This window comes from Pseudophryne corroboree, chromosome 5 (assembly GCF_028390025.1).
Source record: "Pseudophryne corroboree isolate aPseCor3 chromosome 5, aPseCor3.hap2, whole genome shotgun sequence".
Taxonomy (NCBI): Eukaryota; Metazoa; Chordata; class Amphibia; order Anura; family Myobatrachidae; genus Pseudophryne; species Pseudophryne corroboree.
Window position 1 is genome coordinate 48,223,307 of NC_086448.1, and position 144,179 is coordinate 48,367,485.

Below are 144,179 nucleotides of genomic sequence, written 5' to 3' on the forward strand. Positions count from 1 at the left end.
AGTCCCCTTGTGGGCATGTTACTATTGCCACTCTGCCAGTTCAGTGGCTGAGTGGGTGTCCACGAGTGGGAATAGCCCCAGTGCGCCGGAATTCTGGCTGGCGGCATTGTTGGCTGGCAGGATTTCAGGGGCGGGTTCTTGATAGTCGGCATTTTAACTGCATCCCGTTTGTAAAGACCAAAATAATAAGTTGGGCTGAACAAGGGCATTCCGTGATAAAGGGCCTTCCTACCGCTGTATCTGTCTGTTATTATTACCCAGGTTGTCTCACCACTGTTGTTTCCAACTGTAAAGCAGAATACGCTGCGCTATATAAGACACTGTAAGTAAATAATACATAAGTACAGAGTGTTCCGGGTTACTGTACAGCAGTGTAACAATAGGATTATTTACTGTATGATTCAGAGGTTGGAACTAGGATGTATTTTTAGGAATATTCCATCCTAAACTTTCAATATGATTCACTTTACACCTTCGACTTATAGTTTGGGAAAGGACACTTTTTTAAAAATGGGGGGGAAAAACTTCAGATGATTAAGGTGTAACCAGTGTCTTCTCTTTCTCACGAGTTATTCTGAACATTAAAACTAAACTTAGCGGCATTTTAGCTAAAGTTTAAATTCATGAATGGGGGTGTGCTAAAGGGATAGGAGGTTGGATTTTTATGTGACATTTATGTTGCACCGTCCATGAGCCGTATGATTCCAGAATTGCAGGTATCTCTACACATTGGCTATTCTGTCACTAAGACACCACAAGGCAAACGTTCAGTAGGGTAACGTATGGTGTAAAGACTGAGATTCCCCCAGCCAGACTGCAGTGTGACCTACATTCCCTGTACAGACTGTTTCTAGCCAGACAGTAACATCCAATAGGATAGTTTCAGCAAAAATAGGATTTTGGTACCTACCGGTAAATCCTTTTCTCGTAGTCCGTAGAGGATGCTGGGGTCCACATTAGTACCATGGGGTATGGATGGGTCTACTAGGAGCCACTGGCACTTTAAGAGTTTGAGAGTGTGGGCTGGCTCCCCCCTCTATGTCCCTCCTACCAGACTCAGTCTAGAAACTGTGCCCGAGGAGACGACATACTTTGAGAGAAGGACTTAACACAGATAGTGGTGAGATTCATACCAGCTCACACATACAAGGCACATCTAGACAACTAGTTTGAACTACTCAGCAACAGCTGAAACATTACTTACCAAGTAACATTGCAGTACTCAACTAAAACGAAGTTGTACTGAACCAAATAACAGCAGGAAAACGAAGCGCTGGGCGGGCGCCGAGCATCCTCTATGGACTACGAGAAAACATCCTAGAGGATGCTGGGGTCCACATTAGTACCATGGGGATGTACCAAAGCTCCCAGAACGGGAGGGAGAGTGCTGAGGCTCCTGCAGATCTGATTGATTGAACTTCAGATTATCAGAGGCCAAAGTATCGAACTTGTAGAATTTTGCAAACGTGTTCGACCCAGACCAAGTTGCAGCTCGGCAAAGTTGCACTGCCGAGACACCCCGGGCAGCCGCCCAGGAAGACCCTACCTTACAAGTAGAGTGGGCCATAACAGATTTTGGACACAGCAGTCCTGCCGTAGAATAAGCGTGCTGGATAGTGAACCTAATCCAGCGAGAAATAGTCTGCTTAGTAGCAGGACACCCAATTTTCTTGGGATCATACAGGACAAACAGAGAGTCCGACTTTCTGTGACGAGCAGTCCTCTTCACATAAATCTTCAGAGCCCTCATGACATCTAAGAACTTTGAAGTAATTGAGGAGTCAGTAGCCACTGGCACCACAATAGGTTGGTTGATATGAAATGCCGACACAACCTTTGGAAGAAACTGCTGACTGCAGTAAGATCAAGTAAGGGCTTTTGCATGATAAAGCCCCAAGCTCGGAGACACGTCTATCAGAAGCTAAGGCCAACAATGTAAGAAATTTGAGCTCCACCTCCTGTAGAGGCTCAAACCAATCCGACTGGAGGAACTGCAACACCATGTTAAGGTCACATGGCGCCGTAGGCGGTACAAAGGGAGGTTGGATCTGCAGAACTCCCTTCAAAAAGGTTTGAACCTCAGGGAGGGCAGCCAATTGCGTCTGAAAGAAAATGGATAGGACTGAAATCTGGACCTTCACAGATCCCAACCTCAGACCCATATCCACTCCTGCCTGCAGGAAGAGGAGGAAACGTAACAGTTGAAATTCCACCGCAGGAAACTTCTTGGACTCACACCAAGAAACATATTTCTTCCAAATACAATGGTAATGTTTTGACGTTACCCCTTTCCTAGCCTGTATGAGGGTAGGAATAACTTTCTTCGGAATACCTTTCCGAGCAAGAATCAGGCGCTCAACTTCCATGCCATCAACCGTAGCCGCTGTAAGTCTTGATAGGCGAACGGCCCCTGCTGCAGCAGATCCTCCCAAAGAGGAAGAGGCCTTGGCTCTTCTTGCAGTAGATTCAGAAGGTCCGCGTACCAAGCCCTTCTTGGCCAATCTGGGGCAATGAGGATCGCTTGAACCCTTGTTTTCCTTATGAGCTTTAGGATTCTTGGGATGAGTGGGAGCGGTGGAAACACGTACACTGACAGGAACACCCACGGAGACACCAGGGTGTCCACTGCCACTGCCTGTGGGTCTCTCGACCTGGAACAACAACACCAAAGTTTCTTGTTGAGACGAGAGGCCATCATGTCTATTTGGGGCAATCCCCAAAGATCTGTTATTTCCTTGAAAACCTCCGGATGGAGTCCCCACTCTCCTGGATGGAGATCGTGTCTGCTGAGGAAGTCTGCTTCCCAGTTGTCTACTCCCGGAATGAAGATGGCTGACAGCGCCAACGCGTGTTTTTCTGTCCAGAGGAGTATTCTAGTCACCTCTGACATTGCTGCTCTGCTCTTCGTTCCTCCATGTCGGGTTATGTAAGCTACTGTTGTTACGTTGTCCGACTGCACTTGGATGGCCCGATTTCTCAGAAGAGGAGCCGCCTGAAGAAGACCGTTGTAGACGGCTCTTAGTTCCAGGATGTTGATGGGCAGGCTGGCTTCCAGGCTTGACCACCGTCCTTGGAAGGTTACTCCTTGAGTGACTGCTCGCCAGCCCCGGAGGCTCGCATCCGTTGTTAGCAGGACCCAGTCCTGAATCCCGAACCTGCGGCCTTCTAGGAGGTGAGGCAATTGGAGCCACCAGAGGAGAGAAATTCTTGCCCTTTGGCGACAGACGAATTCTCTGATGCATGTGGAGGTGAGATCCCAACCACTTGTCCAGGAGATCCAGTTGGAAGAGCAGAGCATGGAACCTCCCGTACTGGAGAGCCTCGTAGGAGGACACAATCTTTCCCAATAGGCGAAGGCATTGATGAACCGACACCTGGGGTGGCTTCAAGTCATCCTGGACCATGGATTGGATTACCAACGCCTTGTCCCGTGGAAGAAACACCCGCTGCACTTCCGTATCCAGGATCATTCCCAGAAATGACAATCTCTGGGTTGGTTCCAAATGTGACTTTGGAAAATTGAGATTCCACCTGTGACTCTGGAGCAGTCGCATTGTGAGAACAATGGACTACAGCAGCTTCTCCTTGGACGATGCCTTTATCAAGAGATCGTCCAGATAAGGAATGATGTTCACACCCTGCTTGCGGAGTAGCATCATCATTTCCGCCATAACCTTGGTAAACACCCTCGGTGCTGTGGAGAGGCCGAATGGCAGGGCCTGCAACTGAAAATGACAGTCCAGCAATGCGAAGCGGAGATAAGTCTGATGCGGCAGCCGAATCGGAATGTGAAGGTACGCATCCTTGATATCCAGTGATACCAGGAATTCCCCTTGTTCCAGACCTGATATCACCGCCCTGGGAGACTCCATCTTGAACTTGAACTCCTTTAGAAAGGGGTTCAACGATTTTTGGTTCAGAATGGGCCTGACCGAACCATCCGGTTTCAGTACCACGAAAAGGTTTGAATAGTAACCCTTTGTCAGCATGTGAGGTGGTACCGGCACAATGACGTGTGCCTCCACCAGCTTTTGGACAGCGTCTTGAAGCACTGTGCTGTCCTCCAACAGAGTTGGTAAGCCGGACTTGAAAAAACGATGAGGAGGGAGACTTTGAAATTCCACCCTGTATCCCTGAGACACAATATCTACCACCTAGGGATCCAGGCCGGACGATACCCAGACATGACAGAACTGTCTGAGTCTCGCTCCCACAGGCCCCACCTCCGGGCCATCCCGTCCACAGTCATGCAGAATACTTTGGGGTACCTGAAGCAGGCTTTTGTTTCTGGGAACCTGCAGAGGCAGGTTTCTTGGACTTAACCTTACCTCCCCTAAAGAAGGTATTGGATGATCTGGCCTTTCTAGGCTTGTTAGGCCAAAAGGACTGCTGTGAAGCTGAGGAGAAGGATTTCTTCAGAGCAGGTGCTGCTGAGGGAAGAAACGGAGACTTACCCACTGTAGCAGTGGATATCCATGTGTCTAGAGCTTCCCCAAAGAGAGCCTGACCTGTATAGGGTAGCGACTCCACACTTCTTCTGATTTCCACGTCGGCCGACCACTGGCGGAGCCACAGTCCCCGACGAGCTGAAACAGACATGGAAGAAATTCCCGCAGCCATGGAACCCAGGTCTTCATGGATTCTACCATAAAACCTGCAGAATCATGAATGTTGCGTAAATACAATGCAACGTCATCCCTATCCATCGTATCCAAATCCTCAATTAAGGTAGCCGACCACTTCACTATTGCCTTTGCAATCCATGCACTAGCAATAGTGGGACGTAATATGGCCCCCGAAGCAGTGTACATTGATTTACGAGTATTATCAATTTTCCTATCTGCTGGCTCCTTTCAAAAAAGGTGGTTTTACCTGTACCGGGATGGTACGGGTAAAACCACCTTTTTTGAGAGTCTGGACAAAGATGCGTCAACAATCGGTGGGTTTTCCCACCTTCTCCTAACCTCCTCAGGGAAAGGAAAAGCTACCAGAATCCTCTTAGGGATCTGAAACTTCTTTTCAGGGTTCACCCATGCTTTTTCAAATATAGCATTCAGCTCTTTTGATGCAGGGAAGATTAGCAAAGCTTTCTTATTTTCAGTGAAAAAAGCCTCCTCAACCTGCTCAGCTGTGGTATCATTAACATTTAACACATCCCTGATAGCCTCTATCAACAATTGCACCCCCCTCACAAGAGATGCCGACCCCCGCAACACATCCCCATCACCATCTGTAGTGTCAGTATCGGTATCCGTGTCGTCTTGTGTTACCTGCATATAGCGGGGTGTCCCGACGTACCAGACAAGGGCCATACAGCCATAGAGGTCTTCAATACCTGGGTTGCAGATTCATTACGGGCAACCCTGTCAAAAATCTGAGAAATCCAAGTCTTGATAGAGGAAAACCACTCTGGTTCTCTTGCTGGAATCTGTGCTAAACCAGTGCTAACCTGATTACATGGAATGGGATCATCCTGGGAGGATAAATCCTCTGCAGCATATGACACTGTATCCCTGGACATTGCTACAGGTGACCACCAAACACTCCACACACACACATAGGTGGGAGTAGACAGAGTTTCCCCCCAAGTATGGCAAGAGAGAGACAGAGATTGGAGCCAACCCAGACCTGCGCTTTTTAGGAAGGAGAAACCCCTTATCAGCGCTGACTTGTGCTCCTTAATAGGACACACAGTCAATATAACAGCCTCCCCTCCCTTCTATAACCCCCTGGTACCGTATACAGTAAGCTGGAGTTGCTGTGGAGGGACCAGTATCTTCCTTTCAGCTTTGCATGCAGGAAAATGGCGCTGGAACGCTGCAGGGTCCGCTCTGAGGAGAAGCTCCGCCCCCTTTATGGCGCTGTCTTCCCGCTCTTTTGAAGTTTAAACTGGCCTGAGGAGTTTTGCTGGCTGAGATCCCTGGACCCCGACAGGCTTGCTGACCAGTATGGGGGGTAAGCGCTGGCCCAGGGCGCCCCTCAGAGCGCCGCACTATGTGCCTCTGGTACCATCAGGGAGCGCAGTTAATACCGTGCTCCTTCCCCATTGCTGCCATCTTCACACTGGTCCCCCGCTTGCTAGGGGGCCGGTGACCAACTCACCACTCACTTCAGCTCTGTAAGGGGTCGGCGGCATGCTGCTGGGGCGTGCGGTTCCCCTGTGGTGGAGACCTATCAGACCCCTCTGGAGCTCAGTGTCCAGTCAGCAGAGTCAGTGGCTCAGACCCCGCAGGACGGACTTCTCCCCCCCCCCCCCCCTTAGTCTAACGCTGCAGGTAGGCTGTTGCCAACAGCCTCCTGTAAAAACATAAACTCTAAATTAAACTTTTCCAGGAAAGCTCTGTAGAGCTCCCCTAGCTGTGACCGGCTCCTCCGGGCACATTTTCTAAACTGAGTCTGGTAGGAGGGGCATAGAGGGAGGAGCCAGCCCACACTCTCAAACTCTTAAAGTGCTCCTGGTGGACCCGTCTATACCCCATGGTACTAATGTGGACCCCAGCATCCTCTAGGACGTAAGAGAAACATTCTTATGTACTGCAAAGAATCTTTGCAGTATATACTTACAGTATTAGGGGGATGGGTGGTCATCAGGGCCGTAACTACTAGGTGTGTGCGAGTGGTGCAGAGCCCTGGGGAGTGCACAGTCACGGCCCTGTTTAACACTGTACGGAGCATCAGAGCTCCGTACAGCCCCATTGCCCGCTGTACGGAGCTTCAGAGCGGGGAGGACGCGCCAACATGCCCCAGCCGCAAGCTGCATCAGCTCCACTGTACGGAGCATGGGAGCGGGGAGGACCCGCCAACATGCCCCAGCACAGCAAGCTGCCTCAGCTCCACTGTACAGAGCTTCAGAGCGGGGAGAATGCGCCAACATGCCCCAGCCGCAAGCCGCTTCAGCTCCACTTTACGGAGCATCGGAGCGGGGAGGACCCACCAGGTGCCAGCATTTCCCCGCTACAGGCCTTCTCAGCTCCATTGTACAGAGCGAGAAGGACCCGCAAGCATGCCCCAGCCGCAGGCCCCGCCCAGCTCCATTGCCCAGCCGCAGCCCGCCCCAGCACAGCAGCACCAGCCAGTGTCACAGAGGACTGAGTAGAGGCTCCAGTCCCCCTCCCTCCTTCTTCCCTGCCCGGGATCTGCCAGCACCGAGGAGCCTGACTGCCTGAGCCAGCGGGGAGAGATGGTAAGTGTCTGTCTGTCTGTGTGTGTCTCTCTCTCTCTATTGACACTGTCTGCCGTAATGTGTAAAAAGGGGACGCTGTCTGCCGTAATGTGTAAAAAGGGGACTCTGTCTGCCGTAATATGTAAAAAGGGGGACGCTGTCTGCCGTAATGTGTGTAAAGGGGACACTGTCTGCCATAATGTGTAAAAAGGGGACGCAGTCTGCCGTAATGTGTAAAAAGGGGACACTGTCTGCCGTAATGTGTAAAAAGGGGGACGCCCTCTGCCGTAATGTGTAAAAAGGGGACACTGTCTGCCGTAATGTGTAAAAAGGGGGACGCCGTCTGCCGTAATGTGTAAAAAGGGGACACTGTCTGCCGTAATGTGTATAAAGGGGATGCTGTCTGCCATAATGTGTAAAAAGGGGACACTGTCTGCCGTAATGTGTATAAAGGGGACGATGTCTGCCGTAATGTGTAAAAAGGGGACACTGTCTCCCGTAATGTGTAAAAAGGGGGACGCCGTCTGCCGTAATGTGTAAAAAGGGGGACGCTGTCTGCCGTAATGTGTAAAAAGGGGACGCTGTCTGCCGTAATGTGTAAAAAGGGGGACGCTGTCTGCCGTAATGTGTAAAAAGGGGGACGCTGTCTGTCGTAATGTGTATAAAGGGGACACTGTCTGCCGTAATGTGTAAAAAGGGGACACTGTCTGCCGTAATGTGTAAAAAGGGGGACGCCATCTGCCGTAATGTGTAAAAAGGGGGACGCTGTCTGTCGTAATGTGTAAAAGGGGCTCTACCTGGTGTAGTGGTGCTACTGTGCGGTGTAATTTGAATAATGGAGACTACTGTGCACCGTAGTATGAATTGGTATTATTTTGTGGCCACACCCTTTCCCCATGAAGCCACGCCCCTAAGGCGCGCACTGCACATATTTTGCATTAGGTGGGGTGGGGGGGCACCAATGCCGTTTCTTGCACACATCGCTAAAATGCCTAGTTACGGCACTAGTGGTCATCTATGATCTACAGATACATATTGAGCAGACTTGATTAGATAACACACTGGCACGTTTCTGCATATGACTTTTAATGTAGCTGTTATTTCTTTTGTTTTTATATTTTTGTCTCTTTCATTTTACAATGTGGAACAAATCAAACTGTAATGTGCTACACCAATCATGGCTTATTCACTGTGGCTATGTAACAAACCTCGCAAGAGATAAAGTGGAGAGAGAGATAAAAGGGCATATTCATCACCGCCCACATCTCAGATGCCCCCACTTTATATCTCTCTCTCTCTCTCTCCACAAGACTTGTCACGCCTCCCTGTGTCACCAAACGATTTACTCTACACAATGACTTTCTCTGTTGCACCTTTCTGTTACTATTGTTAACATTTTAATCTGTCCTATAACAAATTCAGCATTTACTGCTATAATAAAACATCCTCCTCTTCTTTCTGGAAAACGACAAATCCGGGATTCATTGAAATATTGTTCTATGTTCATTTGTTACCCCCTGCTGCTGCAAGTCACCTTTTCAACTGTCATGAATAAATCTGAGTTATTTAACAATTAGCCATTGGTCAATTTTTTGCTATCTTCAACTAAATGGGGGAGGTGCCTCCTAAACAGAATAAGGGTCCATAGCAACCAATTAGAATCTACCTATCAATTATCTTGTGCATGCTTTAAAATAAAAAGTAGAGTCTGATTGGTTGCTATAGGCAACTTCTCTATCTATCCTCTTTAATAGGTTTGATACATCTTCACTAGATAGATAGATAGATAGATAGATAGATAGATAGATAGATAGATAGATAGATAGATATCCCTGTTTTTCCAAGCTTGCAGTTGCACTATTTCCGACTCTCAGTGGCGGATTTCCCACTAGGCATGTGAGGCAGTGAACTGTGATGAGAGCAATGTGGGGAGTAGGGGGCAGTGAGCTGTGATGCGAGCAATGTGGGGAGTAAGGGGCAGTGAGCTGTGATGGGAGCAATGTGGGGAGTAGGGGGCAGTGAGCTGTGATGAGAGCAATGTGGGGAGTAGGGGGCAGTGAGCTGTGATGCGAGCAATGTGGGGAGTAAGGGGCAGTGAGCTGTGATGCGTGCAATGTGGGGAGTAGGGGGCAGTGAGCTGTGATGGGAGCAATGTGGGGAGTAGGGGGTAGTGAGCTGTGATGGGAGCAATGTGGGGAGTAGGGGGCAGTGAGCTGTGATGAGAGTAATGTGGGGAGTAGGGGGCAGTAAGCTGTGGTTGGAGCAATGTGGGGAGTAGGGGGCAGTGAGCTGTGGTTGGAGCAATGTGGGGAGTAGGGGGCAGTGAGCTGTGATGAGAGCAATGTAGGGAGTAGGGGGCAGTGAGCTGTGATGGGAGCAATGTGGGGAGTAGGGGGCAGTGAGCTGTGATGCGAGCAATGTGGGGAGTAGGGGGCAGTGAGCTGTGATGAGAGCAATGTGGGGAGTAGGGGGGCAGTGAGCTGTGGTGGGAGCAATGTGGGGAGTAGGGGGGCAGTGAGCTGTGATGAGAGCAATGTGGGGAGTAGGGGGGCAGTGAGCTGTGGTGGGAGCAATGTGGGGAGTAGGATGCAGTGAGCTGTGTTGAGAGCAATGTGGGGAGTAGGGGGCAGTGAGCTGTGGTGGGAGCAATGTGGGGAGCAGGGGCAGTGAGCTGTAGTGGGAGCAATGTGGGGAGTAGGGGGCAGTGAGCTGTGATGAGAGCAATGTGGGGAGTAGGGGGCAGTGAGCTGTGATGGGAGCAATGTGGGGAGTAGGGGGCAGTAGCTGTGATAAGAGCAATGTGGGGAGTAGGGGGGCAGTGAGCTGTGGTTGGAGCAATCTGGGGAGTAGGGGGTAGTGAGCTGTGATGAGAGCAATGTGGGGAGTAGGGGGGCAGTGAGGTGCGATGGGAGCAATGTGGGGAGTAGGGGGTAGTGAGCTGTAATGCGAGCAATGTGGGGAGTAGGGGGCAGTGAGCTGTGATGAGAGCAATGTGGGGAGTAGGGGGCAGTGAGCTGTGATGCGAGCAATGTGGGGAGTGGGGGGCAGTAGCTGTGATAAGAGCAATGTGGGGAGTAGGGGGGCAGTGAGCTGTGATGGGAGCAATGTGGGGAGTAGGGGGTAGTGAGCTGTAATGCGAGCAATGTGGGGAGTAGGGGGCAGTGAGCTGTGATGAGAGCAATGTGGGGAGTAAGGGGCAGTGAGCTGTGATGGGAGCAATGTGGGGAGTAGGGGGCAGTGAGCTGTGATGAGAGCAATGTGGGGAGTAGGGGGCAGTGAGCTGTGATGAGTGTAATGTGGGGAGTAGGGGGCAGTGAGCTGTGGTTGGAGCAATGTGGGGAGTAGGGGGCAGTGAGCTGTGGTTGGAGCAATGTGGGGAGTAGGGGGCAGTGAGCTGTGATGAGAGCAATGTGGGGAGTAGGGGGCAGTGAGCTGTGATGGGAGCAATGTGGGGAGTAGGGGGCAGTGAGCTGTGATGAGAGTAATGTGGGGAGTAGGGGGCAGTAAGCTGTGGTTGGAGCAATGTGGGGAGTAGGGGGCAGTGAGATGTGGTGGGAGCAATGTGGGGAGTAGGGGGCAGTGAGCTGTGATGAGAGCAATGTGGGGAGTAGGGGGCAGTGAGCTGTGATGGGAGCAATGTGGGGAGTAGGGGGCAGTGAGCTGTGATGAGAGTAATGTGGGGAGTAGGGGGCAGTAAGCTGTGGTTGGAGCAATGTGGGGAGTAGGGGGCAGTGAGATGTGGTGGGAGCAATGTGGGGAGTAGGGGGCAGTGAGCTGTGATGAGAGCAATGTGGGGAGTAGGGGGCAGTGAGCTGTGATGAGAGCAATGTGGGGAGTAGGGGGGCAGCGAGCTGTGATGGGAGCAATGTGGGGAGTAGGGGGCAGTGAGCTGTGGAGGGAGCAATGTGGGGAGTAGGGGGCAGTGAGCTGTGGTGGGAGCAATGTGGGAAGTAGGGGGCAGTGAGCTGTGATGGGAGCAATGTGGGGAGTAGGGGACAGTGAGCTGTGATGGGAGCAATGTGGGGAGTAGGGGGCAGTTAGCTGTGATGCGAGCAATGTGGGGAGTAGGAGGGCAGTGAGCTGTGATGAGAGCAATGTGGGGAGTTTGGGGCAGTGAGCTGTGGTGGGAGCAATGTGGGGAGTGGGGGCAGTGAGCTGTGATGAGAGCAATGTGGGGAGTAGGGGGGCAGTGAGCTGTGATGAGAGCAATGTGGGGAGTAGGGGGCAGTGAGCTGTGATGAGAGCAATGTGGGGAGTAGGGGGCAGTGAGCTGTGATGGGAGCAATGTGGGGAGTAGGGGGGCAGTGAGCTGTGATGGGAGCAAAGTGGGGAGTAGGGGGCAGTGAGCTGTGGTGGGAGCAATGTGGGGAGTAGGGGGCAGTGAGGGTTGGGGGAGCAATTATGTCGGCAGTGAGGTGTGATGTGGGCAATGAGCCGGGGGACCAGTGGGGAGAGTAGTGTGAGCTGTGGAAGGGGTTAGCGAAGAGGGATATGGAGGGAACTGGAGCAAGCTATGTATAAAAAGGGTAAGCTATGGAGAGAGGTAACAGTAAGAGGGGCAGAAAATACTATTGTGCCTAGGGGCGGTCTGATTCCTAAATCCACCTCTGCCAATTCCTATAAAACAGGCGACCAGGGATGTAATACATTCATGTTTTCAAGAAATAGGCAGGTAACTGTGAAACATGCCAAATATGGGAATTATGTAACCACTGACCCATTTACAGGTTGCAGTAGTTGTGTGCCAATAACCATAAGTAATTAGCAATTTGTTTTTATTACACTTTGGAAAAACTAAGGCTCATGTGGGTGAACAATTGTATTTGTAATCTACAGAAGTAGTCCGGGTACTAGGGATACCTGGCACTCCATGCTGCCATTGATGTAACGTGACGTGTGTCTCAAAATGTGTTCAATTACTGTTTATATGTGCAGTGTCCTTTTTCCACCAGCAGATGTCGCTCTGATACAGTTGATCACTGCATTTAGAATGGCAAAACTGCATCATAAATGGATGAACAGAACTGGGCAGCCTGCCAGGCTACAGTCCACAGTCAGCCATAGCGCTGGTTGTGAGCCGGTTACACGGTCAACAGTGACCATGTCAACATTCATAATGTCAGTACCACAATGTCAATACTAGAATGACGACATGGATTATTCTGGATAGATTTATGCGCCATCGGGAGAGTTAGGCCGCGGGAAGGGGAGGATAACAGTTTACAAACTGCGCTGTGCCAGAAATATAGCCATCCTTGGCCTGAGAGCCGATAATTATCCCTTTTTGCAATTCGTATAAACCGCTCCTTTTACCCATGTGCAGACGACTTATCGCAGACCTTATATACCCACCAAGCCAACGCACAACACGTGACGTACTTCAATGGCAACTGTAAATGACAGGCAGCACTTCGAGACTGTCATACAGCATAATACAAGTTACCTTGTTTAAGTCTCGGAGTGCCGTCCGTTACTTATACCTATGCACACGTGCACAGGGAGAGTTCACCAACTGCTGCATTTTCCAGAGTACAATGGTGATGCATTATAAATGGAAGGCAGGCGTTTTGCCACTTAACTCTTTAACTAACCAAGCAAATACAACGAAAATATTTCTCTGCATATCTACGGGCCAAGGCCTTTTATTTGGTATATGACGTGCCCTGCTAAGACAGCGGCATCCTAGAAATATGCCACTCATAAAAGTCATCTTTCTGCTATAAATATATAGATGTGGCAGCTACAGTTAATGAGCCACATTGTTACTGATTCCCTATTAGACATGACTGGATTGATGAGCGTGGAGCAGACATTTGCAGGGCTGAGGTAATATAGGAGGATATGTATCTAGCTGTGAAAAAAGTGGAACAGTGGACAAGTCTACAGTTGCCCATAGCAACCAATGAGTTTCGAGGCACCATTTATTACAATGCTTAATGATTGCTATGGGCAACTTCTCGACAAAACAGTCTACTGTGCTGCCGGAGAGGAGGGGCCCCATAGGAAGCCTGCACGTGGGCCCGCTCTCTCTTATACTGCCTCTGATGTGGGCACCGTGTACCGTATACTGAAAGGTTATGAATAGTGTCATATAATAATGACTAAATATAATAATACTCATTTCTTTATACTGACAAACACAAATCACACTCCACAGAGACCCAGATTCCAGGGTTGCTGTATGTGGGTAATTATATGGGAGGGAATTCATTTGGGCATTTATGAAAAGGCCTGATTGGCTGTAACCCATTTTTAGGTGCTCTTGTTTGGCGGAGAAATCCGCCGCTTGTGAACCCACGGAGCCTTAATTACTCTGACAGTAATTACTGCAAATTATGACAAAAGGGGACGCAGGCCAATTAATGTTGAATAGCTACAGACATGCTGAGCGGAAATAAATAATTCATTTTCCGCTACTAATTAATAATGGCATTACAAATACTTTTACGGACAGAGCAGTACAGAAGTAACGTTACATGAAATAAATGGAGAGGGTGAATGTGAGCAGCTGGAGGGAACCCAATCCCTTGAGGTCACAGCCCCACAACATATAAACCGGATTATAGTAAATAAATGAACACATCATCTATCAATAAATGATAGAGTTAATTTATTGTGACTGTAAAATAAAAGCCGTCATATTGTGATATCCAGGTAGGAACTGACAGATTCTGTACATTGAAAATATTTTTTATTCACATATAGTAAACACTAGAGATGAGCGGGTTCGGTTTCTCTGAATCCGAACCCGCCAGAACTTCATGTTTTTTTTCACGGGTCCGAGCGACTCGGATCTTCCCGCCTTGCTCGGTTAACCCGAGCGCGCCCGAACGTCATCATGACGCTGTCGGATTCTCGCGAGGCTCGGATTCTATCGCGAGACTCGGATTCTATATAAGGAGCCGCGCGTCGCCGCCATTTTCACACGTGCATTGAGATTGATAGGGAGAGGACGTGGCTGGCGTCCTCTCCATTTAGATTATAAGAGACTGAGAGAGATTTACTGGAGCTGACTAGGAGGAGTACTGTTACTGTAGAAGTGTAGAGACTGAGTGGAGAGAGTTTACTAGTGAGGACAGTGCAGTTTACTTTATAATCCGTTCTCTGCCTGAAAAAAGCGATACACAGCACACAGTGACTCAGTCACATACCATATCTGTGTGCACTGCTCAGGCTCAGGCCAGTGTGCTGCATCATCTATTATCTATATATAATATTATATATATCTGTCTGACTGCTCAGCTCACACAGCTTATAATTGTGGGGGAGACTGGGGAGCACTACTGCAGTGCCAGTTATAGGTTATAGCAGGAGCCAGGAGTACATAATATATTATATAGTGAGTGACCACCAGACACACAGTGCAGTTTATTTAATATATCCGTTCTCTGCCTGAAAAAAGCGATACACACAGTGACTCAGTCAGTCACATACCATATCTGTGTGCACTGCTCAGGCTCAGGCCAGTGTGCTGCATCATCTATATATATTATATATCTGTCTGACTGCTCAGCTCACACAGCTTATAATTGTGGGGGAGACTGGGGAGCACTACTGCAGTGCCAGTTATAGGTTATAGCAGGAGCCAGGAGTACATATTATATTAAAATTAAACAGTGCACACTTTTGCTGCAGGAGTGCCACTGCCAGTGTGACTGACCAGTGACCTGACCACACTGACCACCAGTATAGTTAGTAGTATACTTATATTGTGATTGCCTGAAAAAGTTAAACACTCGTCGTGTGACTTCACTTGTGTGTTTTTTTTTTTTTTATTCTATAAAAATAAAACTCATTCTGCTGACAGACAGTGTCCAGCAGGTCCGTCATTATATAATATATAATATATACCTGTCCGGCTGCAGTAGTGATATATATATATTTTTTATATCATTTATCATCCAGTCGCAGCAGACACAGTACGGTAGTTCACGGCTGTGGCTACCTCTGTGTCTCTGCACTCGGCAGGCAGTCCGTCCATAATTGTAATACCACCTAACCGTGGATTTTTTTCATTCTTCTTTATACATACATAGTTACATAGACATCTTCTCTTTATCAACCAGTCTATATTAGCTGCAGACACAGTACAGTACGGTAGTTCACGGCTGTGGCTACCTCTGTGTCTGCACTCGGCAGGCAGTCCGTCCATAATTGTATACCACCTAACCGTGGATTTTTTTCAGTCTTCTTTATACATACATAGTTACATAGACATCTTCTCTTTATCAACCAGTCTATATTAGCTGCAGACACAGTACAGTACGGTAGTTCACGGCTGTGGCTACCTCTGTGTCTGCAGTCGGCAGGCAGTCCATAATTGTATACTAGTATCCATCTCCATTGTTTACCTGAGGTGCCTTTTAGTTGTGCCTATTAAAATATGGAGAACAAAAATGTTGAGGTTCCAAAATTAGGGAAAGATCAAGATCCACTTCCACCTCGTGCTGAAGCTGCTGCCACTAGTCATGGCCGAGACGATGAAATGCCAGCAACGTCGTCTGCCAAGGCCGATGCCCAATGTCATAGTACAGAGCATGTCAAATCCAAAACACCAAATATCAGAAAAAAAAGGACTCCAAAACCTAAAATAAAATTGTCGGAGGAGAAGCGTAAACTTGCCAATATGCCATTTACCACACGGAGTGGCAAGGAACGGCTGAGGCCCTGGCCTATGTTCATGGCTAGTGGTTCAGCTTCACATGAGGAAGGAAGCACTCAGCCTCTCGCTAGAAAAATGAAAAGACTCAAGCTGGCAAAAGCAGCACAGCAAAGAACTGTGCATTCTTCGAAATCCCAAATCCACAAGGAGAGTCCAATTGTGTCGGTTGCGATGCCTGACCTTCCCAACACTGGACGTGAAGAGCATGCGCCTTCCACCATTTGCACGCCCCCTGCAAGTGCTGGAAGGAGCACCCGCAGTCCAGTTCCTGATAGTCAGATTGAAGATGTCAGTGTTGAAGTACACCAGGATGAGGAGGATATGGGTGTTGCTGGCGCTGGGGAGGAAATTGACCAGGAGGATTCTGATGGTGAGGTGGTTTGTTTAAGTCAGGCACCCGGGGAGACACCTGTTGTCCGTGGGAGGAATATGGCCGTTGACATGCCAGGTGAAAATACCAAAAAAATCAGCTCTTCGGTGTGGAGGTATTTCACCAGAAATGCGGACAACAGGTGTCAAGCCATGTGTTCCCTTTGTCAAGCTGTAATAAGTAGGGGTAAGGACGTTAACCACCTCGGAACATCCTCCCTTATACGTCACCTGCAGCGCATTCATAATAAGTCAGTGACAAGTTCAAAAACTTTGGGTGACAGCGGAAGCAGTCCACTGACCAGTAAATCCCTTCCTCTTGTAACCAAGCTCACGCAAACCACCCCACCAACTCCCTCAGTGTCAATTTCCTCCTTCCCCAGGAATGCCAATAGTCCTGCAGGCCATGTCACTGGCAATTCTGACGAGTCCTCTCCTGCCTGGGATTCCTCCGATGCATCCTTGCGTGTAACGCCTACTGCTGCTGGCGCTGCTGTTGTTGCCGCTGGGAGTCGATGGTCATCCCAGAGGGGAAGTCGTAAGCCCACTTGTACTACTTCCAGTAAGCAATTGACTGTTCAACAGTCCTTTGCGAGGAAGATGAAATATCACAGCAGTCATCCTACTGCAAAGCGGATAACTGAGGCCTTGACAACTATGTTGGTGTTAGACGTGCGTCCGGTATCCGCCGTTAGTTCACAGGGAACTAGACAATTTATTGAGGCAGTGTGCCCCCGTTACCAAATACCATCTAGGTTCCACTTCTCTAGGCAGGCGATACCGAGAATGTACACGGACGTCAGAAAAAGACTCACCAGTGTCCTAAAAAATGCAGTTGTACCCAATGTCCACTTAACCACGGACATGTGGACAAGTGGAGCAGGGCAGGGTCAGGACTATATGACTGTGACAGCCCACTGGGTAGATGTATGGACTCCCGCCGCAAGAACAGCAGCGGCGGCACCAGTAGCAGCATCTCGCAAACGCCAACTCTTTCCTAGGCAGGCTACGCTTTGTATCACCGCTTTCCAGAATACGCACACAGCTGAAAACCTCTTACGGCAACTGAGGAAGATCATCGCGGAATGGCTTACCCCAATTGGACTCTCCTGTGGATTTGTGGCATCGGACAACGCCAGCAATATTGTGTGTGCATTAAATATGGGCAAATTCCAGCACGTCCCATGTTTTGCACATACCTTGAATTTGGTGGTGCAGAATTTTTTTAAAAACGACAGGGGCGTGCAAGAGATGCTGTCGGTGGCCAGAAGAATTGCGGGACACTTTCGGCGTACAGGCACCACGTACAGAAGACTGGAGCACCACCAAAAACTACTGAACCTGCCCTGCCATCATCTGAAGCAAGAAGTGGTAACGAGGTGGAATTCAACCCTCTATATGCTTCAGAGGTTGGAGGAGCAGCAAAAGGCCATTCAAGCCTATACAATTGAGCACGATATAGGAGGTGGAATGCACCTGTCTCAAGTGCAGTGGAGAATGATTTCAACGTTGTGCAAGGTTCTGATGCCCTTTGAACTTGCCACACGTGAAGTCAGTTCAGACACTGCCAGCCTGAGTCAGGTCATTCCCCTCATCAGGCTTTTGCAGAAGAAGCTGGAGGCATTGAAGAAGGAGCTAAAAGGGAGCGATTCCGCTAGGCATGTGGGACTTGTGGATGCAGCCCTTAATTCGCTTAACAAGGATTCACGGGTGGTCAATCTGTTGAAATCAGAGCACTACATTTTGGCCACCGTGCTCGATCCTAGATTTAAAGCCTACCTTGGATCTCTCTTTCCGGCAGACACAAGTCTGCTGGGGTTGAAAGACCTGCTGGTGACAAAATTGTCAAGTCAAGCGGAACGCGACCTGTCAACATCTCCTCCTTCACATTCTCCCGCAACTGGGGGTGCGAGGAAAAGGCTCAGAATTCCGAGCCCACCCGCTGGCGGTGATGCAGGGCAGTCTGGAGCGACTGCTGATGCTGACATCTGGTCCGGACTGAAGGACCTGACAACGATTACGGACATGTCGTCTACTGTCACTGCATATGATTCTCTCAACATTGATAGAATGGTGGAGGATTATATGAGTGACCGCATCCAAGTAGGCACGTCACACAGTCCGTACTTATACTGGCAGGAAAAAGAGGCAATTTGGAGGCCCTTGCACAAACTGGCTTTATTCTACCTAAGTTGCCCTCACACAAGTGTGTACTCCGAAAGAGTGTTTAGTGCCGCCGCTCACCTTGTCAGCAATCGGCGTACGAGGTTACATCCAGAAAATGTGGAGAAGATGATGTTCATTAAAATTAATTATAATCAATTCCTCCGCGGAGACATTGACCAGCAGCAATTGCCTCCACAAAGTACACAGGGAGCTGAGATGGTGGATTCCAGTGGGGACGAATTGATAATCTGTGAGGAGGGGGATGTACACGGTGATATATCGGAGGGTGAAGATGAGGTGGACATCTTGCCTCTGTAGAGCCAGTTTGTGCAAGGAGAGATTAATTGCTTCTTTTTTGGGGGGGGTCCAAACCAACCCGTCATATCAGTCACAGTCGTGTGGCAGACCCTGTCACTGAAATGATGGGTTGGTTAAAGTGTGCATGTCCTGTTTTGTTTATACAACATAAGGGTGGGTGGGAGGGCCCAAGGACAATTCCATCTTGCGCCTCTTTTTTCTTTTCTTTTTCTTTGCATCATGTGCTGATTGGGGAGGGTTTTTTGGAAGGGACATCCTGCGTGACACTGCAGTGCCACTCCTAGATGGGCCCGGTGTTTGTGTCGGCCACTAGGGTCGCTAATCTTACTCACACAGTCAGCTACCTCATTGCGCCTCTTTTTTTCTTTGCGTCATGTGCTGTTTGGGGAGGGTTTTTTGGAAGGGACATCCTGCGTGACACTGCAGTGCCACTCCTAGATGGGCCCGGTGTTTGTGTCGGCCACTAGGGTCGCTAATCTTACTCACACAGCTACCTCATTGCGCCTCTTTTTTTCTTTGCGTCATGTGCTGTTTGGGGAGGGTTTTTTGGAAGGGCCATCCTGCGTGACACTGCAGTGCCACTCCTAGATGGGCCCGGTGTTTGTGTCGGCCACTAGGGTCGCTAATCTTACTCACACAGCTACCTCATTGCGCCTCTTTTTTTCTTTGCGTCATGTGCTGTTTGGGGAGGGTTTTTTGGAAGGGACATCCTGCGTGACACTGCAGTGCCACTCCTAGATGGGCCCGGTGTTTGTGTCGGCCACTAGGGTCGCTTATCTTACTCACACAGCGACCTCGGTGCAAATTTTAGGACTAAAAATAATATTGTGAGGTGTGAGGTATTCAGAATAGACTGAAAATGAGTGTAAATTATGGTTTTTGAGGTTAATAATACTTTGGGATCAAAATGACCCCCAAATTCTATGATTTAAGCTGTTTTTTAGTGTTTTTTGAAAAAAACACCCGAATCCAAAACACACCCGAATCCGACAAAAAAAATTCGGTGAGGTTTTGCCAAAACGCGTTCGAACCCAAAACACGGCCGCGGAACCGAACCCAAAACCAAAACACAAAACCCGAAAAATTTCAGGCGCTCATCTCTAGTAAACACGGGATGGGATTGAAATGCCGGCTGGCGGGCCGATCGCATCATCCGGATGATCAGAATCCCGGCAGTGGTATACTTACTGTATTTTCCCCCTATGGCCCCCTAACTCTACCCCCACCACCCCGGCAGCCTAATCCTCCTGGTGGTGCATAAACCATACCCCCCTCCCACTGCGGGTGCCTGAACCTAACCCCCCTTCGCGCAGCGTAACCTGAACCGCCCTGGTCCCACCGCCTAACCCTAAAAGTCAGTGTTGGGATCCTGGCATCACATTAGACGTGATTCATGTTTGTAAGTAAAGCAAAAAAGCAAGCAACTGTGCAAAACCATGCTGCATTGCAGGTGGGGCAGATGTAACATGTGCAGAGAGATTTGGATTTGGGTGGCTCTCAAATAATGACAATAGCAATAGTATATAATATGATTACTAGAGCTGCCGCCACATTATGCAGTTTAAGGGATAGAGCAGAGCTGCTGCACGTGTCCAGTGGTAGCGGTTTCTTCTACCTCAATCAGTGCACTGGACCAGAGAGCAGCTACCAGGAAGAAGAGACAGGAGCCTTACCATGAGGTGGGAGAATGTGTGCTTAGAAAGTGCAGTATTGGTTCTATTATGTTTGTGTATTTATGTATTATTTAAATGCTTGCTACAGCCTATACTACTGTGTTAGATACTGTATTAATGCTGTATTCCATACAGTATCCAGTGTATTAAAAGACCAATGCTTACATTAATGTTTAGGGTCGTTACTAGGTTCTTCTACCGCTACCACAGACTCCGGGACTTGCTCCAATGTTCCACAGAGCGGGAGATTGTGGACTGCATTTGGAAACTCCCCCTCTAGAAATCCTATATGGGGTGTGTTCAAACTGAAATCTAAAGGGCAATGTTAATATAAAGCTGATTTGTGGGCTACATGCAAAAGTAGCCAGTATTTGTCTTGCACAGAAAAAAATGATACATGTATTTGATCCCCTTGTACTGCAGCATGGATTGTTCCAGACACAAAGTTACTTTCTTTTTTTGCTTTACTTATAAACTAGAGATGAGCAGAGGACACTATTCGGGTTTTGGGTTTTGGTTTTGGTTTTGGTTTTGGATCTGGATCCCCGCACGTGTTTTGGAACTGGATTGGGTTTGCCAAAACCACCATTTTCGGATTTTGGTTTTGGGTCTGGATGATTTTTAGCATAAAATATAAAAACAGCTAAAATCACAGAATTTTGGGGGTAATTTTGATCCTACGGTATTATTAACCTCAATAACGTTCATTTACACTCATTTCCAGTCTATTCTGAACACCTCACAACTCACTATATTGTGTTTAGGCCAACAGGTTGCACTGAGGTCGCTGGATGACTAAGCTAAGCGACACAAGTGGGCGGCACAAACACCTGGCCCATCTAGGAGTGGCACTGCAGTGTTAGACAGGATGGCAGATTTAAAAACTAGGCCCCAAACAGCACATAATACAAAGAAAAAAAAGAGGCGCAAAATGGAATTGTCCTTGGACCCTCCCACCCACGTGTTGTATACACAGGACATGCACACTTTAACAAACCAATAATTTCAGCGACAGGGTTTGCCACACAACTGTGGCTGAAATAATTTGTTTGTTTGGGCCCCCACAAGAAAAAATAAGCAATTAAACCCCCATATCAAAAAATAAGCAATTAATCTCTCCTTGCACAAACTGGCTCTACAGATGCAAGATGTCATCCTCATCCTCAGCCTCTGATTCCTCACACCTTTCAATGTGTACATCCTCCTCCTCACAGATAATTAATTTGTCCCCACTAGATTCCACCATCACAGATCCCTGTGTACTTTCTGGAGGCAATTGCTGGTAAAGGTCTTCCCGGAGGAATTTATAATTCATTTTGATGATTATCTTCTCCACATTTTCTGGAAGTAACCTCCTACACCAATTGCTGACAAGGTTACCGGCTGCACTTAACACTCTTTCGGAGTACACACTGAAGGGGGGGAAACTTAGGTAAAATATAAGCCAGTTTGTGCAAGGGCCTCCAAATTGCCTCTTTTTCCTGCCAGTATACGTACGGACTGTCTGATGTGCCTACTTGGATGAGGTCACTCATATAATCCTCCACCATTCTTTCAATGGTGACAGAATCATATGCAGTGACAGTAGACGACATGTCAGTAATCATTGGCAGGTCCTTCAGTCCGGACCAGATGTCAGCACTTACTCCTGACTGCCCTGCTTCACCGCCAGCGGGTGGGCTCGGAAATTTTATCCTTTTCCTCGCACCCCCAGTTGCGGGAGAAAATGAAGAAGGAGCTGTTGACTGGTCACATTCTGCTTGAGTTGACAATTTTGTCACAAGCAGTTCTTCGAACCTCTGCAGACTTGTGTCTGCTGGAAAGAGAGATACAATGTAGGCTGTAAACCTATGATCGAGCACGGTGGCCAAAATGTGGTGCTCTGATTTCAACAGATTGACCATCCTTGAATCCTGGCAAAGTGAATGAAGGTCTCCATCCACAAGTCCTACATACTTAGCGGAATCGCTCCGTCTTAGCTCCTCCTTCAAATTTCCCTTCAAGTAACCTCGTACGCCGATTGCTGACAAGGTGAGCGGCGGCACTAAACACTATTTCGGAGTACACACTTGTGGGAGGGCAACTTAGGTAGAATAAAGCCAGTTTGTGCAAGGGCCTCCAAATTGCCTCTTTTTCCTGCCAGTATAAGTACGGACTGTCTGACGTGCCTACTTGGATGCGGTCACTCATATAATCCTCCACCATTCTTTCAATGGGGAGAGAATCATATGCAGTGCCAGTAGACGACATGTCCGTAATCGTTGGCAGGTCCTTCAGTCCGGACCAGATGTCAGCATCAGCAGTCACTCCAGACTGCCCTGCATCACCGCCAGCGGGTGGGCTCGGAATTCTGAGCCTTTTCCTCGCACCCCCAGTTGCGGGAGAATGTGAAGGAGGAGATGTTGACAGGTCGCGTTCCGCTTGACTTGACAATTTTCTCACCAGCAGGTCTTTGAACCCCAGCAGACTTGTGTCTGCCGGAAAGAGAGATCCAAGGTAGGTTTTAAATCTAGGATCGAGCACGGTGGCCAAAATGTAGTGCTCTGATTTCAACAGATTGACCACCCGTGAATCCTTGTTAAGCGAATTAAGGGCTCCATCCACAAGTCCCACATGCCTAGCGGAATCGCTCTGTGTTAGCTCCTCCTTCAATGTCTCCAGCTTCTTCTGCAAAAGCCTGATGAGGGGAATGACCTGACTCAGGCTGGCAGTGTCTGAACTGACTTCACGTGTGGCAAGTTCAAAGGGTTGGAGAACCTTGCACAAGACGGAAATCATTCTCCACTGCGCTTGAGTCAGGTGCATTCCCCCTCCTTTGTCTATATCGTAGGTGGATGTATAGGCATGAATGGCCTTTTGCTGCTGCTCCTCCATCCTCTGAAGCATATAGAGGGTTGAATTCCACCTCGTTACCACCTCTTGCTTCAGGTGATAGCAGGGCAGGTTCAGAAGTGTTTGATGGCACTCCAGTCTTCGGCACATGGTGGCTGAATGCCAAAAGTGGCCCACAATTTTTCGGGCCACCGACAGCATCTCCTGCATGCTCCTGTAATTTTTCAATAAATTCTGCACCACCAAATTAATTGTATGTGCAAAACATGGGACGTGCTGGAATTTGCCCAGATGTAATGCAGGCACAATATTGTTGGCATTGTCCGATATCACAAATCCCCGGGAGAGTCCAATTGGGGTAAGCCATTGTGCAATGATGTCCCTCAGTTTCCGTAAGAGGTTGTGAGTGTTGTGCCTCTTACGGTAACCAGTGATACACAGAGTAGCCTGCCTAGGAACGAGTTGGCGTTTGTGAGATGCTGCTACTGGTGCTGCTGCTGTTGTTGCTGCGGGAGGCAATACATCCACCCAGTGGGCTGTCACAATCATGTAGTCCTTAGTTTGTCCTACTCCACTTGTCCACATGTCCATGGTTAAGTGGACACTGGGTACAACTGCATTTTTCAGGACACTAGGACACTTTTCTCAATGTCCCTGTACAGTCTGGGAATCGCTTTCATAGTGAAGTGGAATCTAGACAGGATTTGGTACCGGGGACACAGTATGTCCATCAACTTTCTAAATCCCACTGCACTTTTGATGGATACCGGACGCACGTCTAACACCAGCATAGTTTTTATGGACTCAGTAATCCACCTTGCAACAGGGTGACTGCTGTAATATTTCATCTTCCTCACAAAGGACTGTTTGACAGTCAATTGCTTAGTTGAGAGGTACAAGTGGTCTTCTGACTTCACCTCTGAGATGACGATCGACTCCCAGCAGCAACACCAGCAGCATCAGTAGCAGCAGTAGGCATATCACTCAAGGATCCTCCCAAGGAATCCCGGTTAGGAGAGGACTCATCATTCATGCCAGTGACATGGCCTGCAGGACTACTTCCGATCCTGACTGAGGAGGAAGTTGATGTTGAGGGAGTTGGTGGTGTGGCTTGCAGGAGCTTGGGTACAATAGGAAGAAGGGATTTAGGTGTCAGTGGACTGCTTACGCTCTTACCCAAAGTTTCTGAACTCGACAATGACTTCTGATGAATGCGCTGCAGGTGACATATAAGGGAGGATGTTTCTAGGTGGTTAACGTCCTTACCCTTACTTATTACGGATTGACAAAGGCAATACACGGCTTGACACGTGTTGTCCAGATTTGTGGAGAAATAATTCCACACCAAAGAGGTGGCTTTTTTGGTATTTTTCCCACGCATGACAATGGGCTTTCTCATCCCACGGACAACAACTGTCTCCACTGGTGCCTTATTCAAACAAACCACATCACCAACAGAATCATCGTCAACTTCCTCCTCAGCGCCAGCTACACCTATATCCTACTCATCCTGGTGTACGTCTACAGTGACATCCTTAATCTCAATATCAGCAACTGGACTGGCGGTGCTCTTCCCAGCACTTGCAGGGGACATGCAAATGGTGGTAAGGAGCCTCCTCTTTCCATACAGTCTTGGGAAGGTCAGGCCTAGACATCGCAACCGTGGACACACTTGGACTCTCCTTGGGGATTTGTGATATCTCTGAACGCACAGTTGTATTTTCCTGTGCTTTAACAAGCTTAATTTTTTTTTATTTTTCGAGAGGGAGGAGGGCTTCCATCTTCAAGAGAAGCTGAACCACTAGTCATGAACATAGACCAAGGCCTTAGCCTTTCCTTGCCACTTCGTGTCATGAATGGCATATTGGCAATTTTACGTTTCTCGTCAGATACATTTTTTTTTCCTGAGTACTAATTTTGGCTCCTTGGATTTTACATGCCGTCTATGACACTGGGCATTGGCCTTAGCAGACGACGTTGATGGAATTGCATCGTCAATGTCATGATTGCTAGCAGCAGCAGCTTCAGCACTAGTACTAAGAACTGGAAATGGTTCTTGATCTTCCACTATTTTTTCCTCCAAATTGTTCTCTATTTCACAGGACAGCACCCCTTTATTATTACAGCACACAGAACAGTGCCCCTTTATTTTCACAGCACCCCTGTATACTTACAGCATAAAGGGCCAGTGTAATGTTATTTGAACAGCAGCACCCCTATATTTTACAGCATACAGGAGCAGTGTGCTTTTAATTTTTAACAACTGCACCTCTGAATTTTTATAGCACACAGGGCCAGTGTAATGTTATTTGAACAGCAATACCCCTATATTTTACAGCATACAGGAGCAGTGTGCTTTTAATTTTTAACAACTGCACCTCTGCATTTTTATAGCACACAGGGCCAGTGTAATGTTATTTGAACAGCAATACCCCTATATTTTACAGCATACAGGAGCAGTGTGCTTTTAATTTTTAACAACTGCACCTCTGATTTTTTATAGTGATGAGCGGGTTCGGTTCCTCGGAAACCGAACCCCCCCGAACTTCACCCATTTTACACGGGTCCGAGGCATACTCGGATTCTCCCGTATGGCTCGGCTAATCCGAGCGCGCCCGAACGTCATCATCCCGCTGTCGGATTCTCGCGAGATTTGGATTCTATTTAAGGAGCCGCGCGTCGCCGCCATTTTCACTCGTGCATTGGAAATGTTAGGGAGAGGACGTGGCTGGCGTCCTCTCCGTTTATTAATGTTGCTGCAAATATTTGTGCTTATTGCTTAATTGTGGGGACTGGGGAGCAGCTGTATTATATAGGAGGAGTACAGTGCAGAGTTTTGCTGATCAGTGACCACCAGTTTTATCCGTTCTCTGCCTGAAAAACGCTCCATATCTGTGCTCAGTGTGCTGCGTATATCTGTGCTCATACTGCTTTATTGTGGGGACTGGGGACCAGCAGTATTATATAGGAGGAGTACAGTGCAGAGTTTTGCTGACCAGTGACCACCAGTATTATACGTTGTCTGCCTGAAAAACGCTCCATATCTGTGCTCAGTGTGCTGCATATATCTGTGCTCACACTGCTTTATTGTGGAGACTGGGGACCAGCAGTATTATATAGGAGGAGTACAGTGCAGAGTTTTGCTGACAGTGACCACCAGTATATATAGCAGTACGGTACGGAAGGCCACTGCTCTACCTACCTCTGTGTCGTCAAGTATACTATCCATCTAGATTCTATACCTGTGGTGCATTTTAGTTTTGCAGTTTGCTGACAGTGACCACCAGTATATATAGCAGTACGGTACGGAAGGCCACTGCTCTACCTACCTCTGTGTCGTCAAGTATACTATCCATCTAGATTCTATACCTGTGGTGCATTTTAGTTTTGCAGTTTGCTGACAGTGACCACCAGTATATATAGCAGTACGGTACGGAAGGCCACTGCTCTACCTACCTCTGTGTCGTCAAGTATACTATCCATCTAGATTCTATACCTGTGGTGCATTTTAGTTTTGCAGTTTGCTGACAGTGACCACCAGTATATATAGCAGTACGGTACGGAAGGCCACTGCTCTACCTACCTCTGTGTCGTCAAGTATACTATCCATCTAGATCCTATACCTGTGGTGCATTTTAATTTTGCAGTTTGCTGACAGTGACCACCAGTATATATGGCAGTACGGTACGGAAGGCCACTGCTCTACCTACCTCTGTGTCGTCAAGTATACTATCCATCTAGATTCTATACCTGTGGTGCATTTTAGTTTTGCAGTTTGCTGACAGTGACCACCAGTATATATAGCAGTATGGTACGGAAGGCCACTGCTCTACCTACCTCTGTGTCGTCAAGTAATACTATCCATGTAGATTCTATACCTGTGGTGCATTTTAGTTTTGCAGTTTGCTGACAGTGACCACCAGTATATATAGCAGTACGGTACGGAAGGCCACTGCTCTACCTACCTCTGTGTCGTCAAGTATACTATCCATCTAGATTCTATACCTGTGGTGCATTTTAGTTTTGCAGTTTGCTGACAGTGACCACCAGTATATATAGCAGCACGGTACGGAAGGCCACTGCTCTACCTACCTCTGTGTCGTCAAGTATACTATCCATCTAGATTCTATACCTGTGGTGCATTTTAGTTTTGCAGTTTGCTGACAGTGACCACCAGTATATATAGCAGTACAGTACGGAAGGCCACTGCTCTACCTACCTCTGTGTCATCAAGTATACTATCCATCCATACCCGTGGTGCATTTCAGTTGTGCGCAGTATATATAGTAGTAGGCCATTGCTATTGATACTGGTATATAATTCCACACATTAAAAAATGGAGAACACAAATGTGGAGGTTAAAATAGGGAAAGATCAAGATCCACTTCCACCTCGTACTGAAGCTGCTGCCACTAGTCATGGCCGAGACGATGAAATGCCATCAACGTTGTCTGCCAAGGCCGATGCCCAATGTCATAGTAGAGAGCATGTAAAATCCGAAAAACAAAAGTTCAGTTAAATGACCCAAAAATCAAAATTAAAAGCGTCTGATGAGAAGCGTAAACTTGCCAATATGCCATTTACGACACGGAGTGGCAAGGAACGGCTGAGGCCTTGGCCTATGTTCATGGCTAATGGTTCAGATTCACATGAGGATGGAAGCACTCATCCTCTCGCTAGAAAACTGCAGTGCCACTCCTAGATGGGCCAGGTGTTTGTGTCGGCCACTTGGGTCGCTTAGCTTAGTCACACAGCTACCTCATTGCACCTCTTTTTTTCTTTGCATCATGTGCTGTTTGGGGACTATTTTTTAAATCTGCCATCCTGTCTGACACTGCAGTGCCACTCCTAGATGGGCTAGGTGTTTGTGTCGGCCACTTGTGTCGCTTAGCTTAGTCACACAGCGACCTTGGTGCGTCTCTTTTTTTCTTTGCATCATGTGCTGTTTGGGGACTATCTTTTTGAAGTGCCATCCTGTCTGACACTGCAGTGCCACTCCTAGATGGGCCAGGTGATTGTGTCGCCACTTGTGTCGCTTAGCTTAGTCACACAGCGACCTTGGTGCTTCTCTTTTTTTCTTTGCATCATGTGCTGTTTGGAGACTAATTTTTTGAAGTGCCATCCTGTCTGACACTGCAGTGCCACTCCTAGATGGGCCAGGTGTTTGTGTCGGCCACTTGTGTCACTTAGCTTAGTCACACAGCGACCTTGGTGCGTCTCTTTTTTTCTTTGCATCATGTGCTGTTTGGGGACAATTTTTTTGAAGTGCCATCCTGCCTTACACTGCAGTGCCACTCCTAGGTGGGCCAGGTGTTTGTGTCGGCCACTTGTGTCGCTTAGCTTAGCCATCCAGCGACCTCGGTGCAAATTTTAGGACTAAAAATAATATTGTGAGGTGTGAGGTGTTCAGGATAGACTGAAAATGAGTGTAAATTATGGTTATTGAGGTTAATAATACTATGGGATCAAAATTACCCCCAAATTCTATGATTTAAGCTGTTTTTTAGGGTTTTTTGTACAAAAACACCCGAATACAAAACACACCCGAATCCGACAAAAAATTTTCAGGGAGGTTTTCCCAAAACGCGTCCGAATCCAAAACACGGCCGCGGAACCGAATCCAAAATCAAAACACAAAAGCCGAAAAATTTCCAGTGCACATCTCTAATTTTATATAGCATACAGGGCCAGTGTAATGTTATTTGAACAGCAGCACCCCTATATTTTACACAGGGCCGGCTCCACGGTTTTCAGCGCCACGGGCGGGCAATAGGGGCGTGGCTGAAATGATGTGCGGTGCGCGATGACGTCATTGCGCACCGCACAGCAAAGGTCCTCTCCACGAAGGGAAACTAGACACTGCGCGTCTAGTTCCCTTCGTGGAGAGGACCTTTGCTGTGTGGTGCGCGATGACGTCATCGCGCACCGCACAGTAAAGGTTCTCTCCACGAAGGGAAACTAGACGCTACGCGTCTAGTTCCCTTCACGGCGGGGGGCAGCGGCAGCGGTAGCGGGCAGCGGGGGGCACAGCACTGACAGCAGCAGCGGATCTTGCCATGGTGCGGCACCCTCCAGAAGGTGGCGCCCCGGGCAAAAGTCCTGCTTGCCCGTGGCAAGATCCGCTACTGATTTTACAGCATACAGGAGCAGTGTGCTTTTAATTTTTAACAACTGCACCTCTGAATTTTCATAGCATACAGGGCCAGTGTAATGTTATTTGAACAGCAGCACCCCTATATTTTACAGCATACAGGAGCAGTGTGCTTTTAATTTTTAACAACTGCACCTCTGAATTTTTACAACATACATGCGCACAGATTTCCCTCTTTACAGGTAACAAATGTTGGGATGTATGCCCCATGCTGCATTGCTGTATTATTGCTATCGCTGCTGCTTCTATGTAAATGTGATGCCCCCTGCTTCATTACCGTATTCATGCTATTGCTGCTGATTCTATAGCTATACGGTTGTTAGGTCAACTCAGCTTAGGTCGACAGTCATTAGGTCGACCACTGAAGGTTGACATGGGCGTTAGGTCGACATGTACTAGGTCGATAGGTCAAAAGGTCAACATGAGTTTTTCACCTTTTTTTCTTTTCATTTTTTGGACTTTTCAATACTTTAGGATCCACGTGGGCTACAAATGGGAACGCGAGGCACTTTGCCCGAAGCATGCGAGGGGACATGGTGCACTAATTGGGGTTACCCGTGACTTTACGAAGAAAACGACACCCAAAAATTTCCAAAAACTCATGTCGACCTTTTCACCTTTCGACCTAGTGCATGTCGACATAATGCCCATGTCGACCTAGTGCATGTAGACCTAATGCCCACGTTGGCCTTCAGTGGTCGACCTAATGACTGTCGATTTAAGTTGTGTCGACCCAACGACCCATTCCCCTTCTATGTAATTGTGACGCCCCCTGCTGCATTACCATATTAGTGTTATTGCTGCTGCTTCTATGTAAGCGTGACGCACCTGTTCCATTACTGTATTCGGGTTATTGCTGCTGCTTCTATGTAAGCATGACGCCCCCTGCTGCATTACTGTATTAGTGTTATTGCTGCTGCTTCCATGTAAGCGTGACGCCCCCTGCTGCATTACTGTATTAGTGGTATTGCTGCTGCTTCTATGTAAGCGCGATGCCCGTGCTGCATTACTGTATTAGTGTTATTGCTGCTGCTTCTATGTAAGCGTGACGCCCCCTGCTGCATTACTGTATTAGTGTTATTGCTGCTGCTTCTATGTAAGCGTGATGCCCCTGCTGCATTACTGTATTAGTGTTATTGCTGCTGCTTCTATGTAAGCGTGACGCACCTGCTGCATTACTGTATTAATGTTATTGCTGCTGCTTCCATGTAAGCGTGACGCCCCTGCTGCATTACTGTATTAGTGTTATTGCTGCTGCTTCTATGTAAGCATGACGCCCCTGCTGCATTACTGTATTAGTGTTATTGCTGCTGCTTCCATGTAAGCGTGACGCCCCTGCTGCATTACTGTATTAGTGTTATTGCTGCTGCTTCCATGTAAGAGTGACGCCCCCTGCTGAATTACTGTATTAGTGTTATTGCTGCTGCTTCTATGTAAGCGTGATGCCCCCTGCTGCATTACTGTATTAGTGTTATTGCTGCTGCTTCCATGTAAGCGTGACGCCCCTGCTGCATTACTGTATTAGTGTTATTGCTGCTGCTTCCATGTAAACGTGACGTCCCCTGCTGCATTACTGTATTAGTGTTATTGCTGCTGCTTCTATGTAAGTGTGACGCCCCTGCTGCATTACCGTATTAGTGTTATTGCTGCTGCTTCCATGTAAGCATGACGCCCCCTGATGCATTACCGTATTAGTGTTATTGCTGCTGCTTCTATGTAAACGTAACGCACCTGCTGCATTACTGTATTAGTGTTATTGCTGTTGCTTCTATGTAAACGTGACGCCCCTGCTGCATTACTGTATTAGTGTTATTGCTGCTGCTTCTATGTAAACGTGACGCCCCTGCTGCATTACTGTATTAGTGTTATTGCTGCTGATTCTATGTAAGCATGACGCCCCTGCTACATTACCTTATTAGTGTTATTGCCGCTGCTTCTATGTAAGTGTGACGCCCCCTGCTACATTACCTTATTAGTGTTATTGCTGCTGCTTCTATGTAAGTGTGACGCCCCCTGCTGCATTACTGTATTAGTGTTATTGCTGCTGCTTCTATGTAATTGTGACGTCCCTGCTGCATTACTGTATTAGTGTTATTGCTGCTGCTTCCATGTAAGCGTGACGCCCCTGCTGCATTATTGTATTAGTGTTATTGCTGCTGCTTCCATGTAAGCGTGACGCCCCCTGCTGCATTACTGTATTAGTGTTATTGCTGCTGCTTCCATGTAAACGTGACGTCCCCTGCTGCATTACTGTATTAGTGTTATTGCTGCTGCTGCTTCCATATAAACGTGACACCCCCTGCTGCATTACTGTATTAGTGTTATTGCTGCTGCTTCTATGTAAACGTGATGCCCCCTGCTGCATTACTGTATTAGTGTTATTGCTGCTGCTTCTATGTAAACGTGACGCCCCTGCTGCATAACTGTATTAGTGTTATTGCTGCTGCTTCTATGTAAGTGTGACGCCCCTGCTGCATTACCGTATTAGTGTTATTGCTGCTGCTTCCATGTAAGCATGACGCCCTCTGCTGCATTACCGTATTAGTGTTATTGCTGCTGCTTCTATGTAAACGTAACGCACCCTGCTGCATTACTGTATTAGTGTTATTGCTGCTGCTTCCATGTAAGAGTGACGCCCCCTGCTGAATTACTGTATTAGTGTTATTGCTGCTGCTTCTATGTAAGCGTGATGCCCCCTGCTGCATTACTGTATTAGTGTTATTGCTGCTGCTTCCATGTAAGCGTGACGCCCCTGCTGCATTACTGTATTAGTGTTATTGCTGCTGCTTCCATGTAAACGTGACGTCCCCTGCTGCATTACTGTATTAGTGTTATTGCTGCTGCTTCTATGTAAGTGTGACGCCCCTGCTGCATTACCGTATTAGTGTTATTGCTGCTGCTTCCATGTAAGCATGACGCCCCCTGATGCATTACCGTATTAGTGTTATTGCTGCTGCTTCTATGTAAACGTAACGCACCTGCTGCATTAGTGTATTAGTGTTATTGCTGTTGCTTCTATGTAAACGTGACGCCCCTGCTGCATTACTGTATTAGTGTTATTGCTGCTGCTTCTATGTAAACGTGACGCCCCTGCTGCATTACTGTATTAGTGTTATTGCTGCTGATTCTATGTAAGCATGACGCCCCTGCTACATTACCTTATTAGTGTTATTGCCGCTGCTTCTATGTAAGTGTGACGCCCCCTGCTACATTACCTTATTAGTGTTATTGCTGCTGCTTCTATGTAAGTGTGACGCCCCCTGCTGCATTACTGTATTAGTGTTATTGCTGCTGCTTCTATGTAATTGTGACGTCCCTGCTGCATTACTGTATTAGTGTTATTGCTGCTGCTTCCATGTAAGCGTGACGCCCCTGCTGCATTATTGTATTAGTGTTATTGCTGCTGCTTCCATGTAAGCGTGACGCCCCCTGCTGCATTACTGTATTAGTGTTATTGCTGCTGCTTCCATGTAAACGTGACGTCCCCTGCTGCATTACTGTATTAGTGTTATTGCTGCTGCTTCCATATAAACGTGACACCCCCTGCTGCATTACTGTATTAGTGTTATTGCTGCTGCTTCTATGTAAACGTGATGCCCCCTGCTGCATTACTGTATTAGTGTTATTGCTGCTGCTTCTATGTAAACGTGACGCCCCTGCTGCATAACTGTATTAGTGTTATTGCTGCTGCTTCTATGTAAGTGTGACGCCCCTGCTGCATTACCGTATTAGTGTTATTGCTGCTGCTTCCATGTAAGCATGACGCCCTCTGCTGCATTACCGTATTAGTGTTATTGCTGCTGCTTCTATGTAAACGTAACGCACCCTGCTGCATTACTGTATTAGTGTTATTGCTGCTGCTTCTATGTAAACGTGACGCCCCTGCTGCATTACTGTATTAGTGTTATTGCTGCTGCTTCTATGTAAACGTGACGCCCCTGCTGCATTACTGTATTAGTGTTATTGCTGCTGCTTCTATGTAAACGTGACGCCCCTGCTGCATTACTGTATTAGTGTTATTGCTGCTGATTCTATGTAAGCATGACGCCCCTGCTACATTACCTTATTAGTGTTATTGCTGCTGCTTCTATGTAAGCATGACGCCCCTGCTACATTACCTTATTAGTGTTATTGCTGCTGCTTCTATGTAAGTGTGACGCCCCCTGCTACATTACTGTATTAGTGTTATTGCTGCTGCTTCTATGTAAGTGTGACGTCCCTGCTACATTACTGTATTAGTGTTATTGCTGCTGCTTCTATGTAAGTGTGACGCCCCTGCTGCATTACTGTATTAGTGTTATTGCTGCTGCTTCTATGTAAGTGTGATGTCCCTGCTGCATTACTGTATTAGCGATATTGCTGCTGCTTCTATGTAAGTGTGGCGCCCCTGCTGCATTACTGTATTAGTGTTATTGCTGCTGCTTCTATGTAATTGTGACGTCCCTGCTGCATTACTGTATTAGTGTTATTGCTGCTGCTTCTATGTAAGTGTGACGCCCCTGCTGCATTACTGTATTAGTGTTATTGCTGCTGCTTCCATGTAATTGTGACGTCCCTGCTGCATTACTGTATTAGTGTTATTGCTGCTGCTTCCATGTAATTGTGACGTCCCTGCTGCATTACTGTATTAGTGTTATTGCTGCTGCTTCCATGTAAGTGTGACGCCCCTGCTGCATTACTGTATTAGCGATATTGCTGCTGCTTCCATGTAATTGTGACGTCCCTGCTGCATTACTGTATTAGTGTTATTGCTGCTGCTTCTATGTAATTGTGACGTCCCTGCTGCATTACTGTATTAGTGTTATTGCTGCTGCTTCCATGTAATTGTGACGTCCCTGCTGCATTACTGTATTAGTGTTATTGCTGCTGCTTCCATGTAATTGTGACGTCCCTGCTGCATTACTGTATTAGCGATATTGCTGCTGCTTCCATGTAAGTGTGACGCCCCTGCTGCATTACTGTATTAGTGTTATTGCTGCTGTTTCTATGTAATTGTGACGTCCCTGCTGCATTACTGTATTAGTGTTATTGCTGCTGTTTCTATGTAATTGTGACGTCCCTGCTGCATTACTGTATTAGCGATATTGCTGCTGCTTCCATGTAATTGCGACGTCCCTGCTGCATTACTGTATTAGTGTTATTGCTGCTGCTTCCATGTAAGTGTGACGCCCCTGCTGCATTACTGTATTAGCGATATTGCTGCTGCTTCCATGTAAGTGTGACGCCCCTGCTGCATTACTGTATTAGTGTTATTGCTGCTGCTTCCATGTAAGTGTGACGCCCCTGCTGCATTACTGTATTAGCGATATTGCTGCTGCTTCCATGTAAGTGTGACGCCCCTGCTGCATTACTGTATTAGCGATATTGCTGCTGTTTCTACAGTATGTAAGTAGCAGCAATAGAAACTCCAACCACATCTGAACCAGGCCCAGGATGCAGTCAGACATTTCTCCACTGGTGACCAGTCCAGGGACTGGGAGATTGGCATGTGTAATGAAATGAAACCACCAGAGTAATACGGGATGCGGTCAATTTACCTACAATCAAAATCCCAACATGGTCAATACTGACATTTAAAATACAGACAAGGTCATGATATCGACATTTAAAATGTTGACAGGTCAAAAAGTCGACAAGAGTTTTTCATTGAAACAGACTTGTTCATACTTTACCATCCCAGTGGACCTGGAGGGGGAATATAATAGTGTGCCGAGCGCAGCAAAGCATCGTGCCCAAAGCATGACGAGCGCAGCGAGCCACGCGAGCGGATGCGGTACACTTAAACTCGTGTTGACTTTTTGACCTGTCGACATTTTAAATGTCCGTATATTGACCTTGTCGGTATTTAAAATGTTGGTATTTTGACCATCGGTCAATGGTTGTCGGTATTTTGACCATCGGGATTTTGATTGTAGGTACAGTATATCATACTAAACCTGAGTAATACAAATGCCATTGTATATGTAGATAAGCAACGTGGACCCGACGTAATGCCGATGGGTGTATTCTAGCCGACTGCTATTAAGTCATTACTGGGTTTATCTAAGTAAAGCTATGCAATTAAAACAATATACGTGGCAGTACAATTACTGATCCTTTTTAATTATGAAAGCATCTGCTCTGCTGCTTGATTCAGCATTTTCCCCCTCTAACATCATTTTTGCACAAACAGATGCCAAACGTGAGACCGTGGAGCCGGCAGTACGTTAAATTGCATTTGTAATCCTGACAATTAAGGAAAAACCCAGGCTCAATTACCGAGCTGCAAAATTGTGGATTCACAGCACAAATGATATTTATAGACCACGTGTGCCCATTGTTACTGAAGACGCATGGGTCATGACGAGATCAGGCGCTCCATTGCGTGTAGCTGGGAGAGCTGACAGACACACTGGCATATCTATAATGGGGCCCCACACTGCATACCCTTCACCCATTTAACTATACTAACCTCTCCGTCGGCCCGGTGCTTGCTGCAGAGTTGCAAGTATCACTCGGAAAATTGCCGCAGTGGCTATTTTCCGGTGATTCACGTATTCGCAATACAGATGTCCCCGGGAACACGGCACGGACGCCATGTTCCCGGAGACCTGTGCATGTTCAGTAGACTCTGCCACAAATACCGTAGATAGGGCTTAATTCAGACCTGATCGCAAAAGCAACATTTTTCTCTAATGGGCAAAACCATGTGCATTGCAGGGGGGGGGCAGATGTAACATGTGCAGAGAGAGTTAGATTTGGGTGGGTTATGTTGTTTCTGTGCAGGGTAAATACTGGCTGCTTTATTTTTACACTGCAATTTAGATTTCAGTTTGAACACACCCCACCCAAATCTAACTCTCTCTGCACATGTTACATCTGCCCCACCTGCAGTGCACATGGTTTTGCCCATTAGAGAAAAACGTTGCTGCTGCGATCAGGTCTGAATTAGGTTCATAATCCATTGACACATGGGTGACCCTGATTTTTCAATAGGGATTTGGACCTTAGTGTCACACTTTAAATTAGGCAAGCTACAAGGATTTCTCATATGAATTCCATATCTGAAAATCTCATTATATTGGGGGAAATGTACTAAGACTTGAAATGTGATAAAGTGAAGAGAGATAAAGTACCAGGCAATCAGCTTCTAACTGCCGTGTTACCGGCTGTGTTTGAAAAATGACAATTAGGAGCTGATTGGTTGGGAGTTTGTTGCTTCCATCACTTTAGCACTCTCCAAGGCTTAGTGTTAATAGGCAGAGGTTCTGCCACCAAGATGAAAAGTAACACAGATAATCAATAGGAATTCCTGTTACGTATTATTCTATATGTCACGAACGGGCGGTGCATTTCACCAAGACATCCCATGGGGGGTGGCTATTATACCTACTGAAGCCAATTCATGATACTCACCCTGTCAGTCTTCTTATCCATCACCGGCTCCTGAAGCGTGACATGTGCTGCTAATTGAATACAAGAAAGGCAATTATCCACATACAATGATTTATCCATTCTCTGGGTCCTCAGAGGGCTCACAGCTCAGTCTGCGCCTCACACAGTGTAAAGAGACTGTGAGAACAGCCAATGGCTCTGTGGAATTCTCTTTCCTCTGAAGTGTCTTATGTGAGAGGAAAAACACGCAGTATTACCCTTAGAAATTGTGGAAGAGCGCAGCAGCACCTCAGGAACACAGAGCTGGCCGCATTTATCTCCCGGTTCCCCCCTAGAGCCTAATTTCTGATTAGTTTGGAGAAAATTCTGGCGCTAATATGTACTAAGTAAATGCAACCAATTTTATGGTTATTATTCATACGGAAAAAACTAATAAGGGGAAATACATAGGACTTAAATCAGAAATTACTTCCCTCTGTTGTGTACTTCTCCAAATGGTGTCACTCTCACCTGTGCTGTAGGTGGAGTGCAGGAATCCGTGCAGTCACCTGCAATTGGGGGAGATACCATTTATCACGGACACAGAACATCCATATAGACGTCAATTAAGCACCCCCATCCCCCTCCCCCCGCCAATAGAGGGAAGTAGTTTATGTTTTATTAATATCATGTGTTTCCTCTTTTTTTTCTCGTAGGGATAATAACAATAGAGTTGGTTGTATTCACTCAGTGTAGCTTAGCGCCAGAATTTTCTCCAAACTATTCAGAAATGACACAATATTATCCTACTGTTATATACAGTAATAGATGGAACAATGTAGTAATAGACATTTGACATATTAAAATAATAATATAGAATTATACTGTATATCAACAGCTATAAATAATAAATAGAGGCTTATGCTATGTACACAAGGGGCCTAATCCAGAGCTGATCATAGATGTGCTAAATGTAGTACAGCTACGATCAGCTTCCCTGACATGCGGGGCGACGCCCAGCACAGGGCTAGCCCGCCCCGCATGTCAGGCCCTACCAACTCCCCACAGAGGTACAAAAGCATCGCACGGCGGCGATGCTGGAATAGTTCCCTGCCAGCGCAGCTCCTGCTCAGTGGCAAGGAGCTACCCGTCGCTATGAGGGTCGCAGCAGCTGCGTATGATGTCACACAGCTGCCGCGGCCCGCACGGTCCGGGCATGCCTGCGTTGCTCGGACCGCTCCCTTAAACTGGCGGCCAAATGCCACCAGCCCACCCCCTCCTGCCCAGCGAACACCTCTGCCTGTCAATCAGGCAGAGACGATCACAGGGCTGAGACGGGCGTCGACTGTCTGGCACCGATCAGGTCTGAATAAGGCCCATTATGCGATCCCATACCATACGACAGAGGTTCTCAAACTCGGTCCTCGGGGGCCCACACAGTGCATGTTTTGCAGGTCTCCTCACAGAATCGCAAGTGAAATAATTAGCTCCACCTGTGGACCTTTTAAAATGTGTCAGTGAGTAATTAATACACATGTGCACCTGCTGGGTTACCTGCAAAACATGCACTGTGTGGGCTCCCGAGGACCGAGTTTGAGAACCTCTGCCATACGACATCGTATGATATTATATAAGACACAGGTTCTCAAACTCGGTCCTCAGGACCCCATACAGTGCATGTTTTCTAGGACTCCTCACAGAATTGCTAGTGAGATAATTAGCTCCGCCAGTGGACCTTTTAAAATTGGTCAATGAGTAATGAATACACCTGTGCACCTGCTGGGTGACCTGGAAAACGTGATCTGTGTGGGGTCCTAAGGACCGAGTTTGAGAACCACTGATATAAGGTATCATATCGGATCGCGTGTGTACACTACAAACTATGTCTAGAAACAAAGTCATCACTGGAGTACAAAACCACACAATATCACCTCATCAAGACTGCATGCAGTCCGACGAATGACGTCACATGCGACCCGCGGGAGCGAGCATCGTACGTGGGATCATGCATACACATTATGCAATATCATTTAGGACTGAACAAATCGTTCATATAGTGAACGATATTGCACAGTGTGTACGAAGCATCAGGGCATGATTTATAAAGGCTGCAGCCTCCGCAGTAATATCCAGCACCTCCAGTGAGAGTGAATCTTGCGTGGCAGTGACAGTGGTTTCCTATTAGAAGTGCTCCTTGCCAATCACAGCCAGACAGTCCCAGGAGAAGTGTTTTATCCTGCTGGGACTGCAATTACCAGAGATAGATTCAAATGGAAAGCCACTCCACTGAATGACTTGCCGAGCTTTTAGGGGCTGCATTCTATGCAGTCCCTGAGGACAAAAGACACTCGCTGACAGCATCTGTGTTCCGAGTGCTGAGTCCAAAAACGCACAATCAGATCATCGTCATGGTCGTAGCCCCTCGGCCACATGAGTATGCCTCAGAATGACCAACGGGTACAGATTCTGCGCATGTGCCGATCTCTGACAAACGGAGATGTGCGCAAACCAACTGAGGCCCTCTATCCGATCTTTGCCCAAAAAATCCTGTATATCCTTAGGGTACTACGGAATTCTTTATTTGATTCCTAATGTGTCTGATGAGAGATTGTCGAGAAAAAAAAATCAAATAATATTTTAATATTATTTAATGATATCTACAGTAAGAAATGTAGCAACAATTAACATATATAAAATTTAACAACCCCCGGCACAGAAGCACACATTGTGTTGGTAGTGAATGTGAGCAGGGAGGGCACCAACATCAATCCCACCTCTGGGCTCCTAGTGTGACTTACACCTTTGTATATATATATATATATATATATATATATATATATATATACATGAAAATTTGTCCTGCTGTCCCTCTGTCTTTCTATACAAATCCTCAGTTTACAAGTGAAGATCGTGAAATTTTACATACGAGCGTATTAAAACACGGCCCAAGCAACTAAAACAATTAGAAATTCCTAGCACCTCTAGGGGGGCAGACAGCAGCACAGAGTATATCAGGAGACACCATAACTCCGGACTTGCTGGAGCATTGGTACACATATGCCTTACACTCTGGGAGTCAGACACCCCTAGCACCCCTAGGAGTGAGGCAGCAGCACAGAGTATGTCAGCAGACAGCATAACTCTGGAATGCCTGCAGCAATTTACAACAAACTGGGTACACATATGACTTACACTCTGGGAACAAACACTGTGGGGGTCAGACATCCCGAGCACCCCTTGAGGTGGGACAGCAGCACAGAGTATGTCAGCAAACAGCAAAACTGTGGAAGGCCTGGAGCAATTTACACCAAACTTGGTACACATCTGACTTACAATCTGGTAACAAACTGCGTGGGGCTTAGACACCCCTAGCACCCCTAGGGGGTGGGACAGCAGCACAGAGTATTTCAGGAGACATAACTCCTGAATGCCTAGTCCAATTTACAACAAACTTGGTATACATATGACTTACAAGCTGGGAACAAACACTGTGGGGGAAGACAACCCTAGTATCCGTAGGGGTGAGGCAGCAGCACAGAGTTTGTCAGCAGTCAGCATAACTCTGGAATGCCTCGAGCAATTTACACCAAACTTGCTACACATATTACTTACACTCTGGGAACAAACACTGAGGGGGTAACACACCACTAGCACCCCTAGGAGTGGCCCAGCAGTGCACACTATATCAGGACATGCATGATATGTCAGTGATGACAGGGCTGCATGTGACAGGGCCAGTGACATGATGTGAGGAGGGGAATGGAGGTAGCACGAACCCACACACTGAGAGTTATATAGTGGAAGTAGCACGGTTCCCCAGCAGCACAGAGTATATCAGGAGATGAGTGATGTGTCAGTGAGGACAGGGCTACATGTGACAGGGGCAGTGACATGATGTGAGGAGGGGAATGGAGGTAGCACGAACCCACACACTGAGAGTTATATAGTGGAAGTAGCACGGTTCCCCAGCAGCACAGAGTATATCAGGAGATGAGTGATGTGTCAGTGAGGACAGGGCTACATGTGACAGGGGCACAATGACATGATGTGAGGAGGGGAATGGAGGCAGCAGGAAGCCACAGACTGAGAATTGTATAGTGGGAAGAGCAGGGTCACTTGGGGGACCAAACAGGGGTCCGGCCACTACACAAAGTGCGTCAGGGAAGCAAGATATGCCTATATACTAGATCTCCAACCAACGTAATTAACGAACAACCATCATTCTAATTTACAATCCTCATCCCGTAGCGAAGCACGGGTATTCAGCTATCTACAATGTTATTTATACCGTGTGTTTAATATTTACATTTATTTTTGTAAACAGACATTCTTAAAATCCTTAAGAATCCTCAAATATTATGTGTATATATAGTTATATTATATAGATATATAATATAATATATATGTATATGTGTCATTATCTCAGTAGGGGAACCAAAAATGTTGATTTAGAATTTTGGATAAGGGATAGTCAACCTGTGTATATATATAAAATAATAAATAGATATACATTGTTCATTATTATTGACTATTATTAATATTGACCCCACTGTTCTAAAGCTACCAAGAGTTAAATCACACATCTGGCTTTCAAAATGAAACAATATATTAATATTAATCACATAAGACATTATAAATTACAAACCATTGTGCATTGTTTAGCTGGTCACTGCTCATTATTTTACCATAAGATATTTAACATTATGGCTGGAATATTAGGATATAATTCATGCCTCTGTGACATTACCCCTGGGTAGGGCTATTAATATGGCTCATATGATCTTGAAGAGTGTATGAACTTGAGAGAAAGTTTGGCACTGACAAAGCTATAGAGCGCATTAATATAACCTATTAGCAGATTTCCCCATGTGTTACTGACTGATAATAAAGGTTTTGTCAGAAGAGCCGAGCGACAGTCAGCTTCAGTTAATGGACAAACTGATCAAGGTCATACGTCACTGAGCAATAAACGGCCATTTACTCTAGATCTGCAGTAGTGGCAGGAGTTTGGCCTGGCATAGATTTTACTTTGTTTACCCAGATGATTAATCAGCCTTAAACTTTGTTTTTTGCAGTTGTTATTAAAAGAAAAAATTTTTTTTATTGAATGTAAAACTCCAAAAAGGAGTGGAACAGATTAATACCCCTTTCAGAACGCAATTGGCGGGCCGTACACAGTGCTTCCCGGGTGTGGGACCCACCTCAGGCCCCTTTCACACTGCTGTCCCCAGCATATTGCCGAGTTGGTGACATCAGCGGTGACACACGTAGAGGCGTCACCAATGGAGATCAAATGATCTCATCGACCCGCCAACCCGTTCACACCGCGCAGTGACCAGGGTGGAAATACCAGGTTGCTGGTGGTCTGAAAAGGGTATTACTAGGGGGGAGTGACGGTTTCATATACAGTTTTTCCATGTGTGGCATATAATGTTTGCTACTAAATTGATTAAAGGCCTAGAAGGACTGGACTATAAGGAAAGACTTACTAGGCTGAATATGTATACACTGGAAAAGAAGCGCCTAAGAGGAGATATTATTAATATCTTCAAATATGTAAAGGGACATCACAAAGAGTTATCAGTGGAATTATTTATTAAAAGAACACAGTTTAGGACACATGGGCACTCGCTGCGATTGGAGGAGAGAAAGTTCCGAACGCAACGGAGGAAAGGGTTCTTCACTGTTAGGGCAATCAGGATGTGGAATTCCCTGCCAGGGAAGGTGGTAATGGCGGACTCTGTAATTGGATTTAAAAAAGGAATGGATCAATTTCTGAATGAAAAAGCTATCTAAGGTTATAATACTTAAATATCAACGTGGTTAATCCGGAGGTAACATGAGTTATAGTAGCTAACTAGTCATAACATATTATTCAGCGAGTATGTAGAATCATCACAACTTAATACAGGTTGTACACGATGGGCAATTTGCCTCTATTCAACCTCAAATACTATGTTACTATGTTACTATGGGGGTAATTCCAAGTTGATCGCAGCAGGAATTTTTTTAGCAGTTGGGCAAAACCATGTGCACTGCAGGGGGGCAGATATAACATGTGCAGAGAGAGTTAGATTTGGGTGTGGTGTGTTCAATCTGCAATCTAATTTGCAGTGTAAAAATAAAGCAGCCAGTATTTACCCTGCACAGAAATAAAATAACCCACCCAAATCTAACTCTTTCTGCACATGTTATATCTGCCTCCCCTGCAGTGCACATGGTTTTGCCCAACTGCTAAAAAATTTCCTGCTGCGATCAACTTGGAATTACCCCCTATGTTACTATGTAATGTCAACATACGTAATATCAACGTGAGTATGGCAATGTGGTCAAAATGTCAACATAGCATGTCTACATTCACGTGGACAGTGCTGAAATGTCAAGAGGATAGAATGTCAACAAACCATGTCTGGTGGTGTAGCGGTGACATACCTGCTCCGACAAAATGGCGGTTCTGGTAAGTACTCTTTCTCTATTCCTAGCCCTGATCCCCTACCCCTTAGCCTCTCCCAGGTGCCAGGTCAGGGGATTGCGAATAATAAAAGTATTTTAAATTCTCAACTCCCCGATCTCAACCAAAAACAGTCAGGATCGGCAAATCTGAGATTTATAAAGTGAAGAATTTCCCAGATTACCCAAATGATCATTGAATGTTGATAACCGCTAATCAGCGGGTCAGGTAAATGGGACCCCGGTGTATATAAGTAGTGAAACATATATGGCTGGAAGGTAGCATCAGCTGTTCAGTCACACGTGTTTAAGTACACATACGTGTCTCAGCCTAGTATTCTCAGAATGATACTGTATGCATACCAGCTGCACGGCAACATAACTGTGGTATACAAAACAGCTTTAGTCAATTTTAGGACCACAAGTAAGATTTACTGTTTCCAAGAATTTATTTATTTTCTAAAAAATCAGGGTCCATCTGCAGCACAAAGTATATCAGGAAATGAGTGATGTGTCAGTGAGGACAGGGATACATGTGACCAGGGCCGGAATAAGGGTCCGATTCAGATCTGATAGCTGCTGTGTGTTTTTGCACATTGGGCGATTATCGAACTACTGCGCATGCCAAACAGCGACAGGATGGTGCGAAAATTTTGATCGCACGGCCGTACGCAAGGTGATTGGCAGGAAGAGGACGTTTGCGGGTGGTAACTGGCCATTTTCTGGGTGTGTCAGGAAAAACACAGGGCGTTCCCAAGCGTTTTCTGGGCGGGTGTTGTGATGTCAGCTCCAGCCCTCTTCATCCTGATTTCTTTGCACTGGAGGAGTAAGTATTGAGCTACGCACACCACTGCACACACTGCAGAGAATGGGAAAAACATTCGATGGTGAGTGTGATGTAAACGGTTTTGCAGCTGTCCGCTGACTGAGGGGAATTTTCGCACAGCGTACACATGCAATCGCACACCTGCACGGGGTGAATTTTCACTCCCCATGGGCGGTGATGGTGGGGGCCCAGGGGCAAGAACTAATAAAAGCAAACCCTCTGATGGCAAAGCCTGAGTACCCCCGCCAACCCACCCCACCCCCGTTAACTAACACACACACATTACCTCACACAGCGTGCAGCAGCACACCCGGCAGGCTCACACACAATACTTTACACACACACTACCTGACAGCGCATCGCAGCAACAGCACACCTGGCCGGCTCAGTGTCAGTGTCTCGCGGGATTTCACTACACGATCCCGCCAGACTGACTGCTGTGCACTATGGAGCTCAGCTCCTCAGTGGCCACCGCTGGAGGGGGACTACTCTGTGAGGCAGAGCAGAGTATGGGAGCGCCTAATGTGTGGGGGGCCCGGGACAACCGCCCCTGTCGCCCCTCCCTTGCATCCGGCCCTGCATGTGACAGGGGCAGTGACATGATGGGAGATGGAGAATGGGGACAGCAGGAACTCCCATACTGAGATAGTGGGAGGAGCAGGGTCCCAGACGTATATAGTGGGTGGGGCAGGATCCCCAGCAGCACAGAGCTTATCAGGAAATGAGTGATGTGTCAGTGAGGGCGGGGATGCATGTGACAGGGGCAGTGACATGATGTGAGGAGAGGGATGGAGGCAGCAGGAAGCCACAGACTGAGAGTTATATAGTGGAAGGAGCAGAACCCTCCAGCAGCACAGAGTATATCAGGAGGTGAGTGATGTGTCAGTGAGGATAGGGCTGCATATGACAGGGGCAGTGACATGATGTGAGGAGGGGAATGGAGGCAGCAGGAAGCCACAGACTGAGAGTTATATAGTGGGAGGAGCAGGATCCCCAGCAGCACAGAGTATATCAGGAGATGAGTGATGTGTTAGTGACGACAGGGCTGCATGTGATAATGGGGCTAATTCTGAGTTGATCGCAGCAGGAACTTTGTTAGCAGTTGGGCAAAACCATGTGCACTGCAGGGGGGCAAATATAACATGTGCAGAGAGAGTTAGATTTGGGTGGGGTGAGTTCAATCTGCAATCTAAATTGCAATGTAGAAATAAAGCAGCCAGTATTTACCCTGCACAGAAACAAAATAACCCACCCAAATCTAACTCTCTCTGCACATGTTACATCTGCCCCCCTGCAGTGCACATGGGTGGTCATTCCGAGTTGTTCGCTCGGTAATTTTCTTCACATCGCAGCGATTTTCTGCTTATTGCGCATGCGCAATGTTCGCTCTGCGACTACGCCAAGTAAATTTGCTGTGGAGATTAGTATTTTACTCACGGCATTACGAGGTTTTTTCTTCGTTCTGGTGATCGTAATGTGATTGACAGGAAGTGGGTGTTTCTGGGCGGAAACAGGCCGTTTTATGGGAGTGTGTGAAAAAACGCTACCGTTTCTGGGAAAAACGCGGGAGTGGCTGGAGAAACGGAGGAGTGTCTGGGCGAACGCTGAGTGTGTTTGTGACGTCAAACCAGGAACGACAAGCACTGAACTGATCGCACTGGAAGAGTGAATCTCGAGCTACTCAGAAACTGCACAGAGAAGTCTTTTCGCAATATTGCGAATCTTTCGTTCGCAATTTTGATAAGCTAAGATTCACTCCCAGTAGGCGGCGGCTTAGCGTGTGCAATGCTGCTAAAAGCAGCTTGCGAGCGAACAACTCGGAATGAGGGCCATGGTTTTGCCCAACTGCTAAAAAATTTCCTGCTGCAATCAACTTGGAATTACCCCCTATGTGAGGAGGGGAATGGAGGCAGCAGGAAACCACAGTCTAAAGTCAGGGATTCCCGAAACTGCTACAAAAACAGATTTAAATATGTCATAAAAACAAACATAAATTATAATTTTGCCCAAACGTCTTTGCTATTCACCTAACATGTGTTTGCACAATATTGGTCTTAAACATTAGCCTTATACTGTAACAACAATTTCTGCAAGGTGAAATGATGCAATGGATGTTCTGTTTCTGTACAGTTAAATAAAACTTTCAGAAGGGGTTCCACCAGATGGTTTAGTAATTGCCGAATTACACACGAACACGTTCCAGGTACGGCAGGAATGTGCCATACAAAAAACATCTGGCTGAAAGCGGAGAAGTTCGGTAAATATATCCGTGCTCCTGGGGGCTTTATAACTTGCTCTCCTCTGGTTTCCCAGCTTTTGGGATTCTCTGATCCTTAAACCTCGCACAAGCTGCACGTAGACAAAGAACTCAGTGTTTCATATGAGTTTAATAAGGAATAGATAATGTATTTGTAATTACTCACACGGATTCTGCTGCACAGCTCCGAATTTAAGAATAGCTGAAACTTGTGATAACTTTTTAACAGAGAATCTCTTGTTCTGCAGCAATAGCTGAAATGTTTCCTCACAGCGTGTGTTTCTTAATGACGCCTGCTGTGATATCCTAATGACTGATTATGGCATGGGAGAATATTGCTTATTTTAATAATTAAAAAATATGAATTTTTTTTGATGCGTAACTCAAATGAACTAAGAAATCTTTCATCAGAATTTACATTCCGTAATCATCTGTAAAGGAAAATTCCAACTTTCCATGCACCCCTCTTGTGCTGTATCGCCTTAGCTACAGTATAATATGTGTGCACAGGTTTCAGGATGTAACCGAGTTTCTGTACATACCTGCGGATGCCTAAAAATTGCGAACTGTGGAGTGTACAGCCGTACTCACTGTTATACACACTTGAGCTGAACTCGAGTGGAGTGGGGTGTCATACAGCTTACCGTCTGGTGTAGCTGTGCAGGGTGTTGGAAAATGCCTAAAACAGCAGGTAATCATAGGTCTAACTGGAGCTAAGTGTAATGGGCCCTACACACAGCGCGATCCCCCGCCGAGCTGCCCGGGGAAGGGGGTATGGCAGTGAAGGGGGGAGTGAAATTTCTTCACTCCCCCCATCACCCGGCTCCATAGCAGTGCAGGCAAATATGGACGATCTCGTCCATATTGGCCTGCATGCACAACGGAGCACCAGCGATGAACGAGCGTGGAGCCGCACATCGTTCATCGCTGGTGCCTCCACACTGAAAGATATGAACGGTATCTCGTTCATTAATGAACGAGAACATTCATATCTTTCAGTTTTATCTGCCAGTGTGTAAGGCCCATTAGACTACTGTCTTCCACTGTGGCACCCTAACACAGTCCCAAGATGGCTCCACACATGCTAACTAGTATAGATGTGCACAGGAAATTTTTCGGGTTTTGTGTTTTGGTTTTGGGTTCGGTTCCGTGGCCGTGTTTTGGGTTCGAACGCGTTTTGGCAAAACCTCACCGAATTTTTTTTGTCGGATTCGGGTGTGTTTTGGATTCGGGTGTTTTTTTCAAAAAACCCTAAAAAACAGCTTAAATCATAGAATTTGGGGGTCATTTTGATCCCAAAGTATTATTAACCTCAATAACCATAATTTCCACTCATTTTCAGTCTATTCTGAACACCTCACACCTCACAATATTATTTTTAGTCCTAAAATTTGCACCGAGGTCGCTGGATGACTAAGCTCAGCGACCCAAGTGGCCGACACAAACACCTGGCCCATCTAGGAGTGGCACTGCAGTGTCACGCAGGATGGCCCTTCCAAAAAACACTCCCCAAACAGCACATGACGCAAAGAAAAAAAGAGGCGCAATGAGGTAGCTGCGTGAGTAAGCTAAGCGACCCTAGTGGCTGACACAAACACCTGGCCCATCTAGGAGTGGCACTGCAGTGTCAGGCCGGATGGCCCTTCCAAAAAATACTCCCCAAACAGCACATGACGCAAAGAAGAAAAAAAAGAGGCGCAATGAGGTAGCTGTGTGACTAAGATAAGTGACCCTAGTGGCCGACACAAACACCTGGCCCATCTAGGAGTGGCACTGCAGTTTCACGCAGGATGGCCCTTCCAAAAAACACTCCCCAAACAGCACATGACGCAAAGAAAAAAAGAGGCGCAATGAGGTAGCTGTGTGAGTAAGCTAAGCGACCCTAGTGGCCGACACAAACACCTGGCCCATCTAGGAGTGGCACTGCAGTGTCAGGCCGGATGGCCCTTCCAAAAAATACTCCACAAACAGCACATGACGCAAAGAAGAAAAAAAAGAGGCGCAATGAGGTAGCTGTGTGACTAAGATAAGTGACCCTAGTGGCCGACACAAACACCTGGCCCATCTAGGAGAGGCACTGCAGTGTCACGCAGGATGGCCCTTCCAAAAAACACTCCCCAAACAGCACATGACGCAAAGAAAAATGAAAGAAAAAAGAGGTGCAAGATGGAATTGTCCTTGGGCCCTCCCACCCACCCTTATGTTGTATAAACAGGACATGCACACTTTAACCAACCCATCATTTCAGTGACAGGGTCTGCCACACGACTGTGACTGAAATGACGGGTTGGTTTGGACCCCCACCAAAAAAGAAGCAATTAATCTCTCCTTGCACAAACTGGCTCTACAGAGGCAAGATGTCCACCTCATCATCATCCTCCGATTCATCACCGTGTACATCCCCCTCCTCACAGATTATCAATTCGTCCCCACTGGAATCCACCATCACAGCTCCCTGTGTACTTTGTGGAGGCAATTGCTGCTGGTGAATGTCTCCATGGAGGAATTGATTATAATTCATTTTAATGAACATCATCTTCTCCACATTTTCTGGAAGTAACCTCGTACGCCGATTGCTGACAAGGTGAGCGGCGGCACTAAACACTCTTTCGGAGTGTCACAAACTGAGGGCCTGAGCTGACGGAAGGCAGCCTCAGTTGTAGGGGCTGAGATGTACCGGAACCTGGGAGGTTGTATCAGACCCCTGGACATGTAAGTAACATGAAGAGAAACCGCCCGAAGGCGTGACCACGACAACTTGAGTAAAAGTCAATGATATTTATTTATGACAAACTCCATGCATCACAGTAGCAGTAAAAAGTAACATAAAAATCAGCAGAGAAATAATAATACCGGTGGAGAGTGGTAAACTGCAGGAAGGACACCGGCCCTTTAAGAGAAGCTGTACACTGCTGGAAGCTGGGCTGGAAGCAGGTGATTGTTGAAGCTGGAAACAGGTGAGTCCAGAATGGATCGGAGAGTCAGGCTACACCGCAGATGGAATGCTGGTGCGGGTCTCTATAGCAGAAGTCTGGAGACAGGAGCTGGAACCTGGAAGACAATCACAGGAGAGAGACAAACTGGAACTAGGTTTGACAACCAAAGCACTGACACCTTCCTTGCTCAGGCACAGTGTATTTATACCTGCAGCAAGGAAGGGATTGGCTTGGCAATTATGCAGATTAACAATACTGACAACAGATTGGAGGAAATGATCAGCTGACAGAATCCAAGATGGCTGCGCCCATGCAGACACTTGGAGGGAAGTTTGGTTTGTAATCCATGTGGTAATGAAAACAGTAATGGCAGCGCCGGCCACTGGAGGCAGGAGACGCCAGGCTGACAAGTGCACATCCAACCACGCGGACACAGCGGAGGCCGCGGCTGACGTAATCGCCACTCTGACACTCTGCATGCAGAAGCTCAGGGACGGCGGCGGAGGCCGCGGGAGACGCCATGCCAGATGTAATATGGCGTGACTGTGACAGCGTCTCAGGGAGACAGGAGAGGATGCAGGAATGTGAACATCAGGATAACAGATGGGATCTGGTCCTGGAGCGCTGAGCCAGCCTTAGGAGACATCTGATGGGTAAGAAATGGCGTCCAGATACCCGGATCGTGACAGCACCCCCCCCCCCCCCCCTTTAGGAGTGGCCCCAGGACACTTCTTTGGCTTTTGAGGAAACTTGGAATGGAATCTCCGAACCAAGGCAGGAGCATGGACATCAGAAGCATTGGTCCATGAACGTTCCTCAGGACCATAACCCTTCCAGTCAATAAGATATTGTAGTTGACCGTAACGGTGACGTGAGTCCAGGATCTTGGCCACTTCATACTCAACGCCTCGTTGAGTTTGGACTTTCGGAGTTGGAGGAAGTGAGGAATGAAACCGATTCAAGATCAGTGGCTTCAACAGGGAAACATGGAATGTCCTGGGTATTTTTAAGAAGGGAGGCAACTGGAGTCTGTAAGCAACAGGATTGATGACTTGTTCAATCTTGAAAGGACCGATATAGCGAGGTGCAAACTTCATACTGGGAACTCTTAACCTCAAATTCTTCGTGGATAACCATACCCGATCACCCACCTTGAGAGCAGGAACTGCTCGACGCTTCTTATCCGCAAACTTCTTGTACCTGAATGATGCCTTGAGCAGAGCTGATCGTACGCTCTTCCAGATATTGGCAAACTGATGCAAGGTGATATCCACTGCGGGAACAGAAGTTGCTGGAAGCGGTTGGAACTCAGGGACTTTAGGGTGGAATCCAAAGTTAGTGAAGAATGGTGTTGAAGCAGATGAAGAATGATACTGGTTGTTATGACAGAACTCGGCCCAGGGAAGTAATTGAACCCAGTCATCTTGAGAGGAGGACACATAGATGCGGAGGAAGGCCTCCAAGTCCTGATTCACCCTCTCGGTTTGACCATTGGTCTGAGGATGGTAAGCCGTGGAAAACTTTAGCTTGACTTGGAGGACTTGACATAAACTTCGCCAGAATTTGGCTGTGAATTGAACTCCTCGATCTGAGATAATTTCTTCAGGAAGACCGTGGAGTCGGAAGATCTCTTGTATGAATACTTGAGCCAACTTGGAAGCTGACGGAAGACCGGTGAGAGGAATGAAGTGTGCCATCTTGGTGAACCGGTCAACTACCACCCAGATGGTATTGAACTTGTTGCACATGGGTAAAGCTGTAATAAAATCCATCGACAAATGGGTCCAATGTCGACGGGGAACAGATAGTGGAACCAGTTGCCCCGCAGGCGACTGGCGGGATACCTTATGTTGAGCACACTTTGGGCAAGATGCAATAAACTCCAAGACGTCCTTTTTCAGAGTTGGCCACCAATAGGACCTAGAGATAAACTCCAGGGTTTTTTGGATACCTGTATGTCCGGCAAAACGGGAAGCATGGGCCCAATGCATGAGCTTCTTCCTTAGCATCGGTTTCACAAAACTTTTCCCTGATGGGGGCGTAGAGTCCATCCCTACCGTGGAGAATGCCAACGGATTTATAATAGGATGCTTGTCTGAAGACTCTGACTCATTTTCTTGCTCCCATGAGCGGGAAAGGGCATCGGCCTTGCGATTCTGAGAGCCCGGACAGAACTGGAGTTTAAAGTCGAACCTGGAAAAGAAAAGTGTCCATCTGGCCTGACGAGGGTTGAGACATTGTGCGCCTTTCAGATATAAAAGGTTCTTGTGGTCTGTAAGTATGGTGATTGAATGAGAAGCTCCCTCCAACAGATACCTCCACTCTTCTAGAGCGAGCTTGATGGCTAGCAACTCCTGGTCGCCAATGGCATAGTTGCGCTCAGCTGGGGAGAACTTCCGGGAGAAGAAACTGCAAGGGTGTAAATGGCCATCTTTAGCCCTCTGAGATAACACCGCTCCTATTCCAACGGAGGAGGCATCCACCTCTAAGATGAAAGGAGAGTCGATGTCAGGCTGTTTCAGAACAGGCGCAGAGATGAACCTTTGTTTTAAAAGATGAAATGCTTGCATGGCTTCTTCAGACCACTTGGACGGGTTAGCACCCTTCTTAGTGAAAGCAGTAATAGGCGCCACAATGGTGGAAAAGTCTCGTATAAACTTTCGGTAATAGTTGGCGAATCCTAAGAACCTCTGGACCCCTTTGAGGGTTAAGGGTACCGGCCAATTTTGGATTGCTTGTAGTTTCTCAGGATCCATCTCTAGTCCGGAACCGGACACAATGTACCCTAGAAACGGAATGGACTTGACTTCAAAGACGCATTTCTCTAATTTGCAATAGAGATGATTGACACGGAGACGGGACAGAACCTCTTTAACCCAAAAACGATGTTCCTCTAAATCGTTGGCAAAAATGAGGATATCGTCTAGATAGACCACGACATGACGGTATAGAATGTCTCTGAAGATCTCATTGACAAAATGCTGGAAGACAGCTGGAGCATTGCTCAATCCGAAGGGCATGACGAGGTACTCATAATGTCCGTCACGGGTGTTAAAGGCGGTCTTCCACTCGTCACCCTCACGGATCCGGATGAGATTGTATGCACCTCTCAAGTCCAGCTTTGTAAAGATGGTAGCTCCGCTAACTCTGTCAAAGAGCTCAGTAATCAAGGGTGAAGGATAGCGGTTCTTGATGGTAATGTCGTTCAAACCTCTGTAGTTGATGCACGGCCGCAGACCACCATCTTTCTTCTTTACAAAAAAGAAGCCTGCGCCGGCTGGAGAAGAAGAAGGTCGAATGAACCCCTTTGCTAGGTTCTCTTTAATGTATTCCTCCATAGAATGCGTCTCAGGCAGAGACAACGGATAAGTTCGGCCTCGAGGTGGAACCTTCCCTGGAACGAGATCAATCGGGCAGTCCCATTCTCTATGAGGAGGAAGGATATCAGCAGAAGCTTTACTGAACACATCCGTGAAATCTTGATATGGAGGAGGTGGAACATCAGACGACCTGGGGGAGGAAGAACAGACAGGCAATACTTTGAACAAACATGTCTCAGCACAGGAGGAACCCCATGCCAGGATTTGCGTAGTCATCCAATCAATTGTAGGATTGTGAAGACGGAGCCATGGAAGGCCCAGGACCACAGGATGTGTGGCTCTTGGAATCACTAAAAAAGAAATAAGTTCGGGATGAAGAACTCCCACTCTCAGACGAACTGGTAGAGTCCTTAGAGCAATAACAGTATCAAAAATTTTACTGCCATCCACGGCAGTTAAGGAAAAGGAGGAAGGAAGTCTCTCGGTGGGTAGGGACCACCGTTTAACATAGGCTTCAGTAATAAAGTTCCCAGCTGCTCCGGAATCAAGGAGGGCAATGACGTTCCGATAACGTTGAGCAACTTGAAGCGAGACTGGGAGATTACAATCATGAGGAGATGGAGAGGAGATCATTACTCCTAGCCGGCCCTCTCCTGGGCGAGCTAGGGTTTGGAGTTTTCCCGGACGTTCGGGACAGGCATTGATGGTGTGAGACGGAGCTGCACAGTAAAGACAAAGAGACTCAGAGAGACGTCTTCGGCGCTCAGCAGGAGTTAAACGGGAACGGCCAATTTGCATGGGTTCATCTTTAGTTGGTGACAGTTGGCGAGGAGGAGGAGCAGAAGATTTTGGAGCAGATGATCTTCCACGCTCAATTGCTCTCTCTCTGAAACGTAAGTCAACTTTCGTACAAAGTGAGATTAGCTCATCTAACTTGGAGGGTAAGTCTCTGGTAGCTAACTCATCTTTAATACGCTCGGATAAACCATGCCAGAATGCAGCATACAGGGCCTCGTCGTTCCATGCCAGTTCAGATGCCAGGATCTGGAACTGTATAAGATATTGTCCTACAGTATGTGATCCCTGGCGTAAACGGAGAATCTCAGACGAAGCTGAAGTTACCCGGCCTGGCTCGTCGAAGATGCGCCTGAATGTTGACACGAATGCAGTGTAAGAAGATAGCAGGGTGTCGGACCTCTCCCATAACGGTGATGCCCAGTCAAGGGCGGAGCCACTGAGAAGAGAGATGATGTAGGCAATTTTTGTACGGTCACTGGGAAAATTTCCAGGTTGTAGCTCAAACTGAATCTCACACTGGTTGAGAAATCCCCTGCAGAATCTTGGAGATCCGTCAAATTTTGCTGGCGTTGGAAGATGAAGACGTGGAGCAGAAACGGGTAAGGTGGGTGGGGTTATAGTTGGAGTCACTGTGGTTGACGCCCCAGATGCGTCTGATCCACGGAGAGTTGTCTGAATCCCATCCAGCCGAGTAGAGAGATCCTGGAGACAGCGGATGATGTGGCCCTGTGCAGCCTCCTGATGTTCAAGTCGGGCTGCCAGTTCTTGCATCGGCCTGGCCGCTTGATCCTGGTCTCCGGCTGGATTCATTAGGTCAGTGCTTACTGTCACAAACTGAGGGCCTGAGCTGACGGAAGGCAGCCTCAGTTGTAGGGGCTGAGATGTACCGGAACCTGGGAGGTTGTATCAGACCCCTGGACATGTAAGTAACATGAAGAGAAACCGCCCGAAGGCGTGACCACGACAACTTGAGTAAAAGTCAATGATATTTATTTATGACAAACTCCATGCATCACAGTAGCAGTAAAAAGTAACATAAAAATCAGCAGAGAAATAATAATACCGGTGGAGAGTGGTAAACTGCAGGAAGGACACCGGCCCTTTAAGAGAAGCTGTACACTGCTGGAAGCTGGGCTGGAAGCAGGTGATTGTTGAAGCTGGAAACAGGTGAGTCCAGAATGGATCGGAGAGTCAGGCTACACCGCAGATGGAATGCTGGTGCGGGTCTCTATAGCAGAAGTCTGGAGACAGGAGCTGGAACCTGGAAGACAATCACAGGAGAGAGACAAACTGGAACTAGGTTTGACAACCAAAGCACTGACACCTTCCTTGCTCAGGCACAGTGTATTTATACCTGCAGCAAGGAAGGGATTGGCTTGGCAATTATGCAGATTAACAATACTGACAACAGATTGGAGGAAATGATCAGCTGACAGAATCCAAGATGGCTGCGCCCATGCAGACACTTGGAGGGAAGTTTGGTTTGTAATCCATGTGGTAATGAAAACAGTAATGGCAGCGCCGGCCACTGGAGGCAGGAGACGCCAGGCTGACAAGTGCACATCCAACCACGCGGACACAGCGGAGGCCGCGGCTGACGTAATCGCCACTCTGACACTCTGCATGCAGAAGCTCAGGGACGGCGGCGGAGGCCGCGGGAGACGCCATGCCAGATGTAATATGGCGTGACTGTGACAGCGTCTCAGGGAGACAGGAGAGGATGCAGGAATGTGAACATCAGGATAACAGATGGGATCCGGTCCTGGAGCGCTGAGCCAGCCTTAGGAGACATCTGATGGGTAAGAAATGGCGTCCAGATACCCGGATCGTGACACGGAGTACACACTTGTGGGAGGGCAACTTAGGTAGAATAAAGCCAGTTTGTGCAAGGGCCTCCAAATTGCCTCTTTTTCCTGCCAGTATACGTACGGACTGTCTGACGTGCCTACTTGGATGCGGTCACTCATATAATCCTCCACCATTCTTTCAATGGTGAGAGAATCATATGCAGTGACAGTAGACGACATGTCCGTAATCGTTGTCAGGTCCTTCAGTCCGTACCAGATGTCAGCATCAGCTCAGCAGTCGCTCCAGACTGCCCTGCATCACCGCCAGCGGGTGGGCTCGGAATTCTGAGCCTTTTCCTCGCACCCCCAGTTGCGGGAGAATGTGAAGGAGGAGATGTTGACAGGTCGCGTTCCGCTTGACTTGACAATTTTCTCACCAGCAGTTCTTTGAACCCCTGCAGACTTGTGTCTGCCGGAAAGAGAGATCCAAGGTAGGTTTTAAATCTAGGATCGAGCACGGTGGCCAAAATGTAGTGCTCTGATTTCAACAGATTGACCACCCGTGAATCCTTGTTAAGCGAATTAAGGGCTCCATCCACAAGTCCCACATGCCTAGCGGAATCGCTCAGTGTTAGCTCCTCCTTCAATGTCTCCAGCTTCTTCTGCAAAAGCCTGATGAGGGGAATGACCTGACTCAGGCTGGCAGTGTCTGAACTGACTTCACGTGTGGCAAGTTCAAAAGGTTGCAGAACCTTGCACAACGTTGAAATCATTCTCCACTGCGCTTGAGACAGGTGCATTCCACCTCCTATATCGTGGTCAGTTGTATAGGCTTGAATGGCCTTTTGCTGCTCCTCCAACCTCTGAAGCATATAGAGGGTTGAATTCCACCTCGTTACCACTTCTTGCTTCAGATGATGCCAGGGCAGGTTCAGGCGTTTTTGGTGTTGCTCCAGTCTTCTGTACGTGGTGCCTGTATGCCGAAAGTGTCCCGCAATTCTTCTGGCCACCGACAGCATCTCTTGCACGCCCCTCTCGTTTTTTAAATAATTCTGCACCACCAAATTCAAGGTATGTGCAAAACATGGGACGTGCTGGAATTTGCCCATATTTAATGCACACACAATATTGCTGGCGTTGTCCGATGCCACAAATCCACAGGAGAGTCCAATTGGGGTAAGCCATTCTGTGATGATCTTCATCAGTTGCCGTAAGAGGTTTTCAGCTGTGTGCGTATTCTGGAAAGCGGTGATACAAAGCGTAGCCTGCCTAGGAAAGAGTTGGCGTTTGCGAGATGCTGCTACTGGTGCCGCCGCTGCTGTTCTTGTGGCGGGAGTCAATACATCTACCCAGTGGGCTGTCACAGTCATATAGTCCTGAGTCTGCCCTGCTCCACTTGTCCACATGTCCGTGGTTAAGTGGACATTGGGTACAACTGCATTTTTTAGGACACTGGTGAGTCTTTTTCTGAGGTCTGTGTACATTTTCGGTATCGCCTGCCTAGAGAAATGGAACCTAGATGGTATTTGGTACCGGGGACACAGTACCTCAATCAAGTCTATTGTTGGCTCTGCAGTAATGATGGATACCGGAACCACGTTTCTCACCGCCCAGGATGCCAAGGCCTCAGTTATCCGCTTTGCAGCAGGATGACTGCTGTGATATTTCATCTTCCTCGCAAAGGACTGTTGGACAGTCAATTGCTTGGTGGAAGTAGTAAAAGTCGTCTTACGACTTCCCCTCTGGGATGACCATTGACTCCCAGCAGCAACAACAGCAGCGCCAGCAGCAGAAGGCGTTACACGCAAGGATGCATTGGAGGAATCCCAGGCAGGAGAGGACTCGTCAGAATTGCCAGTGACATGGCCTGCAGGACTATTGGCATTCCTGGGGAAGGAGGAAATTGACACTGAGGGAGTTGGTGGGGTGGTTTGCGTGAGCTTACAAGAGGAAGGGATTTACTGGTCAGTGGACTGCTTCCGCTGTCGCCCAAAGTTTTTGAACTTGTCACTGACTTATGATGAATGCGCTGCAGGTGACGTATAAGGGAGGATGTTCCGAGGTGGTTAACGTCCTTACCCCTACTTATTACAGCTTGACAAAGGCAACACACGGCTTGACAAATGTTGTCCGCATTTCTGTTGAAATACTTCCACACCGAAGAGCTGATTTTTTTGGTATTTTCACCAGGCATGTCAATGGCCATATTCCTCCCACGGACAACAGGTGTCTCCCCGGGTGCCTGACTTAAACAAACCACCTCACCATCAGAATCCTCCTTGTCAATTTCCTCCCCAGCGCCAGCAACACCCATATCCTCCTCATCCTGGTGTACTTCAACACTGACATCTTCAATCTGACTATCAGGAACTGGACTGCGGGTGCTCCTTCCAGCACTTGCAGGGGGCGTGCAAATGGTGGAAGGCGCATGCTCTTCACGTCCAGTGTTGGGAAGGTCAGGCATCGCAACCGACACAATTGGACTCTCCTTGTGGATTTGTGATTTCGAAGAACGCACAGTACTTTGCTGTGCTTTTGCCAGCTTAAGTCTTTTCATTTTTCTAGCGAGAGGCTGAGTGCTTCCATCCTCATGTGAAGCTGAACCACTAGCCATGAACATAGGCCAGTGCCTCAGCCGTTCCTTGCCACTCCGTGTGGTAAATGGCATATTGGCAAGTTTAGGCTTCTCCTCCGACGATTTTATTTTAGATTTTTGAGTCCTTTTTTTACTGATATTTTGTGTTTTGGATTTTACATGCTCTGTACTATGACATTGGGCATCGGCCTTGGCAGACGACGTTGATGGAATTTCATCGTATCGGCCATGACTAGTGGCAGCAGCTTCAGCACGAGGTGGAAGTGGATCTTGATCTTTCCCTATTTTTGGAACCTCAACATTTTTGTTCTCCATATTTTAATAGGCACAACTAAAAGGCACCTCAGGTAAACAATGGAGATGGATGGATACTAGTATACTTATGGATGACGAGTGACTGACGACACAGAGGTAGCTACAGCCGTGGACTACCGTACTGCGTCTGCTAGTATAGAGATGATAATGATATAAAAAATATATATATATCACTACTGCAGGTATATATAATATAATGACGGACCTGCTGGACACTGTCAGCAGACTCCTAAACTACTAGTATGAAGAAGATAGAAAAAAAAAACCCCACCACAGGTAGGTATACAATTATGGACGAGCACTGACGACACAGAGGTAGCTACAGCCATGGACTACCGTACTGCGTCTGCTAGTATAGAGATGATAATGATAAAAAAATATATATATATCACTACTGCAGGTATATATAATATAATGACGGACCTGCTGGACACTGTCAGCAGACTCCTAAACTACTAGTATGAAGAAGATAGAAAAAAAAACCCACCACAGGTAGGTATACAATTATGGACGAGCACTGACGACACAGAGGTAGCCACAGCCGTGGACTACCGTACTGCGTCTGCTAATATAGAGATGATAAAGATGATAGAGATGAACAAAAAAAATATAACACTACTGCAGGTAAATATTTATATAATATAATGAATGATGGACCTGATGGACACTGTCAGCAGAATGCGTTTATAGAATAAAAAAAAAAAACACCACAGGAGTGTTTAACTTTTTCAGGCAGACAATATACTGGTGGTCACTGGTCAGTCACACTGGCAGCAAAAGTGTGCACTGTACTCCTGCTATAACTGCACCCCAGTCTCCCCCACAATTCAGCTGTGTGAGCAGTGAGCACTCAGCACAGTCAGATATACATATAGATGATATTATCATGCAGCACACTGAGGCTGAGCACAGATATGGTATGTGACTGTGTATCGTTTTTTTTCAGGCAGAGAACGGATTATATTAAATAATAAATAAAACTGGTGGTGGTCACTAGTAACTATCAGCAAAACTCTGCACTCTGAGTACTCCCTAATGCTCCCCAAAATTACTAAGTAATCAACTCAAGTGTCTCTATCTATTCTAACGGAGAGGACGCCAGCCACGTCCTCTCCCTATCAATCTCAATGCACGTGTGAAAATGGCGGCGACGCGCGGCTCCTTATATAGAATCCGAGTCTCGCGATAGAATACGAGCCTCACGAGAATCCGACAGCGGGATGATGACGTTCGGGCGCGCTCGGGTTAGCCGAGCAAGGCGGGAAGATCCGAGTCTGCCTCGGACCCGTGTAAAAAGGCTGAAGTTCGGGGGGGTTCGGATTCCGAGGAACCGAACCCGCTCATCTCTACTAACTAGTAACAATCTCTGCAGCCATCTTGGTACAGAGAATGAAGCTTCTATGGAGGATAAGCAACAAGGAGTAGTGCACTCCACTTTCAACAAGCTATACTGTCAGGGTTACTTATCTGGTTCTGTTCTATACTGTAGTAGAGATGAGCGGGTTCGGTTCCTCAGAATCCGAACCCCCCCGAACTTCAGCCTTTTTACACGGGTCCGAGGCAGACTCGGATCTTCCCGCCTTGCTCGGCTAACCCGAGCGCGCCCGAACGTCATCATCCCGCTGTCGGATTCTCGCGAGGCTCGTATTCTATCACGAGACTCGGATTCTATATAAGGAGCCGCACGTCGCCGCCATTTTCACACGTGCATTGAGATTGATAGGGAGAGGACGTGGCTGGCGTCCTCTCCGTTAGAATAGATAGAGACACTTGAGTTGATTACTTAGTAATTTTGGGGAGCATTAGGGAGTACTCAGAGTGCAGAGTTTTGCTGATAGTTACTAGTGACCACCACAAGTTTTATTTATTATTTAATATAATCCGTTCTCTGCCTGAAAAAAAAAACGATACACAGTCACATACCATATCTGTGCTCAGCCTCAGTGTGCTGCATGATAATATCATCTATATGTATATCTGACTGTGCTGAGTGCTCACTGCTCACACAGCTGAATTGTGGGGGAGACTGGGGTGCAGTTATAGCAGGAGTACAGTGCACACTTTTGCTGCCAGTGTGACTGACCAGTGACCACCAGTATATATAGTATAAAACACCACTCCTGTGGTGTTTTTTTTATTATTCTATAAACGCATTCTGCTGACAGTGTCCAGCAGGTCCATCATTCATTATATTATATAAATATTTACCTGCAGTAGTGTTATATTTTTTTTGTTCATCTCTATCATCTTTATCATCTCTATATTAGCAGACGCAGTACGGTAGTCCACGGCTGTGGCTACCTCTGTGTCGTCAGTGCTCGTCCATAATTGTATACCTACCTGTGGTGGGGTTTTTTTTTTCTATCTTCTTCATACTAGTAGTTTAGGAGTCTGCTGACAGTGTCCAGCAGGTCCGTCATTATATTATATATACCTGCAGTAGTGATATATATATATTTTTTATATAATTATCATCTCTATACTAGCAGACGCAGTACGGTAGTCCACAGCTGTAGCTACCTCTGTGTCGTCAGTGCTCGTCCATAATTGTATACCTACCTATGGTGGGGTTTTTTTTTTCTATCTTCTTCATACTAGTAGTTTAGGAGTCTGCTGACAGTGTCCAGCAGGTCCGTCATTATATTATATATACCTGCAGTAGTGATATATATATATTTTTTATATCATTATCATCTCTATACTAGCAGACGCAGTACGGTAGTCCACGGCTGTAGCTACCTCTGTGTCGTCAGTGCTCGTCCATAATTGTATACCTACCTGTGGTGGGTTTTTTTTTCTATCTTCTTCATACTAGTAGTTTAGGAGTCTGCTGACAGTGTCCAGCAGGTCCGTCATTATATTATATATACCTGCAGTAGTGATATATATATGTATTTTTTATATCATTATCATCTCTATACTAGCAGACGCAGTACGGTAGTCCACGGCTGTAGCTACCTCTGTGTCGTCAGTGCTCGTCCATAATTGTATACCTACCTGTGGTGGGTTTTTTTTTCTATCTTCTTCATACTAGTAGTTTAGGAGTCTGATGACAGTGTCCAGCAGGTCCGTCATTATATTATATATACCTGCAGTAGTGATATATATATATTTTTTATATCATTATCATCTCTATACTAGCAGACGCAGTACGGTAGTCCACGGCTGTAGCTACCTCTGTATCGTCAGTGCTCGTCCATAATTGTATACCTACCTGTGGTGGGTTTTTTTTTTCTATCTTCTTCATACTAGTAGTTTAGGAGTCTGCTGACAGTGTCCAGCAGGTCCGTCATTATATTATATATACCTGCAGTAGTGATATATATATATTTTTTTTATATCATTATCATCTCTATACTAGCAGACGCAGTACGGTAGTCCACGGCTGTAGCTACCTCTGTGTCGTCAGTGCACGTCCATAATTGTATACCTACCTGTGGTGGGGTTTTTTTTTCTATCTTCTTCATACTAGTAGTTTAGGAGTCTGCTGACAGTGTCCAGCAGGTCCGTCATTATATTATATATACCTGCAGTAGTGATATATATATATTTTTTATATCATCATCTCAATACTAGCAGACGCAGTACGGTAGTCCACGGCTGTAGCTACCTCTGTGTTGTCAGTGCTCGTCCATAATTGTATACCAACCTGTGGTGGGGTTTTTTTTCTATCTTCTTCATACTAATAGTTTAGGAGTCTGCTGACAGTGTCCAGCAGGTCCGTCATTATATTATATATACCTGCAGTAGTGATATATATATATATTTTTTATATCATTATCATCTCTATACTAGCAGACGCAGTACGGTAGTCCACGGCTGTAGCTACCTCTGTGTCGTCAGTGCTCGTCCATAATTGTATACCTACCTGTGGTGGGTTTTTTTTTTCTATCTTCTTCATACTAGTAGTTTAGGAGTCTGCTGACAGTGTCCAGCAGGTCCGTCATTATATTATATATACCTGCAGTAGTGATATATATATATTTTTTATATCATTATCATCTCTATACTAGCAGACGCAGTACGGTAGTCCACGGCTGTAGCTACCTCTGTGTCGTCAGTCACTCGTCATCCATAAGTATACTAGTATCCATCCATCTCCATTGTTTACCTGAGGTGCCTTTTAGTTGTGCCTATTAAAATATGGAGAACAAAAATGTTGAGGTTCCAAAAATAGGGAAAGATCAAGATCCACTTCCACCTCGTGCTGAAGCTGCTGCCACTAGTCATGGCCGAGACGATGAAATTCCATCAACGTCGTCTGCCAAGGCCGATGCCCAATGTCATAGTACAGAGCATGTAAAATCCAAAACACAAAATATCAGTAAAAAAAGGACTCAAAAATCTAAAATAAAATCGTCGGAGGAGAAGCCTAAACTTGCCAATATGCCATTTACCACACGGAGTGGCAAGGCTGAGGCCCTGGCCTATGTTCATGGCTAGTGGTTCAGCTTCACATGAGGATGGAAGCACTCAGCCTCTCGCTAGAAAAATGAAAAGACTTAAGCTGGCAAAAGCACAGCAAAGAACTGTGCGTTCTTCGAAATCACAGATCCACAAGGAGAGTCCAATTGTGTCGGTTGCGATGCCTGACCTTCCCAACACTGGACGTGAAGAGCATGCGCCTTCCACCATTTGCACGCCCCCTGCAAGTGCTGGAAGGAGCACCCGCAGTCCAGTTCCTGATAGTCAGATTGAAGATGTCAGTGTTGAAGTACACCAGGATGAGGAGGATATGGGTGTTGCTGGCGCTGGGGAGGAAATTGACAAGGAGGATTCTGATGGTGAGGTGGTTTGTTTAAGTCAGGCACCCGGGGAGACACCTGTTGTCCGTGGGAGGAATATGGCCATTGACATGCCTGGTGAAAATACCAAAAAAATCAGCTCTTCGGTGTGGAAGTATTTCAACAGAAATGCGGACAACATTTGTCAAGCCGTGTGTTGCCTTTGTCAAGCTGTAATAAGTAGGGGTAAGGACGTTAACCACCTCGGAACATCCTCCCTTATACGTCACCTGCAGCGCATTCATCATAAGTCAGTGAAAAGTTCAAAAACTTTGGGCGACAGCGGAAGCAGTCCACTGACCAGTAAATCCCTTCCTCTTGTAACCAAGCTCACGCAAACCACCCCACCAACTCCCTCAGTGTCAATTTCCTCCTTCCCCAGGAATGCCAATAGTCCTGCAGGCCATGTCACTGGCAATTCTGACGAGTCCTCTCCTGCCTGGGATTTCTCCAATGCATCCTTGCGTGTAACGCCTACTGCTGCTGGCGCTGCTGTTGTTGCTGCTGGGAGTCGATGGTCATCCCAGAGGGGAAGTCGTAAGACGACTTTTACTACTTCCACCAAGCAATTGACTGTCCAACAGTCCTTTGCGAGGAAGATGAAATATCACAGCAGTCATCCTGCTGCAAAGCGGATAACTGAGGCCTTGGCATCCTGGGCGGTGAGAAACGTGGTTCCGGTATCCATCATTACTGCAGAGCCAACTATAGACTTGATTGAGGTACTGTGTCCCCGGTACCAAATACCATCTAGGTTCCATTTCTCTAGGCAGGCGATACCGAAAATGTACACAGACCTCAGAAAAAGACTCACCAGTGTCCTAAAAAATGCAGTTGTACCCAATGTCCACTTAACCACGGACATGTGGACAAGTGGAGCAGGGCAGGCTCAGGACTATATGACTGTGACAGCCCACTGGGTAGATGTATTGACTCCCGCCGCAAGAACAGCAGCGGCGGCACCAGTAGCAGCATCTCGCAAACGCCAACTCTTTCCTAGGCAGGCTACGCTTTGTATCACCGCTTTCCAGAATACGCACACAGCTGAAAACCTCTTACGGCAACTGAGGAAGATCATCGCAGAATGGCTTACCCCAATTGGACTCTCCTGTGGATTTGTGGCATCGGACAACGCCAGCAATATTGTGTGTGCATTAAATATGGGCAAATTCCAGCACGTCCCATGTTTTGCACATACCTTGAATTTGGTGGTGCAGAATTATTTAAAAAACGAGAGGGGCGTGCAAGAGATGCTGTCGGTGGCCAGAAGAATTGCGGGACACTTTCGGCGTACAGGCACCACGTTCAGAAGACTGGAGCAACACCAAAACGCCTGAACCTGCCCTGCCATCATCTGAAGCAAGAAGTGGTAACGAGGTGGAATTCAACCCTCTATATGCTTCAGAGGTTGGAGGAGCAGCAAAAGGCCATTCAAGCCTATACAACTGACCACGATATAGGAGGTGGAATGCACCTGTCTCAAGCGCAGTGGAGAATGATTTCAACGTTGTGCAAGGTTCTGCAACCTTTTGAACTTGCCACACGTGAAGTCAGTTCAGACACTGCCAGCCTGAGTCAGGTCATTCCCCTCATCAGGCTTTTGCAGAAGAAGCTGGAGACATTGAAGGAGGAGCTAACACTGAGCGATTCCGCTAGGCATGTGGGACTTGTGGATGGAGCCCTTAATTCGCTTAACAAGGATTCACGGGTGGTCAATCTGTTGAAATCAGAGCACTACATTTTGGCCACCGTGCTCGATCCTAGATTTAAAACCTACCTTGGATCTCTCTTTCCGGCAGACACAAGTCTGCAGGGGTTCAAAGAACTGCTGGTGAGAAAATTGTCAAGTCAAGCGGAACGCGACCTGTCAACATCTCCTCCTTCACATTCTCCCGCAACTGGGGGTGCGAGGAAAAGGCTCAGAATTCCGAGCCCACCCGCTGGCGGTGATGCAGGGCAGTCTGGAGCGACTGCTGATGTTGACATCTGGTCCGGACTGAAGGACCTGACAACGATTACAGACATGTCGTCTACTGTCACTGCATATGATTCTCTCACCATTGAAAGAATGGTGGAGGATTATATGAGTGACCGCATCCAAGTAGGCACGTCAGACAGTCCGTACGTATACTGGCAGGAAAAAGAGGCAATTTGGAGGCCCTTGCACAAACTGGCTTTATTCTACCTAAGTTGCCCTCCCACAAGTGTGTACTCCGAAAGAGTGTTTAGAGCCGCCGCTCACCTTGTCAGCAATCGGCGTACGAGGTTACTTCCAGAAAATGTGGAGAAGATGATGTTCATTAAAATGAATTATAATCAATTCCTCCATGGAGACATTCACCAGCAGCAATTGCCTCCACAAAGTACACAGGGAGCTGTAATGGTGGATTCCAGTGGGGACGAATTGATAATCTGTGAGGAGGGGGATGTACACGGTGATGAATCGGAGGATGATGATGAGGTGGACATCTTGCCTCTGTAGAGCCAGTTTGTGCAAGGAGAGATTAATTGCTTCTTTTTTGGTGGGGGTCCAAACCAACCCGTCATTTCAGTCACAGTCGTGTGGCAGACCCTGTCACTGAAATGATAGGTTGGTTAAAGTGTGCATGTCCTGTTTATACAACATAAGGGTGGGTGGGAGGGCCCAAGGACAATTCCATCTTGCACCTCTTTTTTCTTTCATTTTTCTTTGCGTCATGTGCTGTTTGGGGAGTGTTTTTTGGAAGGGCCATCCTGCGTGACACTGCAGTGCTACTCCTAAATGGGCCAGGTGTTTGTGTCGGCCACTAGGGTCACTTATCTTAGTCACACAGCTACCTCATTGCGCCTCTTTTTTTTCTTCTTTGCGTCATGTGCTGTTTGGGGAGTATTTTTTGGAAGGGCCATCCGGCCTGACACTGCAGTGCCACTCCTTGATGGGCCAGGTGTTTGTGTCGGCCACTAGGGTCGCTTAGCTTACTCACACAGCTACCTCATTGCGCCTCTTTTTTTCTTTGCGTCATGTGCTGTTTGTGGAGTGTTTTTTGGAAGGGCCATCCTGCGTGACACTGCAGTGCCACTCCTAGATGGGCCAGGTGTTTGTGTCGGCCACTAGGGTCACTTATCTTAGTCACACAGCTACCTCATTGCGCCTCTTTTTTTTCTTCTTTGCGTCATGTGCTGTTTGGGGAGTATTTTTTGGAAGGGCCATCCGGCCTGACACTGCAGTGCCACTCCTTGATGGGCCAGGTGTTTGTGTCGGCCACTAGGGTCGCTTAGCTTACTCACACAGCTACCTCATTGCGCCTCTTTTTTTCTTTGCGTCATGTGCTGTTTGTGGAGTGTTTTTTGGAAGGGCCATCCTGCGTGACACTGCAGTGCTACTCCTAAATGGGCCAGGTGTTTGTGTCGGCCACTAGGGTCACTTATCTTAGTCACACAGCTACCTCATTGCGCCTCTTTTTTTTCTTCTTTGCGTCATGTGCTGTTTGGGGAGTATTTTTTGGAAGGGCCATCCGGCCTGACACTGCAGTGCCACTCCTTGATGGGCCAGGTGTTTGTGTCGGCCACTAGGGTCGCTTAGCTTACTCACACAGCTACCTCATTGCGCCTCTTTTTTTCTTTGCGTCATGTGCTGTTTGTGGAGTGTTTTTTGGAAGGGCCATCCTGCGTGACACTGCAGTGCCACTCCTAGATGGGCCAGGTGTTTGTGTCGGCCACTAGGGTCACTTATCTTAGTCACACAGCTACCTCATTGCGCCTCTTTTTTTTCTTCTTTGCGTCATGTGCTGTTTGGGGAGTATTTTTTGGAAGGGCCATTCGGCCTGACACTGCAGTGCCACTCCTAGATGGGCCAGGTGTTTGTGTCGGCCACTAGGGTCGCTTAGCTTACTCACACAGCTACCTCATTGCGCCTCTTTTTTTCTTTGCGTCATGTGCTGTTTGGGGAGTGTTTTTTGGAATGGCCATCCTGCGTGACACTGCAGTGCCACTCCTAGATGGGCCAGGTGTTTGTGTCGGCCACTTGGGTCGCTGAGCTTAGTCATCCAGCGACCTCGGTGCAAATTTTAGGACTAAAAATAATATTGTGAGGTGTGAGGTGTTCAGAATAGACTGAAAATGAGTGGAAATTATGGTTATTGAGGTTAATAATACTTTGGGATCAAAATGACCCCCAAATTCTATGATTTAAGCTGTTTTTTAGGGTTTTTTGAAAAAAACACCCGAATCCAAAACACACCCGAATCCGACAAAAAAAATTCGGTGAGGTTTTGCCAAAACGCGTTCGAACCCAAAACACGGCCACGGAACCGAACCCAAAACCAAAACACAAAACCCGAAAAATTTCCGGTGCACATCTCTATACTGTAGGTGTAAGCAGATCCCTGAGATGACACTGCCTCCTCTTTCCTTTATTGTGGCACTTTAAACACTCATACAGTACTTGCCAATGTTTGCAATCTCTCACGCTGGCTTGGTAAAATCCATTTGTTTTACAGTTTGCTTGCTTGTTTGAGTCCTTAGAGATAATCCTGTAAACATACAATGACAACAACCCAAGACATTTACATTCCAAATGAAGGTAAAAGGCACCAAGAGACATATCTATCAGCAAGTTTATGCTATTTTTTTCTTTTCTTTTTTTTTACTGAAAACAGCGCTATTCACACAGTTTTCATAGAAATTATGAAAGTACTTTTGGAGGAGATTTAGCAAAAATCTCCCCTATGCATTGGTGTATCTATAATGGATGCAGGGCTACCATTTTCCCGGTGATTTTCACGTGCAGTAGAAATGTCCCCAGGAACAAGGAGCGCACACCATATTTCCGGAGCCCTGCACATGCACAGTTGAGTTGACAGGGACGTGCAGTCGTAGGAGGCAGGGAAGGCAGTGCCTCCCCTGTGATTAATTATTAAAATAATACAAAGAAGATACTTATGACACATATTCTGTGTCATCAGTATCTTCTTTATTTTATTCTAATAATTTTACCTCATTGAATTAGTTTGGGAGGCACCGATAGCAGTGACTCCCGTAGACAGTGGGAACGGGGATTGAGCAGGGGGCGGGGCCAAGCTCTGGGCTGTAAAAGCCCATTAAAAAATATACTGAAAGCTGCACTTCTACAAGTGCCTCATTGACAGGGACATAATGCCCATGTCAGTGAGGCAGCTTTGATTGGACAACGGATCCACTGCTGGATCCACTGTCCAATCACCTGTACGCGGCGCTGCAGGCGGAAGTGGCTCCAGGACCCAGTGGTGACTGGCGTTGGAGCCGCAGCTGCCCCGGCTACAGCAGCAGTTGCGATGGGAAGCCCACGGAGGTGGTGCGTGCGGCGGGAGCGACGGAGGCCAGCGCTCTTCCCTCTCCTTCCTCCACCCTCCCTGCCAGCCAGCAGCAGCACAATCCCAGGCGCCTACACTGTCAGGTGAGAGAGGGGGTCCTCTGTGCATTGGTATATATATATATATTTACATATATATCAGTGCCTACCCAGCCTATGACCTCACCGCACGTCACTGGTAGGGGAGGGGGCACACACAGAGCCTGAACATGGTCCCCCACCTCTCTTAAAGCGCCCCTTGCCCCCATGCCCTAAATTTTTGTTTCCCTTCTGAATGCTGATCGCATTTACTATATCTATAATGAGAAATTTGATTGACCTGGATTTACCATGTACATCTAATTGGGCGGCCCTTCTACACTAATGCCAAATTCAGTTGCCTCTATTACAGGATTGCTTCAATTTTTCTACTGAGGGAGAAGGATCTTTGGAGGTCCCTTCCTTTTCTCCTTCTCTGCTCTGCCAAGATCACAGGTTACAACTGAGCTGATGTCAGTGAGTCCGAGATCCAGCCAGCAGCTCACACATCCCTCACACAACAGATCGGGACACTATAGTGTTGCTGTGTGTGTCTTAAATTGATTTCTTTTTTATCAACAGATATAAAAAAGTTCTAATTTACTTACCTTTGTCACACCCTACACTGCTGTCCTCCATTTATCCGGCACTGTCCGGGTAAATTCTCAGCTGATGCTGGGGCTGCTGGCCTTTAGTATTAAGCCAATGCGCAGGTATAAAACCAGCGATGCGCACACCAGTTACCGGCATACTGTATGAAGGCTTTCGCTATTGCAGCCACTAACAGGTGTGCAAACCCACGTGCATACTCTTCCAGAACCTGGGGGAGACTCAAGATTTCTCAAGGACCCCACCCCCTGGCTCCCAGAAGAGTAGGCTGTCCTCCCGAATCCTACCCGAGCTCTGACAAATGTGAATTGATGATTGTCGCCCAAATCAAAGGCTCACCTAGTCATGCTCCATGGTATGTTAAAGCAACTAGGGTGTGCAGGGGTTTTTGACAGAGCTGGTAGATATAGGGGGTCATTCCAACCCGATTGCACGCTAGGATTTTTTGCTGCGCTGCGATCAGGTCAGAACTGCGCATGCGTATGCACCGCAATGCGCAGGTGTGTCGTACGGGTACAAAGCGGATCGTTGCTGAGCGATGGAATTAACGGAGAATCCATTCTCACAGCCGATCGCAAGGTGATTGACAGGAAGAGGGCATTTGTGAGTGTCAACTGACCGTTTTCTGGGAGTGTTTGGAAAAACGCAGGCATGTTCATGTGTTTGCGGGGCGGGCGTCTGACGTCAATTCCAGGGAACCGGACAGGCTGAAGTGATCGCAGCGGCTGAGTAAGTTCTAAGCTACTCAGAAACTGCACAAAACTTTTTTGTACCGATCGGCTGCACATGCGATCGCACACTTGCACAGCTAAAATACACTCCCCTATAGGTGGCGACTATCTGTTTGCAGCGCTGCAAAAAATAGCTAGCGAGCGATCAACTCAGAATGACGCCCATATTTCAACCCAAATACAAAAAAGCCCTTAAATAAAATTTATGTTACAGTATGTCCAATTTACAAAGATGGTGCAAAACCCAGACAACCAATGAGATAGATGCATTCATCAGTGTCACTTGTACTGCTCCTGTCAATGCCTGTTTCTGATTGAATGCTGTCACATAAAGCAAATTTGCACAATTTAAATCTCCTCTGTGTATTACTGCGGGTCCAGCTTGAAATGTGCCTGATGGAAAAGTACAAACGACACTTCCGTACCTCCCAACGTATAGACACACAATTTTTTTGGGGAAAAATAAACCTCAGCCTTCGATCGGTCCAAGCGCCAACCTAATCCAGGTAAAAATGAAATTTTGGGGGAAAAAACCCCTAGGACCGGTTTGTGAAACTTCCTCTATTTTCTACTAAATACAACTGGTGGTTGACTATAGCGGCAATCTTATTTTTAAGTCTGGCCTCAGTAGCGCCCCCAAAGATCTGCTGTGATGAATTTAGTGATGTGCACCGGACATTTTTCGGGTTTTGTGTTTTGGTTTTGGATTCGGCTCCGCGGCCGTGTTTTGGATTCGGACGCGTTTTGGCAAAACCTCAGCGAAAATGTTTTGTCGGATTCGGGTGTTTTTTTCAAAAAACCCTAAAAAACAGCTTAAATCATAGAATTTGGGGGTCATTTTGATCCCATAGTATTATTAACCTCAATTACCATAATTTCCACTCATTTCCAGTCTATTCTGAACACCTCACACCTCACAATATTATTTTTAGTCCTACAATTTGCACCGAGGTCGCTGGATGGCTAAGCTAAGCGACACAAGTGGCCGACACAAACACCTGGCCCATCTAGGAGTGGCACTGCAGTGTCAAGACAGGATGGCACTTCAAAAAAATTGTCCCCAAACAGCACATGATGCAAAGAAAAAAAGAGGCGCACCAAGGTCGCTGTGTGACTAAGCTAAGCGACACAAGTGGCCGACACAAACACCTGGCCCATCTAGGAGTGGCACTGCAGTGTCAAGACAGGATGGCACTTCAAAAAAAATTGTCCCCAAACAGCACATGATGCAAAGAAAAAAAGAGGCGCACCACAGGTATAGAATGTAGATGGATAGTATACTTAATGACGACACAGAGGTAGGTACAGCAGTGTCCTTCCGTACCGTACTGCTATATATAGTATACTGGTGGTCACTGTGTCAGCAAACTGCAAAACTAAAATGCACCACAGGTATAGAATGTAGATGGATAGTATACTTAATGACGACACAGAGGTAGGTACAGCAGTGGCCTTCCATACCGTACTGCTATATATAGTATACTGGTGGTCACTGTGTCAGCAAACTGCAAAACTAAAATGCACCACAGGTATAGAATGTAGATGGATAGTATACTTAATGACGACACAGAGGTAGGTACAGCAGTGGCCTTCCGTACCGTACTGCTATATATAGTATACTGGTGGTCACTGTGTCAGCAAACTGCAAAACTAAAATGCACCACAGGTATAGAATGTAGATGGATAGTATACTTAATGACGACACAGAGGTAGGCACAGCAGTGGCCTTCCGTATCGTACTGCTATATATAGTATACTGGTGGTCACTGTGTCGGCAAACTGCAAAACTAAAATGCACCACAGGTATAGAATGTAGATGGATAGTATACTTAATGACGACACAGAGGTAGGCACAGCAGTGGCCTTCCGTATCGTACTGCTATATATAGTATACTGGTGGACACTGTGTCGGCAAACTGCAAAACTAAAATGCACCACAGGTATAGAATGTAGATGGATAGTATACTTAATGACGACACAGAGGTAGGCACAGCAGTGGCCTTCCGTATCGTACTGCTATATATAGTATACTGGTGGTCACTGTGTCGGCAAACTGCAAAACTAAAATGCACCACAGGTATAGAATGTAGATGGATAGTATACTTAATGACGACACAGAGGTAGGCACAGCAGTGGCCTTCCGTATCGTACTGCTATATATAGTATACTGGTGGACACTGTGTCGGCAAACTGCAAAACTAAAATGCACCACAGGTATAGAATGTAGATGGATTGTATACTTAATGACGACACAGAGGTAGGCACAGCAGTGGCCTTCCGTATCGTACTGCTATATATAGTATACTGTAGAGATGAGCGCCTGAAATTTTTCGGGTTTTGTGTTTTGGTTTTGGGTTCGGTTCCGCGGCCGTGTTTTGGGTTCGACCGCGTTTTGGCAAAACCTCACCGAATTTTTTTTGTCGGATTCGGGTGTGTTTTGGATTCGGGTGTTTTTTTAAAAAAAACACTAAAAAACAGCTTAAATCATAGAATTTGGGGGTCATTTTGATCCCATATTATTATTAACCTCAAAAACCATAATTTCCACTCATTTTCAGTCTATTCTGAATACCTCACACCTCACAATATTATTTTTAGTCCTAAAATTTGCACCAAGGTCGCTGGATGACTAAGCTAAGCGACACTAGTGGCCGACACAAACACCTGGCCCATCTAGGAGTGGCACTGCAGTGTCACGCAGGATGTCCCTTCCAAAAAACCCTCCCCAATCAGCACATGACGCAAAGAAAAAAAGAGGCGCAATGAGGTAGCTGACTGTGTGAGTAAGATAAGCGACCCTAGTGGCCGACACAAACACCGGGCCCATTTAGGAGTGGCACTGCAGTGTCACGCAGGATGTCCCTTCCAAAAAACCCTCCCCAATCAGCACATGACGCAAAGAAAAAAAGAGGCGCAATGAGGTAGCTGACTGTGTGAGTAAGATTAGCGACCCTAGTGGCCGACACAAACACCGGGCCCATTTAGGAGTGGCACTGCAGTGTCACGCAGGATGTCCCTTCCAAAAAACCCTCCCCAATCAGCACATGACGCAAAGAAAAAAAGAGGCGCAATGAGGTAGCTGACTGTGTGAGTAAGATTAGCGACCCTAGTGGCCGACACAAACACCGGGCCCATTTAGGAGTGGCACTGCAGTGTCACGCAGGATGTCCCTTCCAAAAAACCCTCCCCAATCAGCACATGACGCAAAGAAAAAAAGAGGCGCAATGAGGTAGCTGACTGTGTGAGTAAGATTAGCGACCCTAGTGGCCGACACAAACACCGGGCCCATTTAGGAGTGGCACTGCAGTGTCACGCAGGATGTCCCTTCCAAAAAACCCTCCCCAATCAGCACATGACGCAAAGAAAAAAAGAGGCGCAATGAGGTAGCTGACTGTGTGAGTAAGATTAGCGACCCTAGTGGCCGACACAAACACCGGGCCCATCTAGGAGTGGCACTGCAGTGTCACGCAGGATGTCCCTTCCAAAAAACCCTCCCCAATCAGCACATGACGCAAAGAAAAAAAGAGGCGCAATGAGGTAGCTGACTGTGTGAGTAAGATAAGCGACCCTAGTGGCCGACACAAACACCGGGCCCATTTAGGAGTGGCACTGCAGTGTCACGCAGGATGTCCCTTCCAAAAAACCCTCCCCAATCAGCACATGACGCAAAGAAAAAAAGAGGCGCAATGAGGTAGCTGACTGTGTGAGTAAGATAAGCGACCCTAGTGGCCGACACAAACACCGGGCCCATTTAGGAGTGGCACTGCAGTGTCACGCAGGATGTCCCTTCCAAAAAACCCTCCCCAATCAGCACATGACGCAAAGAAAAAAAGAGGCGCAATGAGGTAGCTGACTGTGTGAGTAAGATTAGCGACCCTAGTGGCCGACACAAACACCGGGCCCATTTAGGAGTGGCACTGCAGTGTCACGCAGGATGTCCCTTCCAAAAAACCCTCCCCAATCAGCACATGATGCAAAGAAAAAAAGAGGCGCAATGAGGTAGCTGACTGTGTGAGTAAGATTAGCGACCCTAGTGGCCGACACAAACACCGGGCCCATTTAGGAGTGGCACTGCAGTGTCACGCAGGATGTCCCTTCCAAAAAACCCTCCCCAATCAGCACATGACGCAAAGAAAAAAAGAGGCGCAATGAGGTAGCTGACTGTGTGAGTAAGATTAGCGACCCTAGTGGCCGACACAAACACCGGGTCCATTTAGGAGTGGCACTGCAGTGTCACGCAGGATGTCCCTTCCAAAAAACCCTCCCCAAACAGCACATGACGCAAAGAAAAATAAAAGAAAAAAGAGGTGCAAGATGGAATTGTCCTTGGGCCCTCCCACCCACCCTTATGTTGTGTAAACAAAACAGGACATGCACACTTTAACCAACCCATCATTTCAGTGACAGGGTCTGCCACACGACTGTGACTGATATGACGGGTTGGTTTGGACCCCCCCCAAAAAAGAAGCAATTAATCTCTCCTTGCACAAACTGGCTCTACAGAGGCAAGATGTCCACCTCATCATCACCCTCCGATATATCACCGTGTACATCCCCCTCCTCACAGATTATCAATTCGTCCCCACTGGAATCCACCATCTCAGCTCCCTGTGTACTTTGTGGAGGCAATTGCTGCTGGTCAATGTCTCCGCGGAGGAATTGATTATAATTCATTTTAATGAACATCATCTTCTCCACATTTTCTGGATGTAACCTCGTACGCCGATTGCTGACAAGGTGAGCGGCGGCACTAAACACTCTTTCGGAGTACACACTTGTGGGAGGGCAACTTAGGTAGAATAAAGCCACTTTGTGCAATGGCCTCCAAATTGCCTCTTTTTCCTGCCAGTATAAGTATGGACTGTGTGACGTGCCTACTTGGATGCGGTCACTCATATAATCCTCCACCATTCTTTCAATGGTGAGAGAATCATATGCAGTGACAGTAGACGACATGTCCGTAATCGTTGTCAGGTCCTTCAGTCCGGACCAGATGTCAGCATCAGCAGTCGCTCCAGACTGCCCTGCATCACCGCCAGCGGGTGGGCTCGGAATTCTGAGCCTTTTCCTCGCACCCCCAGTTGCGGGAGAATGTGAAGGAGGAGATGCTGACAGGTCGCGTTCCGCTTGACTTGACAATTTTCTCACCAGCAGGTCTTTCAACCCCAGCAGACTTGTGTCTGCCGGAAAGAGAGATCCAAGGTAGGCTTTAAATCTAGGATCGAGCACGGTGGCCAAAATGTAGTGCTCTGATTTCAACAGATTGACCACCCGTGAATCCTTGTTAAGCGAATTAAGGGCTCCATCCACAAGTCCCACATGCCTAGCGGAATCGCTCCGTGTTAGCTCCTCCTTCAATGTCTCCAGCTTCTTCTGCAAAAGCCTGATGAGGGGAATGACCTGACTCAGGCTGGCAGTGTCTGAACTGACTTCACGTGTGGCAAGTTCAAAGGGCATCAGAACCTTGCACAACGTTGAAATCATTCTCCACTGCGCTTGAGACAGGTGCATTCCACCTCCTATATCGTGCTCAATTGTATAGGCTTGAATGGCCTTTTGCTGCTCCTCCAACCTCTGAAGCATATAGAGGGTTGAATTCCACCTCGTTACCACTTCTTGCTTCAGATGATGGCAGGGCAGGTTCAGTAGTTTTTGGTGGTGCTCCAGTCTTCTGTACGTGGTGCCTGTACGCCGAAAGTGTCCCGCAATTTTTCTGGCCACCGACAGCATCTCTTGCACGCCCCTGTCGTTTTTTAAATAATTCTGCACCACCAAATTCAAGGTATGTGCAAAACATGGGACGTGCTGGAATTTGCCCATATTTAATGCACACACAATATTGCTGGCGTTGTCCGATGCCACAAATCCACAGGAGAGTCCAATTGGGGTAAGCCATTCCGCGATGATCTTCCTCAGTTGCCGTAAGAGGTTTTCAGCTGTGTGCGTATTCTGGAAACCAGTGATACAAAGCGTAGCCTGCCTTGGAAAGAGTTGGCGTTTGCGAGATGCTGCTACTGGTGCCGCCGCTGCTGTTCTTGCGGCGGGAGTCCATACATCTACCCAGTGGGCTGTCACAGTCATATAGTCCTGACCCTGCCCTGCTCCACTTGTCCACATGTCCGTGGTTAAGTGGACATTGGGTACAGCTGCATTTTTTAGGACACTGGTGACTCTTTTTCTGAGGTCTGTGTAAATTTTCGGTATCGCCTGCCTAGAGAAATGGAACCTAGATGGTATTTGGTACCGGGGACACAGTACCTCCAACAAGTCTCTAGTTGGCTCTGCAGTAATGATGGATACCGGAACCACTGTTCTCACCACCCAGGATGCCAAGGCCTCAGTTATCCGCTTTGCAGTAGGATGACTGCTGTGATATTTCATCTTCCTCGCAAAGGACTGTTGGACAGTCAATTGCTTGGTGGAAGTAGTAAAAGTGGTCTTACGACTTCCCCTCTGGGATGACCATCGACTCCCAGCAGCAACAACAGCAGCGCCAGCAGCAGTAGGCGTTACACGCAAGGATGCATCGGAGGAATCCCAGGCAGGAGAGGAATCGTCAGAATTGCCAGTGACATGGCCTGCAGGACTATTGGCATTCCTGGGGAAGGAGGAAATTGACACTGAGGGAGTTGGTGGGGTGGTTTGCGTGAGCTTGGTTACAAGAGGAAGGGATTTACTGGTCAGTGGACTGCTTCCGCTGTCACCCAAAGTTTTTGAACTTGTCACTGTCTTATTATGAATGCGCTGCAGGTGACGTATAAGGGAGGATGTTCCGAGGTGGTTAACGTCCTTACCCCTACTTATTACAGCTTGACAAAGGGAACACACGGCTTGACACCTGTTGTCCGCATTTCTGTTGAAATACCTCCACACCGAAGAGCTGATTTTTTTGGTATTTTCACCTGGCATGTCAACGGCCATATTCCTCCCACCGACAACAGGTGTCTCCCCGGGTGCCTGACTTAAACAAACCACCTCACCATCAGAATCCTCCTGGTCAATTTCCTCCCCAGCGCCAGCAACACCCATATCCTCCTCATCCTGGTGTACTTCAACACTGACATCTTCAATCTGACTATCAGGAACTGGACTGCGGGTGCTCCTTCCAGCACTTGCAGGGGGCGTGCAAATGGTGGAAGGCGCATGCTCTTCACGTCCAGTGTTGGGAAGGTCAGGCATCGCAACCGACACAATTGGACTCTCCTTGTGGATTTGGGATTTCGAAGAATGCACAGTTCTTTGCTGTGCTTTTGCCAGCTTGAGTCTTTTCATTTTTCTAGCGAGAGGCTGAGTGCTTCCATCCTCATGTGAAGCTGAACCACTAGCCATGAACATAGGCCAGGGCCTCAGCCGTTCCTTGCCACTCCGTGTGGTAAATGGCATATTGGCAAGTTTACGCTTCTCCTCCGACAATTTTATTTTAGGTTTTGGAGTCCTTTTTTTACTGATATTTGGTGTTTTGGATTTGACATGCTCTGTACTATGACATTGGGCATCGGCCTTGGCAGACGACGTTGCTGGCATTTCATCGTCTCGGCCATGACTAGTGGCAGCAGCTTCAGCACGAGGTGGAAGTGGATCTTGATCTTTCCCTAATTTTGGAACCTCAACATTTTAGTTCTCCATATTTTAATAGGCACAACTAAAAGGCACCTCAGGTAAACAATGGAGATGGATGGATACTAGTATACAATTATGGACGGACTGCCGAGTGCCGACACAGAGGTAGCCACAGCCGTGAACTACCGTACTGTACTGTGTCTGCTGCTAATATAGACTGGTTGATAAAGAGATGTCGTAGTATGTATGTATGAAGAAGAAAGAAAAAAAAACCACGGGTAGGTGGTATACAATTATGGACGGACTGCCGAGTGCCGACACAGAGGTAGCCACAGCCGTGAACTACCATACTGTACTGTGTCTGCTGCTAATATAGACTGGTTGATAAAGAGATGTCGTAGTATGTATGTATAAAGAAGAAAGAAAAAAAAACCACGGTTAGGTGGTATACAATTATGGACGGACTGCCGAGTGCCGACACAGAGGTAGCCACAGCCGTGAACTACCGTACTGTACTGTGTCTGCTGCTAATATAGACTGGTTGATAAAGAGATGTCGTAGTATGTATGTATAAAGAAGAAAGAAAAAAAAACCACGGGTAGGTGGTATACAATTATGGACGGACTGCCGAGTGCCGACACAGAGGTAGCCACAGCCGTGAACTACCGTACTGTACTGTGTCTGCTGCTAATATAGACTGGTTGATAAAGAGATGTCGTAGTATGTATGTATAAAGAAGAAAGAAAAAAAAACCACGGTTAGGTGGTATACAATTATGGACGGACTGCCGAGTGCCGACACAGAGGTAGCCACAGCCGTGAACTACCGTACTGTACTGTGTCTGCTGCTAATATAGACTGGTTGATAAAGAGATGTCGTAGTATGTATGTATGAAGAAGAAAGAAAAAAAAACCACGGTTAGGTGGTATACAATTATGGACGGACTGCCGAGTGCCGACACAGAGGTAGCCACAGCTGTGAACTACCGTACTGTACTGTGTCTGCTGCTAATATAGACTGGTTGATAAAGAGATGTCGTAGTATGTATGTATAAAGAAGAAAGAAAAAAAACCACGGTTAGGTGGTATACAATTATGGACGGACTGCCGAGTGCCGACACAGAGGTAGCCACAGCCGTGAACTACCGTACTGTACTGTGTCTGCTGCTAATATAGACTGGTTGATAAAGAGATGTAGTAGTATGTATGTATAAAGAAGAAAGGAAAAAAAACCACGGGTAGGTGGTATACAATTATGGATGGACTGCCGAGTGCCGACACAGAGGTAGCTACAGCCGTGAACTACCGTACTGTGTCTGCTGCGACTGGATGATAAATAATGATATAAAAAATATATATATATATCACTACTGCAGCCGGACAGGTATATATATTATATAATGACGGACCTGCTGGACACTGTCTGTCAGCAGAATGAGTTTTTTATAGAATAAAAAAAAAAACACCACACAAGTGAAGTCACACGACGAGTGTTTAACTTTTTCAGGCAATCACAATATAGTATACTACTAACTATACTGGTGGTCAGTGTGGTCAGGTCACTGGTCAGTCACACTGGCAGTGGCACTCCTGCAGCAAAAGTGTGCACTGTTTAATTTTAATATAATATGTACTCCTGGCTCCTGCTATAACCTATAACTGGCACTGCAGTGCTCCCCAGTCTCCCCCACAATTATAAGCTGTGTGAGCTGAGCACAGTCAGATATATAATATATACATAGATGATGCAGCACACTGGGCTGAGCAGTGCACACAGATATGGTATGTGACTGTCTTGTACTCCTGGCTCCTGCTATAACCTATAACTGGCACTGCAGTGCTCCCCAGTCTCCCCCACAATCATAGGCGTGCGCACGGGGGGTGCCTGGTGCGCACAGGCACCCCCTAATGTCCGGCACCCCCCGCACATCATGTCTGCGATCCGATCATCGCTGTCTGTGTGCTGCTGTTGTAGCAGTGCTACTACAGCAGCACACTGATAGCGATGATCGGATCACCTGCATCGCTGCCTGGGCTGTCACAGGGTCACCTCCTCCCACTCCACCGCTTAGACTCACAGCTGTCAGCTACGTTGTGGGTGGGTGGCTGGCCGCACAGCCCAGCCCACCCGCCGTCATGATCCGACTGTCTGCCTCACGATGTGACATACTGACGTCACACCGCGCGCCCTCCCCGGCCTCCCTGCGCTGTAGTACTCACGCCCGTGATCAGTCAGTCTCTCCGGTCACTCATGTGTGCCCTGCTCTGCTATTTTCAACAGCAAAACACAGGCGTAGACTGGAGCGGGCCTAGGACTATTATTCATAATGTGAGTGCTCAGACTTGATGACCACTCACTCACTGTGTGCCCCAGGGAAAAGAGAGGGATTCAGGCCAGCCAAGGGGTGGGGGGATAAAATTCTGTATAAAAAAATAAAGGGTTATTACCTTTTGCTCATATAGATAGATAGATAGATAGATAGATAGATAGATAGATAGATAGATAGCATAAGGCAATTACCCTTTATTTTTTTATACATAATTTTATCCCCCCACCCCTTGGCTGGCCTGAATCCCTCTCTTTTCCCTGGTGCACACAGTGAGTGAGTGGTCATCAAGTCTGAACACTCACATTATGAATAATAGTCCTAGGCCGGCTCCTGATATGCCGCTCCTGATTGACTGCCGTCAGCGGCAGATTTGATATAGTTGCGCAGCGCTCATAGGAGCCGCAGTGCCGCCAACCACAGCCTCCTCCTCCTTGCACCGCCGCCCTCTGTCTCCTCCAGATCACCGCCACTGCCCTTAGTCCTTCTCTGCACCATGCGGACAGCCTCCTCATCCACCACAGATCACAGCATCCTCAGTGCTGCCACTGCTAAATAGGTAATCTTGCCCTGCCGCTTTACTCTCTCCCTAGTCCCTACTGTATGCCCTTCCTGTCCCTCTCTCTGTCACTCTCCTTGTCCCTTCTGTCACTCTCCCTGTCCCTATGTCCCTGCTGTCACTCTCCCTGTCTGTGTCACTCTCCCTGTCCCTTCTGTCACTCTCGCTGTCCCTATGTCCCTGCTGTCACTCTCCCTGTCCCTATGTCCCTGCTGTCACTCTCCCTGTCTGTGTCACTCTCCCTGTCCCTTCTGTCACTCTCGCTGTCCCTATGTCCCTGCTGTCACTCTCCCTGTCCCTATGTCCCTGCTGTCACTCTCCCTGTCTGTGTCACTCTCCCTGTCCCTTCTGTCACTCTCGCTGTCCCTATGTCCCTGCTGTCACGATCCCTGAATTTCGTCTCATTCCATGTGTCATCATTTGAATTTCAGCTCATTCTGTGTGCAATAATGTGAATTTCGGCTCATTCCGTGTGCTATAATGTGAATTTTGGCTTATTCCGTGTGCTATAATGTGAATTTTGGCTTATTCCGTGTGCTATAATATGTATTTCGGCTTATTCTGTGTGTTATGATGTGAATTTCGGCTCATTCTATGTACTTTAATGTGAATTTCGGCTCATACCGTGTGCTATAACGTGAATTTTGGCTCATACCATGTGCTATAATGTGAATTTCGGCTCATACCGTGTGCTATAACGTGAATTTCGGCTCATACCGTGTGCTATAATGTGAATTTTGGCTTATTCCGTGTGCTATAATGTGAATTTTGGCTTATTCCGTGTGCTATAATATGTATTTCGGCTTATTCTGTGTGTTATAATGTGAATTTCGGCTCATTCTATGTACTTTAATGTGAATTTCGGCTCATACCGTGTGCTATAACGTGAATTTTGGCTCATACCATGTGCTATAATGTGAATTTCGGCTCATACCGTGTGCTATAACGTGAATTTCGGCTCATACCGTGTGCTATAATGTGAATTTTGGCTCATACCGTGTGCTATAATGTGAATTTCGGCTCTTACCGTGTGCTATAATGTGAATTTCGGCTCTTACCGTGTGCTATAATGTGAATTTCGGCTCTTACCGTGTGCTATAATGTGAATTTTGACTCATACCGTGTGCTGTAATGTGAATTTTGGCTTATTCCGTGTGCTATAATATGTATTTCGGCTTATTCTGTGTGTTATAATGTGAATTTCGGCTCATTCTATGTACTTTAATGTGAATTTCGGCTCATACCGTGTGCTATAACGTGAATTTTGGCTCATACCATGTGCTATAATGTGAATTTCGGCTCATACCGTGTGCTATAACGTGAATTTCGGCTCATACCGTGTGCTATAATGTGAATTTTGGCTCATACCGTGTGCTATAATGTGAATTTCGGCTCTTACCGTGTGCTATAATGTGAATTTCGGCTCTTACCGTGTGCTATAATGTGAATTTCGGCTCTTACCGTGTGCTATAATGTGAATTTTGACTCATACCGTGTGCTGTAATGTGAATTTTGGCTCATACTGTGTGCTATAATGTGAAAGGGACACCAGTAATACATAGTATGTGTGTGTGTGTGTGTGTGTGTGTGTGTGTGTGTGTGTGTGTGTGTGTGTGTGTGTGTGTGGGTGTGTATATATATATATATATATAAGGACTTGTAATCCGTATGCAGGTTACATACTTGTCTCCCTCATCTTGCTAATATACGGTGCGAGACATGCCCAGTGGGTGGTGCTAGGCATGCCACTCCAGTCATGCACCCCCTAATAAAATGTTCTGCGCACGCCTATGCCCACAATTATAAGCTGTGTGAGCTGAGCACAGTCAGATATATAATATATACATAGATGATGCAGGCATGCAGCACACTGGGCTGAGCAGTGCACACAGATATGGTATGTGACTGAGTCACTGTGTGTACCGTTTTTTTCAGGCAGAGAACGGATATATTAAATAAAACAACTGCACTGCTGGTGGTCACTGTGGTCAGTCACTAAACTCTGCACTCTCTTCTACAGTATCAGCCTCAGGTCAATCTCTCTCTCTCTCTCCTAATCTAAATGGAGAGGACGCCAGCCACGTCCTCTCCCTATCAATCTCAATGCACGTGTGAAAATGGCGGCGACGCGCGGTTCCTTATATAGAATCCGAGTCTCGCGAGAATCCGACAGCGTCATGATGACGTTCGGGCGCGCTCGGGTTAACCGAGCAAGGCGGGAAGATCCGAGTCGCTCGGACCCGTGAAAAAAAACATGAAGTTCGTGCGGGTTCGGATTCAGAGAAACCGAACCCGCTCATCTCTAGTATACTTGTGGACACTGTGTCGGCAAACTGCAAAACTAAAATGCACCACAGGTATAGAATGTAGATGGATAGTATACTTAATGACGACACAGAGGTAGGCACAGCAGTGGCCTTCCGTATCGTACTGCTATATATAGTATACTGGTGGTCACTCTGCACTGTACTCCTCCTATATAATATTAATTATACTGGTGGTCCCCAGTCCCCACAATAAAGCAGCACACTGAGCACAGATATGGAGTGTTTTTCAGGCAGACAACGTATACTGGTGGTCACTGTCAGCAAAACTCTGCACTGTACTCCTGCTATATAATACAGCTGCTCCCCAGTCCCCACAATTAAGCAGTGTGAGCACAGATATATTATTATGCAGCACACTGACCACAGATATGGAGCGTGTTTTTCAGGCAGAGAACGGACTGGTGGTCACTGATCAGCAAAACTCTGCACTGTACTCCTCCTAACAGCTGCTCCTCAGTCCTCCCCACAATTAAGCAATCAAGTTCAACAATAAAGTGAATAAACGGAGAGGACGCCAGCCACGTCCTCTCCCTATCATCTCCAATGCACGAGTGAAAATGGCGGCGACGCGCGGCTGCTTATATAGAATCCGAATCTCGCGAGAATCCGACAGCGGGATGATGACGTTCGGGCGCGCTCGGGTTACCCGAGCCATACGGGAGAATCCGAGTATGCCTCGGACCCGTGTAAAAAGGGTGAAGTTCGGGGGGGTACGGTGTCCGAGAAACCGAACCCGCTCATCACTAGTGATGATGGACCTGTTTTTCTGGAAAGGCTCGGTGCTGCAGTCCCATCAACACCATTACTGCTCTACCTGTAAGGGGAAACGGCTGCGCCTGTCTAGAAAACAATAATTATACCTTTATAGGGTCATAAAGGGCATCTAGGGGAAGAGAGAACAGGTCACGGGGCGCTCGCTGAACACTGTAAGGAGTGTGAGAAAGGAAACGTTACAGATGCGGTGTAACACTGTTAATGGTGGCACCACCCTACCTGTATTTGGGCCAATGAGTTAAACCAACCGGTAATACATGTGCATTGTTCCCAACAAAGGTTTTCCAGGCACAACCTCAGCTCAGCTACAGAATAAACAGTTTACACATGGGTGAGATAACTCTTGGATTTTATTGGGCTACTTAATGTACATTATAATCTTTTCATCTGCTGTAAACCTACCCTTTATTATTTACACTTACACTCAGTGCACATTGTTGGTGTTACTTGGGTGAGGTGCTAAAACTTTCTTCTCTGTTTGCTTTGGACAGCAGTCAATATGCAGGTGTCACCCCTCTCACTATGCTACCAGGGCATTAGAGAAATGCAGATCTGTCTAGTGCTGGCCCATAGTGACTGACATTAGACACAGTTCCAGAACTAAGGGGTCTATGTAATAAGCCTTGGAGAGAGATAAAGTAACAGAGATAAAGCACCAACCAAACAGCTCCCAACTGTCACTTTTCAAACACAGCCTGCAATATGGCAGCTAGGAGCTGATTGGCCGGCACTTTATCTCTCTCCACTTTATCTCTCTCCAAGACTTAGCTCATAGAACCCTAAGGGGGACATGTACTAAGCAGTGATAAAAGTGAAGTGAGCCAGTGGAGAAGTTGCCCATGGCAACCAATCAGCACTGATGTAACATTTGTAATTTGCATACTATAAACATATACAGAGCAGCTGATTGGTTGTCATGGGCAGCTTCTCCACTGGCTCACTTCACTTTTATCACTGCTTAGTACATGTCCCCCTCAGTTCTAAATGAGTGTCTAGAAGTGTATTGTATTTAACAGTAAAGAAAGAAGGATTGGCATAGCACTTGGCTTGCACATCTGGTTGGGTGTACAGGTGGGCCCACAAGCACCTGGGGCCCAGTGTAATAGAGTGAGAGTTTCAGGAAGTGAGAAATTTGGTAAGATTTTGCAGGGGTTTTTTTTAAAGTGGCAATCATTTACACTGTAAAACCAGGTTAATCTTACTGTTTAAATGATTGCCACTTTAAAAAAAAAACTGCAAATCCTTACCAAATCTCTCACTTTCTGAAACTCTCACTCTATTACATTTGGCCCCTGTTGTCTATACGCTATACAGTGTGAGTGATCAATTCCAAGTGGTGCAGTGTATGGTACTTTTCTTAGAATTTTACGTCTTATTTCCTTTGCAGATGCAGCAAAACACCACTCACAATGTACCAGAGACGCTGGACTGTGGCTTTAACTGCAGAGGAATTAGTGTTAAGCATATATGCATATGAACAGAGCCGTAATTAGGGCAGTGCAGACGGTGCATTGCACACAGCGCAGTTGGGGTGTGGGCGCCACCGTCCGCCTTACCCCGAGATCACTTATATGTTTTTGCGCCGCTGAGTATAATCCACCCGCTGCAATGTATAACAGTAGCAGCGTACCCGGCTCTTTCTCTCCCGGGTGCACTGTTAGTGATATACAGTACAGCGGGCAGCGCTGCTTGTACTGTGTGGGCTCCGCCTCCTTCCTTGGCTGGGTACTATGGCAGCGGAGGCGGCAGCCAATGAAGAGGAGCGCAGACTAGCTCCTAAGAAGACGCGGCTGTGCTGACCCCGGAGCCCGGCCGTAGGGAGCAGAATGTGGAGGCAGAGATGCTGCTCTCCCGAGGTCCCGCGAGCCACACATCTATCTCAGACGCCGCTGCTCACCACCCATAGCGCTGCTGAGGATAGAGGAGAAGCTCTCCTCCGGACAGTTCTGTGACATCGGGGACATTGTGTCAGACTGCAGGGCGGTGCTGGATGGATGCTACCATTCGCCCACTGCTCTTAGTGCTGCCCCGGAGCAAATGTAATTATAACTCACTCTTTCCCTTTCTCTCTCTCTCTCTCTCTGTCTCTCTCTCTCTCTCTCTCTCTCTCTCTCTCTCCCTCCTTCCCTTTGTAAAAGCCTGCCATAATGTGTGGGGACTCTGTCTAGTGTAAAGTGTAAAAAGATTGACTCTGTCTGCCGCAATGTGTAAAAAAGGGGATGCTGTCTGCCAGAATGTATAAAAAAGGGGACACTGTCTACCGTAATGTGTAAAAAGGGGACGCTGTCTGCCGTAATGTGTAAAAAGGGGACGCTGTCTGCCGTAATGTGTAAAAAGGGGACGCTGTCTGCCGTAATGTGTAAAAAGGGGACGCTGTCTGCCGTAATGTGTAAAAAGGGGACGCTGTCTGCCGTAATGTGTAAAAAGGGGACGCTGTCTGCCGTAATGTGTAAAAAAGGGGGATGCTGTCTGCCGTTATGTGTAAAAAGGGGACTGTCTGCCGTAATGTGTAAAAAAGGGGGATGCTGTCTGCCGTAATGTGTAAAAAGGGGACTGTCTGCCGTAATGTGTAAAAAAGGGGGACGCTGTCTGCCGTAATGTGTAAAAAAGGGGGACTGTCTGCCGTAATGTGTAAAAAGGGTAATCTGTCCGCCGTAATGTGTAAAAAGGGCTCTACCTGGTGTAGTGGCGCTACAGTGCGGTGTAATTTGAATAATGGAGACTACTGTGCACCAAAATATAAATTGGTATTACTTTGTGGCCACACCCCTTCCCCATGAAGCCACGCCCTATATTTTTTGCGTGCGCGCCCACGGCGTGCACTGCCCCTATTTTACATAAGGGGGGGGCGCCGATGCCATTTCTTGCACACAGCACTAAAATGTCTAGTTACAGCACTGTTGCTAGGTATCCAATTCCCTGGCCCTGAGCAGGTTCCCCTCACCAGATCTTCTCCAGCACAGTGCCCCCATTGCATCCAAATAATCATCCCCCTCTCCACAGCCTAAATCTAGGACACATCCACATCCTAAACCTGAACGGATCCCATCTGTATGTGTATCTCTACTCTGTTATGTTATACTGTACTTTGCATCCCTGAGTACCGCTGACTATTGTATACAGTATGTGTGTGTACATATATATATATATATATATATATATTAGTGATGTGCACCGAAAATTTTTCGGGTTTTGTGTTTTGGTTTTGGGTTCGGTTCCGCGGCCGTGTTTTGGATTCGGACGCATTTTGGCAAAACCTCCCTGAAAATTTTTTGTCGGATTCGGGTGTGTTTTGGATTCGGGTGTTCTTTTACAAAAAAATTCAAAAACAGCTTAAATCATAGAATTTGGGGGTCATTTTGATCCCATAGTATTATTAACCTCAATAACCATAATTTCCACTCATTTCCAGTCTATTCTGAACACCTCACACCTTACAATATTATTTTTAGTCCTAAAATTTGCCTCGAGGTCGCTGGATGGCTAACTGGTCAGCAAACTGTGCAAAACTGAAATGCACCACAGGTATGGATGGATAGTATACTTGACGACACAGAGGTAGGTAGAGCAGTGGTCTACTGTACCGTACTGCTATATATTATATACTGGTGGTCAGCAAACTGTGCAAAACTGAAATGCACCACAGGTATGGATGGATAGTATACTTGACGACACAGAGGTAGGTAGAGCAGTGGCCTACTGTACCGTACTGCTATATATTATATACTGGTGGTCAGCAAACTGTGCAAAACTGAAATGCACCACAGGTATGGATGGATAATATACTTGACGACACAGAGGTAGGTAGAGCAGTGGCCTACTGTACCGTACTGCTATATATTATATACTGGTGGTCAGCAAACTGTGCAAAACTGAAATGCACCACAGGTATGGATGGATAGTATACTTGACGACACAGAGGTAGGTAGAGCAGTGGCCTACTGTACCGTACTTCTATATATTATATACTGGTGGTCAGCAAACTGTGCAAAACTGAAATGCACCACAGGTATGGATGGATAGTATACTTGACGACACAGAGGTAGGTAGAGCAGTGGCCTACTGTACAGTACTGCTATATATTATATACTGGTGGTCAGCAAACTGTGCAAAACTGAAATGCACCACAGGTATGGATGGATAGTATAATTGATGACACAGAGGTATGTAGAGCAGTGGCCTACTGTACCGTACTGCTATATATTATATACTGGTGGTCAGCAAAATTATGCACTGTACTCCTACTATATATACTACAATGCAGCACAGATATGGAGCATTTTTCAGGCAGAGAACTTATAATACTGGTGGTCACTGGTCACTGGTCAGCAAAACTCTGCACTGTACTCCTCCTATATAATACTGCTGGTCCCCAGTCCCCACAATAAAGCAGTGTGGGCACAGATATTTGCTGCACACTGAGCACAGATATGGAGCGCTTTTCAGGCAGAGAACGTAGATATTTGCAGGACACTGAGCACAGATATTTGCAGGACACTGAGCACAGATATTTGCAGCCCCCTGAACATAGAAACTGAGAAGACGCCAGCCACGTCCTCTCACGATCATCTCCAATGCACGAGTGAAAAATGGCGTTGACGCGCGTCTCTTTATATAGAATATGAATCTCGCGAGAAACCGACAGCGGGATGATGACGTTCGGGCACGCTCGGGTTAACCGAGCAAGGCGGGAGAATCCGAGTTGCTCGGACCCGTGCAAAAAAAGGTGAAGTTCGGGCGGGTTCGGATTCCGACGAACCGAACCCGCTCATCACTAGTGCACAGGTTTGAGGAGTCTGTACATACCTGCGGATGCCTAAAAATTGCGAACAGCCCAGTGGAGTGGATACATTGAAGATAAAGCAGGTACAGCCGTACTCACTGTTATACATACTTGAGCTGAACTTGAGTGGGGTGGGGTGTTATACAGCTCACCGTCCGGTGTAGCTGTGCAGGGTGTTGGAAAATGCCTAAAACAGCAGGTAATCATAGGTCTCACAGGAGCTAAGTGTAATGGGTCCTATACACAGCGCGATCCCCCGCCGAGCTGCCCGACGGCGGATACGGCCGACGGGCGACCCGGCGGCGGGGGGCAGTGACGGGGGGAGTGAAGTTTCTTCACTCCCCCCATCACCCGGCTCCATAGCAATGCAGGCAAATATGGACGATCTCGTCCATATTGGCCTGCATGCACAACGGAGCACCAGCGATGAACGAGCGCGGAGCCGCACATCGTTCATCGCTGGTGCCTCCACATTGAAAGATATGAACGGTATCTCGTTCATTAATGAACGAGATCGTTCATATCTTCCAGTATTATCTGCCAGTGTGTAGGGCCCATTAGACTACTGTCTTCCACTGTGGCACCCTAACACAGTCCCAAGATGGCTCCACACATGCTAACTAGTAACAATCTCTGCAGCCATCTTGGAACAGAGAATGAAGCTTCTATGGAGGATAAGCAACAAGGAGTAGTGCACTCCACTTTCAACAAGCTATACTGTCAGGGTTACTTATCTGGTTCTGTTCTATACTGTAGGTGTAAGCAGATCCCTGAGATGGCACTGCCTCCTCTTCCTTTTATTGTGGCACTTTGTGCCACCAATGTAATGATTTCAGGTGATAATGACTGGGGCTGGGACTTTAAACACTCATACAGTACTTGCCAATGTTTGCAATCTCTCACGCTGGCTTGGTAAAATCCATTTGTTTTACAGTTTCCTTGCTTGTTTGAGTTCTTAGAGATAATCCTGGAAACATACAATGACAACCCAACACATTTACATTCCAAATGAAGGTAAAAGGCACCAAGAGACATATCTATCAGCAAGTTTATGCTGGAACAAGGAGCGCACACCATATTTCTGAATCCCTGAACATGCACAGTTGAGTTGACAGTGCTGCTTGCGTAGAGGACAGGGACGTGCAGTCAGAGGAGGCAAGGGAGGCACTGCCTCCCCTGTGATTAATTATTAAAATAATACAAAGAAGATACTTATGACACATATTCTGTGTCATCAGTATCTTCTTTATTTTATTCTAATAATTTTACCTCATTGAATTAGTTTGGGAGGCACTGATAGCAGTGCCTCCCGTAGACAGTGGGAACGGGGATTGAGCAGGGGGCGGGGCCAAGCACTGGGCTGTAAAAGCCCATTAAAAAATATACTGAAAGCTGCACTTCTACAAGTGCCTCGTTGACAGGGACATCATGCCCATGTGAGTGAGGCAGCTTTGATTGAACAGCGGATCTACTGCTGGATCCACTGTCCAATCACCCAAACGCGGCGCTGCAGGCGGAAATGGTGCCAGGACCCAGCGGTGACTGGCGTTGGAGCCACAGCTGCCCCGGCTACAGCAGCAGTTGCGATGGGAAGCCCAGAGAGGTGGTGCGTGCGGCGGGAGCGACGGAGGCCAGCGCTCTTCCCTCTCCTTCCTCCGCCCTCCCTGCCAGCCAGCAGCAGCGCAATCCCAGGCGCCTACACTGTCAGGTGAGAGAGGGGGGCCTCTGTGCATTGGTATATATATATATATATATATCTCAGTGCCCCCCCAGCCTATGACCTCACCGCACGTCACTGGTAGGGGAGGGGGCACACACAGAACCTGAACATGGTCCCCCACCTCTCTTAAACCGCCCCTTGCCCCCATGCCCTACAATTTGTTTCCCTTCTAATGCTGATCGCTTTTACTAGATCTATAATGAGAAATTTGATTGACCTGGATTTACCATGTACATCTAATTGGGCGGCCCTTCTACACTAATGCCAAATTCAGTTGCCTCTATTACAGGATTGCTTCAATTTTTCTACTGAGGGAGAAGGATCTTTGGAGGTCCCTTCCTTTTCTCCTTCTCTGCTCTGCCAAGATCACAGGTTACAACTGAGATGATGTCAGTGAGTCCGAGATCCAGCCAGCAGCTCACACATCCCTCACACAACAGATCGGGACACTATATTGTTGCTGTGTGTGTCCTAAATTGATTTCTTTTTTATCAACAGATATAAAAAAGTTCAAATTTACTAACTTTGTCACACCCTACCCAGCTGATGCTGGGGCTGCTGGCCTTTAGTATTAAGCCAATGCGCAGGTGTAAAGCCAGCGATGCGCACACCAGTTACCGGCATACTGTATGAAGGCTTTCGCTATTGCAGCCACTAACAGGTGTGCAAACCCATGTGCATACTCTTCCAGAACCTGGGTGAGACTCATGATTTCTCGAGGAACCCACCCCCTGGGCTCCCAGAAGAGTAGGCTGTCCTCCCTAATCCTACCCGAGCTCTGACAAATGCGAATTGTTGATTGTCGCCCAAATCAAAGGCTCACCTAGTCACGCTCCATGGTATGTTAAAGCAACTAGGGTGTGCAGGGGTTTTTGACAGAGCTGGTAGATATAGGGGGTCATTCCAACCCGATCGCACGCTAGGATTTTTCGCTGCGCTGCGATCAGGTCAGAACTGCGCCATGCGTATGCACCGAAATGCGCAGCTGCGTCGTACGGGTGCAAAGCGGATCGTTGCTGAGCGATGGATTTAACGGAGAATCCATTCTCACAGCCGATCGCAAGGTGATTGACAGGAAGAAGGCATTTGTGGGTGTCAACTGACCGTTTTCTGGGAGTGTTTGGAAAAACGCAGGCGTGTTCATGCGTTTGCGGGGCGGGTGTCTGACGTCAATTCCGGGAACCGGACAGGCTGAAGTGATCGCAGCGGCTGAGTAAGTTCTAAGCTACTCAGAAACTGCACAAAACTTTTTTGTACCGCTCGGCTGCACATGCGTTCGCACACTTGCACAGCTAAAATATACTCCCCTATAGGTGGCAACTATCTGTTTGCAGCGCTGCAAAAAAATAGTTAGCGAGCAATCAACTCGGAATGACCCCCATAGTTCCACCCAAATACAAAAAAGCCCTTAAATAAAATTTATGTTACAGTATGTCCAATATACAAAGATGGTGCAAAACACAGACAACCAATGAGATAGATGCATTCATCAGTGTCACTTGTACTGCTCCTGTCAATGCCTGTTTCTGATTGAATGCTGTCACATAAAGCAAATTTGCACAATTTAAATCTCCTCTGTGTATTACTGCGGGTCCAGCTTGAAATGTGCCTGATGGAAAAGTACAATGACACTTCCATACCTCCCAACGTACTGTATAGACACACAATTTTTTGGGGAAAAAATAAACCTCACCCTTCGATCGGTCCAAGCACCAACCTAATCCAGGCAAAAATGAAATTTTCGGGGGAAAAAAACCCTAGGACAGGTTTGTGAAACTTCCTCTATTTTCTACTAAATACAACTGGTGGTTGACTATAGCGGCAAACTTATTTTTAAGTCCTGGCCTCAGTAGCGCCCCCTAAGATCTGCTGTGATGATGGACCTGTTTTTCTGGAAAGGCTCGGTGCTGCAGTCCCATCAACACCATTACTGCTCTACCTGTAAGGGGAAACGGCTGCGCCTGTCTAGAAAACAATAATTCTACCTTTATGGGGTCATAAAGGGCATCTAGGGGAAGAGAGAACAGGTCACGGGGCGCTCGCTGAACACTGTAAGGAGTGTGAGAAAGGAAACGTTACAAATGCGGTGTAACACTGTTAATGGTGTCACCACCCTACCTGTATTTGGGCCAATGAGTTAAACCAACCGGTAATACATGTGCATTGTTCCCAACAAAGGTTTTCCAGGCACAACCTCAGCTCAGCTACAGAATAAACAGTTTACACATGGGTGAGATAACTCTTGGATTTTATTGGGCTACTTAATGTACATTATAATCTTTTCATCTGCTGTAAACCTACCCTTTATTATTTACACTTACACTCAGTGCACATTGTTGGTGTTACTTGGGTGAGGTGCTAAAACTTTCTTCTCTGTTTGCTTTGGACAGTAGTCAATGTGCAGGTGTCACCCCCCTCACTATGCTACCAGGGCATTAGAGAAATGCAGATCTGTCTAGTGCTGGCCCATAGTGACTGACATTAGACACAGTTCCAGAACTAAGGGCTCTATGTAATAAGCCTTGGAGAGAGATAAAGTAACAGAGATAAAGCACCAACCAAACAGCTCCCAACTGTCACTTTTCAAACACAGCCTGCAATATGGCAGCTAGGAGCTGATTGGTCGGTACTTTATCTCTCTCCACTTTATCTCTCTCCAAGCCTTAGCACATAGACCCCTAAGGGGGACATGTACTAAGCAGTGATAAAAGTGAAGTGAGCCAGTGGAGAAGTTGCCCATGGCAACCAATCAGCACTGATGTAACATTTGTAATTTGCATACTATAAACATATACAGAGCAGCTGATTGGTTGTCATGGGCAGCTTCTCCACTGGCTCACTTCACTTTTATCACTGCTTAGTACATGTCCCCCTCAGTTCTAAATGAGTGTCTAGAAGTGTATTGTATTTAACAGTAAAGAAAGAAGGATTGGCATAGCACTTGGCTTGCACATCTGGTTGGGTGTACAGGTGGGCCCACAAGCACCTGGGGCCCAGTGTAATAGAGTGAGAGTTTCAGGAAGTGAGAAATTTGGTAAGATTTTGCAGGGTTTTTTTTTAAAGTGGCAATCATTTACACTGTAAAACCAGGTTAATCTTGCTGTTTAAATGATTGCCACTTTAAAAAAAAAAAACTGCAAATCCTTACCAAATCTCTCACTTTCTGAAACTCTCACTCTATTACATTTGGCCCCTGTTGTCTATACGCTATACAGTGTGACTGATCAATTCCAAGTGGTGCAGTGTATGGTACTTTTCTTTTAATTTTTATTTCCATTGCAGATGCAGCAAAACATCACTCACAATGTACCAGAGACGCTGGACTGTGGCTTTAACTGCAGAGGAATTAGTGTTAAGCATATATGCATATGAACAGAGCCGTAATTAGGGCAGTGCGGACGGTGCATTGCACACAGCGCAGTTGGGGTGTGGGCGCCACCGTCCGCCTTACCCCGAGATCACTAATATGTTTTTGCGCCGCTGAGTATAATCCACCCGCTGCAATGTATAACAGTAGCAGCGTACCCGGCTCTTTCTCTCCCGGGTGCACTGTTAGTGATATACAGTACAGCGGGCAGCGCTGCTTGTACTGTGTGGGCTCCGCCTCCTTCCTTGGCTGGGTACTATGGCAGCGGAGGCGGCAGCCAATGAAGAGGAGCGCAGACTAGCTCCTAAGAAGACGCGGCTGTGGTGACCCCGGAGCCCGGCCGTAGGGAGCAGAATGTGGAGGCAGAGATGCTGCTCTCCCGAGGTCCCGCAAGCCACACATCTATCTCAGACGCCGCTGCTCACCACCCATAGCGCTGCTGAGGATAGAGGAGAAGCTCTCCTCCGGACAGTTCTGTGACATCGGGGACATTGTGTCAGACTGCAGGGCGGTGCTGGATGGATGCTACCATTCGCCCACTGCTCTTAGTGCTGCCCCGGAGCAAATGTAATTATAACTCACTCTTTCCCTTTCTCTCTCTCTCTCTCTCTGTCTCTCTCTCTCTCTCTCTCTCTCTCTCTCTCTCTCTCTCTCTCTCTCCCTCCTTCCCTTTGTAAAAGCCTGCCATAATGTGTGGGGACTCTGTCTAGTGTAAAGTGTAAAATGATTGACTCTGTCTGCCGCAATGTGTAAAAAAGGGGATGCTGTCTGCCAGAATGTATAAAAAAGGAGACACTGTCTACCGTAATGTGTAAAAAGGGGACGCTGTCTGCCGTAATGTGTAAAAAGGGGACGCTGTCTGCCGTAATGTGTAAAAAGGGGACGCTGTCTGCCGTAATGTGTAAAAAGGGGACGCTGTCTGCCGTAATGTGTAAAAAGGGGACGCTGTCTGCCGTAATGTGTAAAAAGGGGACACTGTCTGCCGTAATGTGTAAAAAAGGGGGATGCTGTCTGCCGTTATGTGTAAAAAGGGGACTGTCTGCCGTAATGTGTAAAAAAGGGGGATGCTGTCTGCCGTAATGTGTAAAAAGGTGGACTGTCTGCCGTAATGTGTAAAAAAGGGGGACGCTGTCTGCCGTAATGTGTAAAAAGGGGGACTGTCTGCCGTAATGTGTAAAAAGAATAATCTGTCCGCCGTAATGTGTAAAAAGGGCTCTACATGGTGTACTGGCGCTACAGTGTGGCATAATTTGAATAATGGAGATTACTGTGCACCAAAATATAAATTGGTATTACTTTGTGGTGTCAAAGTCAGAAAAATATCTCTATGCACACTACCATATTTGCACCTCACACAGGTCCGTGCTGCGCATGCGTACGCTCTCCCGTACGTGCGCATACTCACAGTCGCGGGCACCCGCAGGCGCATGGTATGCGTATTTACGGTAGAGTTTATGTGATCGTAGCGTGCGACTCAATCATTACATATTTTCACTAATAATGTATTTTGTAGATCATGGTCCCTTTGATAGATTCTGAAAGTTTGGTTAATATAGAATGTTTATGAACAGAGGAATCCCTCTTTGTTTGATACGAAGGGTCAGATAGGAGTAATACAGTGGTGTTTAGTATCCATCGGAAGAATATTTAATTAGAAATATTCCGGTGTTGGTTTGAAGCAGATCAATCGCTCGTGCGAATAGTTATGGACATAAGAAGTTTATGAACATTTACTTTATTTGCACTTTATTACCCATGCGGCGGGAAACCCAGTTTCCCTCCCACCTGAGCAGTTGGAAATAGTCACAGCCCACCTGTATGAATCAACCTATGACCTTTTGTTATAATGCGAAGCCGAATTCCTGTGTCCAATGAACAATGAGATTGTAGGGACCATTGAATTGTATTGTGTGTGGGGCATAAATAGCAGGCCGACCATATCCAACTTCACTCTCTTCAACGGTTCTCATTGCTGATAATCGGGAGCTGGATATCGAGGCGCATGCGATCGTTCCCCTTGTGCGTAAGTTCTCTCCGTAATCATATTGTCTTACTGTGAGCCATTTCTCTCTCTCCCTCTCTTCTCTTTCTCTCGTATTTTTCCTTGATTAGACTTGAATTGTATTGTATTGTATTTCCTGTGTAGTTATCTGGTTAGTTGGTTTATGTTATATTGTAGTGTATGCTTTGTACTGTGATTCCTTTTGCAAGTATAATAGTCATAATACACATAATAGGTTTCGGACCCTAAGCCCAGGTATCTGTGTATTCTTTATAGTGTTAAGTACTCCCTGAGCATCGGTGACACTCAAGCAGCTTTGTAGTTAATCAGGTTACACAAGGTTGCACTTACACTTTGTCTCTACATTAAGGTTTGCTGTGTATTTCATTACTAAAGGTATAGATATAAAGGTTTAACGTTGTGAGCGTCTGCATCGCTGGTGATCTCCTCGTGGTACCGAGCGCTGCTACGCTATAGCGAATCATTACGATAAGTCAACAGCCAATAGTCTGCCTGCCTGCGATCACTTGGCCGTGAGTGAACGTGACGCCTGAGCGTCTCGATCACGGCTAAGCGATCGATACGCAACTTGCGTACCCTTACGGTACTTCTTACGTAGATAGCGTACAGTGTTCTTAGACCTCATAAAGGGTTATATACACGATAAATATTTAGCTTTATCAATTGGCGGCTCGTCCTGTCCTTCACATATCTGCACTAGGTAGATCAGCAGACATTATCCCTCAGCAAAGGGCGGGAGGTTGTCTCGTAGTGCTGACGGGATAAGCGTCTGCTTCGCTTAGATAAAAGAGTGCTGAAGGAATCCGGGAACCGGAGGTAAGAACAAAACGCTAGTGTCTTTTAAAACTGTATTTTTCTGTCTTGCGTACACACGCACGCACACATATATATCTGCATTTCTTTTTCATTTTCGTATATCACTCTCCTGTCTGCCAGTTTTATAGTCGATAGAAGTGCTAAAAAAAGATTTGCCGTTATTTCATAGTTTAAGAGTAAAGGTAATATAGTTAAAAGATAGACAAACACACAGTTTTGCCTGGGAGATAAGGCGAAGTCAGTGTGTTGTGTGGTAGATGACCAGGGATCATCTACATTGATAAAAATATAAATTGTGTTACGGTGGATCTTTGCTTTGCGTACACGTGTCCCTAACAAAAGACTTGTGTACGCAATCCAAAGGCAGACGCACGCAGCGTACATTACGCAACGGAGCGTCCAGTTACGCCCACGTAGCTCAAGTCACGATAAGTTGATTTTTAACGCAACGCGATAAGTAACGCAAAGCGGTAAATAGCGCCACAGGCGATAAATAACGCAAGTCTATTTTTGGAAATCCAAAATTTAAATTAACAGATCCTGCTCCTAATTGGTAACACAGCTGGGCTAAAGAAAAATTTCTGCGCAGAAATAGAAATAGAAGCAAAAGTGTACATGTGATGAGTGAGTGTTTTTGTATTACATAAGTTTATATAACTTAAAGGTTGAACCACAAGAAAAGTCGAGTACTCGTGAGGTACACGCGTGTAAGTGACGTGCACGGTGGCTAGGGAGGCATCCTTGGTTAAACATAATATTTGAGCATTAGAGTATAGCGGACCAGTATAGAACAAGACCAGGAGGTCAGACCAGGAGGTCGTACAGAACAAGACCAGGAGGTCATAGTAGACCAGCAGGTCCAGGTACAGTAAACAGGGAAGTCCGCTATACAGTTCAGAGGCACAACACCAAGAGAAGGGTTGGTGCAAGACCCATATAGGCCGTACAAGCTCTGGCTGAAGGAATTCGCAGTCGTAAGTTTCGATTCCATTGGTCTTTCTGTACACAAGCTTAGTTGTTTGTGTACTGAACGACTGGACCGCACGTAATTGTGTACAGTAGTTAGTAATCTGACCTAGTACCATTAGAGTAAAGGGGTCACAAACGCTATTTGTACATTCTGACGTGATTTGTGTAATTTTTTGTTTTTCAAGAAGGGAAGTTCGCTGGTCACTCAGGAACTATCTGACAAACCTCACCTTTACTGGAAAGAGTAAGTGTTCTGCGGATAACCCTCGCATGTTCCAGTAAACAACGGTTTTTATAGGTGCCCTGGGTCGAGTGCGCCAGCACCATATCGGTGTGATCAGGTCGCATTGGTCGGCGTGGGCGAGTGAGTGGGGTACTCGGTAAACCGCCACCGTCAGCCTATTGTGAACAATCTGGTTTTCTGTAAGGGTTCGCTGAAGACCTTGATATAGAGATCAGAGGTAGAGCAAGCAACGCCTGCAGAGTTATGGGGGCCAGTTGTTCAGGTAGGGGGCGATCAACCTCGGTTCGGGTTGATTCAGTGGTCCGACCAATTGGGTCGGCCAGGTATATCATGTGTGAGAAATATGGAAGTCACACAGAGGTTTTATGTGATGAATGGGAGAGAATGACGGTACAAGACCGGGAGAAATTCCCAAGAATAGGTAGCTTCAGCCCAGAGGTGTTACAAAATTTAAGGAGGAGGATATGTCTCATAAAATCAACAAAGAGACGAGTTCAGCATTATGATTATTTACAGTTGTGGCAACAGGAAGGTGAGATACAGAGAGGTTTGGCTCAGGCGGCAGGATCTGGCTCTAACAGAAAACTGATTGCCACGGCCCCGCCGCCACCATATATATCAGGAGAGAAGTTGATTACGGAGAAAGACGCACTAAGGTGTAACACAAAATCACTTAGTAACTGTGTAAATGTTAATGATAATGTCAACCCATTAACCCATGCAAGTATTAACCCGTGCAAGTTGTACCCTGTTTTGAACTTTCCTCAGGAGTGTGATCAAGAGGACGAAGCGACAACGATTTCAGCGCTCTCTCTAGCAGCCACCATAGCAGAGACCACAGTAGGCACAGCAACACCCACGAGATTAGTAAAGGCCCCTAGCGGAGGGATAGGTGAGGTCGTATCAACTGGTAAGTACGGCACCATGCATTATGCTGAGACTATTTCACCACAAGCTGTAGAATCTACACAGAATGAGGTTGTTAGAATTACTCCTGTTAGGGTAATAGCAGTTCCCAATGGGAAAACAAACAGATGTATCAGGAGCCACTCCCATAAGGAACATTGCCATGTACAGCCCATTTTCCCGAATGGAATTAAGGACCATAGTGTCTGAATTCCCTGACCCTAGAAAAGATTTAGTTGCCAGCCAAAAATACATCACAGACTTAGGAAACACTTTAGAGCCCAATAATAAAGATTGGCAGATATTGCTAAAAGCTTGTTTACCCTCCAATGTCGACTCAGCTCAATTTTTAGCTGATTGTGGACTAGATCTGGATGTACCTCTTACAGATGTGTACAACAAAGATAACGTAAGAAGGATAAACTTACAGTTAAAGGAGCATTTCCCAGCAGTTGTTAAATGGAACAAAATATTTTCCATTAAACAAAAAGAGTCAGAAACAGCTGCAGAATATTTCCACCGGGCACTATTAGAAATGGCAAAGTACACTGGTATAGAGGACATTAGGACAAATCCAAACCATCGAGAAGTAGCAGTATCTGTACTAATGGATGGTTTGAAGGAAACATTAAAGGCAAGGGTACAGACCACGCAACCATGTTGGCGAGGTCTGTCAGTGTCCACTTTGAGAGAGGCTGCTATTGATCACGACCGAAACATCACCAGACACAGGGAGTCGCAGAGTGATAAGCTAATGTCAGTAAGTATACAGGCTCTGACCACAAAGCAGCCTGCGTATGTACCATCCAACCCTGTGGGTAAGTCAACTATGATAACATGTTATTCTTGTCAAAGACAGGGGCACTATGCACGAGACTGTAGAGCGAAAAATTCGCAAAGATCATACCAACCCCCTAGACAACGACACGACACACGACATTGGGAGCAAGGTCCGCAGAAACGGAGTTATGAGCCACATACAGGGGAAACAAAAAGATATCCCCCAAACAGAGACTGGCATGCCTCTGGTAGTTCCCAACTATCTCCCTCACAAATAGTTGCTGCCAGCGGGATTCAGGGAGGTCACCATACCCAATAGGGGTGTGGCCATACCTGTAATCTGCAGCCAGTGAAATTGATTGCCAACCTTGAAAGTGAACCCGAGGTCGCAATTAATGTAGCTGGTAAAACTTTGAACTTTCTTGTAGACACAGGGGCGGCCAAGTCAGTGATAAATTCGACAGTGGGCATGAGGACCACTGGTAGGACAATTCCAGCCATGGGAGTAACAGGAGTAGTCCAGCACTACCCTGTTAGCAAACCAGCCGAGATTACAATAGGGCCTTTGCATACCAAGCATTCCTTTTTGCTGGCTGCATCGGCACCAACCAATCTCCTGGGAAGAGACTTACTGTGTAAAATGGGGTGCGTCATTTATTGTACTCCTGAAGGTGTATTCTTGGACATACCTGAGAAACACGCTCAGGAAGTGCGAGACATGTTAGACTCCCCATCAAAATTAATGTCACATACCATTATGACAAATAGGAATCCATCCCAAGTAGAAGAGATGACATCTCAGATACCAGAGTCACTTTGGACAAAACACGGACAGGACACTGGATTAATGGCAAACGTAGCTCCAGTAGTTGTACAAGTAAAAGATGGTAGGATAGCTCCAAAAATCTCACAGTATCCTCTGAAGCCAGAGGTGGAGTTAGGAGTTTACCCAGTAATAGAGCGCTTGCTACAACAGGGCATTCTGGTAAGAACGTCCAGCACTGCCAATAGTCCCATCTTCCCTGTTAAGAAGAGTGGGGGGAGGGGTTACAGGCTAGTGCAGGATCTAAGGGGGATTAACAAAATAGTTGAGAGTCAGTTCCCCGTAGTGCCAAATCCAGCTGTCATCCTAATGCAAATCCCTCCCACTGCCAAATTTTTCACTGTTATTGACCTCTGCTCCGCTTTCTTTTCGGTACCTCTGCACCCTGACAGCCAATATTTGTTTGCATTCACATACAGAGGAGTCCAATACACGTGGACTCGATTGCCCCCAGGTTTCATAGATAGTCCAAGTATATTTTCTCAGGCTTTGCATGATTGTTTACAGTCTTTCCAACCAGACAGTGGATCAGTATTGATACAGTATGTGGACGATTTATTACTGTGTTCAGATTCACTGGAAGCATCTCTGAAGGATACGAAACAGCTCCTGTTTCATCTTTCAGACACCGGACACAAGGTGTCCAAAGACAAGTTGCAATTATGCCAAACTAAGGTAAAATATTTGGGACACTGTCTAACACAAGGACTGAGACACCTGACCGCTGATAGAATCCAAGCAATTAGAGACATGACCCTGCCACAAACCCAGCAACAGATCAGAACGTTTTTAGGAATGTGTGGGTATTGCCGTAATTGAATCCCAGGGTTTTCCATTTTAGCGTTACCTTTGCAGGAAATGGTCTCCTCGAACAAACCTGATAGGATTTCGCATACAGACGAGTCCGAAACAGCATTTGAGAGACTCAAACAGTGCCTAACGCAGGCACCAGCACTAGGTATGCCAGACTATGGGAAACCCTTTGAACTATACGGAACAGAAAGTGCTGGTTGCGCGGCAGGCGTACTAACCCAAAAACACGGTGATGCCAGCAGGCCAGTTGCATACTACAGCGCTCAGCTAGATACGGTAGCGCGATCCCTCCCCACATGCTTGCGAAGCATTGCTGCGATAGCATTGCTAGTGACAAAAAGCGAAGATGTCGTGCTAGGCCACAACCTCACAATCCATACGCCACATGCGGTATCAGCCTTATTGAATTCTGCCCAAACCAGACACGTCTCATCAGCGAGGTTTACAAGATGGGAATTAGCACTAATGGCCCCCGTAAACATCACCATAAGGAGATGCAGTGCATTAAATCCTGCAACATATCTCCCAGGTGTGCCTGGTCAGGCACAAAGGGTGGAAGGTGAGAGTGCTGGGGAAGGAGGATTTAATACAAAGGAAGATACACATGATTGTATGGAATATTTGACCCAAAATTTTACCGCAAGACCTGACATCAGTGACAACCCACTGGAAGATGCAGAACTCACGTTCTACACGGACGGTAGTTGTCACAGACAGTCAGACTCGGGAGACTTGTGTACTGGATACGCAGTCGTAGATGACCAAGACACCATAGAAGCGGAACCGCTAGGCCCACCTCACTCAGCCCAGGTTGCTGAACTGGTCGCCCTAACCAGAGCATGTGAATTGGCTAAGGGTAAGTCAGCCAATATCTACACTGATTCTAGATACGCATTCGGGGTAGTCCATGATTTCGGAGCCCTATGGCGCCTCAGAAATTTCATGACGGCAGCTGGTACACCGGTAGCGCATGCAGCTCACATAAAAAGGCTTCTAACAGCGATACAGGAACCCGACAGAGTGGCTGTTATCAAATGTAAAGCACACACATATAGCCAAGACCCGGTATCACTTGGTAACAACCGAGCAGACGAAACTGCTAAGTTAGCAGCTGCTACCCCCATACAGACAGACACCACACAACTGATGGTCTTCAATACCATCAACACACAGAAGTTGTGTAAAATGCAAAATTTGTGTTCCACACAGGAAAAGGCAGTCTGGAAGGCAAAGGGATGTGGCCAAGAGTCCTCAGGACTCTGGACGGATGGACATGGTAAACCAGTGGCCCCCAGAGCATATCTTCCATGTCTGGCTGAAGCAGCTCACGGGCTGACTCATCTAGGCAAGGAGGGAATGTGCAAATTGGTAAGAGCCTATTGGTGCGCCCCAGGATTCTCCTCTCATGCGAGTAAAAGAGCAATGTCATGCCTTACCTGTCTGAGAAAGAATATTGGAAAGGCAATACCTACAGAACCATCCCATATCCCACCTGCCGGCGGCCCTTTCCAGGTAATACAAATTGACTTCATTCAATTACCCCCTTGTCGGAATTTGAAATATGTACTTGTTTGTATAGATGTTTTCTCGAATTGGGTCGAAGCATTTCCTGCAGCTACAAATACCGCTATGTTTACAGCTAAGAAAATTGTGCAGGAATTTGTATGTAGATATGGTATCCCTAGAATAATCGAAAGAGATAGGGGTACCCATTTTACAGGTGATGTCTTTCAAGGAATGTGTAAGTTGATGGGAATTGATAGCAAGCTGCACACTCCGTACCGTCCACAGGCGAGTGCGAAGGTCGAAAGAGTGAACAGCACTATTAAAAATAAATTGAGTAAAGTGATGGCAGAGACAGGATTGACATGGCCTGAAGCTTTACCCATTGTATTGTACAGTATCAGAACCACTCCCAGGTCCCCTCTTAATCTGTCCCCCTTTGAAATCTTATTTGGTCGACAACCGCATGTCATGATTAACCCTCAGGATGATTTGAAATGTAACAATGAAGTAACTGTAAAGTACTTGATTAACATGAGTAAACAGTTAAGGAATCAAAATGATAATCTAAAGTTGGTGATTCCTGATCTACCTGATAGTAGTTGTCATGACATTGAACCTGGGGATTATGTAATGATACGAAATTTTCTACGCTCAGGTTGCCTTATTGACAGATGGGAAGGACCATACCAGGTCTTATTGACTAGCACGACAGCATTGAAGGTTGCTGAGAGAGAGACTTGGGTCCATTCATCCCACTGCAAGAAGGTTGCTGATCCAGAGAAGTCCCGTGATAAGGAACAGACGGTAGAGGTTGTATCACTGGAGTGTCTGTTCCAGGAGGACTGAGGCGGCACCTGAGCCTTGAAGACCGAGAGCTGTTGTCGACTCCCCACTCCCTTTTATTGTTTTTCTCCACTTCCCATCCCCTCTCCCTCAAATGTATTTTTCCTCCTTCTCATTCTTCTTCGTCTCCTCCTCAAAGATGGACTTGCCCCAAGAGACTGTGATCCGGATTTTCCTGTTGACCATGATGTTGACCAGAGCAGTCTGTTCCGGCGAGAGTACCATGGAGGTCGATAGAGGTTCTGGAATGAGTTCTGATGATAAAGATGGAGGCGTAGTTTTCCAAGATCAACCTAACCAACTAGCAAAGGCGAGTATCAGAAAACGATCCGATAGCATTGACCATAGAAGAAATTGTGACGGATTGTTAGCTGAAGAAAACTGTATCTGTAGGCTCTGTAACAATGTCATTGAAGATGGGTGCATTAAGAAATGCCAATCCAGTTTTAATATCCATATGGACCAGCATCCATTGAGTGATTATCACTCCTTAGTGGGTAATGTATTAAACAAAACAGATTGTTGGGTATGCTCTCAAGTACCTCAGGGTCATAGCAAATCAGGGCTAGTACCATTTCCTTTAACGATAGGGGAGGTACTTGAGTTAAATGGTGGGAGACCGGTGGACCGGAGGTTTAATATCTCCAGCCCTCCTAGTTTGAAGCTCCACCAATACCACGTGGATAGGTCCCTATTATGTTTTAACATCTCCAATCCCAGAAAGCCGGGAAATTGGGAAGTATCATGGAGTAACCACACCATGACCTTTTCACATAGAGCAGATAGAATGCCTACAGATACAGAGCTTGTACGCCACATAGCCAGTAGAGGAAAATCTTTCCGGTATAGATACACCTTAGGAAATAGGATTACTAGAGTTGGAGAAGTATCACCAGGATACTGTGCACATATCGTACAACCTGATACGTGCATTAAGCAGATGGAAGAATTAGGGCTAGGAGATTTCACCTGGAAGGTGTGTAATATGGTAATGTCTTTCTCCGTCCCATATGTTCTCCCCGATGATGCATATTTCATATGCGGGAGAAAGGCGTACAAGTGGCTTGCCCCAAACTCTGAAGGATTGTGTTATATTGGAAGAGTATTGCCTGAAGTAATGACTGTAACTCATGATAAAATGAAAGACATACACCGTGGTGCCCAAGCTCCTTATACTCACACTCATTACGAGCACCTTGTTAAAAGACAACTGTCAGAAAGGTTAGAGCATCCGGCCTCTGATCTGATCCATGAATCCACCGGGATTCAGGTTCTGGTGGCGTTAGATTTCACTCGCACCGCTCGAGGAGTGATGAATTATAGATACATTTCCGCACTCGCCAATTTGTTAGATAATATCACTGAAATGTATGATGACACGTTTAGATATACTGGAAGAGAACTTCAAGCTTATAAAACAGAACTGGTACAGCATAGAATGGTTCTTAATTACCTCACAGCAGTGACAGGCGGATATTGTGTTACATTGGCAACACAGTACGGCGTGAAGTGTTGCACGTATATCACAAATAGCACCGAGGATCCGGTAGAGGTCATAGACCAAAAGATGGACGATATTCTCCAATTAAAGTGGGAATTTCGCCGAAAACACAATCTCACTCTTGCTGCTGTAGGTAATGAGCTGACCGGTTGGGTGTCATGGTTGAACCCGCGAAATTGGTTCTCCGGTTTGGGAGACTGGGCTCAAGGAGTCATAATGGATGTTGGAAAGTTTCTACTATGTATCTTGGGTGTCGTTATATCGATTGGGTTGATATTTAGATGCGGGCAGGCTTTAATGAGGTGCAAACAAAGTACCAGAGTGATGAGTTTGAGGAGTGAGGAAACTGTAATTAACCTGGATTTGATTTACGACCCAACGATAGAAACAATGATGTGATGAAAATGCGATTTCTACGGTCCGTTTCTTTCACCTGTTTTTCTGGTTTTTCTCCAAGATAACAAGACCCCCTTGGACGAGGAAGTTGATGAGACGCTATACAGACAACGGATAGACCAAAGAAGAAGTTTTGACCACTTGAGATATGGACACTTGATGAACTTTGCCATGGATCCCCAGTTTCCCTAGAATTCTTAAAATTACGCTAGCCCAACATTTTTTGTAAATCTAATGGCATTGACAAAGCTTATTGCTCACGCTTAATGAGCAAAACAGCGCAAAGAAGACGACTTTCAACTGATACCGAACAAAACTTCAACCGACAGATGTACATTAACCTGACATAGAATACCACCGCATTTACCGTAATTATGTATTTTCTTCATTTCTACAACCCTCAGGTAATGACACACATAGTATACGGAATACAGGCACAGATATCAGCAATCACATATTCCCCCATTCATGTATCATCAACTAAAATGTGCTCCCCATTTTGTTCAAAATCCGAAAAGAGCTCGGTAAAGTTTGACAGCCCATCCACAGACCTGTACCACGGGATAAGAAGGAATTCAAATGTATACTTCGCAATACCTCGAAGCTTGATTTACAACACGTACGGCACGATGATACATGACCCCCCAAACATGGACTCATACACACATGCTTCTGCTATCTCACTAGGTCATACCCTCTTCCCACCTACTCCTCTCTCCTCCCTTACCCAACCATGGAAATGAATTAACCCCTGACATATATTTTTCTCCTTTTGAAATGTTTTCAGGAAGTGGCAGTTATTATTGACTGCCAAAGGGTGGACTGTCAAAGTCAGAAAAATATCTCTATGCACACTACCATATTTGCACCTCACACAGGTCCGTGCTGCGCATGCGTACGCTCTCCCGTACGTGCGCATACTCACAGTCGCGGGCACCCGCAGGCGCATGGTATGCGTATTTACGGTAGAGTTTATGTGGTTGTAGCGTGCGACTCAATCATTACATATTTTCACTAATAATGTATTTTGTAGATCATGGTCCCTTTGATAGATTCTGAAAGTTTGGTTAATATAGAATGTTTATGAACAGAGGAATCCCTCTTTGTTTGATACGAAGGGTCAGATAGGAGTAATACAGTGGTGTTTAGTATCCATCGGAAGAATATTTAATTAGAAATATTCCGGTGTTGGTTTGAAGCAGATCAATCGCTCGTGCGAATAGTTATGGACATAAGAAGTTTATGAACATTTACTTTATTTGCACTTTATTACCCATGCGGCGGGAAACCCAGTTTCCCTCCCACCTGAGCAGTTGGAAATAGTCACAGCCCACCTGTATGAATCAACCTATGACCTTTTGTTATAATGCGAAGCCGAATTCCTGTGTCCAATGAACAATGAGATTGTAGGGACCATTGAATTGTATTGTGTGTGGGGCATAAATAGCAGGCCGACCATATCCAACTTCACTCTCTTCAACGGTTCTCATTGCTGATAATCGGGAGCTGGATATCGAGGCGCATGCGATCGTTCCCCTTGTGCGTAAGTTCTCTCCGTAATCATATTGTCTTACTGTGAGCCATTTCTCTCTCTCCCTCTCTTCTCTTTCTCTCGTATTTTTCCTTGATTAGACTTGAATTGTATTGTATTGTATTTCCTGTGTAGTTATCTGGTTAGTTGGTTTATGTTATATTGTAGTGTATGCTTTGTACTGTGATTCCTTTTGCAAGTATAATAGTCATAATACACATAATAGGTTTCGGACCCTAAGCCCAGGTATCTGTGTATTCTTTATAGTGTTAAGTACTCCCTGAGCATCGGTGACACTCAAGCAGCTTTGTAGTTAATCAGGTTACACAAGGTTGCACTTACACTTTGTCTCTACATTAAGGTTTGCTGTGTATTTCATTACTAAAGGTATAGATATAAAGGTTTAACGTTGTGAGCGTCTGCATCGCTGGTGATCTCCTCGTGGTACCGAGCGCTGCTACGCTATAGCGAATCATTACGATAAGTCAACAGCCAATAGTCTGCCTGCCTGCGATCACTTGGCCGTGAGTGAACGTGACGCCTGAGCGTCTCGATCACGGCTAAGCGATCGATACGCAACTTGCGTACCCTTACGGTACTTCTTACGTAGATAGCGTACAGTGTTCTTAGACCTCATAAAGGGTTATATACACGATAAATATTTAGCTTTATCAGTGGCCACACCCCTTCACCATGAAGCCACTGCCCTATATTTTTTGCGTGCGCGCCCACGGCGTGCACTGCCCCTATTTTACAAAAGGGGGAGGGGCGCCGATGCCATTTCATGCACACAGCACTAAAATGTCTAGTTACAGCACTGTTGCTAGGTATCCAATTCCTTGGCCCTGAGTAGGTCCCCCTCACCAGATCCTCTCCAGCACAGTGCCCCCATTGCATCCAAATATGTTCCCCCTCTCCACAGCCTAAATCTAGGACACATCCACATCCTAAACCTGAACGGATCCCATCTGCATGTGTATCTCTACCCTGTTATGTTATACTGTACTTTGCATCCCTGAATACCGCTGACTATTGTATACAGTATGTGTGTGTGTGTGTATATATATATATATATATATATTAGTGATGTGCACCGGAAATTTTTCGGGTTTTGTGTTTTGGTTTTGGATTCGGTTCCGCGGCCGTGTATTGGATTTGGACGCATTTTGGCAAAACCTCAGCGAAAATTTTTTGTCGGATTCGGGTGTGTTTTGGATTCGGGTGTTCTTTTACAAAAACCCCTCAAAAACAGCTTAAATCATAGAATTTGGGGGTCATTTTGATCCCATAGTATTATTAACCTCAATAACCATAATTTCCACTCATTTCCAGTCTATTCTGAACACCTCACACCTCACAATATTATTTTTAGTCCTAAAATTTGCACCGAGGTCGCTGGATGACTAAGCTAAGCGACACAAGTGGCCGACACAAACACCTGGCCCATCTAGGAGTGGCACTGCAGTGTCAGACAGGATGGCAGATTAAAAAAATAGTCCCCAAACAGCACATGATGCAAAGAAAAAAAGAGGTGCAATGAGGTAGCTGTGTGACTAAGCTAAGCGACACAAGTGGCCGACACAAACACCTGGCCCATCTAGGAGTGGCACTGCAGTTTTCTAGCGAGAGGATGAGTGCTTCCATCCTCATGTGAATCTTAACCACTAGCCATGAACATAGGCCAGGGCCTCAGCCGTTCCTTGCCACTCCGTGTCGTAAATGGCATATTGGCAAGTTTACGCTTCTCATCAGACGCTTTTAATTTTGATTTTTGGGTCATTTTACTGAACTTTTTTTTAAGTATACTTGACGACACAGAGGTAGAGCAGTGGACTACTGTACCGTACTGCTATATATATACTGGTGGTCAGCAACATTCTGCACTGTCCTCGTATTATATACTGCGCACAACTAAAATGCAGCACAAGTATGGATGCATAGTATACTTGATGACACAGAGGTAGAGCAATGGACTACTGTACCGTACTGCTATATATATACTGGTGGTCACAGCAAAATTCTGCATTGTCCTCCTACTATGTACTGCGCACAATTAAAATGCAGCACAGGTATGGATGCATAGTATACTTGAAGACACAGAGGTAGAGCAATGGACTACTGTACCGTACTGCTATATATATACTGGTGGTCACAGCAAAATTCTGCACTGTCCTCCTACTATATACTGCGCACAACTAAAATGCAGCACAGGTATGGATGCATAGTATACTTGACGACACAGAGGTAGAGCAATGGACTACTGTACCGTACTGCTATATATATACTGGTGGTCACAGCAAAATTCTGCACTGTCCTCCTACTATATACTACAATGCAGCACAGATATGGAGCGTTTTTCAGGCAGAGAACGTAGATATTTTCAGCACACTGAGCACAGATATTTGCAGCACACTGAACACAGAAACTGAGAGAACGCAGCCACGTCCTCTCGCTATCATCTCCAAAGCACGAGTGAAAATGGCGGCGACGCGCGGCTCCTTATATAGAATACGAATCTCGCGAGAATCCGACAGCGGGATGATTACGTTTGGGGGCGTTCTGGTTAACCGAGCAAGGCGGGAAGATCCGAGGCTGCCTCGGACCCGTGTAAAATGGGTGAAGTTCGGGGGGGTTCGGATCCCGAGGAACCGAACCCGCTCATCACTATTATATAAAATATATACACACATACACCTGTGTGGCCAGCACTCCCTTTTTTAAATAATGTATCAATATCTATACATAATATATATATATATATATATATATATATAGAGAGAGAGAGAGAGAGAGAGAGGCTCCAAAAGCCCCATAATACATTCAGGTGATACTAAAATAATGTGAAAAGAGAGTGAAAACAGAAAACATCATTTTTCCCAGTAGTTTAGTAAAATTAATAGCCGAAAGTGAGAAAGTTAGCCAAACTGTTTCTAAACAAATCCTCACTGCCTCCTGCTATTATATGAAGCCGACTTTCATTGGGTTATCCGGACTCTGGGTCGATACCCATTAGGTCTACACCCTTTGGTCGACAGTGAATAGGTCGACACTAGAAATAGGTCGACACGACCATTAGGTCGACATGCAAAAAGGTCGACATGAGTTTTTCACATTTTTCTTTTTTTTTACTTTTTCATACTTTACGATCCACGTGGACTACAATTGGGAACGGTAACCTGTGCCGAGCGCAGCAGTAGCGGAGCGAGGCACCTTGCTTGAAGCATGGCGAGTGAAGCGAGCCATGCGAGGGGACACGGTGCACTTATTGGGGTTCCCGGTCACACCAAAAAAAACATGAAAAACTAATGTTGACCTTTTTTTCATGTCGACCTAATGGCCATGTCGACCTATTTCTAGTGTCGACCTAGCCACTGTCGAACAATAGGTGTTGACCTAATGGGTGTCGACCTAGACACTGTCGACCCTGAGTCCCATACCCCTTTCATTGTTTACAGTAAGGAGAAGGAAGCCAAATTGTAACTCTTCTTTCACTTTAAGCAGATAGCTACATTTGTAGCTGTGTAACATTACATTTATTATTATTATTATTATTATTATTATTATTATCATCCTATATTTATATCTCACCACCAGGGATCCGCAGCGCCCAATTACAGAGTACAGAAATGAAAACTCAAAACAGGACAATAGTGACTTACAGTTGAAGACAATATAGGACACAAGGGTTCCTGTATGAATGGTCGACCATGTTATGGTCGACAGTCATTAGGTCGACTACTATTGGTCGACATTGACATGGTCAACATTGACACATGGTCGACACATGAAAATGGTCGACACGTGAAATGTCGACACATGAAAAGGTCGACATGAGTTTTAAAAAAAAACCAATTGGTGTCGTTTTTTGCGTAAAGTGACTGGGAACCCCAATTAGTGCACCGCGTCCCCTCGCATGGCTCGCTTCGCTTGCCATGCTTCGGGCATGGTGCCTTCGCTCCGCTACCGCTTTGCTCGGCACAGATTACCGTTCCAATCGTAGTCCACGTGGATCGTAAAGTATGGAAAAGTTCCCCAAAAGAAAAAAAACGCATGTCAACCTTTTCATGTGTCGACCTTTCATGTGTCGGCCATTTTCATGTGTCGACCATGTGTCCATGTCGACCATGTCAATGTCGACCAATAGTGGTCAACCTAATGACTGTCGACCATAACATGGTCGACCATCTGAACGGATACCGTACACAAGTACAGGGTAAATAACACTGACATAAGTATCAGGGTGGCAGAAAACCGTGGGATTAGGTGCCGTTGAGAATGGTTTAAGTAAAAGAAGGATAAGCGCATGAGGGTTGAAGGCCCTGCTCGTGAAAGCTTACATGGATGTTCAATAGTGATACCTACCAGTTCAACTGAAGCTTATATCAGCTATTCATTTCCTTGTCATCCAGATACTGCTCAGCACTAACTACAGGTAGAAGCGAGGCTATACAGTATTGTGCACCATTGGGCTCTAAGGACAATTAACTTTATTGCAGCAATTTATACTGCAGTATAACATATATGTTGTCTGGTTTTCAAGGAAATACTTGATATTGATTTGTATAGTGTTTTGAAGAATAATGTTATGTATGCTCTGTTATACAGTAAGTTGTTAGATAATCTACTGAGGGGTCTATGTACTAAGCCGGCACATCAGGAGCATCCTACCACGGTTATTACTAAGACTTAGGGGGACATTTACTAAGCAGTGATAAGAGCGGAGAAGTGAGCCAGTGGAGAAGATGCCCCATCAACCAATCAGCAGCTCTGTATAATTTTATAGTATGCAAATTATAGATGTTACTTCAGTGCTGATTGGCTGCCATGGGCACTTCTCCACTGGCTCACTTCTCCGCTCTTATCACTGCTTAGTAAATGTCCCCCTAAGACTAGATCCATTAAAGACGGTGAATGAAAACTCACCCTCTCAGCGGAGATTTCTTTTACTCTTTTTCCGCATCTGGACGGGATTCTGCGCATGCACGAAACCCGTCCACCAATAAAAATTGCATCACAAGTTTGGTGAACTTTCACGTCCATCATGTGACCCCTCTGCCACACAGCCGCACGAGAAGAAGCCTGACCACATCACCCTGATGGCATAACTTCAATCAGAGAAAGAGGATAATGCCAGCAATTGAACGTGATGCTGGTGCTGGAGAAGACAGGAGCCGGTAAGTAACATCTGTGCTGCCATAGAAGCCTACAGTCTGTGCTGCCATAGAAGCCTATAGTGGTGCGAAAATAACAGAGAACCAGCAGACCAGCAGAGAAAATCCAATAGTAAATATTGAGAAGCACCCGTTCATTTTATGCAGCTAAACCCGATCAAAGTGCTGGGCGCGATCGTGAAAAAGTGACGTTTTGGTGCCTAAAGGTGATGAGCAGAAATGCGCAAAAAGTGACACGTTTAGGCCCTAAACAGGTCACTTTTTGCGCATTTCAGCTCATCACCGCTGAGTTTGTGAGTTGAAATGCAGAGACCAGCAACATCTCGCCCGAACGGAGCTACAATTGAATTGCTCTGTTTGAGCACCATCTAGCGGCTGCCAGCGGGATAAGAATTGAATATTGGGGGTCATTCCGACCCGATCGCTCGCTGCAGTTTGTCGCAGCACAGCGATCGGGTCGGAACTGCGCATGCACCGGCGCCACAGTGTGCCGGCACATGGCAGCTTTCGTTACCTAGCGATCGCCTCTGGCGCTAGGCGGGAGGGGGATGAACGGCGGCATTAAGCCACCGGTTAGGGGGAGTGGTCCGGCCAACGCAGGCGTGGCCAGACCGTTGGGGGGCGGGCCGCGGCGGCTGCGTGACGTCTCATGCAGCCGCTGCAGCCAGGGGGAGCGATGAGCAACTCCCGGCCAGCCGCAGGAGCTGCGCTGGCCGGGAGTTATGGGGGGCTGGCACTGACATGCGGGGCGGACTAGCCCTGTGCTGGGCGTCCCCCCGCATGTCTGAGTTAACAATCGTAGCTGTGCTAAATTTTGCACAGCTACGGTCAACTCGGAATGACCCCCATTGCCCAAAGAGTTGTGTCTACCTGCCCCATTGCAGTGACTAGTAAGGGCGTTAAACATGTGTGATGTCATCTGAAATCTGTAGATAAAGTCATATAAACTTGTTCTCCCACCACACGTTCATCAAATAAATAAATCAATCCTCCATTAGTATAATGCAGCATTCTAATCATAGTCTGACTAATTACAACTGGAGGTGATGTGCAGGGTGTGATATACAGTCTAACAGCGTTCCATAAATCAAGTGAAATCAAACAATGGTATTTATTGAGATAAGATAATCATAAATCACTACAATAGACCTACAGTGGAATTAGGTGCAGTCAATTTGGGCAATTTTATATTACAATAAATTATACCAGAAATAATATTAAAACAGGAGAGAAATTTTAGTATGACTAATGGCTAGATGAATGATTGCTGTGCTAAAGTAAAACCTATATATATATATATATATATATATACTGTATTTACCTTGGTGATACAGGTATCATAATGCAGGTCAGTTATTATTTTCATTGAAAAGATATTATTTATTATCTTCTATGTCAAATGAAGTAATATATGGGCACTACACATTAGACAGTGTGGTCATTTTTTAGAAAGTACGGTTTATATTATAAATTATAGCTGCAGTATAAGGGCTGCCTATATAATATAGATCTGGGAATCTAGACAATCAAGAACAAGGATAAAATCAGTAAAGGAGCTCACATGCAGCTGCTGGATATAAAATGAATAATATATTTAAATAGTTTAATACATAAAATACATAGAATACGTAAAAATATCTCATGACACAATCAGATCTCGCAGATTAGCCATATCACTAGATTTATAATGCTGTGGCCACATTCATAGAAAGCAATTAGAAAGTAAATCCCATTGCATTAGATGGAATTATGCTTGAGAACAAAGCGGTATTAAAATACCATTAATGGGTATGAGCAGGTGTAACACAGTGATGACTCTACTGGTGCTGCACTCTAAAGCTGGACAGATCAATGGCCCTCATTCCGAGTTGTTCGCTCGCAAGGCGATTTTAGCAGTATTGCACACGCTAAGCCGCCGCCTACTGGGAGTGAATCTTAGCTTCTTAAAATTGCGAACGAAAGATTCGCAATATTGCGATTACACGCCTCGTAGCAGTTTCTGAGTAGCTTCAGACTTACTCGGCATCTGCGATCAGTTCAGTGCTTATCGTTCCTGGTTTGACGTCACAAACACACCCAGCGTTCGCCCAGACACTCCTCCGTTTCTCCAGCCACTCCCGCGTTTTTTCCGGAAACGGTAGCGTTTTTTCCCACACGCCCATAAAACGGCCAGTTTCCGCCCAGTAACACCCATTTCCTGTCAATCACACTACGATCGCCTGAGCGAAGAAAAAGCCGTGAGTAAAAATCCAAACTTCATAGCAAATTTACTTGGCGCAGTCGCAGTGCGGACATTGCGCATGCGCACTAAGCGGAAAAACGCTGCGATGCGTAGAAATTTTCCGAGCGAACGACTCGGAATGACCTCCAATATACGACAGTCACCAGTTCACACACAGACCATACAAATGCCAGATAGTGGCCCTCATTCCGAGTTGTTCGCTCGCAAGGCGATTTTAGCAGTATTGCACACGCTAAGCCGCCGCCTACTGGGAGTGAATCTTAGCTTCTTAAAATTGCGAACGAAAGATTCGCAATATTGCGATTACACATCTCGTAGCAGTTTCAGAGTAGCTTCAGACTTACTCGGCATCTGCGATCAGTTCAGTGCTTATCGTTCCTGGTTTGACGTCACAAACACACCCAGCGTTCGCCCAGACACTCCTCCGTTTCTCCAGCCACTCCCGCGTTTTTTCCGGAAACGGTAGCGTTTTTTCCCACACGCCCATAAAACGGCCTGTTTCCGCCCAGTAACACCCATTTCCTGTCAATCACATTACGATCGCCAGAACGATGAAAAAGCCGTGAGTAAAAATCCAAACTTCATAGCAAATTTACTTGGCGCAGTCGCAGTGCGGACATTGCGCATGCGCACTAAGCGGAAAAACGCTGCGATGCGAAGAAATTTTCCGAGCGAACGACTCGGAATGACCTCCAGTGATCACACGTGTGCTCATCATTTTCCCAACAGACAAATGTCCTCCAGATGATGTACTGGTGGTTTTTATCAGTCCTCAAATGATGTTGCCAATTGTTATATATATATATATATATATATGTGGAAAACAAAAAGTGAGACTAGGCGCCTCCTAGTGTAGTATTGTATATAGGATGTAACCGTCACCCTTAGTGTCACCCTGTAAAATGGAAGTGTACCGTGTATGGTGGATTCCAACCACCTTTTTGAATAGCATAAGGTCACAATCTGAGCGACGTCATCAGTGGTGTCCTGGTAATGTTTCTCCCTCTTGTTACCACTTTATCTTCATAAGGTTAGCCCAGTGCGCTTTTTACCCCCTCAATCAATCTTGTTTGTCAGTCTGTAATATACTTATAGCGGCCTCTGTATGGTCCAAAAATCATTCAGACTGAGTTCCCTTTCTTTAGATGTTTTTGTTGGATGAGCCAGGTAATACATGGCAGGTCAGAGATTAAGACCTTGCAAAATGTGTTGTCTGTCCATCTATTCAACAGCCATTAAATGGGAAAGATAAAACATGTGACAGCACTCTGCTCTGCTTGGTACAGGTTACTGTTCTGAATTGTAGTTTACAGTCTCTGTCCTAACAGTTTCTCACGCTAGATCACGTCACCGTCCCTTTCTCACGTGATCTAGCGTGTGAAACTGTTAGGACAGAGACTGTAAACTACAATTCAGAACAGTAACCTGTACCAAGCAGAGCAGAGTGCTGTCACATGTTTTATCTTTCCCATTTAATGGCTGTTGAATAGATGGACAGACAACATATTTTGCAAGGTCTTAATCTCTGACCTGCCATGTATTACCTGGCTCATCCAACAAAAACATCTAAAGAAAGGGAACTCAGTCTGAATGATTTTTGGACCATACAGAGGCCGCTATAAATATATTACAGACTGACAAACAAGATTGATTGAGGGGGTAAAAAGCGCACTGGGCTAACTTTATGAAGATAAAGTGGTAACAAGAGGGAGAAACATTACCAGGACACCACTGATGACGTCGCTCAGATTGTGACCTTATGCTATTCAAAAAGGTGGTTGGAATTCCACCATACACGGTACACTTCCATTTTACAGGGTGACACTAAGGGTGACGGTTACATCCTATATACAATACTACACTAGGAGGCGCCTAGTCTCACTTTTTGTTTTCCAGATTCAAAATAGGTGTGCTTGAACAGCTAACCACTGGAGAAAAGGGCTGCCACCCCACAAAATAGGAAATTGGGGGAGTGTATTCTAGACATAGGAAAACGTATTACTGTGAAAGGAAATAGGTCGTTTTAAGAAGAATTCAGCGCCATTTACCACCACCACTTTTAGCATATATATATATATATATATATTTAAAAGTACAAAACTATAGTCCAAATGTACAATTCCACACCCCACATATGTCTCAGTAATGCGCAAAGTGGTGGTTTAGTCACATCTGAATCTAGGCAGTGCCACCGGGAAGGGGGGAGCAGGTACACTTTACCCGGGCCGGGCCGGTTGGGGGGCCCTAGAGAGTCCCGGGTCCCACTGCCATCTCCCGTGCTTCCCTGATGTAGACACTGGTGTGACCACATAGACCATACTGCTGTGTGCTGTGCTGGGGAGAGAGGCAGCTGCAGAAACAGTGTCCTCTCTCCATGCGTGACATGCAGGGGGCAAGTGATCACACCTCCCAGCCCCCTGCAGTTGTCCCCACCACCCCCTGATGCTCACCCGGTGCCCCCTGTCTAGCGTATGCGCCCGCTTTGCGGACGCACAAAATCTTTTTTTTTCAAATATTTCTAAAGGAGGGGGCTGGCCACACCTCCCTGCATTAGCCACACCCCTTCCAATTACCTGGGCCCAGCACAGCTGTTGGCGGCACTGGAAATATGTGATTCCACAATGCACTCCATGTCACCCAAACATGATGCTAAACTTATATGATGTGAGTGGATGCCGTAGAGGAAATTGTGGGATAACCTAGACCACTTTGCACATTATAAAGACTATATGTAAAATGTCAACATAATGAACATGTCAATATTTTGACCATGTCAAGAGTCTGGCTGTCGACATTCAGAACATGTCAACATTTTCAATGTCGATATATCATACCACACCTGTATGCCGGCACTAAACTACACTTGGTAAAGAAATTAATTAATAGAGTGCCAAAGGAGCTGATACTGTTGTGACCCCATGGTCCCTGCATTTGGCTTTCAGGGTACCTGGAACGTTTTTTTTCATGGTGCCTGCAGCCTGTCCCCTTATTGTGATGTCATGTCATCACATGTTTGGGGGAAGGACCAGCACAGGGTGATTTTCTGACCTGCTATGGCACTCAACTCAACTAACCTGTTAAAATGGTCTGGAGCAGTGTTTCCCAGATCCAGTCATCAGGGAACCCTGGCAGTGCATGTTTTCCATATTTTTAAGGATAATAGTGGGCTTAACATCATCCTTACCACGGATGCACTGTTTGGCTCTTGGTCCCCATATGGAGTTAAAGCAACATTGACATATTGGGGGAGATTCAAATGTTTGAAAAGTCGGTTGGGTGTCTGTGTTTTCCTGTCTATTAGATAGGAAAAAACAGACACCCAACTGACTTTTCAAACATTTGAATCTCCCCCTTACTGTTGTTCTACACACTGGATATTACAGCTAATTTCAATATTTCAAGATTCCTCCAATATTAAATGGCTTCACCCTGAGGTTTGGAGTATTAACCATTCTACTCACAATTTGGACCATGGTTGTCTTAACAGCATGGTAGGCCCTGGCCAAAGCAATGCACTGGATCCCCTACCCACCCATTCACATGGCCCAATTAAAACAAAATCATAACATGTCCCTCCTGTGGTCCTGCGCCGTCTCTCCACCATGCTTCCATAAACTGAATGGCTGTCAGTACTCTGACTGGTGGATGGCTCCAGCCATCCACCAATCAGCAGTGACAGCCATTTACTGTCTGACTGCAGGCTCAGAGGCAGGTAGAGAATGCTGTACTCTGATTGGCAGATGCCTCCAGCCATCCACTAGTCAGCATACTGAGAGCCATTCACTGTCTGACTGCAGGCTCAGAGGCAGGTAGAGAATGCTGTACTCTGATTGGTGGGTAGCTCCAGCCATCTACCAATCATCATGCTGTGACCACCAAAGGCCTTTATTGTGGGGCCCTGGGCAGCTGCTCAGTGTGCCTATAGGTTACGATGGCCCTCAGGAGCGATACTTCAAAGACCCCAGAGAAGTCACACCTGGGAACAAGACAACAGTGGATGCAAAATTCCTTTTGCCAACACACCTCACTAAAACGGAGTAGTGGTAAATATGTTACAGATAATCCATCATTCTAGCAGGATATTGCTGTGAGGGTAAACCCTAACGTTAGGTTATGTTACTGACATTAGGTATAAGAACTGGAACTCAATCACGTTGTTGGATTCTGCATGTGCATTAATCACAGCAACTAGAGATAAGCGGGTTCGGTTCCCTGAGAACCGAACCCGCCCGAACTTCACCACCCGAGGCCGGCTCGGGTTTTCCCACCTGGCTCAGAAACCAGTACGAGACAAAACGTCATCATCCCGCTGTCAGATTCTCGCGAGGTTTGGATTCCATAAAAGGAGCCGTGCATCTCCGCCATTTTCACTACGGAATTGGAGAGTGTAGAGAGAGAACGTGTCTACGTCCTCAGTGTCTTGCATTAGTTCAGTGGTAGTGTCTGGTGCTGCATCAGTCCAGTCACAGTGGTTGTGTCCTCTGATGCCATATGTCCAGTGCTGCTGTATAAGTCCAGTCCAGTGGTGCTGTGTTGTGCTGCATCAGTCCAGTGGTGGTGTCTTGTGCTGCATCAGTCCAGTCACAGTGGTTGTGTCCTCTGCTGCCATACGTCCAGTGCTGCTGTATAAGTCCAGTCTAGTGGCGCTGTGTTGTGCTGCATCAGTCCAGTCACAGTGGTGGTGTCCTCTGCTGACATATGTCCAGTGCTGCTGTATAAGTCCAGTCCATTGCAGTGGTGCTGTGTTATCCTGCATCAGTAAAGTGGTGGTGTCCCTGTGCTGCTGTATATGTCCAGTGGTACTGCCGTATATATGTCCAGTGATACTGCCATATATGTCCATTGATACTGCCATATATGTCCGGCGGTACTGCCGTATAAGTCCAGTGGTACTGCCGTATAATTTCAGTGATCCTGCCGTATAATTCTAGTGGTACTGGCGTATAAGTCCAGTGTTCCTGCCGTATAATTCCAGTGATACTGCCGTATAAATCCACTCAAGTGATACTGACATATATGTCCAGTGGTACTGCCGTATAAATCCAGTGGTACTGTCATATAATTCCAGTGATCCTGCCATATAATTACAGTGGTAATGGCGTGTAAGTGAAATCCCATCAACGTCGTCTGCCAAGGCCGATGCCCAATGTGATAGTAGAGGGCATGTAAAATCCAAAAAGTCAAAGTTCAGTAAAAGACCCCAAATAAATTGAAATGGTCTTAGGAGAAACGTAAACTTCCCAATATGCCATTTAAAACACGGAGTGGCAAGGAACGGCTAAGGCCCTGGCCTATGTTCATGACTAGTAGTTCAGCTTCACATGATGATGGAAGCCTTCATCCTCCCGCTAGAAAAATCATAAGAGTTAAGCTGGCAAAAGCACAGCAAAAAACTGTGCGTTCTTAGATGGTATCACAAATCCCCAAGGAGAGTCCAAGTGTGTCGGCGGTTGCGATGCCTGACCTTCCCAACACTGGACGGGAAGAGGTGGCACCTTCCACCATTTGCACACCCTCTGCAAGTGCTGGTGTTAGGTGCCGCGGTCCGCGGCGCCGCTCGGTCTGCTTCCGTGCGACGCTCACGGCCGCCGCACCTCCCTTCCTGCCCGCCCGGCGCCTAGCAACGCCAGGACGCCGTGCGCGCTGAGCCGCCGGGTCCCTGGCAACGCTGGGATGCCGTGCGCGCGTAGCCGCCGGACCCTTAGCAACGGGGACGCCACAGACGAACCGCGTTCCCCGTTGCTTCCTATCAATCAATACACCTGTTAGCTCTGGTCGTGCAGCAGGGCAGCTGCACGACATTACTAATTAAGCTTCGCTGCAGCTATTGGAGGGCTCCCTGTTATATTCTCCCTCATTACCTGGCACAGACGCCGGTGATAGCTTCCTGTATGCTGTTCCTGCCTTGTCACGTCTGTTCCTGGTCAGCTGTATCTGGTCGATCCTGCTCCCTGTGCTCCTGAGTCCTGGAGTTCTGAAGCCGGTCCTGGGAATCCTTCCTGTTCAAGTGAACCTGTTGCAGTCATCTGGGGGTTCTCGTTTGTTGGGGTTCTCTCCCGGTTTCGTGAGTAGCGGCTTCTGCCGCGTGTTGCGGCCTAGGCCGCTTAGTCCTTTTGGTACTTTTTGTATTGGTGGTTTTTGCGGAGGATTCCGCTTTTCACTGTCCTCCCCGGAACTCGGCGGTGCCGTGTGGGGGAGTGGACAGTGATATCTTTAGTTGTTCTTTTCCTTTGGCGGCGTGCCGCACATATATTTAGTTTTAGGGTAGTTAGTAGCCCCTAGCTTCTGTTTGCTTTAGTTAGAGGTCCCCTTGTTATTATCCTGTCTCGGTTCACGCTTTGTCTCACTCTAAGACCTGGGGGCATCGGAGTTGGGCAGACCTAATCCGCCCTTCAAACGCGGCTGCCGTGGGCCCAAGAAACCATAGTCAATCAGGCGTGAACTGACCACACGGGTGAAACAATGGAGGTAGGGTGCTAGGGGCTATTCCCATTCCCTCCCTATTTCAGCGTCACGTCCTGGTGCTCTGGACTCACTTCACAACTTCTTTCTAGTTCTGAGCATCAGGAACGTAACATTATCACCGGCCCGAAAACACACACAAAAAAAAAAGTTATTTGTATTTGGTGGGCTTTGAAATTCGGCCTCATGAATCCGGCAGTATTAGGACCGAATCCCAGCCAGCTTTTGGCCAACCAGATTCAGGAACTAACTCAGATGGTTCAGGATCTTACTCTTCGGGTGAGATCGCAGGAAGATCTTTTGCGAGCCTCCCCGAGTATGATTCCAGAACCAAAGATGCATCTACCTGACCATTTTTCGGGTAACCGAAAGGATTTTTTTAATTTCAAGGAAGCTTGTAAGCTTTATTTTCGTTTAAGGCCCCGATCCTCTTGTACTGAGTCTCAACGGGTCGGAAATGTGATGTCATTACTACAAGGCGATCCACAAACCTGGGCTTTTGGTCTAAAAGCCGATGATGTTGCCTTGCTATCTGTAGATGCCTTTTTTAAGTCCTTAGGCCTTTTGTATGATGACCCTGATAGAGAAGCGTCGGCTGAGAGCCACCTGCGTGCACTTAAGCAAAGGAAAAATCCAGCAGAGGCGTATTGTACCGAGTTTCGCCGTTGGTCGAACGACTGTGGCTGGAATGACCCGGCCCTGCGCAGTCAGTTTCGCCTCGGTTTGTCTGAAGTTATTAAAGACAGTCTCCTTCAGTATCCAGCTCCAGAGACTCTAGACAAACTCATGGAGCTTGCTATTAAAATTGATCGTCGTCTCCGGGAGCAGAGGGCTGAAAGAGGAGCTAGTTTCAGGCCTAGTCCATGTGTGTATACTTTCCCTGAGGACGTCGAGGAGCCCATGCAAATGGGTCTCTCCCGGCTGTCCCCAGAGGAAAGAACCAGAAGGCTAAATTCTGGTCTTTGCTTGTATTGTGGTGGCAAGGGACATGTCGCACGTAATTGCCCGAATAAGCAGGGAAACGCTCTGACCAAGTGAATAGTGAGGGGGTTCACTTGGGTCTGCAGTTAATCTCCTCTAATGATTCCTTATTAGTTCCTGTAAAAATTTCCTTTGATAGCCTCAATTCGTTGGTGTCGTCCTTTGTCGACAGTGGAGCTGCGGGAAATTTCATGGATCTTGGTTGGGCTCAGGCTTTGGGCGTTCCACAGATACCTATAGATAAACGTATCACCATGCACGGCTTGGATGGTGGTCCGCTTTCTAACGGGGTAATCACTCACCGCACACCTCCAGTACAACTGACAGTGGGGGCCCTACATTCAGAGAAAATCGAATTTTACCTTACCCATTGTCCGGCTGTCCCCGTAGTTCTGGGTCACCCCTGGCTTGCCTTTCATAATCCCACCATAGATTGGCAGTCTGGGGAGATTTCCCGATGGGGTCCCTTTTGTGTTAAGGAATGTATTTCCCGTCCAGTCCGGGTTGCGGCAGTCACCCCAGAACTTATTCCTTTGGAATATCAGGACTTTGCCGACGTTTTCTCCAAGGGTAATGCGGATATTCTGCCTCCTCATCGGTCCTATGACTGCGCTATTGACTTAGTTCCCGGTGCCTCTTTACGTAAGGGGAGACTATATGCCCTGTCTGGGCCGGAAACTACGGCAATGAATGATTATGTACAGGAGAGCCTAAAAAAAGGCTTCATTAGGCCCTCGAAATCTCCATTGAGTGCAGGGTTCTTTTTTGTTGAGAAAAAAGATGGGTCGCTCAGACCATGTATTGATTTTCGGGCTTTGAATAAAATCTCTGTTAAAAACACCTACCCCTTGCCACTGATTTCAGTACTATTTGATCAGCTCCGGACTGCCGTTATCTTTTCAAAGATCGATCTTAGAGGGGCTTACAATCTCATCCGAATTAAATCTGGGGATGAGTGGAAGACGGCTTTCAGCACACAGTCGGGACATTATGAATACCTGGTGATGCCGTTTGGGCTGTCAAATGCTCCTGCTGTATTTCAAGATCTCATTAACGACGTCCTTCGCGACTTTCTTGGAAAGTTCGTGGTCGTTTATTTAGATGACATTTTGATTTACTCCGAGTCTTTAGAACAACATATTACCCATGTGCGACTGGTCCTTCAGAAGTTACGGGAAAATCATTTACACGCCAAACTGGAGAAATGTGATTTCAACATCACAGAAGTGTCCTTCCTGGGGTATATTATTTCTCCTAAGGGGTTTTTCATGGAACCAAAAAAACTCCAGGCCATCCTAAATTGGGCACAACCCACGAACTTAAAAGCAATTCAGCGCTTTTTAGGGTTTGCAAATTACTATAGGCGTTTTATTCATACCTTCTCTGATCTGCCGCACATATATTTAGTTTTAGGGTAGTTAGTAGCCCCTAGCTTCTGTTTGCTTTAGTTAGAGGTCCCCTTGTTATTATCCTGTCTCGGTTCACGCTTTGTCTCACTCTAAGACCTGGGGGCATCGGAATTGGGCAGACCTAATCCGCCCTTCAAACGCGGCTGCCGTGGGCCCAAGAAACCATAGTCACTCAGGCGTGAAAGACCACACGGGTGAAACAACGGAGGTAGGGTGCTAGGGGCTATTCCCGTTCCCTCCCTATTTCAGCGTCACGTCCTGTTGCTCTGGACTCACTTCATAACTTCTTTCTAGTTCTGAGCATCAGGAACGTAACAGCTGGAAGGAGCACCCACAGTCCAGTTTCTGATATTCAAATTGAATGTGTCACTGTTGAAGTACACCACAATGAGGATATGGGTGTTGCTGGCGCTGAGGAGGAAGTTGACGATGAGGATTCTGATGGTGATGTGATTTGTTAAAGTCAGGCACCGTTAGGAGACTCCTGTTGTCCATGGGATGAAGAAGCCCATTGTGATGCCTGGACAAAATACCAAAAAAGCCACCTCTTTGGTGTGGAACTATTTCTCCACAAATCCAGACAACAGGTGTCAAGCGGTGTGTTGCTCTGTCAATCTGTAAAAAGTAGGGGTAAGGATGTTAACCACCTAGGAACATCCTCCCTTATACGTCACCTGCAGCGCATTCATCAGAAATCAATGTCAAGTTATGAAACTTTGGGTAAAAGCGTAAGTAGTCCACTGACACCTAAATCCCTTCTTCCTCTTGTATCCAAGCTCCTGCAAGCCACACCACCAACTCCCTCAACGTCAACTTCCTCCTCAGTCAGGCACGTCACTAGTCCTGCAGGCCATATCACTGGCAAGACTGAGGAGTCCTCTCCTAACTGGGATTCCTCCGGTTGCTGCCGCTACTATTGTTGCTGCTGGGAGTCGATCGTCATTCCAGAGGGGAAGTCGGAAGACCACTTGTACTACTTCAGCTAAGCAATTGACTGTCCAACAGTCCTTTGTGAGGTAGATGAAATATGACAGCAGTCATCCTTTTGCAAAGCGGATAACTGAGGCCTTGACAGCTATGTTGGTGTTAGACGTACGTCCGGTATCCGCCATTAGTTCAGTGGGATTTAGAGAATTGTTTGAGGTAGTGTGTCCCCGATACCAAATCCCATCTAGGTTCCACTTCGCTAGGCAAGCGATACCGAGAATGTACAGAGACGTCAGAAAAAGTGTCCTCAGTGCCCTAAAAAATGCAGTTGTACGGACATGTGGACAAGTGGAACAGGGCAGACTAAGAACTATATGACTGTGACAGCCCACTGGGTAGATGTATTGCCTCTTGCTGCAACAACAGCAGCGGCACCAGTAGCAGCATCTCGCAAACGCCAACTCGTTCCTAGGCAGGCTACGCTATGTATCACCGCTTTCCGTAAGAGGAACACCACTGACAACCTATTACGGAAATTGAGGAACATCATCGCACAATGGCTTACCCCAATTAGACTCTCCTGGGGATTTGTGATATCGGACAATGCCATCAATATTGTGCGTGCATTACATATGGGCAAATTCCAGCACGTCTTATGTTTTGCACATACAATTAATTTGGTGGTGCAGAATTTTTTGAAAAATGACAGGGGCGTGCAGGAGATGCTGTCGGTGGCCCGAAAAATTGCGGGCCACTTTTCGGCATTCGGCCACCGTGTGTCGAAGACTGGTTCGCCATCAAACACTCCTGAACCTGCCCTGCCATCACCTGAAGCAAGATGTGGTAACGAGGTGGAATTCAAGACTCTATATGCTTCAGAGGATGGAGGAGCAGCAAAAGGCCATTAAAGCCTATACATCCACCTACGATATAGGCAAAGGAAGGGGAATGCGCAGTGGAGAATGACTGACTCAAGCGCAGTGGAGAATGATTTCCGTCTTGTGCAAGGTTCTCCAACCCTTCAAACTTGCCACACGTGAATTCAGTTCAGACACTGCCAGCTTGAGTCAGGTCATTTCCCTCATCAGGCTTTTGCAGAAGCAGCTGGAGAAATTGAAGGAGGAGCTAAGATGGAGCGATTCCGCAAAGTATGTGGGACCTGTGGATGGAGCCCTTCATTTGCTTTGCCAGAGTTCAAAGGTGGTCAATCTGTTGAAATCAGAGCACTACATTTTGGCCACCGTGCTCGATCCTAGCTTTAAAGTCTACGTTGTATCTCTCTTTCCGGCAGACACAAGTCTGCACAGGTTCAAAGACCTGCTGGTGAGAAAATTGTCACCTCATGCAGAATGTGACCCGTCAACAGCTCCTCCTTCATTTTCTAATGCAACTGGGGCTGCGAGGAAAAGGATAAGATTTCCTAGCCCACCCACTGGCGGTGATGCAGGGCAGTCAGGAGCGAGTGCTGACATCTGGTCCGGACTGAAGGACCTGCCAATGATTACTGACATGTCTACTGTAACTGCATATGATTCTGTCACCATTGAAAGAATGGTGGAGGATTATATGAGTGACAGCATCCAAGTAGGCATGTCAGACAGTCCGTACGTATACTGGCAGGAAAAAGAGGCAATTTGGATGCCCTTGCACAAACTGGCTTTATTTTACCTAAATTGCCCCCCCCCCCTCCAGTTTGTACTCCGAAAGAGTGTTTAGTGCAGCCGGTAAACTTGTCAGCGATCGGCGTAGGAGGTTACTTCCACAAAATGTGGAGGTGATGATGTTCATTAAAGTGAATTATAAATTCCTCCGGGAAGACCTTTACCAGCAATTGCCTCCAGAAAGTACACAGGGACCTGTGATGGTGGATTCCAGTGGGGACGAATTAATACTCTGTGAGGAGGAGGATGTACACACTGAAAGGGGTGAGGAATCAGAGGATGAGGATGAGGTCGACATCTTGCCTCTGTAGAGCCAGTTTGTGCAAGGAGAGATTGATTGCTTCTTTTTTGGTGGGGGCCCAAACAAACCAGTCATTTCAGCCACAGTCGTGTGGCAGACCCTGTCGCTGAAATGATTGGTTTGTTAAAGTGTGCATGTCCTGTTTATACAACATAAGGGTGGGTGGGAGGGCCCAAGGACAATTCCATCTTGCACCTCTTTTTCTTCTTTGCATCTTGTGCTGTTTGGGGACTAGTTTCTTAAAGTGCCATCCTGTCTGACACTGCCGTACAACTCCAGGGGTACTAGCGTACAACTCTACGGGTACTGCCGTGTAAGTCCAGGGGTACTGCCGTACAAGTCCAGTCCAGTGGTGCTGTCTTGTTCTGCATCAGTCCAGTGGTGGTGTCTTGTTCTTCCATAACTCCAGTGGTGGTGTCCTGTGCTGTATATTGTATATTATTTACTCCAAATAAAAGGCTTATATACATTACTTATATTATTATACAAATCATTTTTACAGGGTTTGCCCTGTGAAGTGTAGGGCTATGCTTGCCTGTGCTGCATATTATTATGTGTGTGTGTGTGGTTTAAGGGTACGCTCTACTGTGCCACCAATATTGTGCGTGTATTACATCTGGGCAAATTCCAGCACGTCCCATGTTGTTTGTGCCGCACACTTGTGTCGCTTAGCTTAGTCATACAGCTACCTCATTGCACCTCTTGTACTTCTTTGCATGATGTGCTGTTTGGAGACTAGTTTTTTTTAAATGCCATCCTGTCTGCAACTACAGATGAGCGGGTTCGGTTTCTCTGAATCCGAACCCGCACGAACTTCATGTTTTTTTTCACGGGTCCGAGCGACTCGGATCTTCCCGCCTTGCTCGGTTAACCCGAGCGCGCCCGAACGTCATCATGACGCTGTCGGATTCTCGCGAGACTCGGATTCTATATAAGGAGCCGCGCGTCGCCGCCATTTTCACACGTGCATTGAGATTGATAGGGAGAGGACGTGGCTGGCGTCCTCTCCATTTAGATTAGGAGAGAGAGAGAGAGATTGACCTGAGGCTGATACTGTAGAAGAGAGTGCAGAGTTTAGTGACTGACCACAGTGACCACCAGCAGTGCAGTTGTTTTATTTAATATATCCGTTCTCTGCCTGAAAAAAACGGTACACACAGTGACTCAGTCACATACCATATCTGTGTGCACTGCTCAGCCCAGTGTGCTGCATGCCTGCATCATCTATGTATATATTATATATCTGACTGTGCTCAGCTCACACAGCTTATAATTGTGGGGGAGACTGGGGAGCACTGCAGTGCCAGTTATAGGTTATAGCAGGAGCCAGGAGTACAAGACAGTCACATACCATATCTGTGTGCACTGCTCAGCCCAGTGTGCTGCATCATCTATGTATATATTATATATCTGACTGTGCTCAGCTCACACAGCTTATAATTGTGGGGGAGACTGGGGAGCACTGCAGTGCCAGTTATAGGTTATAGCAGGAGCCAGGAGTACATATTATATTAAAATTAAACAGTGCACACTTTTGCTGCAGGAGTGCCACTGCCAGTGTGACTGACCAGTGACCTGACCACACTGACCACCAGTATAGTTAGTAGTATACTATATTGTGATTGCCTGAAAAAGTTAAACACTCGTCGTGTGACTTCACTTGTGTGGTGTTTTTTTTTTTATTCTATAAAAAACTCATTCTGCTGACAGACAGTGTCCAGCAGGTCCGTCATTATATAATATATATACCTGTCCGGCTGCAGTAGTGATATATATATATTTTTTATATCATTATTTATCATCCAGTCGCAGCAGACACAGTACGGTAGTTCACGGCTGTAGCTACCTCTGTGTCGGCACTCGGCAGTCAGTCCATAATTGTATACCACCTACCCGTGGTTTTTTTTTCTTTCTTCTTTATACATACATACTACTACATCTCTTTATCAACCAGTCTATATTAGCAGCAGACACAGTACAGTACAGTAGTTCACGGCTGTGGCTACCTCTGTGTCGGCACTCGGCAGTCCGTCCATAATTGTATACCACCTAACCGTGGTTTTTTTTTCTTTCTTCTTTATACATACATACTACGACATCTCTTTATCAACCAGTCTATATTAGCAGCAGACACAGTACAGTACGGTAGTTCACGGCTGTGGCTACCTCTGTGTCGGCACTCGGCAGTCCGTCCATAATTGTATACCACCTAATCGTGGTTTTTTTTTCTTTCTTCTTCATACATACATACTACGACATCTCTTTATCAACCAGTCTATATTAGCAGCAGACACAGTGCAGTACGGTAGTTCACGGCTGTGGCTACCTCTGTGTCGGCACTCGGCAGTCCGTCCATAATTGTATACCACCTAACCGTGGTTTTTTTTTCTTTCTTCTTTATACATACATACTACGACATCTCTTTATCAACCAGTCTATATTAGCAGCAGACACAGTACAGTACGGTAGTTCACGGCTGTGGCTACCTCTGTGTCGGCACTCGGCAGTCCGTCCATAATTGTATACCACCTAACCGTGGTTTTTTTTTCTTTCTTCTTCATACATACATACTACGACATCTCTTTATCAACCAGTCTATATTAGCAGCAGACACAGTACGGTAGTTCACGGCTGTAGCTACCTCTGTGTCGGCACTCGGCAGTCCGTCCATAATTGTATACTAGTATCCATCCATCTCCATTGTTTACCTGAGGTGCCTTTTAGTTGTGCCTATTAAAATATGGAGAACAAAAATGTTGAGGTTCCAAAATTAGGGAAAGATCAAGATCCACTTCCACCTCGTGCTGAAGCTGCTGCCACTAGTCATGGCCGAGACGATGAAATGCCAGCAACGTCGTCTGCCAAGGCCGATGCCCAATGTCATAGTACAGAGCATGTCAAATCCAAAACACCAAATATCAGTAAAAAAAGGACTCCAAAACCTAAAATAAAATTGTCGGAGGAGAAGCGTAAACTTGCCAATATGCCATTTACCACACGGAGTGGCAAGGAACGGCTGAGGCCCTGGCCTATGTTCATGGCTAGTGGTTCAGCTTCACATGAGGATGGAGGCACTCAGCCTCTCGCTAGAAAAATGAAAAGACTCAAGCTGGCAAAAGCAGTAGCACCGCAAAGAACTGTGCGTTCTTCGAAATCCCAAATCCACAAGGAGAGTCCAATTGTGTCGGTTGCGATGCCTGACCTTCCCAACACTGGACGTGAAGAGCATGCGCCTTCCACCATTTGCACGCCCCCTGCAAGTGCTGGAAGGAGCACCCGCAGTCCAGTTCCTGATAGTCAGATTGAAGATGTCAGTGTTGAAGTACACCTGGATGAGGAGGATATGGGTGTTGCTGGCGCTGGGGAGGAAATTGACAAGGAGGATTCTGATGGTTTGGTGGTTTGTTTAAGTCAGGCACCCGGGGAGACACCTGTTGTCCGTGGGAGGAATATGGCCGTTGACATGCCTGGTTAAAATACCAAAAAAATCAGCTCTTCGGTGTGGAACTATTTCAACAGAAATGCGGACAACAGGTGTCAAGCCGTGTGTTCCCTTTGTCAAGCTGTAATAAGTAGGGGTAAGGACGTTAACCACCTCGGAACATCCTCCCTTATACGTCACCTGCAGCGCATTCATAATAAGTCAGTGACAAGTTCAAAAACTTTGGGTGACAGCGGAAGCAGTCCACTGACCAGTAAATCCCTTCCTCTTGTAACCAAGCTCACGCAAACCACCCCACCAACTCCCTCAGTGTCAATTTCCTCCTTCCCCAGGAATGCCAATAGTCCTGCAGGCAATGTCACTGGCAATTCTGACGAGTCCTCTCCTGCCTGGGATTCCTCCGATGCATCCTTGCGTGTAACGCCTACTGCTGCTGGCGCTGCTGTTGTTGCTGCTGGGAGTCGATGGTCATCCCAGAGAGGAAGTCGTAAGCCCACTTGTACTACTTCCAGTAAGCAATTGACTGTTCAACAGTCCTTTGCGAGGAAGATGAAATATCACAGCAGTCATCCTGCTGCAAAGCGGATAACTGAGGCCTTGACAACTATGTTGGTGTTAGACGTGCGTCCGGTATCCGCCGTTAGTTCACAGGGAACTAGACAATTTATTGAGGCAGTGTGCCCCCGTTACCAAATACCATCTAGGTTCCACTTCTCTAGGCAGGCGATACCGAGAATGTACACGGACCTCAGAAAAAGACTCACCAGTGTCCTAAAAAATGCAGTTGTACCCAATGTCCACTTAACCACGGACATGTGGACAAGTGGAGCAGGGCAGGGTCAGGACTATATGACTGTGACAGCCCACTGGGTAGATGTATGGACTCCCGCCGCAAGAACAGCAGCGGCGGCACCAGTAGCAGCATCTCGCAAACGCCAACTCTTTCCTAGGCAGGCTACGCTTTGTATCACCGCTTTCCAGAATACGCACACAGCTGAAAACCTCTTACGGCAACTGAGGAAGATCATCGCGGAATGGCTTACCCCAATTGGACTCTCCTGTGGATTTGTGGCATCGGACAACGCCAGCAATATTGTGTGTGCATTAAATATGGGCAAATTCCAGCACGTCCCATGTTTTGCACATACCTTGAATTTGGTGGTGCAGAATTATTTAAAAAACGACAGGGGCGTGCAAGAGATGCTGTCGGTGGCCAGAAAAATTGCGGGACACTTTCGGCGTACAGGCACCACGTACAGAAGACTGGAGCACCACCAAAAACTACTGAACCTGCCCTGCCATCATCTGAAGCAAGAAGTGGTAACGAGGTGGAATTCAACCCTCTATATGCTTCAGAGGTTGGAGGAGCAGCAAAAGGCCATTCAAGCCTATACAATTGAGCACGATATAGGAGGTGGAATGCACCTGTCTCAAGCGCAGTGGAGAATGATTTCAACGTTGTGCAAGGTTCTGATGCCCTTTGAACTTGCCACACGTGAAGTCAGTTCAGACACTGCCAGCCTGAGTCAGGTCATTCCCCTCATCAGGCTTTTGCAGAAGAAGCTGGAGACATTGAAGGAGGAGCTAACACGGAGCGATTCCGCTAGGCATGTGGGACTTCTGGATGGAGCCCTTAATTCGCTTAACAAGGATTCACGGGTGGTCAATCTGTTGAAATCAGAGCACTACATTTTGGCCACCGTGCTCGATCCTAGATTTAAAGCCTACCTTGGATCTCTCTTTCCGGCAGACACAGGTCTGCTGGGGTTGAAAGACCTGCTGGTGACAAAATTGTCAAGTCAAGCGGAACGCGACCTGTCAACATCTCCTCCTTCACATTCTCCCGCAACTGGGGGTGCGAGGAAAAGGCTCAGAATTCCGAGCCCACCCGCTGGCGGTGATGCAGGGCAGTCTGGAGCGACTGCTGATGCTGACATCTGGTCCGGACTGAAGGACCTGACAACGATTACGGACATGTCGTCTACTGTCACTGCATATGATTCTCTCACCATTGAAAGAATGGTGGAGGATTATATGAGTGACCGCATCCAAGTAGGCACGTCACACAGTCCATACTTATACTGGCAGGAAAAAGAGGCAATTTGGAGGCCATTGCACAAACTGGCTTTATTCTACCTAAGTTGCCCTCCCACAAGTGTGTACTCCGAAAGAGTGTTTAGTGCCGCCGCTCACCTTGTCAGCAATCGGCGTACGAGGTTACATCCAGAAAATGTGGAGAAGATGATGTTCATTAAAATGAATTATAATCAATTCCTCCGCGGAGACATTGACCAGCAGCAATTGCCTCCACAAAGTACACAGGGAGCTGAGATGGTGGATTCCAGTGGGGACGAATTGATAATCTGTGAGGAGGGGGATGTACACGGTGATATATCGGAGGGTGATGATGAGGTGGACATCTTGCCTCTGTAGAGCCAGTTTGTGCAAGGAGAGATTAATTGCTTCTTTTTTGGGGGGGGTCCAAACCAACCCGTCATATCAGTCACAGTCGTGTGGCAGACCCTGTCACTGAAATGATGGGTTGGTTAAAGTGTGCATGTCCTGTTTTGTTTATACAACATAAGGGTGGGTGGGAGGGCCCAAGGACAATTCCATCTTGCACCTCTTTTTTCTTTTATTTTTCTTTGCGTCATGTGCTGTTTGGGGAGGGTTTTTTGGAAGGGACATCCTGCGTGACACTGCAGTGCCACTCCTAAATGGGCCCGGTGTTTGTGTCGGCCACTAGGGTCGCTAATCTTACTCACACAGTCAGCTACCTCATTGCGCCTCTTTTTTTCTTTGCGTCATGTGCTGATTGGGGAGGGTTTTTTGGAAGGGACATCCTGCGTGACACTGCAGTGCCACTCCTAAATGGGCCCGGTGTTTGTGTCGGCCACTAGGGTCGCTAATCTTACTCACACAGTCAGCTACCTCATTGCGCCTCTTTTTTTCTTTGCGTCATGTCCTGATTGGGGAGGGTTTTTTGGAAGGGACATCCTGCGTGACACTGCAGTGCCACTCCTAAATGGGCCCGGTGTTTGTGTCGGCCACTAGGGTCGCTAATCTTACTCACACAGTCAGCTACCTCATTGCGCCTCTTTTTTTCTTTGCGTTATGTGCTGATTGGGGAGGGTTTTTTGGAAGGGACATCCTGCGTGACACTGCAGTGCCACTCCTAAATGGGCCGGTGTTTGTGTCGGCCACTAGGGTCGCTAATCTTACTCACACAGTCAGCTACCTCATTGCGCCTCTTTTTTTCTTTGCGTCATGTGCTGATTGGGGAGGGTTTTTTGGAAGGGACATCCTGCGTGACACTGCAGTGCCACTCCTAAATGGGCCCGGTGTTTGTGTCGGCCACTAGGGTCGCTAATCTTACTCACACAGTCAGCTACCTCATTGCGCCTCTTTTTTTCTTTGCGTCATGTGCTGATTGGGGAGGGTTTTTTGGAAGGGACATCCTGCGTGACACTGCAGTGCCACTCCTAAATGGGCCCGGTGTTTGTGTCGGCCACTAGGGTCGCTAATCTTACTCACACAGTCAGCTACCTCATTGCGCCTCTTTTTTTCTTTGCGTCATGTGCTGATTGGGGAGGGTTTTTTGGAAGGGACATCCTGCGTGACACTGCAGTGCCACTCCTAAATGGGCCCGGTGTTTGTGTCGGCCACTAGGGTCGCTTATCTTACTCACACAGTCAGCTACCTCATTGCGCCTCTTTTTTTCTTTGCGTCATGTGCTGATTGGGGAGGGTTTTTTGGAAGGGACATCCTGCGTGACACTGCAGTGCCACTCCTAGATGGGCCAGGTGTTTGTGTCGGCCACTAGTGTCGCTTAGCTTAGTCATCCAGCGACCTTGGTGCAAATTTTAGGACTAAAAATAATATTGTGAGGTGTGAGGTATTCAGAATAGACTGAAAATGAGTGGAAATTATGGTTTTTGAGGTTAATAATAATATGGGATCAAAATGACCCCCAAATTCTATGATTTAAGCTGTTTTTTAGTGTTTTTTTAAAAAACACCCGAATCCAAAACACACCCGAATCCGACAAAAAAAATTCGGTGAGGTTTTGCCAAAACGCGGTCGAACCCAAAACACGGCCGCGGAACCGAACCCAAAACCAAAACACAAAACCCGAAAAATTTCAGGCGCTCATCTCTATCTGCAACTGCAGTGCCACTCCTAGATGGGCCAGGTGTTTGTGCTGACCACTTGGGTCGCTTAGCTTAGTCATCCAGTGACCTCGGTGCAACCTTTTGGCCTAAAAACAATATTGTGAGGTGTGAGGTGTTCAGAATAGACTGGAAATGAGTGGAAATGAATGTTATTGAGGTTAATAATACCGTAGGATCAAAATTACCCCCAAAATCTGTGATTTTAGCTGTTTTTATGTTGTTTTCAAAAATCATCCGGATCCAAAACCAAAACCAAAACACGAAAGGGTGGTTTTGGCAAAACCAATCCAGATCCAAAATACGAGCGGGGAACCAGAACCGAAACACAAAACACGAAAAGTGCCCGCCGCACATCTTTAACAGCAACAGCTGCAGAATTGACCTGCAAAGTTTATTTAGACAGGGTGGGTTATATATAAAGTGATAACAGTGTGTGATTGATATCGATGAGCTGATCCATCCCTTGTTTACATGAATTGATTCAGCCTTGCTGAATTATCGTTACATGCTGTTAGTATTGACAGACAGTATCTCCATTATATTACCCGGGAACAGATCCAGTTGACACTCTGAACTATTGCAGCTTTATGGTGTATTCGCTGTTTAATATCCTCTGCCTACGCCTTGATATCACCAGTAAATCTTCCATTAAAATAATCCCAGAAAATGCAAGGTTTATGCTTTTCCAAATTTGCATAATGTACCTGCGTTGCTGCGTTATGTTGCAGTGGCAAACGCAGGATTTGCATGGGGGGGTTTCCAGAACTGGTTGGAGCCAATCACGGGGGTGGGGACTGAGGTGACTCAGTATATGCTGGGTCCGTAAAACTAGTGTGTCTGTGTGTGTGTGTGTGTGTGTGTGTGTGTGTGTGTGTGTGTGTGTATATATACACACACACATACATATACACATATACATAGCATATTAAACATGCATACATATATATATATACATATATGTACACACACATACAGTACACATATATATACACATGTATGTATATATATATATATATATCACGTGTGTGTGTTTATATGTATGTATGTATTGTATATACATGTGTATATATGTATGCACATGGTTATATATGTACTATAATTAAAATAAAGTAAACTTTTATTGCACTTACAAGTGCCACCAGTAAGACAGCAGGCTGCAGAGGACTCTAGACAGCCATTAATAATACTCATGCAGCTAAAAAAAAAAAAAAAAAAAAATTTTTTTTTTTTTTTTTTTTTGTGGAGGGGGGTTTCTGGGTGCTCGGAAACCCCCCCCCTGGGTGCGCCTCTGTGTTGGAGGGGCGGAGGTGATACTGGTGATACCTGACAGGAGACAAAAAACATATCCCATACCTGTGACCAGCCAAGACTGAGCCAGACGGAGGTACTGAGAACACTGACGGTGAGTGTAGGCCAAGTAACCCGCTACAGCCCAGAAACATTCCTGTCCTGGGGATTCAAGGACCTGGTTTAATTATTCAAAAATAAGAAAACAATGAGCTGAGGTTTTGCTGTCACAAATTTTTGAATGAATTCTCTGACATCGGTATATCAAGTTGTAAATGTTGCAAGACACAATACAGAGATCATACTTCCGTGGACAATGCGATTTACACATCCACATTCTGTTGCTACTGTATATGAGCAAAAGCAGATATAAAATTGAAAGTGGCTGTGACTATGTCAACTTTAGGCAGGGTTAGCAATAAAATATGCAGTTAGTACACCAATTGCCCAAGCAAAAATACAATACAGAGATCTGCCCAGTGACCACCATAACATAAAGAGAGTATCACAGTGGCTGCCGTACATTACACTGATTGTCCCAGTGATCGCCGTTAAAATCACTGAGCATGCTAGTGAACATCATGTAGTACACTGAGCATCCCAGTGACCAACCTACAGTACAAAGAGCATTCTTGTGTCAGCTATACTGTCCATTGAGCACTCCACTGACCGCCATGTAGAATAAAAAGCATCCCAGTGATCAGCAAACAGTTCAAAGAGCACTCTAATGACCGCCATACAGTACAAAGAGCAAAGTAGTGACTGCCATACCATACTGAAAGAATCTTAGTGACCACAATGACTGACATATACTACAAACAGCATCCCAGCAACGGGTGTGGTATGAATTGATGACAGTCATCATGTTGACAGTAAACAGGTTGACAGGTTTGAACTGTTGATATACAACATGCCTACCCGGATCATTTGTTGACATGATGAAATGTCGACAAACCATCGCTGGTGTTCTAGAGGTCTCTTACCTTCTCCAGATAGCAGCAGCAGCTCCAGCAGCTTGTCCTGGCGGTGCTGTGAGAATCATTTCTGGAGTGGACCTCCGAAGCTGCAGCGTTCAGATTAGTTTTTCAACCCCTATCTCTAATCCTCCCCCTAGTGCCTAACCTTAACCGCCCTCCCCTCACAGCCTTTCCCTACCCATCTTGGTGGTGCCGAATCTTATCCGTCGGCATCTTGAAATGGTCATCAGGAGGAATCAGGGAGGTGGGTGCAGAGCTACACGCAGGATAGTAACTATTGTAGAACATTATGGGCCATATAGCAATATATTGTAGGAGACCCTAATGCTTATAGAGGCATCCCTCTCTCTGCAACCTCCTCCGCTGCTTAGTCTACACTGTACTTTATAAGTGGTCTATTTACTAAGCCTTGGGGAGAGATAAAGTAGAGAGAGAGAAAGTACCAGCCAATCAGCTGCTAACAGGCTGTGTTTGAAAAATGACAGGGGCTGGTTGGTTGACACTATTTTATCTCTCTCCGCTACATCTGTCTCTGAGGTTTAGTAAATACTAGAGACCAAACTCTTCAGTGAGAGTTACTTTGTTGATATATGACCTAATTTATTCTGGATTGCTGCTGTGAGTTTTCGCAATCAGCTCCTAACTGCGCAGGCGTATGCTGCGCACGCGCGTCGGACAACAACAAAGGGCATCGCACGGGCGTTCACAAGGTGATTGACAGGAGAAGGCTGTTTGCAGGTGGTAAGTAACTGCCCATTTTGTGGGAGTGTCCGGAAAAACGCAGGCGTGCTCAAGCGTTTTCAGGGAGGGTGTGTGACGTCAGCTCCGGCCCCGATCAGCCTGATTCTCATCGCACTGTATGAGTAAGTCCTGGGCTGAGCAGAGACTGCACATAGTGGATTTTTGCAGCTCGGCGTACACAAGCGAACGCACAATTGCACGGCGAATTTACACTCCCCCAGGAGGCGGAGACTATCTGAACGCTGGACAGCAAAGTTAGCAGCCCATCGATCAGATCTGAATCAACCCCTAGTTTTAAATAATCATAAAACTGTAGTTATTTTGCTGTTAATGTAACTTTTGGATGAGTCTTTAATCTGTTGAAGAAGAAATTTTACTCTGGATGACTCAGTGTTTATATTCATAAGAAATTGCCTCCAAAGTTCCTGCTAAATGCTAACTCCTCACACACCTAGTTATGGCTCTGCTGGGTGGTGCCCATTATCTAATTCTACTGTGAAAACTTATCTTTGATATTGATGTGTTTAGAGAAGCTGTTGCAGTGTATTTATTAACCAAGTTTCAGGTAGATATTTTTTCTCTGCATAAAGAAATTCTCTTTAAAATAAAATATTTAACCCTAACTGGTAAAGTACGATAACCAATTTATTACTTCACGCCAGGGGCGTATTTACCTATTGGCCAGGATGGCACTTGCCAGGGGCGCCAGCAGAGAAGGGGCGCCACCCAGCGGTGCCACCCATGGCCAGTAGTTCTCCTCCCCCATCCCGCGCCGGGTAGTTCCTCACCTCCTGTGACAGCCAGCAATGAACACAGCATGCAGCAGCGGCAGCCGCTGTAATTGGCGACGGAGTCCGGCACTGCAACGCTCTGCAAACAAGAAACTCTGCATAAACTACACCTTCCAGTAGCCCTTGCAAGCAGGCAGTGCCGTAACTAGGTGTGTGCGGAAGGGGCACCGCACATAGCGCTGCAAGATAGGGGGCGCTGTTGGTAGCACTTGTAAATTATCTATTTTAATTCCTTTTCACTTGCAGCTTTCTCCCTTTGTGAAACCCAGCATCTCCTGTCTGCCCCTGTCTCCTACCCTGACCCATTCTGTCTCTAATACCAATACAACATTCATGAACTCAACTTGAGATTTCTTTGTTAGTCAGTCCTTTATTACATTTCAAGATGCTGACATACCGGGATTCAAACCCGTTGCCTGTGTCATTGCAGTCAGACAATCTATTAATTGAGCTGTTGGCCCTGGCATAGAAAGCTAGAGAATTTTAAGCTAGAGAATTCTAACTATTTGAAGCTTACTTGTACTTTGTGAAAAACATTCAGCATTGCAGCTGAGCAGATCTATGTAGTGTGTGGCAGCAAGAGATTGGATGTGTGGCTGCACACTACATAGATCTGCTCAATTGCAATGCTGATTATTTTTTTATACAAAGCACCAGTAGCTTCATATAGTGTTCATAGTTTTAATGTAGGATCAAATAGCTCAATGAGTAGGGTGTGTGATTAGAATTCAACAGGTTATAGGTTTGAATCCTGGGTATGGCAGTATATTCAATACTGCCATACCCAGGATTTAATAAAGGGTATTGTAACTGAATAACAATGAGCTCTCAAATTAAGTGCATGAATGTGGTATAAAGAGGATTCTTGCTAAATGTGTGTGTAATATATACTGTATATATAATGTGGGAATGGGCATCATAACATGGGCTTTCTCTTTGTATCAATCTTGTCATGCCCCTTCCCCATGAGGCATGTACCTTATGCCCCTATTGGAAAAATGAGGAGGGGGCCAATTCTTTCAATGGCACCAGGCACCAAAAAGTCTAGTTACGGCTCTGGGCGCTACTGTGCGGTGTAATTTGAATAATGGAGACTACTGTGCAGCGGACTATAAATTGGCATTATTTTGTGGCCATGAAGCCTCGCTCCTATATTTTGCCTTATTCAAAATATGAATGGGAGGGGGGGGGGGGGGGGGGGGGGCGATGATATTTCTTGCACACAGTGCTAAAATGTCTAGTTACGGCACTGCAAGCAGGAGATCCTGGCAGCAAGGGCTACTGGGAGGTGTAATTACCCGGGGAAGGGTGGGGGGATAGAGGGGTTCAAGAATAATATTTATATATGTATATACATATATGTATATATCTGTGTGTATATTTTATATATATCTATATATGTACACTCCTATCAAACAGTAGCGGCACTCAGAGGAATTTGTAACAGAAAAACTGTATTTTACATCGAAACGATTCCCAACGTTTCGGGGCTCGCACACCCCTTTATCAAGGTGATAAAGGGGCGTGCGAGCCCCGAAACGTTGGGAATGGTTTGATGTGAAATACACAGTTTTTCTGTTACAAATTCCTCTGAGTGCCGCTACTGTTTGATAAGGAGTGTATGCAATCTATTCCAGAGGGCACCGGGGTCCATTTGACTTACAGAGGAAAGAATGCCAGTCCTACCAACAAATATATATATAGATATATATGTATGTATATATATATTTGAGATGAGCGGGTTCGGCTCTCAGAGAACCGAACCCCCCCGAACTTCACCATTCGAGTCCGGTTCCGAGACAGGTTCGGGTTTTCTCGCCTGACTCGGAAACCAGAACGAGGCAAAATGTCATAATCCCGCTGTCGGATTCTCGTGGGGTTTGGATTCCATATAAGGAACCGCGCGTCCCCTCCATTTTCAATTCGGCATTGGAGAGTGTACAGAGAGGACGTGTCTCCATTCTCTCCGTGTCCGTGGCTGGTGCTGAATCTGTCCAGTCACAGTGCTTGTGTCCTCTGCTGCCATAAGTCCAGTGCTATCCAGTGGTGCTGTGTTGTGCTGCATCAGTTCAGTGGTGGTGTGATGTGCTGCAGTGGCGGATTCGGAGGGGGGGGGGGGGGGTGCACCCAGGCACCCAGGCATGTGCCCCCCCCTGTCATTTAGGATACATTTTTTTATCCTTTATTTCTCACACGTCCTAGAGGATGCTGGGGTCCACTTCATGACCATGGGGTATAGACGGTTCCGCAGGAGCCATGGGCACTCTTAAGACTTTTCAATGGGTGTGAACTGGCTCCTCCCTCTATGCCCCTCCTCCAGACCCCAGTTTTATAAATGTGCCCAGGCAGACTGGATGCACTCTGAGGAGCTCTACTGAGTTTCTCTGAAAAGACTTATGTTAGGTTTGTTATTTTCAGGGAGAACTGCTGGCAACAGACTCCCTGCTTCGTGGGACTGAGGGGTCAGAAGTAGGAACCAACTTCCTGAAGAGTTTCATGGCTCTGCTTCTGGCTGACAGGACACCATTAGCTCCTGAAGGGAACTGAACGCTAGCCGTGTCTAGATGCTCACTCCCACAGCACGCCGTCACCCCCCTCACAGAGCCAGAAGTCAGAAGACAGGTGAGTAGAAGTAGACAGATCTTCTATCAAGAAAAGTGACGGCTGAGGTACAGCGCGGCTGGCGGGAGCGCAAAGCGCCATTGCTGCCCACACACACAGGCACTGCAGGGTGCAGGGCGCAGGGGGGGGCGCCCTGGGCAGCAAAAACACCTCTATAAACTGGCAAAAAGGGGGCATAAGATGCCCAGGTACAGCCCTACCCCCGCCAGTATAAATATTATGAAAAGTTTCTGAGGTAAAAAGGGCGGAGCTTCTTCCTCAGGCAGCCAGCACACTGCTCAGTGCCATTTTCTCTCTCTCTCCTCAGGCTGCAGAGAAATCGCTGGTCCTCCTTCGCTTCTGACTACAAGTATCAGGGTGCAAAACAGGGGGGGGGGCACAAGCGAATTTGGTGCTTTACAAGTGTGTTTTACTGTGTAAAAAGCGCTGCATGTCAGTGGGCATTCTGTGTTCACAGGCATTAGATACTGGCGCTGAGGTTGTGAACTGGCTGCTCCTAAACTGTGTCCCTCTGACAGATTTTACTGTGGGTCTGTCCCCTAATAAGTCCCAGTGTGTCTGTGTGTGTGTTGTACACGTGTGTAAGACATGTCAGAGGCAGGGAGTTCCTCCCCGGAGGAAACCATTTTAGGGACACAGAAGTGTAATGTGGTGGCGCTGCCGGCACACCAAGAGCATGCATGGGTGAAAGAAATACGTGATAGTATGCATCATATCAATAGGAGATTAGATAAGTCTGAATCTCATGCTGAGTGCTGGAGAAAATCTGTGGAAGATGTGATTTTTCAGGGCTCTGTTCTTCCATCCGCAGGCGACCCCTCTGGGTCACATAAGAGACCATTTGCAAATATTGTGAATACTGATACCGACACGGACACTGATTCTTGTGTCGACGATAGTGACTCCAGGGAAATAGATCATAAATTGGGAAAAAATATACAATATATGATTGTGGCTATAAGGGAAGTTCTGGAAGTCATGGAAACCACTCCTGTACCTCAGGAGAAGGCTTATTTCTATAAAGAAAAGAAATCTAAGGTCACTTTCCCTTAATACACTCTTTGAAGGGATGTGGGTGAATCCCGAAAATAAATTTCGTATTCCCAAGAGAATTCAGATAGCTTATCCTTTCCCGGTGGAGGACAGGAAAAAATGGGAGTCACCCCCTGTGTTAGACAGTGCACTGTCCAGGTTGGCAAAGAAGGTAATTCTCCCTGCACCTGGCACGGCTTCACTAAAAGAGCCGGCAGACCGAAAGATGGAAACTACATTGAAATCCATTTATGTTGCCAATGGTACGCTGCTCAGCCCTCAATTGCTTGCGCGTGGGTGAGTCGCGCTATTGAAAAATGGTCAGAAAGCGTGTCTTCAGAAATTGACACGATTGATAAAGATGTGATACTCCCTAAGTTAGGGAATATCAAAGACGCTGCCGCATACAGTACATGTAGAAGCGATGAAAGATATTGGACTCTTGAGTTCACAAGCCGCTACCATGGCAGTATCGGCTCGGCGGGCATTGTGGATTCGCCAGTGGAACGCGGATGCAGATTTCAAAAGAAATATGGGGGCTCTCCCATATAAAGGTGAGGCCTTGTTTGGCGATGGACTGGATGCATTAGTCTCGGTGGCTACCGCAGGTAAGTCAACATTTTTGCCCTCTGCGCCTGCACCGTCAAAAAAGACATATCACCCGCACATGCAGTCCTTTCGGCCCAATAAATACAAAAAAGCGAGAGGTTCCCCCTTCTTTGCGGGTAGGGGAAGGGGAAAGGGAAAGAAGTCCGCAGCAGCTTCAGGTTCCCAGGAGCAGAAGTCTAACCCTACTTCTGCCAAATCTTCAGCATGGCGCTGGGGCTCCTTTGCGGGAGGCCGCTCGGGTGAGGGCACGTCTCAAACTGTTCAGCCAAGGTTGGATTCTGTCTGACCTGGATCCCTGGGTGTTGCAAATAGTGTCCCAGGGATACAAGCTGGAATTTCAAGACGTTCCCCCATGCCGATTTTTCAAATCGACCTTGCCAGCTTCTGTTCCAGAAAGGGAAGCAGTAACAGCGGCAATCTAAAAATTATGTCAGGATCAGGTCATAGTCCTGGTACCTTTGTCACAACAAGGGGAAGGGTTTTATTCAAGCCTTTTTGTAGTTCTGAAGCTGGACGGCTCGGTCAGACCGATCCTAAAACTGAAAAATATGAATCTCTACTTGAAACGATTCAAGTTCAAAATGGAATCACTGAGGGCAGTGATTTCCAGTCTGGAGGAGGAGACTACATGGTGTTGGTAGACATAATAGATGTTTACCTGCATGTTCCCATTTATTCTCCTCACCAGGCTTATCTGAGATTCGCGGTTCAGGATTGCCATTACCAATTCCAGACGTTACCTTTTGGTCTCTCCACGGCGCCGAGGGTATTCACCAAGGTGATGGCGGAGATGATGGTTCTGTTTCAAAAAGGAGTCAATATAATTTCTTATCTAGACGATCTCCTGATAAAGGCGAGATCCAGGGAGCAGTTGTTACAAAACATCACACTCTCCCTGTCAATACTCCAACAACACGGTTGGATCATAAATTATCCAAAGTCACAGTTGGAACCGACGACAAGATTGTCTTTTCTCGGGATGATTCTGGACACAGAAGTTCAGAGAGTATTTCTTCCGGTGGAAAAGCCTCTGGAAATCCGGAAAATGGTAAAACAGATATTGAAACCATAGAGTGTGTCGATCCATCAGTGCATTCGGTTGTTGGGGAAGATGGTGGCGGCCTACAAGGCCATACAGTTTGGCAGGTTCCATGCCAGGGTATTCCAGTGGGACCTGTTGGACAAGTGGTCGGGATCCCACCTACACAGGCACCGGAAGATAATCCTGTTGTCAAAAGCCAGGATTTCGCTCCTGTGGTGGCTACACAGTTCTCACCTACTAGAGGGACGCAGGTTCGGGATTCAGGACTGGCTCCTGGTAACCACAGATGCAAGTCTCTGAGGCTGGGGAGCTGTCACTCAGGGAGAAAGCTTCCAGGGAAAATGGTCAAGTCAGGAAGCCTGCCTTCACATAAACGTGCTGGAATTGAGAGCCATTTACAATGGCCTTCAACAAGCGGTACATCTTCTTCAAGATCATCCCATGCAGATCCAGTCGGACAATGTAACAGCAGTCGAGTACATAAACAGGCAGGGCGGAACGAAAAGCAGAGCGGCAATGGCAGAGGTGACGAAGATCCTCCGCTGGGCAGAAAGACATGTAAAGGCTCTGTCGGCAATTTTCATTCCGGGAGAAGTAAACTGGGAAGCAGACTTCCTCAGCAGACACGATCTCCATCCAGGAGAGTGGGGCCTACACCAAGAAGTCTTCACAGAGGTGACAAGTCTTTGGGGAGTTCCTCAAGAAGACATGATGGCATCTCGTCTCAACAAGAAGCTTCAGAAATATTGTTCCAGGTCGAGAGACCCTCAAGCAATAGCAGTGGATGCGCTGGTGGCCCAGTGGGTGTCGGTCGGTGTATGTCTTTCCTCCACTTCCGCTGATCACAAAAATGCTCAGGATCATAAGAAGAACAAGAGTTCGAGCAATCTTCATTGCCCCAGACTGGCCAAGGAAGGCTTGGTACCCAGATCTTCAGGAGTTGCTCATAGAAGATCCTCGGCCTCTTCCTCTTCGCGAGGACCTGCTGCAGCAGGGGCCGTGCATGTATCAAGACTACCTACGTTTGATGGCATGGCTGCTGAGCGCCAGATCCTAGCCCGAAAGGGTGTTCCCAAGGAAGTCATCCCCACCCTTATTCAGGCCAGGAAAGGAGTAACGTCAAAACATTACCACCGTATTTAGAGAAAATATGTGTCTTGGTGCGAATCCAAGAAGGCTCCTACGGAAGAGTTTGAGTTGGCACGTTTTCTCTATTTTCTGAAGACTGGTGTGGAGGCGGGCCTACGATTGGGATCAATCAAGGTCCAGATTTCGGCCTTGTCAGTGTTCTTCCAAAAACAATTGGCCTCTCTTCCAGAGGTTCAGACCTTCGTGAAAGGGGTTCTGCACATCCAGCCTCCATTTGTGCCTCCAGTGGCACCATGGCACCTTAACGTGGTGTTGCAGTTCCTTCAATCAGATTGGTTTGAGCCTCTACAAGAGATAGAGTTGAAGTTTCTCACTTGGAAAGTGGTGATGCTTTTGGCATTGGCATCCACGCGGCGGGTGTCTGAATTGGGGGCCTTGTCTCACAAGAGCCCTTACCTGATCTTCCATGAAGATAGGGCAGAGTTGAGGACTCGTCAACATTTTCTTCCGAAGGTGGTTTCCTCTTTCCATATAAACCAACCTATTGTGGTGCCAGTAGTTACTGACACGTTCACTGAGTCAAAGTCTCTAGATGTGGTTAGGGCTTTGAAGATTTATGTCGCTAGAAAAAGCTTGAATACGAAAAACAGTCTTTGTTTGTCCTGTATGCTCCCAACAAGATTGGGTGTCCTGCTTCCAAGCAGACTATTGCGCGTTGGATCAGAAGTACGATTCAGCGCGCTCATACTACGGCTGGATTGCCGTTACCGACGTCGGTGAAGGCCCATTCCACTAGGAAGGCGGGCTCATCCTGGGCGGCTGCCCGGGGGGTCTCGGCATTGCAACTTTGCCGAGCAGCTACTTGGTCTGGGTCAAACACATTTGCTAAATTCTACAAGTTTGACACCTTGGGCGATGAAGACCTCAAGTTCGGTCAATCGGTGCTTCAGGGTCATCCGTACTCTCCCACCCGTACTGGAGCTTTGGTATAAACACCATGGTCATGAAGTGGACCTCAGCATCCTCTAGGATGTATGAGAAAACAGGATTTTGATACCTACCGGTAAACCCTTTTCTCCTAGTCCGTAGAGGATGCTGGGCGCCCGTCCAAGTGCGTACTTTACCTGCAGTTTTGTTTATTAGAGTTACACAAGTTGTGTTATATTAGTTTCAGCATGTTGCTGTAATTGGTTCATGCCTGTTGGCGTGTGT